At 40.6% G+C, this 139,410-nt stretch overlaps 1 protein-coding gene across 1 annotated transcript; it reads left to right on the top strand.

The window, feature by feature from the left end:
- Positions 1-59,172: 59,172 nt before the first annotated feature.
- On the top strand, positions 59,173-130,308 carry IL12RB2 (interleukin 12 receptor subunit beta 2). The gene is made up of 15 exons (XM_052637852.1): positions 59,173-59,248; positions 60,746-61,033; positions 65,483-65,597; positions 67,570-67,754; positions 68,969-69,111; positions 70,735-70,885; positions 80,009-80,088; positions 91,225-91,444; positions 103,940-104,140; positions 110,138-110,236; positions 110,327-110,485; positions 114,871-115,008; positions 122,230-122,320; positions 125,028-125,127; positions 129,769-130,308. Exons 1-15 carry the CDS (start codon positions 59,173-59,175, stop codon positions 130,306-130,308), a joined length of 2,586 nt encoding a protein of 861 aa, XP_052493812.1.
- Positions 130,309-139,410: the final 9,102 nt, after the last annotated feature.

The raw sequence follows: 139,410 nt of genomic DNA, 5'->3' as shown, positions 1-139,410 counted from the left end.
CTTCCTTGTTTTGATTTTGGACTGAGAGTTGTTAACAGTGATGTGTGGAAATCATGAGGTGGTTGTCTTCATTCTAGTTAAGAGTGATGACGTTGTTCTTCTGTGGTGTAGCTGATGTGTTAATTACACTGCAATAGACTTATTGAGGTAGAAGAAGCAGGATCAACAAGGTGTAATTATTTCTTTTGTATTGGATGTCTGTCAGAAAATTATTGCAAACACAGGTGTGTTTCCAAATCTGGGCTGGCAATACTTGCTACACCTGTCACTGCCCCATAGTCCATGTCTCCTATAAACACCATTAGCACACCACCACGTGCCTTGCTGCTGGCCTTAAGGGGACCTCAGAATTCTCTCAACACAGGACTCCTGATGACCACAGCCAATAAGGGCTGGGGTTGGAGGCGAGCTCTCTGCCAACCAGGTCGACATTGGAAGTGGCTAATCTTAAAAACACAAAATGCATATTTTTAAGCTGAGAAATGGTAACCAGCAGACTTTTCTATTATGATTAATTTTTACATCAAGGGGAAATTTTTTCTAATGATCAGAGCCATTTGAAAATTGAGCAGATTACCGATTGAATTTCTCTTCCTCTTCTAACAGTTGTCAATGATAATTTATATTCAGATTAAATAGTTTAATTTTACTGTGCTGCAGCTGCTGCTAAGTTGCTTCAGTTGTGTCTGACCCTGTGCGACCCCATAGACAGCAGTCCACCAGGCTCCCCCGTCCCTGGGATTCTCCAGGCAAGAACACTGGAGTGGGTTGCCATTTCCTTCTCCAGTGCATGAAAGTGAGAAGTGAAAGTGAAGTCGCTCAGTCATGCCTGACTCTTAGAGACCCCATGGACTGCTGCCTACCAGGCTCTTCCATCCATGGGATTTTCCAGGCAAGAGTACTGGAGTGGACTGCCATTGCCTTCTCCTTAATTTTACTGTACCAAAGCAGTTAATCAAAAAAGAACCAGTGTTCAGCATATTGAGCAAGCTAGTTTGTTTTGTCTTGGCTTTTGAAAAAAAAACCCAAAGTAGTTTTGTCATTAGATGTCCCCATGAGGAGGATGACCAAATATCCTGGTTTATCCTGGTTTTTGTTAATTGTGGTCAGTGTGCCCTTTCCTTCTCAGAAGCATCCCTTTGGATGATAAATCATTTGGTCATTCATCATTCTATTTATGAAAACTGCTAATGTCCAACATATAATTTATCACAATTCATTTTTTTGGCTTTTTTTTTGGACAATCCTTTATTTTACTTTATATCACTTACTAAAGCCATTATGCTCCAAAATGAACATTCCTGTTAGTGTAAAAAAAATGTATCTTCTACTGTGAAATTCTATTTATCCTAAAATATGTATATATTTGTAATATTTTACATATTCAGGAAGCTGTATATTTTAAATCACTAACAAAATGCTAATATTAAATATCTTGACTTGTAAATGATCATATGCTTTTGCTTTATTCTTAGCTAAAGGGAGAATATAATGAAGCAAAGATGCAGGTAGTATTTGAGATAGAGATAACAAAAGACCAAGATGAATCTTTGATGTTTACTAATCTGATAAAGACATCTGTTAACAAGTGAAGAATATTTTCAGAGTATATTTCAGTATAAGTGTAACCTGCCACACATCAAAAAAGCTTTTGTCAGGCTTAAAGGATTGAAGCATTATTTGATCTTCTGTGTTTGTTTCAATGCAGTCGGTGCCTCCTTTACGACATCTCCTTCTTGCCCCGCTGGAGCAGGAAGGAGCTGCTTTCTCTTGGTACAGTGTCTTCCCACACCCACATCATATTTAGCACAGAGAAGACGCTTCTAGTTCCATCCATTCCACGGACTTTGTTGGTCCCAACAGACTAAAAATGGAGGCTATACTTACAACCAAAGCAATGTGCCTGCCATTGTCCCAACTCAGAGAAAAACTTAACTGCTCCATCACCATGCAAACTTAATCAACAGAATCAAAGAATCTTTGATTCTTTTATTCAACAAGTTTTCACTGAAGCATCGAAGGCCCCTACTCTGTGTAAGGCATTTTGAATTAATATGCTCAGTTGCTCAGTTGTGTCCAACTCTTTGCAGCCCCATGTTATAGCCCACCAGGATTCTGTCACCGGATTTCCCAGGCAAGAATACTAGAGTGGTAGCTATTTCCTCTTCCAAAAGACCTTCCTGACCCAGGGGTCGAACCCCAGTCCCCTGTATTGCAGACAGATTCTTTTCTCATCTGAGCCACCAGGGAAGCCCTGCCTTCCCTGAATTGATACCGATGTTAACAAAATCAGCCAAGTCCCTGCAGCCTTGGGGCTTCTATTCTAGTAGCAAGAAGCAGAAAATCATTGTCCTTCAGGGAGCTTATATTTTTATGGGGAAGGAGGTAATGCTAGGAGGCGGAGAGAGGCAGAAATAAAATATAAAAGAAAAATGCCAGATAATGAGTGCCATGAAGAGAGATAAAATGGGATAATGTAGTAGAGAGGCACTTAGCAGCCACTCTGTGATGGGCAGTCAAGGAAGGTCTCTCCTAGGAGGGAACATTGACACTGCAGTCAGAGTCACAGGTAGGACGTGCATGTGAGAATCAGCTTGCCACTGACAGGTCCCTTTCATAGACGAATTCTCCAGTAGTTAATGTCTCTACTTCTTTCCCTCGTGGACAAGTTGCTCCTAACTGCAGCCCTTTGCCACCTTTCCCTTCCTCAGCCAGAATTTTCTGTAGCTTTAGGGGACAAGTATGTATCTTTTCATCTTTCCATCCAGCTCTTGGACTTATTAACTTTCTTTCTCTGAGTCTCAAAGTCTTGCTAAGTTTCTGCTTTCTAAATGAATGTGTTAAACTTATTGGTGTGGGTTAAAGAGAAGAAGGAAGAAAGAAAGAATGAGAAAAAGTCCCTGGAGATACCACTGAGTGGAAATACCACTGAGGGGGAGAGAAATATAAAGAATGAAAGGTAGACTAATATGCAGGATGCTGAAGCAAAATGGAATGCCTTGGTTCTGGACAATACTGAAGCTGATTAGCAGATTTCCAGTTTCCTTCTGGTCATGTATCTTCTTTGGCCCTACCTCCCTTTTCTTACATAGAAGCAATATGGGGAGGGACAACTGAAGTACAATTTGAGGGTATCTTCTTGATGTGTGTGTGTGTGTGTGTGTGTGTGTGTATGCTTTATCCTTTTTTAAATTAGGAATTTGTTTTTACCAGAGTTAGAAATAATATCGATGAGACTTCCCTGGTGGTCTAGTGTTTAGGGATCTGCACTTGATGCAGGGGCCCTGGGTTCGAGCCCTGGTCAGGGATCTAGATCCCGCATGCCATGACTAAGAGCCTTCACAACCAAATAAATTAAAAATGAGAGAGAGAAAGAAAAGAAATAATATTGATGCTGTAAGAGGGCTTTGGCATTCTAGCACATGGTGCTCGGGTAACGTGGGTTGTTGTTTGGCCCTCTTGGTTCAAAGAACAACCCAGCTTCTTTTCTTTCCTTATATTTTCAGTCCCTTTGACATAGAGGCAGCATGTGACTGTGGCATTGGACAGAGGTTTTCAAAAGTAAATTTTAGCAATTGACGACCCCTTTTCTCCAATGAAATCTTTTGCTGAAGCCCCAAATATAAAACAAGTGAAAGCAAATCTTCTGTTGAAACAGAGGGTGAAGTTCATGCCTGATCCATTGTCTCTCCTCTGCCGCTGCAGAAGTCTATCCATCCATGCACAATGAGAATACAAGGCTGAGGAATCTCTAGTCCACACCTGGTGATCTGGGTCCTAGCCCAACCCTGAGAAGCCTGTACCTCAGGATTGTACTAACCTCTCCCTCTCAGCTACAAGGCTGCTACCCAGACAAAGGGGACCAGAACTTCCTGGAGCTTCCCTACACTCTGAATGACTAAGTAAAAAGCTTCCTCTCAGAGACTGCTAACAGAGGCAGTACTGTATGCAATAATTTACTTGTTTCTTTCCAATTATTTCATCATAAATGTCTGGATTTTGTTCAAGTTTATGTTCTCTTTGTGATCACTAAGAATAAAATATTGTGTTGTGAATATAATTAGATTTTATAAACCCAAAGACTGCTGAATTGTGCTGCAGTTTCTCTCTCTATGAAATAATTATACCAATTATAGGAGGTGATGTTTTAATGGGAAACATTACCCACTTGGCAGAATCTACTGATTTAAAATAAAAGAAGTGGTTAAAAACAATTCATGGATCTCTCTTGGGTGAGAGCATGAAACCAATATAAAATAATTGGATTCTGATTCCTGGAGTGGTTTGTGTGCAACTTTCTTGGATGCTCTAGTTAAGGCAATATTATAAGAAACTTTAAGAAAGGTTTGGTAGAATGTTATTATGTCTCTTCTCCACTGCTAAGATCCTACCATCAAATTCCAATTAATGTTTCATGTTAGGATTTTAGCTATTTTGCTAACTTCACTTTTCAACTTAATTTAAGATAAATACTCTGCATCTCATATATACATAATTTCCATCAATTTTCTGAATATGCATTTCCTTTATATTTATGTTCAGGAAAATACCTTATTATTTAATACTTATAATTAACATTTAGCAACTAATTAAGAACGTATTCTTAAATCATCCCTTTTTGTTTAGAGTAGGAAGAGGATTCTGACCTCACTTTATGAGAAGAAATATATATGTATAGACTAAGCAAGTATTGCAGAAACAATTCTTGAGATCATTGGTTCAAATATTCAAGCAAAACAAAATTCTGCTTCTAACCATAAAGGCATACCTAAAATTAGTGACTTTGTCAGAGCACAGGAAGGAAATCATAAACAGTCAAACACTAGAACCGAAGTGTGAGGTGCGGAAGTCAATAAACCTGACTGCTTTCTTTCTGGTCACATCCTGCCTGAGAATTTTATTAGAAGTGAGTGACAAAGAAAGGGTACAATGGTAATACATATGGTAATATATATATTATATGTAATATATATAATATATATATAAGGGTATAATGGTAATATATATATATAAGATATAAAGTTATACATGAAAAACCACTTTAAAAATCTAAGCTATGCCCATGTAAATGGAATAGAAAGTAACTGTCCCTCTCCACGGAGAAGGCAATGGCACCCCACTCCAGTACTCTTGCCTGGAAAATCCCATGGATGGAGGAGCCTGGTAGGCTGCAGTCCATGGGATCGCTAAGAGTCGGACACGACTGAGCAACTTCACTTTCACTTTTCACTTTCATGCATTGGAGAAGGAAATGGCAACCCACTCCAGTGTCCTTGCCTGGATAATCCCAGGGATGGCGGAGCCTGGTGGGCTGCCGTCTATGGGGTCGCACAGAGTCGGACACGACTGAAGCGACTTAGCAGCAGCAGCAGTCTCTCTCCATATCCCTCCTTCCCACATGCCATTCCCATCATCAAAAACAGTGACTCTCAACAAGTTAAAGAAGCGCAGGTTTAATCCCTGGGTCAGGAAGATCCCCTGGAGGAGGGCATGGCACTCCGGTATTCTTTCCTGGAGAATCCCATGGACAGAGGAGCCTGGCAGGCTCTAGTCCACGGGGTCGCAAAGAGTAGGACATGACTGAAATGACTTAGCAGGCATACACACACAAGTTAATGGTTTTCTTTCCAGTATGTTTTCTACCTAAATGTTAACATATGGTATTTCTCTGTGACTTGTTATTTTCACCTGTCAGTATATCTTGGAAATCTTCACGTCATTATATTTAACCTTTTCTTATTCCTTTAAACAGTTGCATAACATTCCATAAAATAAACGTGTTTTAATATACTTTACTTATTTTCCTGATAACAGCCATTTAGATTGTTTCCAATTTTTCATAAGTATACCCATTCCTGTGATAAATCCTCTTTTATATATATATATATAATCTGTGCACATATACGAGAATTTGTGGGGAGGGATAGATACCTAAACAGAGAGGCAAGAATGAGAATACGAGGTACCTGAGAGGAGAGGCAGGAAGTGTCACTAGACTTGTGGACTGAAGAGAAGGAAACAGGACCAGAAAATTTGGAAAGCATGCATTTTAGGTAGTGCAGACTGCTCTTTTCCACCTAGTAAAAAGCACCTAGCTGAGTCCCTTGGACTGCAAGGAGATCCAACCAGTCCATTCTGAAGGAGATCAGCCCTGAGATTTCTTTGGAAGGAATGATGCTAAAGCTGAAACTCCAATACTCTGGCCACCTCATGCGAAGAGTTGACTCCTTGGAAAAGACTCTGATGCTGGGAGGGATTGGGGGCAGGAGGAGAAGGGGATGACAGAGGATGAGATGGCTGGATGGCATCACGGACTTGATGGATGTGAGTCTGAGTGAACTGCAGGAGTTGGTGATGGACAGGGAGGCCTGGTGTGCTGCGACTCATGGGGTGGCAACGAGTCAGACACGACTGAGCGACAGAACTGAACTGAAACTCTCATCATGTGCCTGTTTTGTTTCAGTGTCCAGGAGTTCATGGTAAACATGCAAAATCTGATATTCCTTGGATACTGGCTGATGTGATACTTATTCAAAACCTTGTCTCATCTGGATTTAAACAAAGTTCAGCGTGCATTTTACTTTGGTATTTGATGTAAAAGATTTATTTTATCTTAGTTTCTAAAATTGAAAATCACTTGTATTTCATTAAATGAGATTAGGATTTTGAGAAGCTGTCAGCTGCTAAGTATTTGCAGGTTCATTTTTCCTTTTTAAGTATTCATTGCACATTCCACCTAGTGTGCTACTTCGGAGATTCCATTTGATTGAATAGAGATAGCATACGTAGATCCTTGGGAGGGCTTGGGAGGGAGCTTGCTAAGGCCCAGCGTGACCCAGAAAAGTGATTCTAATGCAACAAACAAACCCCAAAATGCTTTGGAAACGCACTAGATGATGGTCTTAGTCTATCCTCATAACTTTAATGAAATGATTATTTTTTAAAAAACTCTTTTTAAAACTCTTCTTTTTCCATTTTATTTATTTTGTTTTGCTAAGCAATGGAAATTCTCATTTAACAAAAAATTTGCAGAAAAGCATGTAGAGCTACAAATATAACCGATGTTGCAAATAGGTAGATTGCACTTTATTTTATTTTCCCTTTAAGAGGTTGGATTAAAGCCAAACAATCAAGGTTTTTGAATTTCAAACCTACCACATGCCAAGTGTATGGCCTTGGGCAATCACTGGAGTTTCATGTTCTCTTCCTTGTCCTATTTTCTGGGACAGAGATACCGGTCGTGACGTACCTTGTGAAAGCAGATTTGACTGAGTTGACTTCTCTCTCCTTCCTGAAACGCTGTCTTTACTGCCCTCCCAGGACAGCACCAGCCCGTGACCTCTTTCTCTGGCTACTCACTCTCAGCCTCCTTTTCTGGTTTCTCCTAGCCTCTCTGTCACATAAATGCTAGAGGTCCCATAGCTCAGGTCTTGGTTTCTCCTTTGGTGACCTTGTACATTCACGTGGCTTTAAACACTATCTACATGTCATGAAAACGGATTAGCCTGACATTGACCCTGAACTCCAGACTCATACATTTAGCTGTCTGTCTGACATGTCCATTTGCACGTCCTTACTGCCTATAAGACCCAATACAAGATGGTCTTATGAAATTTTTCAGTAAATAGTACTGCTCACAAATTTGGTGTCATCCTTGATTTTTTTTTTTCTTTGTTTGTTCTCATGCTTCATGTTACTCTATCAGGAAAACCAAGCCACTCTACCTTTAAAATATATCCAGAATTTGATTCACCTCTTACTACCTCAAGTCCACCACCCTAATTCCACCCGCCTACATCCCTTGCCTGCGTTATTGTAAAAGTTTCCTAGGGGCCATCTTCAATATTGTTAACTAGACGATCCTGTTAAAACAATGCTTGTCTCCTTCAAAACCTGTCAATGGCTTCCCATCCCACAAACAATAGCAGTCCAAGTCATTCCAGTGACCTATGAAGCCCTACCTGGTGAACCTCTCTCTGTCCCCCTGGCCACTTAACAGACACCTCAGGGCCTCTGCCTTGCATTTCCTCTTCTTGAAATGCTCTTCCCCAAGGTTGTTGCATGGATCACTTGCACACTATCTCTGGACGTTCCATGTCACTCTCTCTAAAATTGGAAACTTTTCCTCCATGCTTCCTACTCCCCTCTCTTCCCTTTTCTTTCTTTAATTGTACTCACCACCATCTAAAATCAAACATACTGCATATTTAATACATTGTTCATTGTTACCCACTACAGTGTAATTTCCAAGAGGGTAGAAATTATCTGCTTTTTCCTCTATCAATCATGAATGCTTAGAAGAGTGCTTGAAACATCATAGGTGCTCAATAAATATTTGTTAAAATAATAAATGAATAATAGACAATGGCTCAGTTTATTAATTCTGTTTCCCATTAGAAAGAAAACAATATTACATGGAGACATCAGAGAACTTTCAGACCTCAATGTGTTTTCTGAGGCTCTTTCTTACAGTCTACTGTTTTACCATTATCACTGTTGCTTCTTTCTAAGCTGCCACTGTAGAACTGATGAGAAAGCAATGATACAATGTAAAATTATGCATTTTTCTTTTCAAATCTGCAGTTTCGTTTCCTCAGGTCATTTCAACATGACAGTTATTTTCAACCACCATTTTTACTTTTGACTGAAGTCCTTACTTCAAATAGACTCATATGGCAGAATTAATAACACCTCAGTGAGCAAACAGTACTTTGCATTTCTTCAGGAGAAAATGTGTCTAGCCAGCACACTAATTAGACAGCTCTTGCTGATAATCAGGAGCAGAAAAATTGTATGGTATATTAAAGAAAAAGCAAACCAACAGGTGTACTCACCTTACAGGACATTAATTAAATAGCTCACTAATTAAAAAAAAAAAAACACTAGCTGAATTCTGAAAGTCAGTCTTGTTGATAAGAACTTTGGTGTAAAAAAAAAATCACTAAATTCTCTCTAAAATAGTCAAGTAGAGATAATCCATAGAATGTACTTCAGTCAGTTCAGTCGCTCAGTCATGTCTGACTCTTTGCAACCCCATGAAGCACAGCACGCCAGGCCTCCCTGTCCATCACCAGCTCCCGGAGTGCACTCAGATTCACGTTCATCAAGTCAATGATGCCATCCAGCCATCTCATCCTCTGTCGTCCCCTTCTCCTGCCCCCAATACTTACCTATTATTTTTCTAAATGCCATCTATTTTGTTTCAATCTCGCCAGTTAATTTTTTCAGTGAAACTGGTGATTGGTGATTTATGCAGCCTGGCAGAGCTTGGGGCACACATCCACTGTCCTGACTCACCTGCAAAAAAAACAATCCCCATCCTCCCTCCTACTCCTGTAAAACACAAGAGGTACAGCTTTCCCCTGTCAGGGTACTCTCTCCACTTGGCACTGGACTCGCCCCTCATCTTGTGCCTCCTTAGGGACTGGCTACAGTTAACTGTTTATTATCATACCTACCTTGCTCCCATTCACCAGTGTCTGGCTCATAATAAATGCAGTAGAAACTTCTACCTGATTCTTCAGCATCCATGCTTATATTCTTTACTTACTATCAAAACCCCTATAATATTGAAGCAGCAAGGTACCCACCAAAAGCCATTTTCCAGGTTTCCTTACCACTATGTGTGGCTATGTGACTAAGCTCTGTTCAATGAGACATGCATAGCAGTCGATAGAGGGGTTTCTGGGAAGTCTTTTTAATAGGAGAGACAGACACATGGAGAAATCTTGCTCTTGTTCCCACCCGCCTCCTTCCTCCAGATGAGTGGAAAGTGGATGTGACAGCTGGAGCTCCAGCAGCCATCTGGGACCGTAAGATGCCATGGAGGATTAAAGCCACACAGTAAGAATGGTGGAGAGAAAGATGGAGGGAGCCCATATCCCTGATCTCTTTGAGGAGATGCCCTGGAGCACTTACCTCTATTTTGAGACCAAACTAACGTTTTTAACTCACTGTTATTGGTAGTCTTGATATTCATATCTGAATAATCCTTATGGATGCAATAAATTCATGGGGTTAAGGGATTAAGAAGAGGTGGCAAGAATACTCAGAACTATACAAAAGGGTCTTAATGACCCAGATAACCACGATGGTGTGGTCACTCACCTAGAGCCAGACATTCTCAAGTGCAAAGCCAAATGGGCCTTAAGAAGCATTACTATGAACAAAGCCAGTGGTGGTGATGAATTCCAGCTGAGCTATTTTAAATCCTAAAAGATGCTGTGAAAGTGCCACACTCAATACACCAGCAAATCTGGAAAACTCAGCAGTGGCCACAGGACTGGAAAAGGTCAGTTTTCATTCCAATCCCAAAGAAAGGCAATGCCAAAGAATGTTCAAACTACCATACAATTGCACTCATTTCACATGTTAGCAAGGTAATGCTCAAAATCGTTCAAGCAGTATGTGAACCGAGAACTTTCAGATGTACAAGCTGGATTTATAAAAGGCAGAGGAACCAGAGATCAAATTGCCAACGTCCCTTGGATCACAGAGAAAGCAAGGGAATTGCAAAGAAAAACATCTACTTCTGCTTCATTGACTATGCTATAGCCTTTGACTGTGGATCACAACAAACTGGAAAATTCTTCGAGAGATGGGAATACCAGACCACTTTACCTGTCTCCTGAGAAACCTGTGTGCAGGTCAAGAAGCAACAGTTAGAACCAGACATGGAAGAATGGACTGGTTCAAAATTGAGAAAGGAGTTTGTCAAGGTCATATATTGTCATCCCACTTATTTAACTTCATGCAGAGTTGTTGTTCAGTTGCTAAGTTGTGTCCAACTCTTTGAGACCACATGAACTGCAGCACACCAGGCTTTCCTTCATTATCTCCCAGAGTTTGCTCAAACTTATGTCCATTGACTCAGTGGTGCAGAGTACATCATGTGAAATGCCTGGCAGGATGAATCCCAAGCTGGAATCAAGATTACTAGGAGAAATATCAACAACCTCAGATACGCAAATGACACCACTCTAGTGGCAGAATGTGAAGAGGAACTAAAGAAAGAGCTTCTTGATGAGGGTGAAAGAGGAGAAAAAGCTGGCTTAAAACTCAACATTCAAAGAAAAAAGAGACAATCATGGCATCCAGTCCTGCCACTTCATAGTAAATAGATGGGGAGGAAGTGGAAACAGTGACAGATTTTATTTTCTTCGACTCCAAAATCACTGCAGAAGGTGATTGCAGCCATGAAATTAAAAGACACTTGCTCCTTGGAAGGAAAGCTATGGCAAACCTAGACAGCATATTAAAAAGTAGAGAGATCACTTTGTGACAAAGGTCTGTATAGTCAAAGCTATGGTTTTTCCAGTAGTTAGGTATGGATATGAGAGTTGGACCATAAAGAAGGCTGAGTGCTGAAGAATTAATACTTTTGAATTGTGGTGCTGGAATAGATTCTTGAGAGTCCCTTGGACAGCAAGGAAATCAAATCAGTCAATCCTAAAGGAAATAAATCCTGAATATTCATTGGAAGGACTGATGCTAAAGCTGAAACTCCAATTCTTTGGGCACTTGAGGCAAAGAGCCAACTCACTGGAAAAGACCCTGATGCTGGGAAACATTGAAGGCAGGAGGAGAAGGGGACGACAGAGGATGAGATAGTTGGATGGCATCATCAACACAAAGGACATGAGTTTGCATGAATTCCAAGAGATTGTGAAGGACAGGGAAGCCTGGTGCGCTGTGGTCCATGGGGTCACAAAGAGTCAGACACAACTTAGCGATTGAAAAACAATATGCAGTAAGTAATCAGAAATTAATTTTTCTAAGAAGGAGAGGAATACACCCCTTTGGTGGTCATCTATCATCTGCCCAGTTACCCTTTCCTGGGAACTGCCCCTTGCCTCCTATCTGCATGTTCCCTCAGTGTTACCCTGGCCAATTAGCTGCAGGCATTGGTGTGGGTTATATCCTAACCCAAGGCAGGCTAACCAAATGCCTTTCCAGGACTTGACTCTGTTTATTAACAGTTGAGCTAGAAGTGCACACCTGATCTAAGCTGGACCAACCAAAGGCCTTCCCCAGGGATTCTGGAAGAACAGTGTCTCTCCAATGACAGCATTTTAGATGCAAAGCTTTAGATTGTTTGCAGACAGAGAGCAAGAAGAATAAACACGTGAATAGAAAAGGGCAAAGAGAAGAGATGGAATGAAAACCCCAATTCAGAGGTTCAGAGTTCCTGGTTTTAATTGTTATTAAGGTTCAATTACATTCATGACCTAAAGTCTAAGAGGAACATTCACCATACAGTAATCTCTTTGCTTCAGCTACTTACAGCTGTATTTATGCTATTTGTAATTGAGAGTCCTAATACAACCCCCCAAAATTAAAAAGAAACAAGCTTTGTATTTTGCTCCTAGAATCTATATGGTTTTCTTTTAATAATGATTAGCAATGGTAGTCTTTATCTTACAAGTTAATTTACCTGAAATTGAACAGGGACTAGCGTACAAACATATATTTGGGGCTGTTTTCAGTAAATTGTTAGTAAACTGGAGTTAAACCTCAAGCCATCCTGACAACTTCTTCCTAGATTAACCTATTTGCAATTAAAATCAGAAGAATTTGCCATAAATGCAATTCAGCTTGAAAACAAACACTATAAATTTTAAAAGCCTGTGCAAAAACACTGGATTGTATTATCAACTCATGGTACTTCCTATTTGCACAACTAAAATTAGAAACAAAATTCTAAAGTTTTTGCTTTCATAGATGTTATAACTGTCATCTTTCCATCTCAAACAATTATGCCTGGATAAAGATATTGCAAAGAGTCACAAAGAGTCGAACACGACTGGCTGACTGAAAAACAATAGCAACAAAGATATTGCACACCATTTGAGAAGTGGAAAATACCTTTAAAATAAGTGACTGGGTTTCACAATGTTAGTAAAGTATGCTAACCAAAATGTTCAAGCCAACTAATGCAAATTTCCTTTTCTATGACTACGTAAACAAAAATCTTTTGCACAGTACCAAATTTTATGTGGTATAACGTGTGAAAGAGAAAGCATCTTATCTGTGTTTGTGCAGAAACCAAGTAACCTTGTCATAAACTGGAGAAGAAATGACTTAAGCGTTACGTCCCACTTCTGTGAATAGGCTTAAGGGCTACTAGGTGTCATAACCATTAACACAAACTTGACAGAAACTAAATCTCAGTGCACAAACTAAAAAGAAAACTTGAGGTGCTCTAAGTGAGTCCTATGAATTCATACTGGGCTCTTCCCAAATGTTTAACTTCCCAATAGCTTGTGAGGTATTATCATAACCACTTTATAGCCGAAAAACTGTCAGAGAACTGCAGCTCTGTGCCAGGGTCATCAAGCTTGTGAGACTCTGACAATAGGTCACCTCACTCCCAACCTATGTGCATAACTCAACACTGCTCTACTGTGAATTTCTCAGCTGTGGTTTTAAATTGTTTCTTTAACATTTGCTATGCAAACCTAGAGTTTTCTTCTTGGTAGTAATACTGTATACAGCACCAAGAATACAGCTGCTATACCAAGAGTATATTAAAGTCAGCAGGTGTGTGTAATAATACAGCAATTACAAAAAGCACACTTGTGAAGTATGCTCATATTCAGCAATAATAAATCATTTAAAAACTAGGCTTATCCACCAAATCCAACACATGATCCTGGACTGGATCCGAGGCTGAGGGCAAATCTGCTAACAAAACTATTATTGGACATTCAACAAAATTTTAATATGGACTGCAGTTTATTTTTAAAATGCTGTATCAATGTTAAAATTTCCTGCACTTGAGACTTCCCTGGTGGTCCAGTGGTTAAGAATGCCTTGCAATTCAGGGGATGTGGGTACGATCCCTAGTCAGGGAACTAAGATCCCTTATGCCTAGGCACAGTTAAGCCCATGCACCCAACTAGCAAGTTGGTGCTGCAACTAAGACCCCATGCAGACAAATAAATATATATATAGTTTTTAAATTTTCCTGATTTTGATATGTACTATGAATACTTAAAAGCATATCTTTATATGAAAATACATTGGAGTATTAATAGCTAAAGAGCCGTTATATATTCTAGAAACCTCACTCAGATGGTTGAGTGAAGAAATTGCGTCTCGAGAGAGAGAATGAGAGAGAGATAATAAAACAAAAGTGACATGTTAAAAATATCTAGTAAAGGCATATGGAAATTCTCTGCATGTGTTATTTTCATGATGTTTCTATAAGTTTGAAATTATTTAAAAATATGAAGTTAATTTTAAAAGAGTACTAGGTTTATACGTAGGGGTTCTAGATTCAAGCTCAGATTTCCCATTACTCAACTGAGTGACATTTGCCATTTCACATAACTTCTCTGGACCATGTAAAATACAGAAGTTATTCAACTGTAGGCTGGCACAACCTCAGCTCATCCATTCCCCTACACAGGATACTTTTGACTTTTTCACCATCACAAACAGTGCTGCAGTGAGAAGCTGTATACATGCTTCCTTGTGCTCACATGCAAGCTTGTCCCATATTATCGACAGGAATAAATTCAATATTGACAGGAATAAATTCAAGAATATAAGAGTGAGTGGGGGAAAAAAAAGCACACCGTAAAAGGATACATCAATGTAATTCTATTTATACAAATTTTCAGACACTAAAATTATCCATAAAAATACAAAATCATACACTGGATTCATGTATCCCAGCATCACCGTAGAGCTTACCTCTAGGCAGGAGGGAGCAGGAAGGGAAGGATAGGGGGTACTTTGGCTGTATCTATAATGCAGTATTTCTTAGAGAGAGAGAAAGAGAAGCAGAGGGAAAGAGACTGTGAGAGAGACACAGAAAGTGTCTTGTAAGTGTGTGTAGACTTAACAGAATTGAGCAGGCATGTACTGAGAAAATACATTATGCAGGGCATTGAGCTACCCACCAGATAGTCACAAGAAGACACAGTTTGCTATACTTTGATGCTACATTAAAGAAAAAGTTTGGTTAATCATTTCTTTGAGATAATGAAACTTAAGCTACAATTGGGCTTCCCTGGTGGCTCGGGGGTAAAAAAAAAAAAAAAAAAAATTGCCTGCCAATGCAGGAGATGCAAGAGTCGTAGTTTCAATCCCTGGGTTGGGAAGATCCCCTGGAGTAGGAAATGGCAACCAGCTCCAATATTCTTGCCTGGCAAATCCCATAGACAGAGGAGCCAGGTGGACTACAATCCATGGGGTCATAAGAAAGTCAGACTGGATTCAGCAACAATTAGAGGAGCTAGTGAACATGGGCGTTAAGGGCGGGCTTTGGTTAGAGAGGTGCTTTTAGCCATAGATGCCCGATGCGGAAATAGGAGCTTTTCATTCTTAGCATTGTTTGCTCAGTGAACCACCTAAGGAAGTTACACCTCAGCAGTTATTACACATTGGAATCGACCACTTCTCCATTAAGAGCTACAATTGAATAGTGTTTTGAAATAGCAGACAAGCACAAACGGGAAATATATTTGATTCAGAACTGGTGTCATTTATTTTTTTTCTTTAATTTATTTATTTTATTTTTTAATTTTTTTAAAATTTATTTATTTTAATTGGAGGCTAATTACTTTACAATATTGTATTGGTTTTGCTACACATCAACATAAATCCACCGTGGGTGTACACATGTTCCCCATCCTGAACCCTCCTCGCACCTCCCTCCCCATACCATCATTTAAAGTAAAACAAAGTGGAAATTTGGTAATTATCTAGTGAATTTCTGCAGCTTGATTACCAAACTTGATAATTCAAGCAAAATGTGTATCCATTGGTGAGTATAGATGATACCAGCAAAACACATGTCTCTACTTCTGAGGATCACTTTATGTAAAATTGAACAGAAAGGGGTTTATACATCAAGTCTCTTTTGGTACCAAAGAGCAGAAAACTTGACTCAAATGAACCTAAATGAAAATAAGAATTTATTACAAAAGGCAACTTAAAATACAAGGGTAGGTTAAATTTCAAGTACCTCTTGACCTGGGCTTCCCTGGTAGCTCAGCTGGTAAAGAATCCACCTGCAATGCAGGAGACCTCAATTTGATTCCTGGGTCAGCAAGATCCCCTGGAGAAGGGATAGGCTACCCACTCCAGTATTTTTGGGTTACTCTGGTGGCTCAGATGGTAAAGAATCTGCCTGCAATGTGGGATGCCTGGGTTCAATCCTGTGGTTGGGAATATCCATGGGCATGGCAACCTACTCCAGTATTCTTGCCTAGAGAATCCCCATGGACAGAAGAGCATGGTGGGCTACAGTCCATGGGGTTGCAAAGAGTCTGACATGACTGAGCGACCAAGCACAGCACAGCAGCATCTCTTGACCCAGGAGCCAAGGTGATGGCATCAAGACTCAGTTCTTCCTCATCTCCTGGCTTGATATTCTTCTGCAATGCTATTTTCATTTGCAAGCTTCATATTGTGTCCATGATCAAGTCACTCTCACAGCTAGTCATACCTGGGGGGGAAAAGGGTGGTCTCAACTGAGCAATTCCTACAAGAATTCCAATACTTAGGGTCCTTCGAATAACCTGCATCATTATCTCTAAGCTAATTAATCATTGGGGCTACCCAGGTGGTAAGCAGTGGTAAAAAAATCTACCTGCCAATGCAGGAGACTCGAATTCAATCTCTGGGTCAGGAAGACCCCCTGGAGTATGAAGTTTCAACCTTTTCTAGTATTCTGTAGCTTGCAGTCCACAGGATCACAAGGAGTCAAACACAACTGAGAGACTGAGCATACATACACGCAATTAATCATTGTTGCTGGAGAATGCAGTGTTCTCATCGGCCAGGCGAAGTCACATGACAAGGAGTTAGAGGTGGAATTAGTTCCACTCTCAGCACCCCTGGGGGATAAGGTGTTCTCAATGAACACTTTCCCCACTTTAAAGTGCATTAAATTGCCAGGGAACTTCTAAAATGCAGATTCTGACTCAGGAGATCTGGCATAGACCCAGACAGTCTGCATTCACAATAATCCTGGCCATATAAAAATCTCAAGGAATATGTTAAACTACTGTTTAAGGATCTAAAGTGTTGTTAGTTACAGGCGAGGCCAGATACATAAATTAAGGGGCCCAGTGCAAAATGAATTGAAGCTCCTTATTCAAAAATTATCAAGAATTGGTGAAGCAAAGCATTAAACCAAGAGCAGGATACTTTTAAGCTTGAGGTCTGTGCATCCTCACGGGTCCCACATTCATGAAACCGGCCCTCACTGCAAGTTTCTGTTTTGATTAATTTGCAGCCACAGCAAGATTGCTGTGAACAGTCTGAGAAAGGCTCAGTCAGACATTGATGTTCTTCTCTGTTCTTCCTGCAAAGAGATTCACCTTCATCTTTGAACAAATGCTGAACATTTATTTGAAAATTGTCTCCTTCAAGGATCACCAGTTATTAGACTGATTGTGGAGCCTACACATCTGTCTGACTCATCAGAAGAGCCCTGAAATGCTTACCCTTCTTAATTGCCATTGATTTTGCTCCCATATTAGGCTAGATACTCTAGCTGTGTATCCCAAGGCATCTCACATTCTCACAGTCCTAGCACTTGGCACATATTATTTCTATTAACTAATTTAGTTGTCTGTCCTGGTGGCTTAGATGGTAAAGAATCCACCTGCAATGCAGGTTCCCTGGAGAAGGGAATGGCTAGCCACTCCAGTATTCTTGCCTGGAGAATCCCATAGACAGAGGAGCCTGGTGGGCTACAGTTCATTGGGTGGCAAGGAGTCAGACAAAGCTGAGCAACTAACACAGACTTCCCTCCCAGACCACAAATTCAAGGAGAGTAGGGTCAGTGTCTACCTTGTTAATGGACTCTTTGTCTGTACAGTGCCTGGGGCAATGTTTAACAAATAGCAGTTAACTGAGTCGACAATTACAGTAATAGTTAACTTTTTTGGCACTTAAATTTTAGTCAGGCATTTAAATTTTAGCCATTCTCGTGGGTGTGGCAGTATCCTACTGTGGTTTCAATCTGCATTTCCCTGATGATAAATGAGGTTGAACACCTTTTTGTGAAAATTGACTGGATTTAAGAATATTATCTGTATTAGCTGGCTAGGAATGCCATAACAAAGTACCACAGTCTAGGTGGTTTAAACAATAGAAATTTATTTTCCCACAATTTTGGAAGCTAGAAATTTGAGATCAAAGTGCGAGCACTGTTGGTTTCTTCTGAGGCCTTTGTCTTTGACTTGTAGGTGGCTGTGTTCTCCTTGTCTTGACATGGTTGTCCTTCTATGTATGTCTGTGTCCTAATCTCCTCTTCTAAGGACACTAGTCAAATTGGATTAGGGCCCATCCTAATAACCTCATTTTAACTCAATTACTCCATTAAAGAGCCTTATATCCAAATACAGTCATATTCTGTAGAACTTCAGAATATGCATTGAAGGGAGGGTACATGATTCAGCTCATAACCCCTTCTTTTGTAGAAGTGTCTTCAAGTCTCTTGCCCATCTTTGAGTTATCTGCTATAAAGTCTTTATTGAATTTGTTACAATATTGCTTATGTCTTATGTTTTAGTCTTTTGGCCGCAAGGCATGTTGAATCTTAGCTCCCTGACCAGGGATCAAACCGGCTCCCCATGCATTAGAATGCGAAGTCTCAACCACTGGACCACCAGGGAAGTCCCTAAAATCTCTTTATATATCCTGAATATTGTCTTCTTTGCCCTCTTCTCTCTCAATGGACTCTAGCTTTACATATGTTAGACCTTTTTATTGTGTTCCTTACGCCTCTTACATTCTTTGTCTCTCTCTCTCTCTTTCTGCTTCAGTCTGGACATTTTATTCTGACATATATCCAATTTTATTTTCTCTTTAGCTGCACTGAATCTACTTATCAAATTAACCCATTCAATGCTTACCTTTCATTTTTCAGTTCTAGAACTTCCATTGGGTTCAAACTTATAGTTTTCAGTTCTCTGACAAATTATCCACTTTGTTCTTTAATTTCTTAAACACATTCTCATAGTTATTTTAAAATCATGTTTAAAAACTCCAACATTTGTATCTCCTGTGGCTCTGTTCATATTTTCTTTCTGGTTTAGGTCAGTCGTCACTTTTGTAGGCTTCATTCTTTTTTTTATTGAACTTGAGACATTCTACATGAAGAAATATAAAGGCAATTTGAGGCTCTGGGTTGACTTCTACTTTTGGCAAGAATTTAGGCCAGAGGTAGACCATCTTAATTCAATCTGGGGTTAAAATAATGCAGAGCTAGGCAGGAGTTCTTGTGAAGCCTATTTCCCATTCCCATTGACTCCCAGGACAAAGCCTTTCAGGATCCTAACTGCCTGCCTGGAGAATTTACCAGGGAACATTTTCTGAGCTCCATCTTTTTGCTCCTCCATTTTTGTTTTTTGTCCCTGCAGCTTCTGGAACTCCTCATGGAACTTCTCAGCACACATCTATCTGCTGCTGCTGCTGCTGCTGCTGCTGCTTCTGCTAAGTTGCTTCAGTCGTGTCTGATTCTGTGCGACTCCATAGATGGCAGCTTACCAGGCTCCCCCATCCCTTGGATTCTCCAAGCAAGAACACTGGAGTGGGTTGCCATTTCCCTCTCCAAAGCATGAAAGTGAAAAGTGAAAGTGAAGTCGCTCAGTCGTGTCTGACTCTTCACAACCCCATGGACTGCAGCCTACCAGGCTCCTCTGTCCATGGGATTTTCCAGGCAAGAGTACTGGAGTGGGTTGCCATTGCCTTTTCACACATCTATCTGGCATCTCTAAAATGAAATTTAAATGCCAAGCTCACACATCTTGACTTTCTTTTATTTCCAGGTCTTGGTCCTGCAAATTGTCATTTTTGCAGAGTCTGTCTTTCCCAGACTCTTGCAAACCAGGTGTGGATGGGAAGAGTTGACCAGAGTCAGCTTTTCAGATGACTTTCTCAGAGGGTCCCATTGTCAGGACACACTGGCTGGTCTGCTGAGCTGTGCTCAGGTGTCTCTTGGAACCAGTGATACTGTCTGTTAATCAAGGAGCCCTATCACCCATCTCAACTTTCTCCAATAGAAGCAGTGCACACCTGTGGACAAACAAGCCCTTAAAATATGTTCTCTACAGAATCAGTGTTTTGAAGGCATTTTACAACTCCAAATCTGTGTATGTTTAAATTAAATAGGAAATTATCTATCTTGAAGTTGGGTTGTTGAATGTAAGCAAAGCGAGCAGAATGAGTACTCTGTGTGAGCAGCCTGATGTGAGAACTCTGCCTCATAACAGTTTGGAGAACGTGCTGGATTGAACACTGTCCCCCAAATCCATGTCTACCCAGAACCTCAAAAGGGGAAAAGGTCTTTGCAGATGTAATTAACTAAGTTAAGATAAAGTCACATGAGATTAGTGAAAGTGTTAATTGCTTAGTCGTGTCTGATTCTTTGACCCCAAGGACTATAGCCCATCAGGCTCCTCTGTCCATGGAATTCTCCAGGCAACAATACTAGTGGGTTGCCATTCCCTTCTCCAGGGGATCTTCCTGACCCAGGGATCAAACTCGGGTCTCTGCATTGCAGGCAGATTCTTTACTGTCTGAGCCACCAGGGAAGCCCCCATAGGGTGGGCCCTAAATCAAATGACTGGTGTCCTCATAATAAATGTGAAGACACAGAGACTGGATGTTGTCACAGTCACAGAATTCCAAGGACTGCTAGGAGCCACCAGAAGCTGGGAAAGAAGGATTCTTCCCTAAAGCCTTCAGAGGGCGCACTGTCCACCTTGGTTTCAGACTTCTCACCTCCAGAACTGTGACAGAATGAATTTATGTTGCTTAGGTCACTGAGTGATGATAGAGAGAGGACAATGCCATTGAAAAAAGTATTATTACTCACAGTTCCCAAGGGAAGAGGGTGTACTTGCCAGGCTGGGCCACATAGGAAAGTTCCAAGACTGGTCAGCAGGCAGTAAGAGTGAGGGGAGAACATGGTCTAGAGTCTTTTGGGGGGTTTTCATGGAAAGGAATGAACAAGGCAGAGTAGGCAAGTTTTAGCAGGTTTAGGACTAGATAGCTTGAATAATTCCAGTGGGCTCTGGGCTACAGGTGGGAGATACAAGAGACCTGAGTCAGGAAGATCCCCTGAAGGAGGAAATGGCAACCCACTCCAATATTCTTGCTGGAAAATCCCATGGACAGAAAATCCTGGTGGGTTACAGTCCATGGGTCACATAGAGTCAGACAAACTAAGCGACAGAGCACACACACATTGGACTATAAGAGTAGTCTTTACTTGTCTGATACTTGGACATGGGGTGGTTTGAGAAAGAAGAAATATTGACTTGATCTGTGAAAATTATGTAAAGGAAGTATTCAGGGATATGAACTTCAAATTAGTGTTACGGACTGAATGTTTATGTCCCCACAAATTCATATGCTGAAGTCCCAACATCCAATGTGATGGAATTTGGAAGTGAGCATTCGGGGGCATAATTAGGTTTAGATTAAGTCATGAGGGTAGGACCTTCCTGATAGGATTAAAGTCTTTGTAAAAGGGGATGAGAAGAGATCTCTCTCCATGAGAACAGGCCAAGGAAAGGCCAGCTGAGCACACAGCAAGAAGGCAGCCATAAGCAAGCCGGGAAGAGACTTCTCACCGGGAACAAATCTGCTGGCACCTTAATCTTGACCTCCCCAGTCTCCAGAACTCTATGTTGTTTATGCCATCCAGTTTATGGCATTTTGTTATAGCAGCTTGAGCTAGGATATTTGGTCTATATATGAAAAGAATGTTTGAAGGCAAATTGCTTACTCTCCTAGGAATTAGCTAGCCCTGGAAGGGGCAGTCTCTCCTTGGGTCAGCAAGCCCCTAAAATGTCAAAGTATCATAAAACACAGGAAGTAAAAAACAAAAACAAAAAACATGATTATCAAATTTATAAGCTTTTGCATAGCAAAGGAAACCATAAACAAAATGAAAGACAAACTACGGACTGGGAGAAAATATTTGCAAATAATTCAACTGAAAAGGGTTTAATTTCCAAAATATACAAACAGCTCATACAACTCAACATTAAAATAAAAAACCAAAAACAATCCAATCAAAAAATGAGCTGAAGATCTAAGCAGACATTTCCCCAAAGAAGACATATAGACAGCCAACAGGCACATGAAAAGATGCTCAACATCTCTTAATTGTTAGAGAAATTCAAATCACAACTACAAACAGTTATCACCTCACACTGGTCAGAATGGTCATCATCAAATCTACAAATAATAAATCCTGGAGGGTGTGGAAAGAAAGGAACTCTCTTACATTGTTCGTAAATTGGTGGTCATTATGGAAAACAGTATGATATTTCCTTCAAAAACTAAAAATACAACCACCATTTGACCCAGAAATCTCACTCCTGGTCATGTATCTGGAAAAAACAAAAACTCTAATCTGAAAATATATGCACCCCAATGTCCACAGCTGCACTATTTTCAATAGCCAAGACATGGAAGCAATCTAAGTGTCTATCAACAAATGAATGGATAAAGAATATATGGCATATCTGAATCACTTTGCTGTATACCTGAAACTAACACAATATTGTAAATCAACTATACCTCAATGGTAAGTATATAAATAAATAAAAACATGATCATCACAGACATACAGACAGAAGTTACCAGAAGCAGAAGCAGTATAAAGTTGAGACAGAAGGAGGCAGAACCTGTAATTATCTTTCTTTTCAGAGCCAAATTTCTTGAAAGAATAACTTACATTTCTTGCTTATTTCTCATTTATTCCTTACCAACTACAATTTGACTTTTTCCCTTACCTCTAAAAAATTCCTCTTATGCCAAATTCAGTGAATGCTTTCACATATGTCACCTTTTATGAATCCTTTCATTTTCCTCTACAGGTAGAATTGGTCTCTCCTGCATTAGCATTCTTTGGGTAACTTACGGAAAATTTTATCGAACACCTTAAATAATTCACTGTACATATTTGCTTATATAAATATTCCTCTACCAAAATGTAAACTACCAAACTCTGAATTTCTATCCTTAATATTTAGAATTGCTCCTATTCTTAATGTTTAGAACCTAACACAGGCTAGGCTCCCAATAAATATTTTGCAAATGAATTTAAGGACTAAAAATACTCCTCTGAATCAGAACTTATCATTTTGGACAGTTTCTTGAGTTTCTTTCTAAGTGAGTTCCTCCCTCAGTGTCTATGGCCTTTTTGTCTTCCTGATTTTTCCCCAATTCCTTACTGTTTCTTTTCTATCCCTTTTTTCTCACATTCTTTCAAGATTAATGTTAGATTCTAAGTGTTCCCTAGTGTTCCCAAGGACTTCATAAAATCTCCCTGGATGATCTCATGTAATGCTTTCCTGTTTTCAGTTTCCACCTTCATGCTGATGACTTCAACAGCTGTATGTCTTGGCTACTACAGCCTCCATCATAGCCCCAAACTGCCTCAAACTCAGCATGTCCAAAGCTGAATTCACTACCCCTTTCCGTGACATTTCATAATCTCCTAGTCAGGCCCTATTTTGAAATCAGTTCCTAAATGTCTCTTAATCCATATTCTCTTCTGCATCTCTCTGCCCCAATCACAAAGGACCCATTCTCTCCTTCCTCCAGGTCATTCTTTCTATTTGAAGACTTAAAAAGAGAATCAGGTCAACGTTTTTAGTGCTTCAGTAGTTCTCTGTATACTTCAGGATAATCATCTTTCCCTAAACATAACACGCCTCTTTCTTTGTCTTCTACCTGGAAGATCCCTCCTGTCTCATTAGCCAGCCAGTCTCTTGGCCATGTAAATAACTTTAATGTGTGCCTTCTATGCGCAAAACCCTGGGCTCAAGTATCTTTCTTCAAAAAGCTTCCCTGATCTGTCTCCTCATTTCATAAGATGGCCACATTCATAGAATTTGTCAAACTCTATTATGATTACTTACCTACATATTTTTTCCCTCAGCTCTATTGAGGTATGGTTGAGAAAACTGTAAGATATTTAAAGTGTACAACATGATGATTTTGATACATACATACATTTGTGAAAGGATTTCCCCTTCATCAAGTTAACACATCAATCAACTCACACATTTCCCTTTTTTCTAGTGAAAACATTTAAGTTCTATCTTTTAGCAAATTTCAACTTGTCTCTCTTATCATCTCTTTCCTGTGGAGCCTATCATAACATCCAACCCATATCAGGCATTTAACAAATTACCACTAATGGGATGGATAGTTGAATCTTTCACGGGTCCTCACAAAAGACAAATGAGAATCTTACAATCTGACTGACCCTACGTGTCAGGGTGTTTCCCAGAACTCCCCCCACACATCTTTATGTTTCATAGATATTATTTAAACCTTTCCAAGCTCAGCCTACACCTTGATTCCTTACATCTAACCATGCAATCCATCTCCATCGACGATCTTTCGACACTCCCTTGGAAAGTTCCTATTCATCCTTCCACAGCCAACCCAAGTGTCACATCCTATGTAAATGTTTCTTATTCCCTCAGAACAAAGGAGTTAGATAATCTTTTGGTTATCCCCATAGAAGTTTATACATTCTAAATCTTACTCTTGCACATATGCTGTTTCTTGAAAAAACAACAACAACAACAAAAAAAAACCCCAAAACTTTATTATCTGTTTTATTCACCAAAATGGGAAAAGATTGAAGATATGGAATGTCTATCTATCTTGGTATTCTTAGCAACTGGCACCACAAACTGAATAAATGGTTGACTGGCTAAATACATGTTCAGATATGCGCTTTCAGTTCAGTTAAGTCGATCAGTTGTGTCCGACTCTTTGCGATCCCATGAATTGCAGCACACCAGGTCTCCCTGTCCATCACCAACTTCTGCAGTTCACTCAAACTCATATCCATCGAGTAAGTGATGCCATCCAGTCATCTTATCCTCGGTCATCCCCTTCTCCTCCTGCCCCCAATCCCTCCCAGCATCAGGGTCTTTTCCAATGAGTCAGCTCTTTGCATGAGGTGGCCAAAGTACTGGAGTTTCAGCTTTAGCATCAATCCTTCCAAAGAACACCCAGGACTGATGTCCTTCAGAATGGACTGGTTGGATCTCCTTGCAGTCCAAGGGACTCTCAAGAGTCTTCTCCAGCACCACAGTTCAAAAGCATCAATTCTTCAGCGCTCAGCTTTCTTCACAGTTCAACTCTCACATCCATACATGATCACTGGAAAAACCATAGCCTTGACTAGATGGACGCTGTCTAGGTTGGTCATAACTTTTCTTCCATGGAATAAGCATTTTCTAATTTCATGGCTGCAATCACCATCTGCAGTGGTTTTGGAGCCCCCAAAAATAAAGTCTAACACCATTTCCACTGTTTCCCCATCTATTTCCCATGAAGTGATGGGACCAGATGCCATGATCTTCGTTTTCTGAATGTTGAGCTTTAAGCCAGCTTTTTCACTCTCTTCTTTCACTTTCATCAAGAGACTTTTTAGTTACTCTTCATTTTCTGCCATAAGGGTGGTGTCATCTGCATATCTGAGGTTATTGATATTTCTCCCGGCAATCTTGATTCCCACTTGTGCTTCTTCCAGCCCAGACTTTCTCATGTACTCTGCATGTAAGTTAAATAAGCAGGGTGACAATATACAGCCTTGACGTACTCCTCTCCCGATTTGGAACCAGTCTATTGTTCCATGTCCAGTTCTAACTGTTGCTTCCTGACCTGCATACAAGTTTCTCAAGAGGCAGGTCAGGTGGTCTGGTATTCCCGTCTCTTTCAGAATTTTCCACAGTTTATTGTGATACACACAGCAGGCTTTGGCATAGTCAATAAAGCAGAAATAAATGTTTTTCTGGAACTCTTGCTTTTTTGATGATCCAGTGGATGTTGGCAATTTGATCTCTGGTTCTTCTGCCTTTTCTAAAACCAGCTTGGCTTTAGGAAGATTAAATTGGCAAAAGAGTAGGAATATAATACAAAGGCAACGAACACCTGAAGTAGGATGCTGGTAGTGATGATAGAAATACTAAGACTATTCAGGTTGCCATGATAAAAGGAATTGACAACTCAGCAAAAGTTAAGAAGGAGAGAGAATAAGCAAAATTAACTCTAAATCATTTTTATTCAGTTATGCATGGCTTTGAAAATATAAAGAAAGCTAATGACATCATGGTGGGGGGGAAGCACACAAGCTCATTCACAAAAGCTTCTTTGCATAGTAAATCAGGAGATTCCTTCCCTTAATAAGTATCCCTACTTTAGTGCATACACCACTGCTTTAAGTTCTGAGATGGGATGGTTTGAAGGATGGTGATACCACTAAGCAACCTATGACCTACTTGAAAAATAGCTGGTTTAGAGGAGTGAAGGGAAGGCGGGTTTTGAGAATACAGAACACCTTCAAGTGTGCATGGTTTTGACTACTCTAGAGAGACCTTTGAGGAGCACAACATGTGCAATTTCTGAGGATGCTGAAGCTTGAGGCACTGCTTTATACCAGTAAGTGACTCAGTAGTTAGACAAGCTGAGTGCCTGGCAAATGAAACTCAACTTTTTAATGCACTTGGCCTAAAGAAGTGAAAAAGATCAGCTTGTGGAATGGGTACAGGCAGAGGAGACTCACAACTTCAAAGGCTAAGTTTAATTATGAACTCAGACAATCACTCCTTACGAGAAAATTAGTAGATACATCATTGATCAAGGTTTTCTATATCAAGCTTGAAATGCTAATGGGCCATAGAAGCAGAGAATATTCATTAGATGGTTAAACTGGTTATTGAAATAGAAACTGAAATTAAGAGGAAGACTTGAGATTTATTCCTTCTGAAGCATGAATTTCAAACATTATTCAAATATGAGATTACAACACAGTTTGCACACACAACCACAGTTTGTATACACACAAACACAACACAGTTTGAATACAAACTGCGGAAAATTCTTAAAGAGATGGGAATACCAGACCACATTACCTGCCTCCTGAGAAACCTGTATGCAGGTCAAAAAGCAACAGTTAGAACTGGACACGGAACAACAGACTGGTTCAAAATTGGGAAAGGAGTACATCAAGGCTGTATACTGTCACCCAGCTTATTTAACTTATATGCAGAGTACATCATGAGAAATGCCAGCTGAATAAAGCACAAGCTGGAATCAAGACTGCCAGGAGAAATATCAATAACCTTAGATATGTAGATGATACCACCCTAATGGCAGAAATCAAAGAGGAACTAAACAGCTTCTTGATGAAGGTGAAAGAGGAGAGTTAAAAAGCTGGCTTAAAACTCAACATTCAGAAAACTAAGATCATGGCATCCAGTCCCATTACTTCATGGCAAATAGATGGGGAAACAATGGAAATACTGAAAGCCTTTATCTTCTCAGGTTCCAAAATCATTGCAGATGGTGCCTGCAGCCATGAAATTAAAAGAGGTTTGCTTCTTGGAATAAAAGTTATGACAAACCTAGACAGCATATTAAAAAGCAGAGACATTACTTTGCCAACAAAGGTCCATATAGTCAAAGCTATGGTTTTTCCATATGGATGTGAGAGTTGAACCATAAAGAAGGCTGAGTGCTGAAGAACTGATGCTTTTGAACTGTGGTGTTGGAGAAGACTCTTGAGAGTTTCATGGACTGCAAGTAGATCAAACCAGTCAATCCTACAAGCAATCAATTCTGAAAATTAATTGGAAGGACTGATGGTGAAGCTGAAGCTCCAATACTTTGGCTGCCTTATGTGAAGAGCTGACCCATTGGATATATTTGTCAGACTTTCCCTGATGCTGGGAAAGACTGAAGGGAGGAGGAAAAGGGGATGACAGAGGATGAGATGGTTGGGTGGCATCACCGACACAATGGACATGAGTTTGAGCAAACTCCAGGTGATGGTGAATGACAGGGAAGCCTGGCATGCTGTAGTCCATTGGATCACAAAGAGTCGGACACAACTGAGTAACTGAACAAAAACAACAGTGAGATTACTAAGTGCAATAGGCAGACTTCTAAGATAGTCTCATGATTCTCCCTCTCTTGTACTCATACCTTTGTGTAATCCTTTCTTCTTGAGTGTGGAACCTGTGACCTGTTTCTAACCAGTAGAAAATTGTAGTGGTGGTAGGATATCACTCCTGTAATTATGCTACCTTATATGGCAAAGGTGGAAGGTATGTCGCAGCTGTAATTGAAGCCCCAAATCAGTTTATGTAGAATCACTTAAAAAAGAGATTATCTTGGGTAGACCTGAGCTAATCAGGTGAGCCATTTAAAAGAGGGACTGAGGCTCTCCCTAAGTTCAAAGAGATTCTCCTTCTGGCCTTGAAGGAATAAGCCACCAAGAGTTCTAAAACTGCAGGGAAATGAATTCTGCTGACAACACTGTGAGCTTGGAAGAAGATGGCATTCTTCAGATAATGTCACAGCCCTGGTCAACACCATGGCTGCAGCCTCGTGATATCCTCAGCAGAGAACCCAGCTGAGCCATGCCCAGACTTCTGACCTATAAAAACCCTGAAATAAAAATATGTCTTGTTTTAAACTGTTATCTAGGTGGCAATTTGTGATGAAGCAGTATAATACTAACAGACCAGTGGAAAAAGAATATGAAGAGAATCAAGGAGGTTCGAAAAAGTCTGACAAATATATCCACATTTGAGTGGCTTGGAAAAGAAATAGGTGCACTAACAATTATTAAAAGGAGGTGGTGGTCAGATGGTGTCTTAGGTAGTGTGGGCTGCTATAGCAAGAATTCTGGAGACTGGGTGGCTTAAATAATAGTTCTTTTTTATAGTTCTGGAGGCTGGAAGTTTTAGATCAGGGTGAAAGCATGGTCAGGTTCTGGTGAAAGCCTTCATCTTGATTTCCTTATAATGTGAAGAAAGAACTTAGGTTTCTTTACCCCATAAGAGAGCATGAATCCCCTCATAGGGACTCTACCCACATGACCTCATCCAAAACTATTATTCCCAAAGGCTACCTCCAAATACCATCACACTGGGGATCAAGGCTTCAACAATATGAATTTGGGAGGGGAGGACTGCCAGGAGCCAGCGTGAGAAGCTCTGCCCATGGCAAAGGTCATGAGGAAGGAGGCTTGGCATATGCAAAGGCGGGATCGAGCCTCAGGAGACCCCCTGTTCCGGAGCATCTACCCCCCAAAACCAGAGTCTGCCTACTTTACTGCTTTATGCTCTCACCTACACCTCTGACTTTACGGGGGGCTGTCCCCCACCGCCTCTCTCGGAGAAGGAGTTAACTTACAGTTTCAGCTAATAAAAATTCCTGGGTGTGACAAAAGTGTTTCAACTTACAAACTCCACTGAAGGTTCTCTAGCCTACCTGTACAGGTTCGTCCGGCCACATGTGATTGTTCACAGCCTCCCAACCGTGAGAGGCACGACGTGCTTTAAACTTTCTAAATACAGACTCTTTTGAGAAGTTAGAAAATTATTAGTATAGTATTAGTGGTGAAGGGTTTTCATTTGTTGGGCGAATATTTGCTGCCAAATCTCCATATTCCCTGTCCTTATACACATAAATGAATATAACTAGCATATAGGAGAAATTGGTATTAACCGCTGATATTAATCATGTTAAACCTTAGGCTAAGTAAATTCCTTTCTTGATTATAATCCACTACACCCTCACCCTATAGGAATGCAACTTTATCTGGCAACTTCGGAGGATGGCACCTGGTTTAAGAAAAAAATCACCCCTGGAAAAATAAGTTTTCACAAACAAAGCTAGTGGAGTCAATGGAATTCCAGTTGAGCTGTTTCAAATCCTGAAAGATGATGCTGTGAAAGTGCTGCACTCAATATGCCAGAAAATTTAGAAAACTCAGCAGTGGCCACAGGACTGGAAAAGCTCAGTTTTCATTCCAATCCCAAAGAAAGGCAATGCCAAAGAATGCTCAAACTACCACACAATTGCACTCATCTCACACACTAGTAAAGTAATGCTCAAAATTCTCCAAGCCAGGCTTCAGCAATACGTGAACCATGAACTTCCTGATGTTCAAGCTGGTTTTAGAAAAGGCAGAGGAACAAGAGATCAAATTGCCAACATCTGCTGGATCATGGAAAAAGCAAGAGAGTTCCAGAAAAACATCTATTTCTGCTTTATGACTATGCCAAAGCCTTTGACTGTGTGGATCAAAATAAACTGTGGAAAATTCTGAAAGAGATGGGAATAGCAGACCACCTAATCTGCCTCTTGAGAAATCTGTATGCAGGTCAGGAAGCAACAGTTAGAACTGGACATGGAACAACAGACTGGTTCCAAATAGGAAGAGGAGTACGTTAAGGCTGTATATTGTCACCCTGCTTATTTAACTTCTATGCAGAGTACATCATGAGAAACGCTGGACTGGAAGAAACACAAGCTGGAATCAAGATTGCCAGGAGAAATATCAATCACCTGAGATATGCAGATGACACCACCCTTATGGCAGAAAGTGAAGAGGAACTAAAAAGCCTCTTGATGAAAGTGAAAGAAGAGAGGGAAAAAGCTGGCTTAAAGCTCAACATTCAGAAAACGAAGATCATGGCATCTGGTCCCATCACTTCATGGGAAATAGATGGGGAAACAGTGGAAACAGTGTTAGACTTTATTTTTTTGGGCTCCAAAATCACTGCAGATGGTGACTGCAGCCATGAAATTAAAAGACACTTACTCCTTGGAAGAAAAGTTATGACCAACCCAGATACTATATTCAAAAGCAGAGACATTACTTTGCTGGCTAAGGTCCGTCTAGTCAAGACAATGGTTTGTCCAGTGATCATGTATAGATGTGAGAGTTGGACTGTGAAGAAGGTTGAGCACCGAAGAATTGATGCTTTTGAACTGTGGTGCTGGAGAAGACTCTTGAGAGTCCCTTGGACTGCAAGGAGATCCAACCAGTCCATTCTGAAGGAGATCAATCCTGGAATTTCTTTGGAAGGAATAATGCTAAAGCTGAAGCTTCAGTACTTTGGCCACCTCATGCAAAGAGTTGACTCATTGGAAAAGACTCTAATGCTGGGAGGGATTGGTGGCAGGAGGAGAAGGGGATGACCGAGGATGAGATGGCTGGATGGCATCACTGACTCAATGGACATGAGTCTTAGTGAACTCCGGGAGTTGGTGATGGACAGGGAGGCCTGGCGTTCTGCGATTCATGGGGTCGCAAAGAGTCAGACATGACTGAGCAACTGAACTGAACTGACCGTTATCAGAAAGGGCCATAAAATGTCAGCAGGACTCATGGCCAGAAGATGATGTAAAACCCCTAAGACCTTTGTATACATTTATATGAAGCACCTGATTTTGACAAGGGTCAGGTCTGCTGACCCCACGTGACTCTGTATTCATCCCTATGTATAACAAAAAGTATATAAGCAAACCTGAAAATAAAGAAAACGGATCAGTTTCTGGAAAGACTGATTCCCCATGTTGTTCTTTCTTGTTCTCCGTTTTTCTGGCTGAATTCCCATCTGGAGCATGGAGGCTCGCCATGTCTACTTACTTGCCCTGGCTTCTAAGACCCACATGAGAGGGAGTCCCAGGTGGGGCACCCTCCGCTATTCAAGTGGGCACCGGTGGCCTATGTAGATGGTGCAAATTCCTTGTCTTGGAGTTTTATTGGTTTTCCACATAAACAAAGTTATTCAGCATCTTTTTCTCCACTAATTTTCCTACTACACTATTCCTTTATAATCTCTCTTTATATTTCTAATTAAATAGTTTTTTCGTAGGATGCCGACTCCATCTCCCCTTCGAATTACCCTGGATCCACTGGGGCTGGACCCTGGCAGGGACATAAACATTCTGTACATGGGAGGTGGAGACTTCCTCATAATAATACAGCAGCTGATACAAGAAGCTGCCTCTAACTCCAAACACATAGAAATTTTGAATTTTTTTAATTGTTTAAAATACATAGCCAAGCCAAAAGCAAGAAAGAACAACCTCATTTGCCAGAAATGAAGACAGGCCCAAAGTAAGAGCACCAAGTAGGAGCTAAAGCAAAACAACTCACAGGGGTGAAGGAATAGAAATCTGTGGCACTCAAGTTTTACTGCTGGTGAGAAGAATAGCACATAGACTCAGACCCAGGCTTGATGGAAAGCTTGAATAATCTTCTAGACCACATGAGGTTGACTTTGTTAGTGAAAATGGTACAAGGAAAACTCCATCAAATGAATACACTAAGATAATTAAAAAGAATTAGAAGAGATAAACTTTGCAAATTTTTTGGTGATACATTTACATAAAATAAGATAAATTATAAAACCAATAAGATAAACTATTATAAAAGATTTTTATAATAATTTATCAGAACAAGTTCTGTATATAAAAATCAACATTAGTGCCCCCTGGTTCCAGCAATATCAATTAGAAATATAATAAAAATATTTTTTTTATAATAGCAACAAAAAATAAAGTTGGAATTAACATAATAAGTAATGTCAGACCTATATGTAGAAATTTTTAAGTAAAAATTATTCATAAAACAAGTATAACATACATACAGTTCAAAAATTTAAAATACAAAAGGAAAGAAATAGTACTTTAAAATGCCCTTCTACCCTTTCTCAGTCACTTAATTCCCTTTTCCTTATAATGTGGAAATCATCTTGGTTTCTTATGCATTTTTTCAGAGATACCCCAGGGATACATAAGCAAAATATATTTTTTTCTTTTTGTTTAATAAGATGGCAACAGAGTGAAACATTGCTTAGTATCCCAGCTTTCCTCACAGATCAATATATCTTGGAGATAATTTTATATCAGCACATATGAAATTGCCTCATTCTTTTAAAATGTAGTATTGCATTCCATTTACATAACCAGTCCCACATTAATTAATATTGGTACAAACAATGTTATTGTGAAAATCCCTGTACAAAATATCTCAAGTTCAAATTGCTAGAAGAGGAATTAAGTCAAAAGTTATATGCATTTAAAACAATGATAAATAAGACAAGTAAGCCAAAAAAATCTCCCTAGAGTTGCACTCACTCACATTCCCACCAGCAGTGCGGCTGAGTGCCTATTTTCCCCCAGTATACTCTCCATCTCAGTGTTTATTCAAAATTTGATCTATGTCAATACAATAGGTTAAAAATGGTCTCATGCAAGTAAAAACCACAAAGTGGTACTTCACACACAGTAGGATAGCTAAACTAAAAAAGACAGATACTAAGTTTTAGTGAAGAATCTTTATACACTGCTGATGCTAGACACATTAAATGATTCAGCCACCTTGGCAACATACTGGACATTTCTCAAAAACTTAAACATATGGTTACTATATTAGACCAAACAATTTCACACCCAAGAATATGCCCAAGGGAAATGAAAGCATATGTCCACACATAATTTTGTACATGAATGCTTATGTTATTCTTGTTGTTATTTAGTCACTAAGTCATGTCCAACTTTTTGCAACCCCACCAAACTGTAGACCAGCAGGCTCCTCTTTCCATAGGATTTCAAAGGCAAGAATACTGGAGTGAGTTGCCATTTCCTTCTCCAGGGGGTCTTCCTGACCCAGGGATTGAACACGCATCTCCTGCACTGTCAGGTGGATTCCTTATTGCTGAGCCAGCAGGGAAGTCCTATATGAATTCTTACAGCAGCATCATTCCAACAAAAGATAGGAACAACTCAAATGCCTATCAGTTAATGAATGGATAAACAAAACATAGTTTATCAATTGAGGGTGTACATCATTTACCACTCAGCACTTCTATTGATATTTCTGGGTGCACACCTTTGAGAAACATTCACAAACATTCAAGAGGATGTTCAACTTTTATTTGCAGTAGCAAGGAGTTGGAAGCACCTGAGAAGCCCATCAATATGAGAATGAATGAGGAAATGTGGATTAAGCTTTTGAAGGACTGCTATGCAGCAAGCTGAAACAATGAACCAAAGCTACTTGCAACAGTGTGGACTGACAAAAACATGATGGTGAGAGAGAAATAAAAGTAAAAACAGTATTATATTTATACAGAAATCAGTTCAGTTCAGTTCAGTTCAGTAGAGTGGCTGAGTCATGTCAGACTCTTTGTGACCCCATGGATTGCAGCATGCCAGGCCTCCCTGTCCATCACCAACTCCCAGAGTTTACTCAAATTCATGTCCATTGAGTCAGTGATGCCATCCAACCATCTCATCCTCTGTCATCCCCTTCTCCTCCTGCCTTCAATCTTTCACAGCATCAGGGTCTTTTCCAATGACTCAGTGCTTCACATCAGATGGCCAAAGTGTTGGAGTTTCAGCTTCAGCATCAGTCCTTCCAATGAATATTCAGGGATGGACTGCTTGGATCTCCTTGCTGTCCAAGAGACTCTCAAGAGTCTTCTCCAACACCACAGTTCAAAAGCATCAATTCTTTGGTGCTCAGCTTTCTTCACAGTTCAATTCTCATATCCATACATGACTACTGGAAAAACCATAGCCTTGACTAGACAGAACTTTGTTGGCAAAGTAACATCTCTGCTTTTTAATAAGCAATCTAGGTTGGTCATAGCTTTTCTTCCAAGGAGCAAACATCTTTTAATTTCATGGCTGCAGTCACTATCTGCAGTGATTTTGCAGCACCCCCCAAAATTAAGTCTGTCACTGTTTCCATTGTTTCCCCAATATTTGCCATGAAGGGATGGGACCAGATGCTATGATCTTTGTTTTCTGAATGTTGAGTTTTAAGCGAACATTTTCACTCTCCTCTTTCACTTTCATCAAGAGGCTCTTTAGTTCTTCTTCACTTTCTGCCATAAGGGTGGTGTCATCTGCATATCTTAGGTTATTGATCCACCTCGTGCTTCCTCCAGTCCAGCATTTCACATGATGTACTCTGCATATAAGTTAAATAAGTAGAGTGACAATATATAGCCTTGAGGTACTCCTTTCCCAATTTGGAACCAGTCTGTTGTTCCATGTCCAGTTCTAACTGATGCTTCCTGACCTGCATACAGGTTTTTCAGGAGGCAGGTCAGGTGGTCTGGTATTCCCATCTCCTGAAGAATTTTCCACAGTTTATTATGATCCACACAGTCAAAGGCTTTGGCACAGTCAATAAAGCAGAAGTAGATGTTTTCTTGGTGGAGAAGGCAACGGCACTCCACTCCAGTACTTTTACCTGGAAAATCCTATGGATGGAGGAGCCTGGTAGGCTGCAGTCCACGGGGTCGCTAAGAGTTGGATACGACTGAGCGACTTCACTTTCACTTTTCACTTTCATGCATTGGAGAAGGAAATGGCAACCCACTCCAGTGTTCTTGCATGGAGAATCCCAGGGATGGGGGAGCCTGGTGGGCTGCCATCTATGGGGTCGCACAGAGTCGGACACGACTGAAGTGACTTAGCAGTAGCAGCAGATGTTTTCTTGGAACTCTCTCGCTTTTTTGATGATCCAGTGGATGTTGGCAATTTGATCTCTGGTACCTCTGCCTTTTCTAAATCCAGCTTGAACATCTGGAAGTTCACGGTTCACATACTCTTAAGCCTGGCTTGGAGAATTTTGAGCATTACTTTACTAGTGTGTGAGATGAATGCAATTGTGCAGTAGTTTGAGCATTCTTTGACATTGCCTTTCTCAGGGATTGGAATGAAAACTGACTTTTTCCAGTCCTATGGCCACTGTTGAGTTTTCCAAATTTGCTGGCATATTGAGTGAAGCACTTTCACAGCATCACCATCTTTTAGGATTTGAAATAGCTCAACTGGAATTCCATCACCTCCACTAGCTTTGTTTGTAGTGATGCTTCCTAAGGCCCACTTGACTTCACATTGCAGGATGTCTGGCTCTAGGTGAGTGTGAGTGATTACACCATCATGATAATCTGGGTCGTGAAGATCTTTTTTGCATAGTTCTTCTGTGTATTCTTGCCACCTCTTCTTATTATCTTCAGTTCCATTACATCCATACCAGTTCTGTCCTTTATTGTACCCATCTTTGCATGCAAAGTTCCCTTGGTGTCCCTAATTTTCTTGAAGTGATCTCTAGTCTTTACCATTCTATACAGCAATATCATTCGTTTAAAATTTTAAAACTTTTAGTTTTAAGTTCAGTTCAGTCACTCAGTCATGTCCAACTCTTTGCGACCCCATGTTTCGCAGCATGCCAGGTCTCCCTGTCCAGCCATCCAGCCATCTCATCCTCTGTCATCCCCTTCTCTTCCTGCCCCTAATCCCTCCCAGCATCAGGGTCTTTTCCAATGAGTCAACTCTTCGCATGAGGTGGCCAAAGTACTTCAGTTTCAGCTTTAGCATCATTCCTTCCGAAGAAATCCCAGGGCTGATCTTCAGAATGGGTTGGTTGGATCTCCTTGCAGTCCAAGGGACTCTCAAGAGTCTTCTCAAAAACCACAGTTCAAAAGCATCAATTCTTCAGTGCTCAGCCTTCTTCACAGTGCAACTCTCACATCCATACATGACTACTGGAAAAACCATTGTCTTGACTAGACGGACCTTAGTCAGCAAAGTAATGTCTCTGCTTTTAAATATGCTATCGAGGTTGGTCATAACATTTCTTCCAAGTTAGATACTTTTAAAAAGTTAGATAAAGTTATCTAACTTTAAAAATTAGATAAGTTAGATACTTATCATATTATGTAAATAAACACACAGAATGCATATTATGTAAATAAACACAGAGAATGCAGGTTGGAAAGACACATTATATAAGAGAGAAAGTCATTAAGGAGATAAGGATAATAGGAATGGAGTCAGACAATAAGAAAGGAAAAAAGAAAAGTAGACAAAACTTTTAAAGGGGACTATGAACTAGACCTGCCTCTTGAGAAACCTACATGCAGATCAGGAAGCAACAGTTAGAACTGGACATGGAACAACAGACTGGTTCCAAATTGGGAAAGGAGTACATCAAGGCTGTGTATTGTCACCCTGCTTATTTAACTTACATGCAGAGTACATCATGAAAAAGTCTGGGTTGGAAGAAGCACAAGTTGGAATCAAGACTGCCAGGAGAAATATCAATAACCTCAGATATGCAGATGACACCACCCTTATGGCAGAAAGTGAAGAGGAACTAAAAAACCTCTTGATGAAAGTGAAAGAGGAGAGTGAAAAAGTTGGCTTAAAGCTCAACATTCAGAAAACGAAGATCATGGCATCTGGTCCCATCACTTCATGGGAAATAGATGGGGAAACAGTGGAAACAGTGTTAGACTTTATTTTGGGGGGCTCCAAAATCACTGCAGATGGTGACTGCAGCCATGAAATTAAAAGACACTCCTTGGAAGAAAAGTTATGACCAACCTAGACAGTATATTCAAGAGCAGAGACATTACTTTGCCGACAAAGGTCCGTCTAGTCAAGGCTATGGTTTTTCCAGTAGTCATGTATAGATGTGAGAGTTGGACTGTGAAGAAAGCTCAGTGCCAAAGAACTGACGCTTTTGAACTGTAGAGCTGGAGAAGACTCTTGAGAGTCCCTTGGACTGCAAGGAGATCCAACCAGTCCATTCTAAAGGAGATCAGTCCTGGGTGTTCTTTGGAAGGAATGATGCTAAAGCTGAAACTGCAGTACTTTGGCCACCTCATGTGAAGAGTTGACTCATTGGAAAAGACCCTGATGCTGGGAGGGATTGGGGGCAGGAGGAGAAGGGGATGACCGAGGATGAGATGGCTGGATGGCATCACCAACTCGATGGACATGAGTTTGGGTGAGCTCCGGGAGTTGGTGATGGACAGGGAAGCATGGCGTGCCGCAATTCATGGGATCGCAGAGTTGGACATGACTGAGCCTCTGAAATGAACTGAACTGAACTGAACTGGTGAACTAGACTCACCAAAAAGAGAGATAACTCAAATAAATAAAATCAGAAATGAAAGTGGAGATGTCACAACTGATACTACAAAAACACAAAGGATTATAAGAGATTATCACAAACAATTATGTGAAAGAAAACTGGACAACCTAAAGGAAATAGATAGTTTCCTAGAAACATACAAATTACCAAGACTGAGTCATTAGGAAATGGAAAACCTGAATAGAATTATTATTAGTAAGAAGATTGAGTCAGTAATCAAAATCCTCCCAACAAATAAAAGTCCAAGACCAGATGGCTTCACTGGTGAATTCTAACACTTAAAGAAGAACTAATATCTAGCCTTCTTGAATGCTTCCCAAAAATAGAAGAGAAGGGACTCCTCCAAACTCATTTTATGAGGCCAACATTACCAAAACCAGCCAAAGTTATTACAAGAAAATTGCAGGCCAATGTCCTTGAAGAGCATAGATGTAAAAATACTCAACAAAATATTAGCAAACAAAATCCAATAATAACTTAAAAGAACTGTACACCACAATCAAGTGGGATTTATTCCAGAGTGTAAAGATGGTTCAACATCCACAAATCTAAGTGCTGCATCATATTAACAAAAAGAAGGATAAAAATCATATGAACATGTTGATAGACACAAGTATTTGCCAAAATTCAACATTTATTCATGATAAAACTCTCAACAAAGTGGAAACAGAAGGAACAAACCTCAACATAATAAACCCCATGTATGACAACTCTATAGTTAACATAATACACAGTGGAGAAAGGGCTTCCCTTGTGGCTCAGCTGGTAAAGAATCCACCTGCAATGTGGGAGACCTGGGTTCAATCCCTGGGTTGGAAAGATTCCCCTGGAGAAGGAAAAAGACTACCCACTCCAGTATTCTGGCCTAGAGAATATCATGGACTGTACAGTCCATGGGGTTGTACAGAGCCGGACACAGCTAAGTGACTTTCACTTTCATTTTCAGTGGAGAAAAGCTGAAAGCATTACCTCTAGGATCAGGAACTAGACAAGGATGCCTACTCTTGCCACTTTTATTCAACATAATACCAGAAGTCCTAGCCAGAAAAATTAGGCAAGAAAAAGAAATAAAATGCATCCAATTGGAAAGAAAGAAGTAGAACCACCACTATTTGCAGATGACATGACAGTATCTACAGAAAACCCTCAACACTCAACCAAAAAAAAAAAAATCACTAAACTAATAAACAAATTTAGAAAGTTTCAGGATAAAAAAATCAATATATGAAAATAAGTTATGCACTAACAATACACTATTAGAAAGAGAAAATAAGAAAACAAATTCTTTTTACAATAGTATCAAAAAGAATAAAACACCTAGGAATAAATTTAATTAAGGAGGTGAAAGACCTGTCCATTGAAAATTATAAGACACTGATGAAAGAAGTTGAAGACATAAATGAATTTTAAAATAACTCATACTCATAGATTGGAAGAATTAACATTGTTAAAATGTCTATACTATTCAAAATAATCTACAGATTCAATGTAATTTCTATTAAAATTCCAACGGCATTCTTTCACAGAAAAAGAACATACAATTCTAAAATATATATGGAACCACGAAAGATCCTTAATAATCAAAGCAATCTTGAGAAAGAAGAAAATGCTAGAGATATCATACATCCTGATTTCAAACTATATTACAAAGCTATAGTAATCAAACAGTATAATATTGGCATAAAAAGAGACAGATTGATGAAATGGAATAGACAGCCCAGAAATAGATGCACATGCATATGGGTTTATGACAAAAAAGCAGAGAATATACAATGGAGAAAAAATAGTCTCTTTGATAAATAGTGGAGGAAAAACTGGACAGATACATGCAAAAAAAAGAAAAGAAACTAGACCACTTTCTTATATCTTACACCAAAACTAACTCAAAACAGATTAAAGTCTGTTGAACATGACACCTGAAACCTTAAAACTCCTAGAAGAAAATATAGGCACTCTTTGACACTGGTCTTGCAATGATTTTTGGATTTGACAACAAAAGCAAAGGCAGCAAAAGTAAACAAGTGGGACAACATCAAACTCAAAACTTCTGCACAGCAAAGGAAACTATCAACAAGATGAAAAGGCAACCTACTGAATGGGAGAAATAATTTGCAAGTAATATATCTGATAAGAGGTTAATATCCAAAATATACAAAGAACTCATATAACTCAGTAACAAGAAAACAACTTGCTTTAAAAAACGGACAGAGAATTTAGCATTTTTCCAGAGAAAATATAGAGATGGTCAAAGAACACATGAAAAAGTGCTCCATATCGCTAATTATCAGGGGAATGCAAATTCAAGTCACAGTGAGATACCTTTTCACATCTGTGAGAATGACTATTATTAAAAAGATAAGAAATAAGCAACTGTTGGAGAAGATGTGGAGAAAAGAGAACCCTGTGCACTGCTGGTGAAGATGTAAATTGGTGCAGTCACTGAGGAAACAGTGTGAAGCCTTCTTAAAAAAATTAGAACTAGAGTTACCATGCTGCTGTTCTGTGCTTGGTCGTGTCCTACTCTTTGTGACCTCATGGACTGTAGCCCACCAGACACCTCTGTCCATGGGGATTCTCCAGGCAAGAATACTGGAGTGGGTTGCCACACCCTCCTCTAGGGGCTCTTCCCAACCCAGGGATCAAACCCAGGTCTCTGGCATTATAGGTAGATTCTTTATATCCACTGGGCTACCAGGGAAACCCAGGGCTACCATATGACCCAGCAATTTTACTTTAGGAAAGAAAACAAAGACAATGACTTGAAAAGACTTCTGAACCTCCCTGTTCACAGCACCACTATTTACAATAGCCAAGATATGGAAACACATTAAATGTCCATCAATGAACAACTGGATAAGTTGTGAAAGTTCAGTCGTGTCCAACTCTTTGCAACTCCATGGACTGCAGCATGCCAGGCTTCCTGTCCATCATCAGTTCCTGGAGCTTACTCAAACTCATGTCCATTGAGTTGGTGATGCCATCCAACCATCTCATCCTCTGTCATCCTCTTCTCCTCCACCTTCAATCTTTCCCAGCATCAGGGTCTTTTCCAATGAGTTGGTTCTTTGCATCAGGTGGCCAAAATGTTGGAGTTTCAGATTCAGCATCAGTCTTTCCAATGAATATTCAGGACTGATTTCCTTTAGGATGGACTGGTTGAATCTCCTTGCAGTCCAGGGGACTCTCAAGAGTCTTCTCCAACACCACTGTTCAAAAGCATCAATTCTTCAGTGCTCAGCTTTCATTATGGTACAACTCTCATATCCATACATGACTACTGGAAAAACCATAGCCTTGACTAGATGGGCCTTTGTTGGCAAAGTAATGTCTCTGCTTTTTAATATGCTGTCTAAGTTGGTCATAACTTTCTTCCAAGGAGTAAGAGTCTTTAATTTCATGGCTGCGGTCACCATCTGCAGTGATTTTGGAGTCCAAGAAATTAAGTCTATCACTATTTCTGTTGTTTCCCCATCTAATTGCCATGAAGTGATGGGACCAGATGATCTTTGTTTTTTGAATGTTGAATTTGAAGCTAGCTTTTTCACTCTTCTCTTTCACTTTCATCAAGAGGTTCTTTAGTTCTTCTTTGTTTTCTGCCATAACAGTGATATCAACTGCATATCTGAAGTTATTGATGTTTCTCCCGGCAATCTTGATTCCAGCTTGTGCTTCATCCAGCCGAGCAATTCTCATGATGTACTCTGCGTATAAGTTAAATAAGCAGGTTGACAGTATACAGCCTTGACATACTCCTTTCCCAATTTGGAACCAGTCTGTTGTTCCATGTCTGGTTCTAACTGCTGATTCTTGACCTGCATACAGATTTCTCAGGAGGCAAGTAAGGTGATCTGGTATTCCTATCTCTTTAGAAATCTTGTACAGTTTGTTGTGATGTACACAGTCAAAGGCTTTAGCATAGTCAATGAAGCAGATGTTTTCCTGGAATTCTCTTGCTTTTTCTATGATCCAGTGGATGTTGGCAATTTGATCTCTGGTTCCTCTGCCTTTTCTAAATCCAGATTGAACATCTGGAATTTCTTGGTTCATGTACTGTTGAAGCCTGGCTTGGAGAATTTTGAGCATTACTTTGCTAGCATGTGAAATGAGTGCAATTGTGCGGTAGTTTGAATGTTCTTTGGCATTGCCTTTCTTAGGGATTGGAATGAAAACTGACCTTTTCCAGTCCTGTTTTTGGATGTAATATCATGTAATATTATTCAGCCATAAAAATGAAGGAATTACTGCCATTAGCAACACTGTGGATGGATTTCAAGGGCATGCTAAGTAAAATTAGTCAAATAGAGAAAAACAATGCTGTATGATCTCACTTATACATGGAATCTAAAAACCAACCAAACAGACACTGAACTGATGAATACAGACAAAAGATTGGTATTTAACAGAGGCAGAGGATGGAGGGTGGGTGAAATTGGTGAAGGTGGTCAAAAGGTACAAACTTCCAGTTATAAAATAAATAAAAAGCAAAAGTTGCTAAGTAAATCTTAATATCTCTAAGTGAACAAATCTTGAGGGCTTCCCTGGTGGCTCAGTGGTAAAGAATCTGCCTGCCAATGCAGGAGAAACAGGCTCAATCCCTGGTCTGAGAAGATCCCACACGATACAGGGCAACTAAGCCTGTGTGCCATAGCTATTGAGCCTGTGCTCTAGAGCTTGAGAGCTGCAATTACTTATCCCATGTGCCACAACTACTGAAGCTTGAGCGCCCTAGAGTCTGTGCTTTGCACCAAGAGAAGCCACTGCTCCACAACTAGAGAGTAGCCCCTGCTCTCTGTGACTAGAGAAAAAGCCCATGCAGCAATGAAGACCCAGCACAGCCAATAAATAAATAAATAAAATTATTTTTAAAAATTTAATAGTTCTCATCACTTTGAAGGAAGAGACTAGAGATATGAAGATAGAAGTATACTGTTGTAAAGTGCATGCTTTATACATTATTTGAAGGTAAGCTGAGATAAATTAATAATACATATTTGTAAAAACTATCAGACACATGAAAGATGTTCATAGTCAAGGATATATGGTTTAAAGCAATGAAATACCATTTCTCATCTGTTATATTGATAAAAATAACAGAAGATGGATAGCATTCACTCTTAGTGATGATGCAGTATGCCAGTAGGAGTGTAATTACTATAGTTGGGACAATAATCTGACATATTCCTTTACAGTGAATAGGCTCAAACCCTTTGGTTCAACAAGGCACACATGAGATTTTATTACACACAAATAAAAGCATAAACATTTGTACATGTTTATATTTAAGAATATTTTTATTTTGGTGAGTATGTTGTATTTTTGCTTAGAGGAAAATTGAAAAAAAACTGAAGACCTATAAATAAAAGAAAAATTTACATAGTATGGAATACTTGTAGCTATTAAAAAATGAATAGATCTGTTATGTATGTTGTGGAATAAAGTTTATGCCATGTGGTAAAGAAAAACAAAAGATTGATAGACAGACTGACTCAATTTTTTGTTTAAAGCAGAAAAAAGCCCTATCATACATTTATATAGGCATGAAGAAAAATGTGGAAAGATTCTCACAAAACTATTACTTTAGGGGGATTTATCCTATTATTACTCTACTGTGTTTAACTTATAACAAAGGATACTTAATTGAGATTCTTTCTGTCTCAGTTTTAAAAGAGGTCCTACAGGCTAAAATCAAAAACTCTAACGTCAATACATCACCCAGCAGATAGCAGTGCTTCAGACCAATAACTTCTGGTGTTTCACATTTTTTTTTCCTTTCCAAAGTGGAGCATTCATTGCTCCTGTGTCACCACTTAATATTGTGGGTGAGGGATTGGGGTGCAGGTAACATGTACTTGGGGATTATAGGTGGTAGACCAGAGAAGTCATCGCCAATGAGGCAGCCACTACTGCTCACTACCCAGAGAACTTGGCTCTGAGCTGGATACGTTGAAGGGACAAGACTGGAAGCTGTCTCACTTCAGAAATCAGAGAGTACTTTTTATATATTGGAAGCATAGAGCAAAGAGATACTTGGAGCCTAAAAGACGGAGGCAAGGAGATCAAACCAGTCAATCCTAAAGAAATCAACGCTGAATATTAACTGGAAAGACTGATGCTGAAGCCAAAGCTCCAATATTTTGACCCCCTGATGCAAAGAGCCAACTCATTGGAAAAGATCCTGACACTGGGAAAGATTGAGAGCAGGAAGAAAAGGATGTGATAGAAGATAAGGTGGTTGGATGGCATCACTGACTGAATGGACATGAGTTTGAGCAAACTCCAGGAGATACTGATGGACAGGAAAGCCTGGCATGCTGCAGTCCATGGGGTCACAAAGAGTAGGACACAACCTAGTGACTAAACAATGACAAAAAAGACTGATACATAGAAAAGAATATTAATGCTCACCAAGCATCTACATTCCAGAATGTCCTTCACTGGACTTTCATTGAGCAAATCTATAACTAACTAACTTAAATAACTACTGTGTGATTTTTGGTTAGAAATGTTTGTTAGAAAACTGTCTCTTATGTGAATCTATCTCCTCTTTAGGAGAACCTACAATACACTTTCTCGCGAGCCACAAAAGTTCTGCTTCTGATGCCCAGGTTACAAATTATTACACGATGGAATCTGTGAATCCTGTGTATCATGTCTCTTAGATTTAGCTGTTGAAAAGTGCAGACTGTGAATCAAATTTATGTTGTGTGGAACCCTGTGGCTGTCAGTGTTTTAAATTTGCCCCATGTTTCATTTTACTTTTTGATATTTATTTTCATTTAACAAGGGTTCTGGCAACCTGAAAAGCTCTTGAAAATGCATTGCTCCTATCCAAGACATGGTATCTTTCATGTGGCTTGTTCTTCTATAAACAACATCTGTGCTTGCTGAATGTCAGTTGTGGGAAAGTTATAACTCTACATTTTAAGAATCTTTGAGGATTACTAATAATTTAAGTATTTTGCACTACAATGTTTTACGTAAGCCTTTCAACATATGACAGTACAATCATATTTAGGGGTTTTATTTGGGTCCTGTAAATGTAACACTTTGGACAGATGAGTAAAATTGATAACTAAACAAAAACTTTCAGAAATGGAACTTTTGCAAAGTGAAGTAGTAAGGATGAATAATTCACTTTAGATTCTAATCTCTTTCTTAAAATAAAAGTTTAAAAACGTATGTCTGAAACTTCTTACCAAGTTTAACTGGTGCCAACATTTGTCTGATACACTAAATCACTATGTTGGCAACCATCTCAATATTTATTGACAGTTATTCATAGCACACTGAAAGTATTTTCAGGACTTTTGGTATCAACAATGAACCAAAATAGACATTTAAAGGAATGGAAAAATACTAGAAATGGAAACTGAACTAGTATTTCCTAGAAAAGTATTTTGTCATTGTGGTTATTCACTTAATTGAGCTTTTGATTTGCAAGTGCACCATCTAGTTCTAGCTACACAGATGGCCATCTCACATCTACAGACTTAAAAATCATCATACATGGACAATTTGGTTTATATGTCAGGTTCTTGCGTCACCAGGCTTTCTTCATTATCTAGGGCTTGTTCTCAGAAAATATAGAAGCAAGATTTTCTTTTCTCTAACTAGACAGGTAACCACAGACAACCACCATGTATCTACTAGGGAAACTCCCCAGATATTAAAAGAAGAATGAGGAAGAAAAGGAAGAGAAATGAAGAAAGAAAGCAGAAAGATATTGACTGATGGTTAGATTCCATATGGAAGGGTCACTGAGTTACTAAAAAAAAAAAAACTACCATATATAATTTTCCAACTATTCTTTTTTTTAAATTCTGTTGCAAATTTGAAGATTCAACATCACTTATAATCTTGATTGATCACAGAGAATGAGATTTCTCCAGAACAAGTCAATTCAACTCAACAAATATTTATTGAGCCCCTGTTCTGTACCACTCACTGTCCCAAGTGCTGGAGATAAGAGAGTAAATAAGACATGTGGTCCTTGCACTTGTGGAGCTTATAGTAACAAGGAGGATTCAGGGAGGATGGGAGCACCCCTGTTTTTAGTAACTATTAACACAAGCCTTCCTTCAATATTTAATTGAGGGATATATTTAATTGAATGATAGACTGATGGATTTAAAAGAAGATGATTTCTCTAACAATACTTACGTAAGATTAGTCATCTTCTGATTTATTTGCATCTTGGGAAAAGAGAATAATGAAGATTATCATTGTTGCCTGCATCTTAAAGCTTTCTCACAATTTGTTTTGCTGCTTAACAAATTCAAGTTCTTTCTCCATTACCTCTCATCTGTTCCCCTACAGAAAATGGCTCAGATGCACTGGAACATCATCTTGTATCTGACTCAGCAATTTTGTAACATGCTGCAGTTAGAGGTTAACAGACTAGTGGTTTTTAAATATTTCAGTCCATGTGTGGCTTTTAAAATTAAAAGGATTTGTGCATATATCCCCAATATATGTTCAGTTTTTTAAATCAACATAAATTTTACATATACATAATAAGTATATTTTGCAAATTCACAGTTACAACATATATAGTGTAAAATGTACACTAAAATATAAATTAATTTTAAAATGAGATAGAATACAATACATTTTGATGATTTATTGACAAAATAAAAAGCCTTTCTTCTCACTAAAAATAAGAGAAAAATAAGCTAATTCATGAACTACACAAGCCTATTATTAACATTTGGTTACCATAATTTTACTACTACTCCTGATACTGATTAGTTGTCCTTTCAAACTGAGTTGCGGGCAGGCGCTTTACCCTCTGAGCCACCGGGGAAGCCCCTGAAAGGACAATAGCTGCTCTATTTTCATACTTTTAAACAAAGGGTTCAAAATTCACTCACTCAATTGAAAGATTGAAACAAGATATAAAATACTTGTTCATAAGTATTTTAAAGAACTTTTTTTGCAGGTGACAGATGAAGTTACATAATTTTTAGCAAAAAAACCAATAATGGTAATATTTTGAAATATTTGTTTCCAAATTTTTTCTTTATAGCACTTTCTCCCTCAGTGTGGAAATGTATATTTATTTGAAGGGACAAACAAACCTTGTTTCTTAATTTTTTTCCAGAAGAGTCTACTAGGTAACATACTACTAACAGACATATCATTACAGAAAAGGTAGGCAAGTTTAAAATATTTGCCTTCTTTGGTAAAAAATTAATAATAATAATTGAATTCTTTTAACTTTGTTGCAAATAATTTTCACAGTCACTATCTCACTACACAGTACTGTTAAGATTCTACACTTTAAGGATTTGTTTTTTATCAAAATACTCACAAATTGTTGGAGTGTGTAAACTTCAATGTCACAGTCTCAGAAAACTAATTTTACACTGTCAGTTCTAAGATGCACACTTTTCATATTTAATAGCTCCAAAATTGGAAAGTGTCTTATGCCTTACCACCCAAACAGTATGGTGAAGTAGTTAACTTTGCACATGCTTAGTGAGCCTGGACTGGTTTCAGAGGAAGGGAAAAACATCCCAGGGGTAACAGTGGGACTTTCAAGTAAGAAATGTGGCTTTGTTTTATCACAACACAGATATCATATGTTGATATGATATCAATATCAACACTCATATCACAGAGGATGATATCAGGTGAAACCCAAAAAGTGATCAGGAGTGTGATCACTGAATTTGATAGTATTTAAAGACTATTTTAAATAAATTTATTTTTTTCTTTTTGAATGAGCAAGAGTGACAGATAATAAACACATATGTCTAATCAGCCTAAAGGGGGTGTTTTTAAAACAAGAGTGTAATTACAAATATTCTAAGTGACAAGGAAGCATTATGTCATAAGTTTTATGTGAGAGTTCTTTTTATTTCTTTCTAGTATATAAAAAACGGTCTTATAGTTGAATTCCTAGATTCAATGAAATATTATCATAAGTAAAGTCACCTCTGTCATCCCCTCTGCATTATGGGCAGTTTTCCCTCTTCCTTCAGAACCCCACTTACAACATATGGAACATGGGATTTTCCTGATGGTCCAGTGGCTAAGACTCCAGGTACCCACTGTAGAGGGCCCGGTCCGATTCTTGGAGGGGGAATTAGATTCCACCTGTCCCAACTAACGGTCCGCATCTGATTCAGCCAAATAAATAAATAAGCGTTAAAAAAAAAAAATATGGAACATGGGACCATTTAGGGTCAGGGTCATGCCAACTATTAAATGTACATTTTCCCTTACCTTTTAGTTACCAAACACCAATGAAAGTTCTAACATTTTCTTCCTACATCCAGTTTTTCACACAGCCCCGTTTGGAAACCACGGTGTGGTAAGCGCTGGGCAAGCACAGAGGAAGAACATCTCTGAGGAAAGTTCTCTAAACGGTGTCAACGAAGGGCCGCTTTCCTGTGGCAGGAACACGACTCTGTGGTGCTTTTCACACTCTGGCGCTTACTTTATCTCCCCAACCCGGTGAGCCCTCGCTCAGGCTGATGAGCCAGGCTTTCCGACCGTCGTGTACCGAAGCGGGAACCAGAGGTGCGGAGCGGTAATTACCTTGCTCCGGGACACACGGACACAGCTCGCCCGGGAGGAACCCGAGCCTCGCCGGCCGGCTTCCACCGCTGACCGCGCAGCCGCCTTCCCTCCGCCGACGGTGCCGGCCACCGCCACTGCCCGGGCTCCGTCCGCCTCACGACCCCTCGCGCCCCGGCGCTGGAGCACCCAGCCCCGGGCCGGCGGCGGGGTAGGCGCCGGCACCCGGACGCCGGGAGCGGACTCGGCCGGCGCGGCACGTGCGCCCACAGCACCCCGGCCACCGGCTCCGCGCCGCCCCGCGGCGGAGCCGCGGGCAGGCGACGCGCGCGGTGAGTGAGCGGGGCTGGGTGGGATCGGGGCACCAGAGACCCCGGGGTTGCGTGCCTCGCTTCTCCCGTGGAGGGGGGTTGGGGGACGACCCCTCCTAACCGAGGTCCTGGCGGGCTATTCGCAGGACGGTGCCAGGTTGGGGTTGGAGGTCAGATGGAGGGGAGGGGGCGCTCAGATTCATCCTCCACTGAGCTTGTTGAATGGTGGGAGTGCCCAATGGAGGATGCGTATGTGGCTTGTGGAAAGGGCAGCGGGCACCCCTCTAGCCTTGGACAAGGCCCACGGGAGTGACTCGGGGCTCTAAAGCGGACCTTCTGTGATTAAGATACTGAGGAATCTTAACTTGGTCTTGCATAGGCGTGAATTCTGCTTTTCTCCGCAGCACTTGTCTGGGACCTCTGTAGACCGAGTCCCCACCTGGCCAGTCACTAGCAGAATGCTCTGGGGCCAGCCTCCTGGCCAGACTCTTCTCTCATCTGTGAGATGTCTCTTTAAAGAGGCCCTTTTCACCTGGTTGAAGGGCACTAAATAAAAGCATTGAAAAAGATTATGTATCCTATGATTAGATCTGTTTTATGAACAGCAATCCAAACCCATGCAAACAGTTTTCTCCATGGTATAGTCTAAAGGACGGGGCAAAATTAGACTTTAGCCCTTTTAAAAAACTCTAAGTGTTTGTTATAATCCCTTCCGTGTATGTCCCATGTGAATAAAAATCATTGAGCACCTACTATGTACTTGGCCCTTGGGTATCATTGTTATACTCTATAATTCTTTAAAAACCAGTGAACCAGTTATAAGTATTCCCATTTTACAGATGTGGAAACTTTCACACTTTCACACAGATAGTGGGTTACAGGTTTCTGGCTCTAGACTCTGTGCTTCTTGCCTTTGCACCGCTGACTCAGACACTATATCCACTTCCACTTGGGTAAACAAACATTAGATTCTGGTTCCCATTAGCAAGGAATGGTACAGTGCCCTATTTCTGTGTCCAGCATATAACTAAAAGGACCTTAGTGGCTGAGAACTGACACTCTTCCCCTCCATTTTAATGTGAAATTCTCAACTCATTACTGTCACTTTCTCGGGCACAGAAGACTGGTAAAGAGTTTGCAGCATTCTTTTATCATGTATCATGTTTCTTGAATGTCATGATGTTTACATAAATCCCCAAATTTTGGCAAGCTCTGAATCTTTCCTGCGTTAGAATTGAGTTAGTGTAGAAAAATTCTAAAGCACATATGAGATTTTTATGGGAGAAAAATCCTGTAAGTACAGTAGATGTTGTACATCATTTTTCAATTGTGGACTTTTTGTTGTTGTTGTACCTGCTTTGTTCTTTGGCCAGTTATTTGTCATCTTTTGACATTTTCATCACTGCTGTTAACTTCTGCATGTACATTTGTGTAGGCTAAATCCCAAAGAAAGAAAGCCAAATCCCAAGGAAGCCTTGTCTAGTTTCCTTTGTCCTTGGAACATTGTGGTAATGGTAACAATGTTTTTTTAAGTATGTATTGAAAATCTATTATGTTCAAGACATTGGGCTCATCACTGTAAGAAATATGAAGAAATGTAAGTCTCAGTTCCTGTCCTCAAGTTAAAACTGTTTGCATGCATGCTCAGTCGCAAAGTTGTGTCTGATTCTTTTGCTACCCCATGAACTATAGCCCACCAGGCTCCTCTGTACATGGGATTTCCTAGCCAAGAAAGCTGAAGTGGGTTGCCATTTCCTTCACTAGGGGATCTTCCCGACCCATGGATCGAATCCGTGCCTCCTGCATCGCAGAAGGATTCTTTACGACTGAGCCACTTTGTCATAAATGATAGGTGGCATAAAATCACCTTTTATGTAGCAGATATAGGATCTAGTTTTAATCAAACTAATTCCTTCAGTGGTGAGCCAGATGAATGGGCCAAGAGAGAGGTCAAAAAGCAAGACTGTCTAAATTAATTCTAACAATGTCCTTGATAAGTAAGTGATATTATCTTTTTTCTTATAATAAGAATAATAATGGATGATAATATTTACTGAGCTCTTGCTATATACCAGGCACTTTGCTAAGAGCTTCTCATTTAACTCCCACAATAATCCTGTGATGTAGGTGCTATTTTTATTTTATAATTGAGGAAACTCAAGCATGGAAGGTAGTTCTAATTTATCTGATTCTGAATTTACTTCTTGTTTTTCTTATTATTGTGAGCAACTTGCAGATTTCTCCACTTGTAGAATAGAGATACTAATAGTTAACTTTATTTCGTAGGAAAGCAAATATTAAAAACTGCATTTTGGTAAATTGCTAAGTAAATGCCTATAAAAGATTATTAAGACTAGAATCTTAATTGACATCTCTTTTGCAGTAATATGCAGAAGAAGAGGAAAATATTAAGTAAAACATCAGGCAGAGATGTTGAAACATGCGGTTGTTAGTGCAGAGGTTTGGGATGAATTATTAGCTAATAGAAGAAGCCTTGAGGAGTATTATAGCATGGTGATCACTAGTCTTATTCCCCTCAGCCCCCACCCAGAGTGCCTCCAATGATATTAAGGTAATTGTGAAATTCCTAGAAAACTCTTAGAACAAAGTAATCATAATGTGTTTTAATGTTTTTAATGCCTCATAGCACTCAGAAAAGACTCAGGGGTTAATGTTACAAAACTTGCCAAGATTTTACAAGATCCAAGGATAAGCCTGCCACTCCCATGCCATTGCCCACAAATAGAGACTTCAAGGTTGAATGTGTCCGAGGAGAGACCTTTCCAATAAACTAATGAAGAGAAGTTAAGAGAGAGAGAGAGATTTAGTTTTCTCAATAAATATGGATTGCCATTTTTCAAAGGTACATGCAATGACACGAATAGAAGTGGAAAACCCAGGATGGCACCCAGCCTCTGGCCCCACATACCATGCTGTTTTCAGAATACAGTCCTCTCCAGGAAAAGATTACTTCTTTTATTTATAACTTTTGAAGTATGCAGAGAGTGAAAATAGAGGAGGTTGGATTGTTGAAGCTTAATTGAACAAGTGCCATGAAAATTGTAGCCTTGTGGAGCTAAACAAAGAAATAAAAAACATTGCAAATAGCATCAGTTGATTTGAAAGTACCTTGTTTTTTCAAGACTCCATCCATGTCTTATGTCTTATTCTTTTATTTCCTTTTTATTTCTCTATTGTAGGAGTGCTTGTTCAATTTATAAGGCAATCACAGTACACATGATTCTGCGGTTGGGTCCTGATAAGATTCCCTAATAAGTTTTAAATGGAATTTGTTTACACACAACATGTCTGGAACCTGCCTGTTATGTCCAGTGTGATATATCTGAAGTGGAAATGAAACAAATAGGACTGAGAAATAGAACATTCTAGAAAAATAGGAAAGAAGGGAGAAAAGCAAAGGGGATCTTTGTTAAGGAAAGTGATTTAAAAAAATCATAAAGAGGGAAAGGAGAAAACACTCTGAGATTTAAAAAGAGAGAAAGGAACCCTTGAATTCAAGAGAAGAAAGCAAGAGAAGAAAGTTCCTGTACATGGGTAAAATTAGGACTACAGATGCTTACTGGTGAGATAAGCCAAAGTTCAAGAGAGCGTCAGCAGCTGCATGAGAAAGAAAAACAGGTGTGTGTCCAATTTGGCTCGTGTAATGGCGGTTGGAACTGTTGGTTAAAAAGAAGAAAAAGCAGAGGGGGTTGACATGGTTACTTTCCTTCCCCTTTAAGCCATCTGGGATTTCCAGGTGGAACAGTGATAAAGAATCTGCCTGAGAATGCAGAAGACATGGGTTTGATCCATGAATTGGAAAGATCCCCTGGAAGAGGAAATAGCAATCCACTCCAGTAGTCTTGCCTGGGAAATTCCATGGATAGAGGAGCCTGGAGGGCTACAGTCCATTGGGTCACAGAGTCAGACACAGCTGACCGTACCTGCATTAAGCCATCTGGCATGACATTATGAAGGGGTTGATTTGATAATCTGGGGCTTGTGGGCCAGGATTTGTCCATATTATGGCTTGTTAGACTTTTCAACAAATGGTAGTCTTAGTAGCAAAATGGAGATGATGCTTTGGGTAAGGAACTCTTTTTCATAACATCACTTGTGAAAGGCTTGAGGAGAAGTTTGGCTCCAAAGGCTGAGTTTCAAGTTAGCTATTTGGTGGACTTTTCCTTTTCTATCCTTACAGTGGAATAGATCGTTAGAAATGGATACATATTGTACATACACTGGGTTTTGTCATTTGATCTTTGTTTGAGGGAAGTAGGTGATTCAACCTTCTGAACACTGAAGCATTAGGCACTGTAAGTGCTTTGCTAGATGGGTATCATAAAGACTGGATGTAATGTGCAATGACCATAATAAGAGATCAACAAACAAATTCCTATTACTACTAAGAGCATTGTTCATAGTAGTTCTAGTTCTAGTTTTATGCTGCTACTCTTGCTACTGATCAGAAACAATTGCACCTGCAAGAAGTAATGTTGGATTAGAAACTGGGAGACCGTCATTCTGATCTGGATTCTGCTATTAATGTGACCTTTGGCAAGTTGCTTCCTTTCTTTAGGGCTCAGTTTATGTACCTATAAAATGAGGAATGTAGAACATATGACTTCCAAAGTGTTGTCTTTACATGCTGATTTGCCACCAGTAAGACATGCTTGTCCATTACTTTGCCAGCAGAAGAGAAGGATTTTGTACCCTGCCTTAGCAAATCAACTGGGTAATTAATGTTCTGTATTTTTAAGGCAGACAGCCTTCATGCACGTTCAAAACAATCACTTTCTTGTTCTGTGGTGGCCCAGACTCAAATGTCAGCTGTTGGGAGGGGAGGGGAGCAGTAGGGCATGGTTGTTAGTAGCTAATCTTTGAGGTTCCTTCCTCCTCTGAGTTCTTAAATTCTTTGAAAGCCAGGGTTAAAATTAGCTAACATATGACCTTTTACCTAGTCTAACAAAACATACAATTCAAGTATGTTGAAAGTCATAAGTGATTTAGAAAAGAGATGCAAAACCTGGATCCAGAAGGAAATGGGGGAGCTAGTCTCAGTGGAGTGGCTACCCTGTGCTGGATATTCTCAGGAGTCCATGACATGGACATATTCATCCTCCCAGTAACTTGGTCTAGGTAGATATCCCTGTACTCTTGGCATGAATGAGTAAATGGCACCCTGACAGTTAACAGCACACAGTGGAACTGAGACACTCTAGCCTTTTTCTTTTCCACCATACCCATGCTGCTCCTTGAGCTTACTATGGTGCTACAGAAGAAAAGCAGTGTGGAAGTAGGAAGAGTTTCTGCTTACATGAAATTACCACCTGTGATGAGGGTTTTTCCTAGCCTAGTCAAACATGATTTTGAAGTAGCTGCTTATTTTGTGCTTCTTCCTGGAGCAGTGGGGAAAGAGAGGCTCATGGAGGGGGAATTCTTTCTCTGCCTTCCTGCCAGTGGCTGTATTTCTGGCTGGTCCCTGCCTCCCTCACTGAGACGTTGTTTTCACCGTCTGGAAACTGTCCCCACTTGAGTGATGAGTCAATGACAGCACACTTTGATTTTCTGATTCAAGACAGAGTTGTAGTTTTAATATCGACCCTCCAGGCAGACTATATGAAGGATGTTTACAGTTGATAGAAGGTTTCATTTTATTGGAAGATACCTCATTTACTTGAAGGTCTTTGGGGTTGTGAGTTTCTTATAAATGAAGAAATTGTTTTACCTGGTCATTCAGAGAACATAAGCATGTTTGTGTTTGGGTCAGTGTACTATGTAAACTCAAATCCTCTATTTTGCCTATTTCATATGTAGGTGTATATATGTATATTTCATATACATATATACATTTTAAAAATTCTTATTATAACCAACTAATATTTTACTATTTGGAGAATGTTATAACTTCATAACTTGCAATGCACATTGAAAAATAATACTCTGTGGACACCCTTTGCAGTTAAGAAGCAGAAACCTTTAATCCCTATATATCTGTTCATTCAGTTATCTTCTAGTTCAATCCATTATTTCCTTTATGCCAGAATATTCCAAAGTTTAATGAAAACTAATTTTAAACTGAACTAAGACAGCTACAACAAAAGGTAGCAAAATGAGATTTAATGTAGTTTTAATGTATTGTAGTTATTTTAAACTAACTAGAAGTAAAAAAACAGAAAAACCATTTAAATTTCATTCAGTTCAGCATGTGCCTTTTATTTTTAAACATCACTGTCTGGATGTGGACAGTGTTGGTCCCAAATACTTCTTTTTATTTTTTGGCTATGTGACATGACTATTAGTTCCTCCACCAGGGATCAAATTGTGCCCCTTGCATTGGAAGCCTAGAGCCTTAACCACTGGACCACCAGAGAATTCACCAGCACAGGTCTTCTATGTGCCACAAATTGTGGCTTCTGCCCGTGAGGAGCTTGCAAGATAATGGAAGAGACAGGCAGATACCTAAAGAAATTAGTTTTACTTACGCTGGCAGGTGCTAAGATAGGAGGATGCCAGAATGCTAAGAAGATACAAGCAGGATACAAGATACAGTCTGACCAAAAGACATCAGTAAGGCTTGTAAGATCTGGCTACTTCTTTCCATCTCTGCTGCTATCCCTCTGGTCCACATCACCAGTATTGCCTACCTGGGTGTTCCCAGTTGCTTCCTAACTGGTCCGCTTGCTTCTACTCCAGCCTCCATACACGGAGCCAAGACTAGTTTTTCTGTTTGCTTTTGTATTTGTGTGTATGTTTTATATAATTCATATCTTGTTTCACCCTAACTAAAACTCAGTTAAATAAATAAGTAAAACCACTAATTATACACAATGGTTTCCCATTGACTGGAGAGTAAAATCCAGGCTCCTTTCCATGGCAAACAAATCCATGGCAGATCTGGCTCCTGCCTTCTACAATTTCATTTCATATGACTCTGCACACAGTTACTTACCCCAGCTACTCTGACCTTATTTCTGTGTCTCAACCATAGCAAGCCCGTTCCTCTGCCTTCAGGCTTTGTACTCAATATTTATTCTGCCAGGAAAAGTCTTTCTGAGCCTTCAGCTGGCCTGTGCCAATCACAGCTCAAGTTTCACCTCCTAGAAAGGCCTTCATTTTCCAGCTTCTCTGCTCCCCAAGGACTCTCTCCCCTTAGCCTCTCTTAATCTTTTGTTATTATCTGAATGTATCTGTTTGTTATTTATTTACTTTTTGTCTATCTACTCCAGAATATTGGCTCCATGCAAGCTGAAACTCTGTCTTGTTCTCCACTCTCAAGTCCTTGGCACCTTGCAACTGCTAAATTCTTATTTATCGAGTAAATGACAGAATAAAAAGTGTCTGAGTTGATTTGGGATACATGAGTAAGACTTAGGGAGTCCAAGAACAGTGGAAAGGTAAGAGAATAGCATGAACAAAGACACAGAAGCATGAGGTGGCATGGGATGTGTGGGGGAACCAGGAGCAGCTCAGTGTTGCTAGGCAGGAGTGTCAGTAGCGGTGGATGTAGCTGGTGATGACGACAGGAATTACCAGTCACAAAAGCCACTGAATGCTATGACCTTGGCCTTTATGATTTAGAGAGAGCTAAACTGTCAGATTTCAATTTAGGTCGGTTTTTCTCAGACATTTTAAACTGAGACCCAGAGAATACATGTTATATTTTCTGCAAACTGAGATTCATCTACAGAGTTCAGAGGCCACCATGTTTTTTGGCCCATAGCCCCTTTCTCCATCTTCAAAGGCAGCAGCCACAGTTCTCACATCACAGCTCTCTGACCAATTCTTCACCCCCCTCATCCACTTTTAAGGACTCATACAATTAGGTTGGGCCCTTGTGGGTGGCTCAGACAGTCAAGAATCTGCCTGCAATGTAGGAGATCCAGGTTCAGTCCCTGGTTCAGGAAGATCGCCTGGAGAAAGGAATGGCAACCCACTCCAGTATTCTTGCCTGGAGAATCCCATGGACAGAGGAGCCTAGTGGGCAATAGTCCCTGAGGTCACAAAGAGTCAGACATGACTAAGAGACTAGCAGATTTTCACTTGGGTATCCAGGGTAATCACCGTACCTCAGGGTCCCTAACTTTAATCACATCTCCCAAGTCCCTTTGTCATGTAACACAATGTACTTATTCACAGGTTCTGTGGATTAGAGCATGGACATATTTGGTGGAGCACTATGCTGCAGGGCCCACAGGGATGTTTATAAGGGATTTTCTATAACTCATATTCCTTCCCCCCTCCCTCCCTCCTTCCCTTCTTTCTTTCAGTGCTTATAAGGCCTTTCTTTTCCAAGGCCAAGTGCTCACATACAGCAACGAGCAAGACAGTCAGTGTTCCAGCTCTCATGGTGGCTTAAATTCTAACAGAAAGGTAGATGACTGATAAGCAATCAAAATAGGAGATTGTTTGATGATGTAAGTAAAGTGATGTGTAGAAAGGAACTGGGCAAGACCACTTTGGCTGAGTGGTCAGGGAGGGGCTCTCTGAGGAAGTGACACACGATCTGAGATCTGAAGGATGTAAGTCAGTCAGCCACTAACAGCCAGGGGAAGAGGATTCTAGCAGAGGAAATGAAAAGTACAAGGTCCTCGGAGCAGCAGAGGGCATGTCTTGTTCAAGGAACAGTCTGAAGGCCAATGTGAATGAAGCAGAACAGCAAGGCAAAAAAAAAAAATAGAGCAAATGATCGTGGCAAGACAGGAGACGTGAAGCCAGCCAGTGGCTGAGAGAGTAATGTATGGTAAGGACTTGGGATTTTTTTCTAACAGCAAGGGGGATCTACTGATGGGTTTTAAATAGAGATGATACCAAGCAGGAAACATAATCCAACTTATGTTTTTAAAAGGTAGTCAGCTATGTGAAAATGACTTAGAAAGGGGCAGGGATGGACTAGAGGGACACATTAAGGAGCTACTGCAGTCATCTGCGAGGGAGATGACAACGGAGGTTTGGACTGGGGTGAGGACGGTGAAAAGACTGATCTGTGATATATTCGGGAGGTAAAATTGACAGGACTTAATGGTCATTTGGCTGTGGGGTATGAGAGGGTGGAATGAAGGATGATAGCTAGGTTCTTTTTAGCAATTCACAGGATAAAAATTTTATTCACGGAGGTAGAAAGGGCTGGAGGAAGAACCAGTTTGGAGAAAGGAGACCAAAGTTCGATTTGAACATGGTAATATGGAGCAGTCACATCTGAGAAGTGATGCCAAGGAGAGAGGCCTAGGAGACTGGAACTCAGTGCAGTGTCTGAGTTGAAGATAAGCATCTGAGAGTCTAGCTTACAGATGGTGTTGAGAGCCAAGAGACCAGATGAAATCCCTCAGGAAAGAGTAGAAATAGAGAAAAAGAAAATGTCTTGAGTGATAAGGTCCTCCAAGACTTTCAAGTCAGGAGCAAAAGGATGAGCCACCAGAAAAGGCTATTGAAAAGATGCTAAATACAGGAGTCAAAAAAGCTAGGGGATATTTCCAGGAAGCCTGCTAGAGCAGGACTGTAGTATCTCTAGCACTGAACACCATGCCTGGCACGTGAAAGGTAACCATCACTGTCGAAAGAATAAGTGAACTTTTCTGAAGCTCTCCAGTGGTATTCTGGCACATTTCTGGGCATCGGAATAAGAGGTGGACATTTGTATTGGCTAGTTGCCAACGGCCCAACATCACACAGCTTTTCAGCCTGCTTCTTGAATTTCTGGCCCACTTTTGATAGAATTTTGGAGAAGGAAATGGCAACCCACTCCAGTATTCTTGCCTGGAGAATCCCATGGATGGAGGAACTTGGTGGGCTACAGTCCACGGGTCGCGAAGAGTCGGACATGACTGAGCGACTTCACTTTCACTTTTGATAGAATTTAGAGAATTTGCTAGACCCATTCCTTAGGTTTATATTTGGAAACAACAGAAATCACCAACTTGCATTTTCCAAATCATTTAAGATAAAAAAAATACTCAGTAAAATAAATGAATAATAAATAAACAAGCAAACAAGTAAAAATGAACTTATGAAAACCCCCAACAGCCCCCTTGGAACCCTTGGAATTCTTTTCTTACTGCCAAGGAAATCAGTCTTTTACTGAGTTCTGGAGTGTGGGAGGTAGTAGTGGTTATGAACCACATTTTAATCTCCTGTTACTTCCAGGAGCACATGACTAGATCAGAAATTCTCACTACTCTTGGAATTTTAACACTAGTACATTTGACTATGATGACGCAGACTTGTTTGGAAGGAAAAAAGCTTTGTGTAAGACTGAATCTCAGAAGATTAAGTAACTTGCCCATTGGCTCAAAGTATTTAAACCCAGTTCTAAAGGACTCCATAGGTCAGGTCTCTTCGCTTACTCTTTGCCGACCCCAAGAAGCTTAAATGACATGGGGGTTAGAGGTGGCTAAGATTTTTAGTTTATTGGTTTTAAACATCATGTTTTTTTAAGTCTCTTAACAATACAGAGAAAATTAAAGGAGCATTTTAAGCCCTCTGAATTGTTTTGGTTGTAGTATTTTCTGAATGTATTTAACATGAATGAATTTGTCTTCTTTTACAAGGAAACATACAGAGGTGTATTCCAGACTGTTCATGGCACATACAGTTAGCGGGTGTTCACTGGCACTTATTTTTATCATCATGTTGCTGTTAGTTAAGGCAAAAATAGGTAAGATATTTCTGTAATCTAATCTGTGGAGGAATTTTTGGTTTAAATTCTCACAGATGAAATATGCATTTGCGGTAAATGTTCTGATAGTTGGTCTTTTTAAGGTAATCTGTCAAGTTTAAGTGGATAAGTTTGGTTCCAAGTATGTTACTAATATGTATTTTATTTCATTATATTAATGATTGAAACTCCAGTGATATCTTTTCCTCTTAAGTAAGTGACTAGGTAACCACGCTAGGAATCATGAATGGGTGTTTTAACAATCATGAATGAATTTTAACAAAGAGTATTCATGGATGGATTCAGCTCTGCTAAAAAAAGAAGATAATGGCTGTCATTTTCTTTGCTTTTTTTTATTGGCATCTTATTTTTTACTTTCTAACCCATTAGGATCAAAGAAACAAAAAACAAACATAAAAGTAAGAGAGAGAAAGAGATTATTTCTGAAAATAAAAATGGAAACTTTTCATTTAAAATAAATATTTAATATTTCCTTTATTTGACTTAAATAACTTTTTACCAATTTGTTTGCAGTAGTAATTCCAAGCAATTTTACAATTAACAAAAAAATACTTTCAGTGGAGGCTTTATATCATACCTAAAAATTCAGGGTGACTCTATAAGGGTTTTTTTTCATCAGCAATTACTGAATACCACCAAAAACTGCTAATTTGCGATTCATTGTTGTATTTACATATATAGAACCACCTGGAGAGTAAGAATGATCTCTCTTTAAGAGTTTATTGTGGGATCTGGCATAAGGAAAATAATATGGAGAACTCTTTTTAAAAGAAAAATACTTTTGTGTACTTTCATATTAGCTGTATTGGGAGTGGTTCATCCTACCTAAGGTCTTACATCTTGGAGGAATACCATGGTAAGACCTAATTTCCATCCCTGATTCCAACTATAAACATACCAGAGCCCCTAAATATTTTCTGTTTATTATAAAATAATGCTAGGGATTACACATACCTTATACCCCTAATATAGCAAGGGAGGGGATTATTCCCAAATGTGCCCTTTAACATTTGTAGTAGCCTTTTAGGCATTTGTGATAGCTTTTTAATCATTTTGGTATGAGTATTGAAGTAAGTGTTATAAATCGTAAATGGGCAGGGAAACAAATGTGATTTATTCTGGGAAGTACTTTTTGTAGTTTGTTGAATAATTTGTATATAATATGATGCATATTATATTAAGCATATAATGTTCTTCCAACCCTATTTTCTCACCACTTTCCTATTTATAGTTCTGGTTATAGTATTACTGTATTGAAAAGGATGTATACTTTAATTCAGATACAGTTAGACTTTAAAATAGTTGCCTTCTGTCCTCACTGTGCATCACCAATAGAGCCAGAGCAATGTAGCTTATGTGTATTTCCATGATTTGATAGGGTTTGCTTTATCCAGCTTTGGGAAATTTACACAGACCCTCCAACTGATTAGGTTTCTTATGTGCCGACTCATCTTTTGCATTTGTATCTTGCTGCAGATGTGTGCAAGAGAGGGGATGTGACTGTGCAGCCTTCCCATGTCGTTTCGTTAGGATCAGCTGTCAACATTTCCTGCTCTTTGAAGCCCAAACAAGGCTACTTGCCATCCTCCAGTCTTAACAAGTTAATCCTCTACAAGTTCGACAGAAGAATTTGTGTTCAGCATGGTCACTCCCTCAGTTTTCAAGTCACAGGTCTTCCCCTGGGCACAACCCTGTTCGTCTGCAAGCTGGCCTACAGAAGCCGTAAGGAGATTCGAATATGTGGGGCAGAGATCTCCGTCGGTGGTGAGCAGTCCATCCTGAGTTCCTAAAGACTGGTGATCTTCTGGTATTTGGCGTGTATTAAGCAGAAATCCAAGTAGAGGACGTGTTCTTTCTTCTCCCACTTCAAGGATATATTTAACCTTCCTAGTAACATGAGCACCTCAATGTATTAAGTCTAGAAATCAATAGAACTGGGAACTCATTTAGTAAATCTCCTCTTTCCTCTCCTCTCCTCACCTTTCCTCCCCTCCCCTCCCCCCTCTCTCTCTTTCTGTCCTCTTTTTGGCCATTAAAACCATTTATCTGTTGCCCTTGGACTCCAAAATCAGAAAGAAGGCTTTCTGCATCTGAATCTATGTGCCTTCTTGACTTACAAGAGTTTGTTCAAAGCCACAGCCTCCTAAAAAGAAGATGTCTTTCGACTTGTGCAGTCCAGGCTGATACCCAAGGCTGAACACTTCTCCCCTCTCTGACTTAATGTAAAAACTAATAATAATAATTCTTCCATCCACTTCACTCCTGACCACTGATTATCATACTGAGCAGACGTTAAGAGAGAACGATCATCATACTTAGTATCTTTCCCTGGGTTTTCTAGAAAACTGCCTGAGACTAAACTGATGTGCTAAGACTTCAGAGTGGGAGAGGAGTTGTCCGGTTCCAGGGAAGCAAGAGTGAGGGAGTGAATCAGGGAAAAAGTGGAGCAAACATGAGGTGGTTAAGTTACTGACCTGGCCACGGCATCACCAGAAGATACAGCTGGTTGCTTGGTAACTAGGGACATCCCCAGAAAGAACATATGGCAATAGAGTGACAGGTGAAAGAGAGAACTGTCTGGTGTAGGTCAAAGTTCACCCACAGAGCACCAACTCCCCCGCACTGCTAGCTTGCACTATGAGTCTCTCCACGCCACCGCCAGGGGTAAGAACTAAGATGTCAGAGTTGGCGTCTGCAACCTGAGCCACAGTGCACAGGGTGAGCCAGCAGCACACCTTCCTGCAGCTTGCAGTCTGCAGCCTTGAAGGCCCAGCCCTGCAAGCCAGTGAGCACGCAAAGGCCCTGAGCCATCCCAGGGCACGCTGTGCCCCTGTGGTTCCCAGGAAACTCCAAACGGGCAGGTGAGAGGTGTATGGAGAGTCGGAGGAATTGCTGCTGCAGGCTGGCTGACTAAGATGCACAGACAGGGTCCCTGTCATAACGAGAGTGGTACAGAGCTCAGTGCGACTTATCAGGAAAGATAGGAGCCTCTTCTCTGTGACCTGTAACAGCAGCCCCCAACCTTTCTGAAGCCAGGGGCCAGTTTCATGGAGGACAGTTTTTTCACAGACCACGGTAGGGTGCTGGTTTCAGGATGATTCAAAAGCATTGTATTTACTATGCACTTTATTTCTATTATTATTACATCAGCTCCACCTCCGAGCATCAGGCATTAGATCCTGGAGACTGAGGATCCCTGATCTATAAGGACATGGTTGGTGCCAGGCAGTAATTCCTAGAGGGCCACCACAAGCACTGAGCAGCAATACCAAGCATATCTAAGCAAATCATTGGGGTTGTGGAGGCATAAACTAGGTCTCATACCCCTCTTCCAGCTCAGGGACTCCTCTGATGGGTTATGTACACTCGGTTCTGACAGCCTGTGATGTAGTAAAAGGAGCATGGGCTTTGAATCCCAACCCAGCCACTAGCAGTCGACTCTTAGTTTCAGTTCTCTCAGCCTCAGTTTCTCCATCTGTGTGATGAAGATACTAACACCTACCTCCTAAGATGGTTGTGGTGATTAGATGATACCTTGGATGCAAAGTGCTTAATTTAGTACCAGGAACATAGGAGGCACTTAAGTGATGAGCGCTAGGTCTGCAGTTCCACTGGTTTTATTCTTTTCTTCATGTATACAGTATGCTGAATGGCTGAGCATGTTTTGCTTGAGAGGAAATAAAGTATGGCTAATAGGCAAGATGAAATTTTTTCTTAAGAACACCATTTGTCCTCACCTCCCTTATCTTCTGAACACCTGAATATTTTATCCAGGTAATTCACCATCTTATAGACCAACATACTATATTGGTAGCAGACATTCTCAGCTCTGTGATGTTAGTTCCAAGTGTTCACAGTGCTGCAGGTGGGTTTTTTAGGGAGCTAACAATGGCCTTGGAAGTCAGTATCTTTGCAAATGTCCTTAAGCCATTTCATTCCATTTCCTGTCCTTGCTCAGATGCGTGGGAATGCCACAGCCCCATTCAGCCAGAGGTTGTGCATGCGCCTGTGGCAACTGATAGCATCAGGAGATCTATGGAGATGGGAAGGCAGTCTGCCCCGGTGTAGCTCAGCTGGGCAGCGATGCTGGAATCTTGCTTGTGCAGCGTGCTCAGGTGATAACCACACCATCAAATGGCTGCTCTTTGAACAAGTTTAGCACCTTTGAGGTAAAGAACTGACTGGAAGCAACACCTTTTTCTGAGTATGACAAGTCATTCCAAGAAAAGACACAATGAATGTTGGTTTCACCTGGTGCAGTGAGTTTAATTCTATCTGGTGATGGCTTGAGCAGTCCATTTTCTCTTTTGTGATAAGTGGTAGTCCAGAGTAACATTGCATACCCCAAGTAGACCTGTCATAAAAGTGACTGGTTCTTCAGGACTGGGAACGGGTAGATGGCCTTGAAGCCTCTTCTTTCTGGCCTCCTCCTGGGCTTGCGCTGCTCTGCTGCTCAGAGCTCATCCAGATTGTGCAATAACTAAACAAGGGCTCTACTTAACCTCAGAGGATTGGGCCACAACTTATTTGGACAACCTAGGAAATAAATGAAAGACAGTAGATTCTTGCTTAGTTTTTTTCAATATATGCTTAGCTGTTGATATTTATGAATGCTATTTAAGACTTTTTATTTCATATAGTTAGTAGGGCTTTAAAAACTAATAAGAAGAATACACAGAACAATGCAAATAATATTTACATAATACAAATAACAATTACATGGTAAACGATTTTCACTTCAGAGGCTTTGATTTCTGATGTTTTCTTAGCTTCAGCTATTAAATACATTTATATTGAAGAGAATTAGGTCTGGTTTATCCTGGGACAGACAGTCTCTGGCCAAACCATGTCCCAGCCTGAAGTAGACACCTTGATTTCATGGTCCAGGGAACTCACATTTATTACGTTGCTTTGATTTTGAGTAAAAGCTATGGTCTTTAAAATGAGATGCTCTGCAAAGTTTTAGGAGTAAAGGTGAAAGTGAGACTAACTTTTTCATTATGCAAAAGTGTCAGGTATATTATCTCTATCTCATTTGGTCATCAAAAGACCCTATGAAGCACTAGAGAAATGATGGTGGTTTGTGTACATGTATTTACTTTCATTCCCCCTGAAATTAAGCCAAGATGCAGTAAAGAAAGTTTTCTAGAGGCACAAACCCTAAAGGACAAAAAGAATGGGAGGGGAGACACAGCAACAAAGTTTTGGAAGCTGGAAAGCAGGTGGACCAGCAATCACCGGCTTGGCCTATTACTGGCAGTGAGACATGTCAAGATGTGACCTGATTTAATGCAGAAGCTCCCACCCTAGACAGACAGAAATTGATGCTACCATGTACTGCTGCAAGTAAGGGCAGCAGTGGGGTTAAAGTTCTGTCTTTGACTATGAAGTGGCTTCATTTAAAAATACACACCTTATGATAGAAGGAGCCATGCCTACCTTGTACACTTTTGCATTTCCACACTAATGCTGCCTGGTCCATGGAAGGTTTTCAATGTCTGTGTACATAAAGAAGTAATTTATACATATTCATTAAGTGTTTCAGGTGATGCTGCAGAAATTAGATTTTGGTGATACATCCCAGGAAGACATGACTAGGGCCAATGGATAGATGTGCCTTGGCAATAAATTTCAAGTCAATGGAGAAAGAAAGACCCTAATTTTTATAAGTTTCTAATATTTGAATGAGCTTCATTCTAAAAAAGTAAACTCATCATCACCCAGGGTATTGGAACTAGCACTGAATGGTCACTTGTCAGGGAAAATAGTAGAATATGATGGTGAAAGGTTTGAACTCAAGTCAGCCACTCCTGGGCTGGAGCCCTGATTCCACCACTTCATAGTTTTGTAATGTTGGACAAGATACTTCATCTCTCAGTGTCCTCTTTGATAAAATGAAGATAATAATAGTATGTACTTGATGTAGCTGCTATAATGTCCAATTGAGAAAAACCACTCATAAAATACTTAGTATAGACTTGGCATATAATAAGTGTTTGATCCATATCCATTATTATTACAATTGTTATTAGAACAAATTCATACCTAGGAGGCACATTTGAAGTTGATGGGATTTAAAATAGCTCCCAGCTCATCTGGGTATGGGAGACATAGGGGAAGTATTGTTATCTTGTTGGCAAATAACAATAATGTAATTGAAATATCACATGTGTGCTGATTAAAATAGGTAGTTCTATTCTTTTTTTTAAAAAGTTGTTCCAGAACAGCCTCGAAACTTATCTTGTATACAGAAGGGAGAACGTGGAACTGTGACCTGTACCTGGGACAGAGGACGAGACACCCACCTGTATACTGCATACACTTTACAGTGAGTAATACTATATTTGCAGCTTTTTGGTAGGTTTTCTCTTATATGACATCTAGAAGTATCTAACAGTGCTAGTTTTACTGAGAGAAGAAGCAGTAAACATCTCCAGATACTTAGATACTTAAAAAAATAATTCTAGTGTTCATCAAGTAAAACTGGTTCATTTATCTAAAGTGTGAGAACTTATGTCTTAGGCCTGAGGACTGACTCAGAGATCTCTTCAGAGCATCCAAGGCCCACGTTATGGGTGTTCTTCCCTGCTGTATAGGGTTAAACTGGCTTCTCTCTAGGGTTAAACTTCTCTCTTTTGCAGTTGCGGAATCTTGGGTCATGGTTTATAAATAGACTCTTTTTTTGTGGTAGCTTTCCACTAGCCCTGGAGGACTTTCTTTTTAAAGCACCTTTTAAAAGACACCTGCTCCTTGGAAGAAAAGCTATGACCAACCTATATAATGTATGAAAAAGCAGAGACATCACTTTGCCAACAAAGATCCACATTGTCAAAGCTATGATTTTTCCAGTAGTCATGTACAGTTGGACCATAAATAAGGCGGACCACTAAAGACTTGATGCTTTTGAATTGTGGTGTTGGAGAAGACTCTTGAGAGTCCCTTGGACAGCGAGGAGATCAAGCCAGTCAATCCTAAAGGAAATCAGTCCTGAATATTCATTGGAAGGACTGATGCTAAAGCTGAAACGCCAATACTTTGGCCACCTGATGCGAAGAGCCAACGCACTAGAAAATACCCTGATGCTGGGAAAGATTGAGACAGAAGGAGAAGGGGGTGACAGAGGGTATCACCGACTCAATGGACAGGAGTTTGAACAGACTCTGGGAGATAGTAAAGGACAGGAAAGCCTGGCATGCTTCAGTACATGGGGTCACAAAGAGTTGGACACGACTTAGTGACTGAACAACAGCAACAATCTGACCTGACAGTTTACAGAAAGAGAGAGTCTGGGAAATTCTTTCCCTTGGAATTAAGTCTGTAATCCCATCCAGAGATCTAGCTGGTAGGGCTGTGACTAAGTGAGGAGGAGATAGGGGAAAGGAAGTGGGGCCTAGAGTTCTGATCTGTGCTTTGGATCTGGCACTTCCGTGAAGTAAATGCCGAGGTGGCCATGGATCCTCTGGACAATTGACTCTGCCCCAAGGAGCGAAGAGGTCAGCCACGATTTAGGGATTCAAGGCTTTCCTGATGGCTCAGTGGGGACAGAATCTGCCTGCCAGTGCCAGAGACACAGGTTCAATCCCTGGTCCAGGAAGATCCCACATGACTCAGAGCAACTAAGCCCATGTGGCACAACTGTTGAGTTTGTGCTCTAGGGCCCATGAGCTGCAACTCCTGAGGCCACATGCTGCAGCTATGGAAGCCGCACACCCTAGAGCCTGTGTTCTGCAACAAGAGAAGCCACTGCAATGAGAAGCCTGCACACTGCAACAAAGAGTAGCCCTCACTCACTGTAACTAGAGAAAGTCTGCACGCAGTCACGAGGACCCAGCACAAACAAAAATAAATAAAATTATAAAATAAAATAAAAAAAAAAGAATTCACCTGCAATGCAGGAGAGGCAGGTTTGATACCTGGGTCAGGAAGATCCCCTGGAGGAGGAAATGGCAACCCACTCTAGTATTTTTGCTGGGAAAATCTCTAGTATTTTTGCTGGCAGGCTGCAGTCCGTGGAGTCACGAATAGTTGGAGATGACTGAAGTGACTGGGCACACATGCACGCAGTGTAGAGATCATTACTCATCCATACGAATGTCAAGCATTGCAGTCCTATCCAAAAATAAAAAAAAAAGAGGGGTGAGCTGTGGTCCTATGACTGCAGAATACAAATATTCCCATAGTATAACCCCTAATAAAACATGTCAAGAATTTTCGATGCTTGAACATTTTGTTCCTTTGTGCTAAAAGGAGGCAATAGCACATAAATTGTCTTGCTAAACACAAGCATCTTTCATTTACAGGTTAAATGGACCAAAAAATTTAACTTGGCAAAAGCAATGTAATGATCACTATTGTGATCATTTGGACCTTGGAATCAACCTAACCCCTGAATCACTTGAATCTAGTTACACAGTCAAAGTTACTGCTATCAATAGTCTTGGGAGTGCTTCTTCATTTCCATCCTCATTCACATTGTTGGACATAGGTATGTATAATTTCACATTTTTAGGTGTTGATCTTAGCCTGTGAACATTATTTTTAGAATTACTTGTGTGATGGTTTCAAAAGGGAGAGTGGTTCGTGGAGAGTGGCCAGTAAGCACTGACAAAGGATAGATGTATCTTTGATGTAAGCAAAAGGATGTAGGTCTCTAGCAAGAGACATGGTTGTACAAAATGGAATATGCAACATTATTCTCTGTGTTGGAGAAATAAGAGCCCACTGGTTTCAGATCCCATGAAGGCATAGGCTGCCAGTGATACTTTCTGAGTGAGGGTCATGTGAGGTTGTTCAAGAAGCTCAGTGTAAGCCCTTCGTGGTGGAGGTGTCTTTTCAGGGTCACAGCTACTCCATTGTTCTAAGATAAAGCTGCATGGGGACCTGCAGGGATGAAGCAGCCAGGTGCATAAATAAAGCGTATCGATGTACCAAATGCATCTTCCTCAGAGAACACTTACCTTCACCCCTCTCATCATCTTGGGAGCTGGAGTTAGCCAGTCCCAGCACATTTCTGAGCAAATGTAATTGGCCCAGTTGAATCAGAGGCCAATTTCAGGCATTCCCAGGTTACACTGAGCTTCTGACCTGCCTGAAGTTCTGGCCTCACACCACGTGGCTCTTTTCTGTCTTCCCAAAGCATCTCATTGCACACATACACACTGTACAGTATAGTGATATATGTTAGCATCTGCTATATTTGCCATCACAATTTTGCCCATTTTGCCTTCCTTCTCTTTACATTAACCATCCATCTCTAGTCACCTTCTTTCCCTCTTCTCTTCTATTCCTCTGTTTCTGAGTCTCTTGCCTATGGCTTTTCCTACCAAGATTTCTTCTCCTTCTGATGTGATCACGACTAGCCACACCTCTACCTTCTCAGCTGTTGAAACTCTTGGGTTTGGCACATTGGTTTTCTTTAAATCATTGAATTAAATGAAATCCAAATTATCAGTGATGTTTATGGTAGTTTATCTGCATAAAATGAGGTAAGTTAAAGGGAATTACTTTAATGATTTAGAAGTCAATTCAATTTTTTCTTTTTTCTAAAAGCCAGGGACTCCTCTCTTGTCTGTTTCAACAAGTTGGTGGCTGTACATTTTAGAAATAAGACTTGTTCAACTCTTTATAGCTCATGTAATTATAAGACAATTTCCAGCCGTGGAGCTTGAATCACACTTTTTTGTTTGTCCTGGTTACCAGTGAGGCCTCTTCCTCCGTGGGACATCAGAATCAAATTTGTAAATGCTTCCGTGAACAGGTGTACCCTTCTGTGGAGAGATGAGGGACTGGTGCTGCTCAATCAACTCAGATATCGGCCCATTAACAGCAGATCCTGGAATATGGTAATGGTCTCTACAGTGAAGGGGAAACCAGGGAGAAATTCTTAGTAAGACCGCCCAGATGTCTTTTTTCATACCAGCAAAATACAGAGGTTAAGAATGTTTACCCCAAAAGTACACATATACATGTGAGACGTATCAGTCAATCATTTACACTTCTGTTTATTGAGAAGTATGTTAGGGAATTCCCTGGCAGTCCAGTGGTTAGGACTCCGTACACTTACTGCCAAGGGTCCAGGTTTGATTCCTGGCAGGGAAACGAAAATCCTATAAACCATGTGTCAAAAAAAAAGAAAAAATGAAAACAAATATCCTAAAATTTGATCACTGATGCTGAAATTTTTTAAGCCATAAGCTTCTGTAAACCCACACTAATTTTCTATGATTTATTTCTAGTAAATGATTCATTTTTCCTTGTTGGTCTACTCCCTACCCCATTATTACTTCCATTATTACTTTTTAGTAATTTCTTTTAAATTATTTATATATTTAGTTGGCTGCACTGGGTTTTAGTTTCCACATGCGGGATCTAGTTCCCTGACCAGGGATGGAACTCAGGCCCCCTGCATTGGGAGCATAGAGTCTTAGTCATTATACCACCAGGGAAGTCTCACGTTTTAGTAATTTTTTAACTTATTGGAAAAAGAAATATTAGGGAATGTTCAGAGGCTTATCTAAATTGAATATTCCAAAGATAAAACTTTATACTTTGATGTAATATTGAGCATTAAATTTTTACAATAAAAATGTAGGATTATGATTCTTTCCAGTATTTTGGTATTTCCAGGATTATAGTGCCTATAATAATAACAAAGGATCAGTTCCACATAGGAGAATTCCATGGACTATTCCATGGGGTCACAAAGAGTCGGACACGACTGAATGACTTTTACCCTATTCAAATATTCATCACTCAGTTATGTCTGACTCTTTGTGACCCTGTGGAGTGTAGCCCACCAGGCTCCTTGGTCCGTGGAATTCTCCAGGCAGTAATACTGGAGTGGGTTGCCATTCCCTTCTCCAGGGGATCTTTCTGACCGAGGGACCAAACTCAGGTGGATTTTTTACCATCTGGGCCACCAGGAAAGCCCTAGTTCCACATATAGAAAGGTATAATAATTAAATGTTTATATATTGTTGTTGTTGGTCAGTCATTAAGTCATGTCCGACTCTTTGCGACCCCAAGGACTGCAGCATGCCATTTAATAATTTTCTTATATAATTAAAATTTTCTGTTTGGAGCCAGTTTTATGTCTGTGTTAAAACATTCGTTGTATTCCAATTGTGGCCAAATAAAAAATAATATCTAGTTAGAAACAAACTTTTTCAAGGCCTTTTTGAAAATGAGTGGTTTTCAGTCTTTACTTGTTTTACAGCTGGTTTCTGGATCCCCCTTGGAATCTATATAGATGGGTTAGATCCACCAATTTTTTTGTCTTTGTGTTTCTAATGAGACACTATTGTTTCAGATTAACATCACATGTATTCAGTAACCCAGTCATTATATTTCTTCTCATTGAATGACAGATTTGAAAAGTAAAAAGGGTTATCTAGTTTGGTTTTCTTACCTTTATTTTAATTAATTTAGTATTAATAGGCACTTAAAAAAATCTTATTGGTTTCAAGGTTAATGCCACAAATGCCAAAGGAAGATATGACTTGCTGGATCTGAAACCCTTTACAGAATACGAATTTCAGATTTCCTCTAAGCTACATCTTTATAAAGGTAGTTGGAGTGATTGGAGTGAATCTTTGCGAATACAAACACCAGAAGAAGGTATGTGTCTAAAAAAAGGCAGAGGGGTGGGGAAGGAGGGGTGTATAGAAGGGATGAAAGATAAGAGAGAGAGAGAGAGAGAGAGGAAGATGTAATAATTTCCTTAGAATAGACTCTAAAATACTGATACTAAATCAAAACATAGTGCGTTAATTAACAAGCTCATTTTCACATCAGCTTAAGTATTGCAGCTGTCCAGGGAGATATGTTTATATTGCTTGGAAATTTTTGACATTAGTTAAGTCCTACTCCTGTTTGTCATATATTATCACATTGGTTTACAAGCTTTATGCCTCTGTTTGATTTTATCTCTTACTTCTGTTTCACTTACTATCTCAGTTACTCTCTCTTATTCCACAAAGCTATGACTAGTAATTAATTTCATTCCTTTATCATTAAACCTTGATGCATCTTGCCTTTTGGGTTCTATGAAAATTAATATGGCCTTTATAAGCCGTACTAAAAGCTTGGGAAAAGGTAAGTCTCTGAAGACATAACATTTTAAAATAAAGTTTAACATCCAACAATCCTCTCTTTTCCAAATATTATAGCCCTGCACTTCTTCAAACTTTGATACTCACTGCTCACAGGAGTACCATAGATTGCCCATAGCTATGAAGAGGAGGTCAAATATCTTTTTCAGTCTGATGAGCTTTTTGTTTTGGGTAATTACTGGGAAGACAGTTTTATTGAAGTAAAATCAAATATTTTTTTAAAGCAAAAATGTTTATATGAACTTTATGCCTCTTCTAAATCTTTGGAGACATAAGAAATAGCCGTTTGAGTATTAGTTTTCAAAAGCACTCAGTTAGTGATACAATATACAACTTCATAATTTGTCTAAATTTGTCTCAGAGGAAAAATAATTGGCATGTAATCTATTGCTTTATAATCTGGAGATTTTCAGCCATTAATGTCAGAAAAGCTAAATGCTTATTTGTGAAACTTACAGATATGTGTGCATGTAAACTAGCCTCATGACTAAACTACATTCATTTTCTGTGAGCAACTAGTGATTTTTGGTAACTGATGACACCGAATGACTTTCAAGGATGTAAACTATTAATCAAATAAATAATATATAAATTATAGAATAACTGTATATATTCCCTTTCTTCTTAACAGTAATTTCATTTCTCTAAAAATGTTTATAAATGAATTCATTCAACAAATTATAATTTTTCCTCTCATTTTATGGTAATAATCTCTTAATGTTGAGCCACTATTCTCTCTTTAAATGTGTGTTAGTTTTAGAATCCAGAGCTAACTCCTGTTATCCTCTTGTTACACATGTCAAAGTGATGCATTTTTAAAATGCCTTATGGATTAGAATTTATACATAATACAGATAAAATTCTTGGCAATAGGCCACATTTTATGTCCAAGTCCAAGGTAGTATATAGTCTGAGAAGTTAAGTTGTATCACATTAAGCTAAAATATAAAAATAGGGAAACTGGGCTCATAAATGCTTGTCATTTTTACTCACACTTGATAATGACCTGTTTAGAGATGTGTGAAAGTTTTTTCTTTTTTTTTTTCAAGTGTTTATCTGTTGAATTAAAAACCCATCAAGGCAGAATGGTAACTTTCTCATATCCTATTAAATGAACCATCACCATAACAATGAACACAGCAACTTGTTGTGTTTATGAACTCGTGGATGGTTATGAATTGAACCAAGGAAGCTGGCTTATTCAGAGTAGTTGCAAGCATTCACAAAGAGAGAAACCCATACTCTGAAATACGCCACGTTGACCAAGCTCTGCTGACTTCCTCTCTGTCTGAATCTCCCTTTTCTGTGTTTGATCTTTCTGTGGGTTGTTGTAAGATCTCTTTTCTCTTACTCTAACTTCATGGTTTTCACATCTTACCACTGTTTCTGTCATCAGTTTCTGTATGAAACACTAACTGATGTAAACCTAAAAGGTGTGAAAATTTTTTTGACACTTCTTCCTTTTAACCCTTGGGATGTGTATGCAAATGTAACTTGGCATTTAAAAAAAAATACTAGTAAGCTTTTTTTTTTTAATTACTGTCTAAAACTGAGCAATGTTATTATGATAGAGCTCTTCCTTTGCAGCCTTGGCTACTCAAAACAGCATAATATGTTATCTCTTAGTGGTTTGGGTACAGTTATTTATAGCATGTCAGCAGAGAATGAAGGCATTATTCACTCCATATGGCCCTTCCCCTGTCATTAAATTAAACTCTGTCACAGTCCTCCATGAAGAACACTTTAAAAATGACCACTAAGTAAGGGGTGAAAGGAAACATATCACATTCCTATGCTCAGGAAGACAGTCCAGCAATCAATATATATCAAATGTGGGCCTGATACTGGGAAACAAGCAGTCATATTTTGCTTCTAGTGGGAAAACAGTCTTGAGTTTGGGTTGCATAGTGTCTTCACATGCCTGAGAAAATGCCCAAGTATTGGGATACAGTGCTTCCTCATCATTTTGAGCACCCAGGAGGAGACTCCAAAATAAAGGTGAATGAACCATTCCTTAGAGCTATATTAACAATTAGGTGTTTCTGCCTATTCATTCTTCATCATTTTTCAAAGTGTTATTTGTATGTTTGGTCTTGGTAAACTTGACTGTGGACAGTTAATAAAGGAAGTGTTAAATGCTCATACTAATGCCATAGCAGTAAAGGAGTCCTCCTCCATCATGGTGATGGCATAGGTAATTGGTGAGAGATCCCCAAAGAGAGAAAAAAACATAGCTGCAGCCACCCATCTTCCCATTGAGGAGCTAGACAATTGTTCATTCACTTGTGATTTTAAACAATTGCTAGGATAGGTTAGATGTGAACAATTAAATACTAGAGGTTATTTTACTATCTGTTAGTAAGCAAGATGGTAAGTCTAGCTTAAGAGTTAGCAAATATTTTCTATAAAGATCCAAGGCTGAAAATAATAAATATTTTCAGCTTTGCAGACCTATAATCTCTGTCACAACTATTAAAATTTGCTGTTATCACATGCAAGCAGCCATTGACAGTCTAGCAATACATAGACAAAGCTGTATCCAAAATTTTATTTTTGCACACCGAAATTTGAATTTTATAAAATTTTTATCTCACTAAAAAGGATTCTTCTTCTGATTGGTTGTCAACCATCTAAAAATGTGAAAGCTATTATCATTAGTATGGCTATATCGAAACACAGAATAGGGAACCAGTCAGATTTGGTCCATGGGCCATAGTTTGCTGATTTCTAAATTAGCTAAACTTGAAAATATCATGCTTGTACCTTTTTGCCTAAGACTTGAGGAAATGAGAATGAATGGTTCTTTACCTACTAAAGGGACTTAGCGACAAACATTTTCATTAAAGGGAAAAAGTTACGTTTGAGATCCAATGAGTGTCCCTACCCTCTTTTCTTCTTCTTGCCTCTTCTAAGCTCAACATCTACCCTGGAAGAAATAAATGCCTAAGCTTAATTATTTGACAAGACGGTAATCACTCCAATGGGAGGAAATGCTTTTCATGAAACCCTCCAAAAGAAGTCAATAGGGAGTAAAAAACACTTCTCTGGATGGCCTGTAAGGAATGTATATATGTTAGGAACTATGCCAGGTACTCAGATACAGTGATAACCAGTCAGATCCTCAGATTCAGGGACTTGCAGTCTATCTTGGAACATCAGGGAAAATTCCTGGAAGAGATGGCAACAAGAATAAGCTGCAAAGCCCAAAGGGAATCTGGCCTTCTACCATCTGGAGCATGTGGTCTCCAAGGTACTGCACTAGAAGGAAAGAGCTATTACCTCCTAGAAGTACTTGCTTCTGTGAAATCTCTTCTACCCTGTTGATTTTTCTTCTACCCTGTTGGCCAGTTCTTCCTAGTCTTTTATGCTGGCCATCTTCCTCTTCTTAATCGCAATATATAGGGCTTTGCATTGGGTCTCTTTCTTTTCCCAGTGGACCTCATTCAATCTCATGGCTCTAAAACTAGATAGGTAGGTAAAGAGAAAGAAAGAATATAGTTTCTGTTCTGGAGTCTCTCCAGAACTTCAGATTTTGTACTCCAGTCACCTATTCTACATCTTCACTTAGATATCAGATACACTAAACCTCACATAGCCTAAAAAGATTGTTTCTTCTCCAATGCAAAATGCTTTCAGAATGCCTCCGTTTCAGTCTTTCCTTTCACGGTAAATGACTTTACCATCTTCCTAGTTATTCAAGTCGAAAAATGGAGAAATTATCCTTAAATTCTCCTTTTCTCCCATTCCCTCACACCCGCATTGAGTCTCCTAAACATTCAAAATCTATTCATTGCTTCCATTGCTACTCTGACTATCCTAGTTTAAGCTACTTTCTCATTACAAAACATAACAACAAAATGAACACTTACAAACTCATCATTCAAGTTAAATGCTGTAAAATTACTGATGTATTCTTACCCTGTTACACTTCCCCACAGGTAGCCACTATCCTGGATTGTGTGTTTATGTCATCATCACACTTTTCTCATAGTTTTCAGAAATGTATATATTTCTAAACAGTGATTAGTGTTGCTTGTTTTAAGCTTGATCAAAATTATATGCAGTATATAATCTTTTCCAACTCACTCTTTTTCCCCATCAGCACTCTAACATGATGCCTCCATTGATTTTAGGATAGAGGAAACATCCTGCTTCTGTTAAGAAATAGGCTCTTTACTTGTGATCTGGATGTTGAAAGATTATCTTTCTTAAAAAGAAAAAAAAAGTAGATGGTGGAGTATTCAGCTATGTCAGATGTTCCCAATAAATCCAGTGAAGTGAGAATAGAGAATTAATAATCAGATTTGACAAAGCAGCATTGATTTCTGACCGGGAAGAGTTGTGGGGGCATTGAATGAGAGTGAATGCGAGGTGAGGAAATAAAGACAGTGACGATTCACAACTCTTCAAGAAGTTCTGTGAAGGGGAGCAGAGACGTTGGGCAGTAGCTGGAGTAGGATGTAACATCAAGAAATTCCTTAATGTTTTTTTAGGATCAGAGATAATACAGTATATTTATAAGGTGATTTTAGGACCCAGCAGAGAAAGAGAGATTAATGATAGAGGAAATAGGATAATAGCAGGAGAGATATACTTGATGAAGCAAGAGGATGGGACCTAAAACTCAAGGAGTTGGTCTGTGATAGAAGTAGGGAATGCTTCATCCACAGTAAAGTCAGTAGAAGTGATGTGTTAGGGAATTGATGGGGAAGTTTGAAAGTTTTCATGGTGGAAATATTAGGGAATCCCTCTCTGGTTGCTTCCTTTTTCTCAGTGAAGTGTGAGGCAAAGACATGAGTTGAGAGAATCAGATCATTTGAAGTGAGCAGGTAGAGGGACTTACGGCATCAGCCACTGGGAAGGAGCAACCCCTGTGGATGATGAGCCACCGAAAATAGTGACAGAAAGGAGTGACAAGAGAGAGTGCATGATGTGTTGAAAGTTATCAAGGAGGAGGAGGGGTGGGGAAGTCTGTGTAGGGCTTCCCATGGAGACATAGCAGGTGGTAACGTATGAAGGCAAGAGTCTACCACTAAGAAACTTGTTTAATCATGTAGGTGTTTGTGAATCTGTGAATCTATTTGAGTTCTTTGAATCTAGATTTTAGAGAAGTGTATCACAGTCCAAAGAGTGGACACTGAGGAACCAAGGTGGTGGATGACTTACTTAGCTCTGTCTTTCCCTGCTTAGAGCATGGCTTGGACCAAAATATTCTCATGGGTTCAATTTAGTCCACTACCTGAAATCTCTCAAGGTACTCCTTTTTCATATTCACTTTGTGTTAAATTCTCTATTTTCACTGTTCTTAGAGATCTTTCTACTCTACCCCACTGCATGCTAAAACCTCTGTGGTGGGTTTGCTGTCTCCTTGCAATTCAGTTGCTCTCATCCACACCCTTGCACTTGCCTTGGCTTCTGAGATGGATGCTAATCTCAGAGGCAGCACATGGCTTAGCCCTGATTTACTTACCACACATCCTGTTTCATTGAATCCTCAAATCTTAGGATTCCCTTGTAACTCAGTCAGTAAAGAATCTGCCTGCAATGCAGGAGACCTGGGTTTGATTCCTGGATGGGAAAGATCCCCTGGAGGAGGAAATGGCAGCCCATTCCAGTATTCTTGCCTGGAGAATCCCATGGACAGAGGAGCCTGGTGGGCTACAGTCCATGCAATTGCAAGAGTCAAACATGATTTAATGACTAAACCACCACCAGCAGCGTTGAAAGAACACTTTGAGGGTAATTAGGCTGATCTTCTGCTTAATTTAGGATGTCCTCTTTTTTTATATTGGTGATTCCTTCCTCTTTAACCCAGTTTTTTTCCTTTACATTGATAGTACATTCATCGCAGGAGAAATGACTTCCATTGCTCAATATTCATAATTTTTATCATTTGTACTCATCCTTTTTGTGTGTGTCACTTGGGACATATGGGCTTTGTCTTTTCTTTTCTCACCTGCCTATAATACTTTTATCTGACTTTTTGATAACACTGAGGTTAGGACTCCCAAGTGATTTTGACAGTTGAATGTCAAAGATTCTCTATAATATTAGCCCTTATATTGCTTTACACAGCAGTAGTTTGACATTTCTAGTCATGTAGTTTTACACTTTGAAACCCATACAGATTTGGCTAATGATTTCTCTCCCATAGAGGCTTACACTACAGGTGGGCACTGTTAAAATTTCAGCTTCACTTGCAATTTATCTTTTGAAGAAAATATGACTCTTGAATTAGATTCTTAGCTCTGTAATAATCTGGTAAGTTGTAGAGGCAATGAGTGGCAATGAGAGGTGAGTGTTCCCTTTAAATTTCTCACCTATATGTAATTAACTGAAGACATGTAGCACCATGGAACGTGCCAACTGGCCTAGACACTGAGCACACCGTAGTTTCCAAATCCTGATTATGTAGTCAATGTCTGGATCGTCTAGTTTGTGGCGTGTTTAGATCTTAGCTCAACACGGTGAATGTTAACAGACGAGCAGGGTCTTTGGAGACAGCAAAACTTGGGCCCAGCTCTCAGCTTTGCCATTACCATCTCTGCAGTTTTTGTAAATCATTGGACCTTTGTCAGCCTCCTTGTCCTCAGCTGCAAAACAGGTCTAATCATATGCTCTCTCTGCATTGTGTGAGGATTAAGTGAGAGCATGGATATATAGTGTCCAAAGATTACTTGGCACGTGGTAGGTGGACAATAAACGCCAGGCCCCCTTCCTTTCTGTTGCCTGTGCTTTTTTCCTTTTTACATATGGACTAGCAGGAAAAAAAGTTTCGAACTTGATTCCTGGGTCGCTGTAATCCTGAAGGATAGAGAGCACTTTCAGAATGTCTTCTGTATACATTTCTTACCATTAAGTCCTTGCTGCAAGGGTGAATACTACCACTGGTCAGAAGAGAAGGGGAAGAAATGAATGTTTAAAAGTTAAAAGAGATGAAGGTGAGAGAGGCAGGAAAAGGAAGTGACAAAGGAAAAGACTAGAACATGAAAGAGGCACACCCAATAGAGGACCTAAGTTTTACAGAGACGTCGTAAGCCTTAGCAGAGCCAGGCAACTGCATGGTGCAGAGCAAAGATCATAGACCAAACAGAGCTGTGTTCAAAGCCTGGCTTCTCCACTAATTAGTTCTGGAACTTTGATCAAGTTCCTTAACTTCTTTGAACTTCAGTTTTCAAGCAAAGAAAACAACAGCAGCTAAATTGACTGAGTGCTTAACATATGTAAGCACTCTTACGTTCATTTAAATTCTCACAATAGCCCCATCTGATATGTAAAATTATGATCCTCATTTGACAGATGAGGAACCTGGCTTAAGGACATGGTTAGCATTGTTCAGGATCACAGAGCCTGGATTTGCCCATCGAGGGCCTGGCTCTGGAGCTCACACTTTAACCACTGCACCAAAGCTAGTGTGTCATGGGGCCGAGGAGGACATGAGATGGCACTGAATGGGCTCACATGGGGCCTGCCCGTGGTATGTGCTGGGACGTGTGCCCCCTCCCTGTCCTTTCTCTTCTCCCCTTCCTGGCTGCTTGTCTTCTGCCATCCAGGTGGGACTGCTTTCTGGGAATTTCCAGCTGGTTAAATGGAACTTGCTGCTCCAGAAGGAACCTCAGATAGCTTCACCCTAATATACTCTGAGGGTCACTGTTACACAGGTTGGCGCAATTGAAGCCTGTTTTCAGAGATTGTTTCTATTGATTCCACCCCTGGCTGTAAATCAAAACAAATCTGATAGTGGGAGAAATAAAACTATTTCACCCACTCATAATACACATACATACACACACTTAGACATAGGAGTTGATTATTCAGTTTCTTTTCAAAAAAATATGTTCAGTTGACTTTCTCAAATTAAATTAGGTCATATTTGACCATTGTTTTATGGATTGGTGGTTATTTCTTCTACTAGTTCAGCCTGTGTTTCAGCATCAAGTAGATGAGATTGCCTGGTTTGTTCATTTGCTTATTCATCATTTAACAAAGAGTAACTGGGAGCCGGTTACATTCTAAGCACTGCACTGGGTGTGAGGAATGCTAAGATGAATGAGACAGACTTCCTTACAAATAGATTATTGTCTAATGGTCATAAAACCAAATAATTATATTCCAGCATAAATTCAGGAATGGAGATGAACACAAAGTTCAGCCTTTGTGTTTTGTATTTTACAGGATTGAAAAATGTTTTCCTCATGATGTATGTCTGTTTTTTCTGTTGAGAATTCTTTATGCATTCCAACAAAAATGAATTAACTGTGTATACTTTCTTTGAGTTATTTTACTAATACATGTTTAAGGGTAAGTTAAGAATGTAATGTCCCCTTGTCATTTTTTAAAGTTTGTTCCTAAGGTTGCTGTTCAGTCACACAGTCATGTTTGACTCTTTGTGATCCCCATGGACTACAGCGCTTTGTTTTTTATGACTTCTGTGGTCCAGCATGTTCATTATTTAACAAAAGAAAAAGGAAAATACTGGGATGCACAAAAAAATTGAAATTATCCTATAATTCTACTCTCTTAGAATCATTTAATCAATAACCAATTGACTTTTAAAGTTTTTACATTGTGTATTTGTATATATGTATATATATATGAAGCTGTGGATTTTTTTCTCCCTTCAAAACAGAGCCTATTGGGATGTTAGATGTCTGGTACATGAGACAGCACATTGACCACAATAGACAACAGATTTCTCTTTTCTGGAAGGTGAGTTTGCAGTGTCCACTTAAAATTCAGAACTATATAGTTTTTTTTAATTGAGATATAATTGACATATGAAGAGAATTACATATTGGAATGGGTAAGTTTCAAGGCCGAAGAACTTGTTCTATAGTTGCTTTGATTTGAGGCTTCAGAGACTGTGTTGGAACTCATTTTCTCAGCCAGATCTTCATGGTGGTTGACTCGATGTCATTTACTTTTCCAGCACAAGGGTGAGGCCTCTTGACTTCCTGCCTCCACACAATCATAGCTTTCCCTCATCCACTGCCAGTCAGATCAAGGTCTCTTCCCTTCCCGAACTGTGCCCACCCTCTGACGCCATTCACCACACCTTCTTTTCTGATTCTATTCTCCTCTCTGCCACTGCTCCCACCCCACAGATACAATGTGCCCCACAGTGACCACCTCACTTTTTCATTTTAGGGGAGAGTAAAGCTGTGGATATAGATATTTAGGAATATGCTTTCTACGGTCATTGAAAAGTGAGTGGGTGGAAAGTAAGCTCCTCTACCTCAGGAATACTAATAATAGTCGAAAATAAGAGAAATAGGAATAGAAAACAGCCTTTCCTCAGGAATAGTAGTAAAACGGTGGTAAACAGAACAACCTTCCAGGAAACAATGAGGCCTAATGTTATGACAGAATGTAAAAGTTTCACAAAGTGCTGAAAGCTGGTATTATCATTTCACTTAACCCTTACAAAAACCCTAAGAGATACATACTAGTATCCCCACTAACACATGAAAAAAACTGAGAGTCCAAAAAAGGAGGTTTTTCACTAAGTCAACCACCTACTAAGTGCAGAGCTGGGACTAAAACCCCATCCAGAGCTCTTTCTGCTACAGTATGACTCATTTTGCCCCCCAAAATATATATACTGTTTGAATTGAGCTACTGATTGGCATGTTTATAAGAAGAGGTTTTATTTCTCAAAAGCTATGCCCTTTTTACGACATGTCTTCCAGTTAAGGGTAAATAAACAGTTTTGGAATTATGCAGCTGACAAGCACAAAACCAGAAGTCAGAGTAATAAAGTCCTCTGATGGGGTTAGCATGATAGATTTTGATAATCACAGTCTTCTTCAATTTTAAGAAATGAGCTCTTTCTCCCTCTTTCCCTTTCTCTCTCTCACACATAGAATCTCTGGTATAAAAGGAGACTACTGTAAATAGCTTGGTGAGTCATAATCAAGTTCTTCACTTTGAAACTAAAACTGCAGCTTAAAATTTATCTTAAAAAAATGAATTTTTAATAGCAAGATTATTCTTAAAGCAAGGCATTTAGAGCAACCGTAATTTGTAAACAGTATAGAAGAACCTAGCTCAATTCCTGGCTGTTGGTTTTCATTTTCACAAGTAAGCAACTGGTTAAAATGCAAATTCTTCGTCCCGTAAAGATCCCTCCTCCAAAAATGTCCTTTACAGTTATCTGAAAATATGCTGTTCTGGTCCCATTTCATTCCTCTCAACTCTGGGGTTTCTCTTGGTAGAATGAGGGTAATGATCAAAGTACCTGCAGAATTCAAGGTGGGGGGTGGAGGCACAAGTAAATGAGAAGGTGCAAATCCAGAAAAATCACTGGGGCTGCCAAGGAAAAATTAGATGGTACTGCAACATGATTTTTCTCATAACAGTGTAAGCAACATACCCAGTGCTAGACCTGTCTTTCTTTCTGTCACAAAGAGCATTTAGAATAGGCGTAAGCAGGGCACCCTGAAGCCAGCCTCGGAGCAAAGTCAAAATAACAATTTGTTAGCCAACAGGTAATGTTTAGCAAACTTCCATATGCGGACTCCTCTCTGCTGCTCATCTTAATCTTGTCCCTGTTTCTTACAAAGCTTTAGGTTCTAAAATGAAGTCTTGAAATTCAAAAGGGCTTTAAAACTCTTCTAGTCCACCCTATCTCTCATGAACATTGCTCCTAGTCCAGCCAGGACAGACAGATGTCTCTGCTGGGACCTTCTGGGACAGGAAGAACTGCTCTGGAGACAGCCCACCTTGAGGGCATCTCTTGTCTATAAGTTAGAAAAGGTTTTCTTTTGTGGAGCCAAAATTGTGGGCCCAAGAAGGATCTTTTGGACCGGAACGAATTTGAATAAGAAACCAAAAATGTAAAAACTAGAAGCTTCTACAACCTTATGCTAGATGGTGGTTATGAAAGGGCACCTTCAAAACCTTCAGCGATTGTCCAGCCTGAAAAAGCAGAGTTGGAGTTGTTACAGGACTTAGTCCCTAGTCCTTCCCAGGTGGCGCTAGTGGTAAAGAACCCTCCTGCCAAGGCAGGAGACATAAGAGATTTGGGTTCTGATCCCTGGGTTGGGAAGATTCCCCTGGAGAAGGAAGTGGCAACCCATTCCAGTTTTCTTGCCTGGAGAGCTCCAGGGACAGAGCAGCCCAGCAGGCTAGAGCGCATAGGGTCACACAGAGTCAGACAAAACTGAAGTGATTCAGCATATGCACACACAGGACTTAGTTTTTTTCTGTTGAATCCCAGATTTCTTCAATGGCCCTACACAGGAAGTGGCAATTAAACCCTGCCCAGAGTTACTGAGATGAGTGGTTCTGCTCGAATCCCAGACCTCTAGAGCCGAAGGGCATTTAAGCAGCATGCAGTTCCAGCAATCATTTTACAAACATGGAAACTGCAATGTGGGGAGGGGAAGCAGTTTCCCACAAGGATTTCTGTAATGTGGTGCCTGCTGCTGGGAGCCCTTCCTGGGTGGAATACTGCCCTTCGGTTTGGAACCACCTCTCTCGCATTCCTCTGAATGGGGATTCCTCTTGCCACCCTCAGGCGGGACTGGGAGCTGCCGGGGCAGTGCTGTGACAGGAGAAACTCATCAAAACCTCAGAACAGCCTGCAGCCAGATCAGGTGCTTTGTGGTGGGGCCCAGTCAGACCTCACTGGGGAAGGGAAGTGAAGACATGCGTGTGGTGGGTGATTTTTCTTTTCTAACTTTGTTCAATACTGGGAAACCCAATGAAAGGGACACCCCGCCACTGCAGAGGGGAATTCAGGGCTTCAGCACCAAAGGAAGCCCCAAGTAAAACCCCGTCAGCCTGTGAACACAGAGAGAGCACGTTTCTCTTGCTGCTGGGGAAATGAGAGATGACCTTTCACTTCTCTAGTATGTTTACACTAGAGGAGAACAACTTGATGCTGAATGGGTACAGCCCAGGTGTGTGCTGAGGGCGGGGGCAGGGGAGGAGGGGTGTGGAGGGAGGGGAGACGGGTCCGTGGTGAGCGTGTGTGAGTGTCTGGAGTGGTGTGTCTGCATGTGTGCTGTGTGTGTGTGAGTGCACATGTGTATGAATGCGTGTGAATTTTGTATTCATGGGAGGGATCTGATTGTGTGGGTGTGTAGATACGAGTATGTGTGTGAGTGTGCAGGCATGTATGCTGTGCATGTATGTGAGTGTCTTAGTCACATCTAATAAAATACTGTAGTTTGGGGGCTTGTAAATAGCAGAGATCAATTTCTCACGGTTCTGGATGCTGGAAATCTGAGATCTGGCTGCCAGCACGGGTAGGTAAGGGCCCTCTTCTTGGTCGCAGACTTCTCTTGTGTCCTTACATGGTGACATGGTGGAAAGGGCTAGACAGCTGTCTGGGGTCTTAGAGAGTGCTGATGCCATCCATGGGTGCTCCACCCTTATGACCTAATCAACTCACAGAGGCCCCACCTCCTGACACCATCACATTAGGTGTGAAATTCCAATGTGTGAATCACCATTGCAGTGAGTGAGTGTAAAGGCGTGAACGTGTGGAAGATGGGTGTGTGGGGAGTATGTGGGTGTGAGTGTGGGTGAATATGTGTGGGTCTGTGAGTGTGGGGGGTGGGTGTGAATGTGAGCATCTACATGTGTGTCTATTTATGAATGTGAGTGTGGGCGTGTTGAGGGTAGAGGAGACCGCTGTTATTCTGGTTCCTATGTAGTTCCTCATTTTCCCACACCCTGGTTTCTCCTAAAAGCTACATTTCCTCAAAAGTATTCTGTACTGTTTTTTGCCATAGTTTTTTGTTTTTCTTTTTTTTTTAATTTTTGGTCATACCACACGGCTTGTGAGATCTTAGCTCCTCGACCAGGGATTGAACCTGCAGTCAAAGCACGGAGTCCTAACCACTGGACCACTAAGGAAGTCCCCATAGTTGCTTTTAAGAGAAAAAGTACTTTCTATGCTGAAGGCAAAAAATTGAGCCTAATCTATAAAACACCTGGGTATTGTCAAAACAGTAAATGCGGTGGTAGAAAATGTTGCTGTGTCACCAACAGCCCCAGTGTTGGATGAGAGCCCTTCACAAGGGGTCACCAATTCTTTCCCTCACATTCTAACATCCCCTTCTGCACAAACCTTCACATCATTTCCTTTGCTTTGACCAGTTATTTCCATCTGTGATTCCAGTACACTTTTCCTTCAGTTAACTCAGCTTCCATCCTTTAAGAAGAAAATCACTTTGAATATATATGGATGATGTATGAAAAGATATGACAGTGGTTTAAAGCCACGTTACCCTTTCCAGTTTCCTCTGTCAGTTTCTTCAGAGTCCTCTCACTGACGCATGGCTAATCATGAACTTTCTGACATTTGGGTTTAGACCATGGGTCTGGAAGAGAAATGTCTGTGTGCAGATGGAGCTGAGTTCCCTTCTTCATTAGCTCACTCCCTCATTTGTTCATCCACGTGAACAAGTACATTAAAGCCCCTCTTTAGGCCTAGAGCCCTTGTTGTATGCAAGGACATGGAGGTGAACAAGCCAGGGGCAGGCTCCGTGTCCTTGAGCTCGCAGTCCAGCAGAGGAGGACAGAAATGCAGAGGGGATGGTGAGGGTCTTCAGGTGTTAAGAAGGAGTTCAAGGTTCAGCTGAGGGAACTATGACCAGGGAGGGGAGGAGTGAGGAGTCGGAGAGGACCTTTCAGAAGGTAATATTGGCAGTTTCAGCATCTCCCATCCTCTGTGCAGCTGACTAACTTTGTGAACCATAGACCAAAGTGAAGCTCAGGCAATGAGTCACTGCAGTTAGAGACAGAGCGTCAGGAAGACACAAGGGACGGGAGGGTCTACACATGGAAAGATAGGCCTACAATCAGAATCCATGTGAGAGTCTGCTTGTAGTTTATTTGGTTGAAAGGATTTGGAGGTGTGGGTAAATTGAGTCAGCGGTCTAGTTTCTGAGGATTAAATAGGGTGAAGTTTTTGTTTGTTTAAACTGAGTTTTAAGGATAAAATCTTTTGGAACATTTAAAAGCTTTAGAAAATATCATGTATTTTCCCTTAAACTGTTTATATTGATTCTGTCCAGGTGTTATTACAGTTTTCTGACTTAAAAAAGCAAAAGAAGGTAATATTGGAGCTCCCCAGAAGAACAAATTAGTCAGGACAAGGGTGGGAGGACATTTGCTAGGAAGACCTCAGGGGGGCGTGGCTTGGCATGTAAAGAATCACATTAGTGAAGTGCTATCCCATAGAAATATTGGGTTGGCCAAAAAGTTCATTCAGCATAAGAGGGCACACCTGAACAAACTTGTTGGCCAACCCAGTATAAAGCAAGCTACAGATGCAAGCCATATGTGTAATTTCAAACTTTCTCATAGCCACATTTTAGGACATTAAAAAAAAACAGGTGGAGTTAATTTTAATAATACGAATTACGTAACACAGGTTTATTGGGAATGTTATCCTTTCAACATGTAATCAATGTAAAAATTATTAATGAGCTATCTTGGGGTTTCTCTGATGGCTCAGTGGTAAAGAATCCACCTGCCAATGCAGGAGACTCAGGTTTGATCCCCGGGTTGGGAAGATCCCCGGGAGAAGGACATGGCAACTCACTCCAGTATTTTTGCCTGGAGAATCACAGAGACAGAGGAGCCTGGCGGGCTGCAGTCCATAGGGTCACAGAGTCAGACACGACTGAAGCGACAGCACGCATGCATGCATGCACGTGTCTATTAAGTGCCAGTATGGCCAGAGGCCGAGAGCTCACCCTCCAGATGGCACCCCATCCTAGGTCAGGGTAGCCTCATTTCAAAGGCTACATGGCTCCCTCCTGTAGTGAGCAAGGTTCCTAAGCCTTGACAAGCAGGACAGGAGAGATGGGGAAACGTTTGTTTCCAAAAGCGGGGGAAGGATTGAGCAGGGAAAAGATTCACTTGTTAAAAGAAGTAGTTCATTTTGATAAATAGCTACCCTCAAACCATAGAAGATAAGGAGAAAGAGAAAAGAGCCAGCCCCATACTAGTTAACAGCGCAGCTTCAGAAAGACAGTTGAGATCAGAAGCAGCTTGCTTAGTAATTCACTTGGTTTCTTTCTCCCTGTCTTTGTCTTTGGTGAATGAAGAGTGTTCCAGTCTGTATCACATTGCACTGAAGCCATGAATTAATTCTTTGGCCTGCTCATATGAAAGGGATTCAATAAAAGTAGAAAGTACTATTTGTAACCTGGTTTATATTGATGGAGGACAAAGGTCTATTGTGAATCCCCAGGGAAGATTGGCTGCCAGGAGCCTTATATAATTATAGGAGGTATACAACATCAGAATCAATATTTAAATACAAAAGCAGCAGAAGGGAAGATTAGTTTTGTTGCTGTATTCAACTCTCTCTCCTTCCCTTTCCGAGCCCTGTCCCAACACAGGCTGGCACAGAATTGCTGCAGGTACTTTCAGACAGACAGGTTGCTTTCCCTTGCTTGCTGGTCACACATGCTATGCCAGCTGCAATGCAGGGAATTTGGGTTGGATAGCAGAATGTGGTCAGTGACAAAGATAAGAGTAAGTAGCAGAGAATTAACAGAACATAGAAAACACAGATGCAAGGAGAGTTAAAGCTTGCTCTTAAAAAGTTTCCATTATTTTGCTGTTTTCCAGCTATAAAACAAGATAGAAATCATTATGCCAGGGTAACTGCCAGAAGGTAAATCAGTTCAGAATAACAGAACACCTGGGGAATGCCTACTAAGAGCCAGCACGACAGCAGTTTAAGACCTCATCCTCCAGGTAGAGCAGCTGTGCTGCCTGGGTTCAAGTTCCAGCTTTACCACTCGCTGGCTATGTGTCCTTGAGCATGGTGCTCAACCTCTCTGTGCCTTATGAGCACAGTGTAAATAATAATAGCATATACTGCATGAGATTGCTATGAAAACTAAAGAGAGAATTGTGACAAGTGTTTGCAGGGTCATTGTTAGGAGGCAAACCCTGTGCGTGACACTGAGAATGCAAAAATGAACTGACAGGCTAATGGGGAAAATAGATCCACATATAGAAAGTTCCAGTACAGTGATTTTTAAACCTTCCAGGTAAAGACTGTCTTTACTTTGAACTAGGGTTGCTGAAGGCAGGCAGTCGTAAGTTGAAAAGTTGAGGTATTCAGGCTTAAACCCACAAATGGTATATATTCTTTGTAATCAACTGTCTGATATTGATGAGATTTCCACAGAGAGCTGTGATATAAGCCAGGTTAAGAGGCTATGAATAATAGAGGATTCATAGAATAGCCATAAGGGTAAAGTGCCAATCATGATGATTTTTATTTTAGAGTGAATAAAGAGTACCCACCAAGTGTCTTCACATCTGTCATGCACCAAACACTCTTTTGAAACAGTCTGTTTCCCTTAGGTCACTGAATCCTCCAATACACCTGTGCTGCACAAAGAATTATCCTCATTTTACATGTGAGGAAACTGAGGCTCAGAGAATTGAAATAGCTTGCCCAAGGTCACACAGCTGCTAAGTGGTGGAACATAAAAGTCAAAGGTCTGTCCTAATAACAAGAACCAAGTCAGCAGTGTTCCAGAACCCAAAAGGAAAAAAAATCTTCACAGATAAAGCTGTGATTAGTAAGTGTTCAAACTCTCCAGCTTTCCACGGGGTCTTGGTTACAGGCTCTCTTCTCTGATATAGGATAAACTCTAACACTTTTTAAAAAGTTATTTTTTGCTTCAAGAGAAATTCAGAAGTAAAATACTACTTTATTGTCAGTACAGTAGTTTTTTTTAAGTCCTGAGAGGAAATGCTTTATCAATTCACAGAAACACCTTTCCTATAATGCACTTCAAAACAGAAACGGGGCAGTGCATTCTGAAATGCATCAGACTTTGTGCTTTCTTGGATTGCACTCACCAAGTTATTTTTGATTCTGAAAGCCTTTTCCGGCAGCAGAATTATTACCATGGCTTATAAGGGAGTTCGCTCCTTGTTTCTTCGACAAACCAAAGTACCAAAGTCAGAAAGGCTAAGTTCACTAAGTTTAGGTCATTTTCCACAGGACAGAGCAGAAAGAAAACCGAAGGGAGAGCAGCAGTGGACACATTTTTCCTTTTAGTGTATTCTTACCAGTAGAAGAAGGTGACGACAGTAATATCACTGGCTGAAATCAGCTCTTAGCACTGCCCAAGAAGGGACAAGAAGTGCCCTGTCTTTGTGATGTTCACAGGGACCCCAGGCTCAATAGGAGTTATCGCCTTCATCTCTCACATCCACCAGGGGGCGCACTAAAATCTCACATTACTATGGGGACGAATTCATTTCTTAACCTCTCTTGAGCTTTACCCTCCTCATCAGAACGGGGAGTTATAAAGAATAAATGTGACATTCGTTGTAGAGCTCCTGACTCATGGTATGGCCCAATAGATGATAGATTCCCCCTTCTCACCCACCTAAATAAACACCAGAGGTAAAAATAAGTTTATCTGAAAAGACCCAGCTGGCTCCTCAGGCCAAGGTTCTTTTTGTTTCAGAACTTGTCTCCTTCTGACAGAGCCTGTCGGCTCTGGAGAAAGAACTCTGGATCTCCACCCTCCCCAAATTACCAACCTCATGCCCATATTGATGTTCCACATCAGAGCGTACCGCAGCCGCACAATTACAGAGGCTGCTTTGCAACTCTGGGCCAGAAGGGTGACTGAGGACCCAACTATGCAACATGGCGCCTGTACTCACCAACTGCCTCAGGCTTGCCAATAGAAGGAGTAGCAAGTCAGAGTGGAGGGGTCATGAGTCCGGAGGTCAGGAGCCCTTGATTCCACTCTCAGCTCCTCCATCTGTCTCTTGAGCGGCCTTAAGCAAATCATCTCATGTCCCTGGGACTTAGTTTCCTCCGTTGATAAAATGAAACACTGAATTAATTGTTCATCTGGAGAATCCCCTCCAGTTCTGTTCTTCTGGTATTATTCTATTCCAGCTATTATTATAACTGGAATAATTATTCCATTATTTAGTTCTGTTGTTATTCCATTCCCTCAGAGCCAGGTATAATCCACGGGTGATGGATTATGTCATGATTTGCAAACTTGATGTTACCTAATTTTTTTAACTAACCTAATCACACTGTTTTCAGGTGCTTCAGGAGACTGACTGCCCCACTCGCTAAATACTTGTTTCTCCACTGGCTCACTGAACTCATTGAATATTTTATTCTATGGACCCTTCTAGATAAGTTAGGTCCATTTTCCAATTTGGTTAAGGAGATTAGTTAACTGATTGATGCTAACCTTTATCCCCAAACTTGAGTTTGACATTTTATACAAGCATAAGTCAAGGGATACCATGTTCATTTGTCTAACTTGTTGGCCCCATCTTCATTTTCTCACTGATATTTGCAGCTCAAACATATGGGATCTGAAGAGAAAATGAAAGATAGGTCCAGGCCCTTCACTGCCCTCCTTCACTCATCTTTCCAACCCACACCTCTGCTTACCAGATCACTGGGATCAGATAGATTTCCACAGTAGTCACTATGTAGGTTCGTTGGACCCAGGAGGACTTGACATTTCCCCCCTTCTGTTAGCATTCTACCATTGGATTGCATGAGATTGCCAAGATGTCTGTGAAGGACAATGAGAGGGCCATAATAGAGGCTGTTTCCCTATTTGCCTCCTGGGTCCCTGGCAAGAATGGGGAGCTTTGTGAGCACCAACTCGTGGGAAGTATATTTGGGTGCTACCCTCTGAAGCTACCAAAGAGACAGGCAGGGAAGGATGGAATGAGAGAGAACTGACGGAATGGTCTTCCCTACCCAGCTTTTACTTATTTATCTTTTTTTTTTTTTCCTTCTGTGGCCAAGGGCATGTTTATTAATAACAGTTCAGAACATCACAATGTCAAAAGCACTCACTTGTTTTCATCCACACAAGATCAGCTGTGATGCACACTTGCCCCACCAAAACTTTGTTGGTTCTTGCCAGGACACAGGATGTCTTATAGGGAAAGGCTGAAAATGCACCCCAGAATGCCCCCAGCCATGTGGCATTCACCCATTGCTTTGACCATATTTTATGATCTAGACTTGGGCTTTGTGGATCCAGAAAGGCACCTATGACACGGCCTGCATCATTCAAGCTGCCAGAGCCTGAAATATAAAAAAGCTGGATGTTCACGCATTAATTTATGGTGAGAATTGCAGCTGTTGGGCCAACCAGAAGGCCTGAGTCAGCAGATGGGAGCATCCTCTCGCAGCATGCTAATTATTTCAGAAGCCAAATTACAATTAGAAGGCCAGTTTTTTCACTTAAAGTGGAAGATACAAATTCTAAATGAAGCAGATATTCATATTAACCCAGCCTCTCCTGACAGATAAAGGACGTAGGATACCAAATTATTAAAAGATGGCTTAGGAGCAGGAAACCAGAGAAACGGGCATTTGCCAACCCTAAGGTGTATCTTTCAGTGTCTTGAGGTCACCCCACACCCCATGGAAGGAAGAGCCTTGCCAAGAAAACTGTGATGCTTAAGTCTGGTGAGCAATGCCTTTCTCTTCCTATGTGAGGCATGGACAGGCACTGCCAACACAGGCTTGGGCAACTCTCCATTTCCAGTACTTCTGTTTCTCATGGTCCTTGTCCTAACAGGGTTACAATACAAAGAATTAGTTTTATGCTTACTTTCTTGGGTTGTTCCCAAACAATTCTATAAGAATTAACTTTTAAAAAATGTAAACTGATTTTTTCTATACGTGGTGGAGCTTGGTGGAACGTAAAAGTGTGTGGTGGAAGAAATGAAAAGATGTAAATAAAAAGGTCACTTTGGTGTAGCTGCCTGCTGCAGGCAGTCATGAGGTCCTAGCATAGAGCATCCAGTGACCTTGTCTGAGAGTACACAATAAGTAAATGTGTTTTGTTGCAGAATCTGAGTCTATCGGAAGCAAGAGGAAAAATCCTCCACTATCAAGTGAACTTGCAGGAGGTGGCAGGAGGGGAAATCACACTACAGAACATCACAGAAGACACCTCCTGGACCTGGGTCATTCCCAGAACTGGGACCTGGGCTGTGGCTGTGTCTGCAGCTAACTCGAAAGGCAGTTCCCTGCCCACTCGCATTAACATAACGGATCTGTGTGGGGCAGGTAAGTACCAAATTTTCTTTAGTATTGCTTGTAGGAAACTGTCTTCCTAATCTCTTATCTCATTCAGGCCCAGCTTAGGGCCTGGAATGAGTAGAACAAGAGTTTAGAGTTTGAAATTAACAGGTTGCAGAGGCTGTCTGAAATTTCCTTTTAGCCAGTGAGTGTGCAAATGAATTAACACCTCTGAACTTCAATTTCCCCCTCTCTACACTAGGGATTATATTACCTGAATTGCAGGTCATTGTGAGTTTAAATACAGAGACTAATAAATACATAATAGGTGTTTGGGGTTTCCCTGGTGGCTCAACTGGTAAAGAAACCCCTGCCAATGCAAGAGGTACAGGTTCGATCCCTGGGTCAGGAAGATCCCCTGGAGTAGGAAATGGAAACCCACTCTAGTATTCTTGCTTGGGAAGTCTCATTGACAAAGGAGACTAGTGAACTGGAGACCATGGGGTCACAAAGAGTCGAACATGAGTGAGAGCATGTACACACATATAAACAATAAACATTAGTTAAGGAAATATTCATTACATTAAATTGAATGCTAATATCTGGCTAATTGTTCCATGAGCAAGAGTAGTATGTATTGTCAAGTTCTAGAAAAAACATACCTTAGTCAAAACATGTTTTAAAACTAATAGTATTAAAATTAAATTCTGGCTGTAAGGAACTATAGTACAATATTGCTATACTATAGCTCTTTATTATTCAAATTTAGATATGTATCCAACTATCTACATTGAAAACCTCCCAACTAGCTAGACATATTTTATAGTCACATCCTCTGAAAACTAACTTGTCAGGATTAAATCTGATAATTAGTGAAGAAAATAGATACTAAAACTGTTTTCAAGATCTGTATTGTGAAAGTATTTTAGTCAACATTGTTGGCCTAACTTTTTCCAAAAATGCCTGATAGAATAAAACTCTATAATTAGATTCTTCCTTAAAATTCAGTGTAACAGTTTATCCACACAGGGATCTGAAAGTGAAAGTTGCTCAGTTGTGTCCAACTCTTTGCAGTCCAGGAATTCTCCAGGACAGAGTACTGGAGTGGGTAGCTGTTCCCTTCTCAAGGGAATCCTCCCAGCCTAGGGATTGAACCCAATTCTCTCACATTGCAGGCAGATTCTTTACCAGCTGAGGCACCAGGTAAGCCCAAGTATACTAGAGTGGGTCGCCTAACCCTTCTCCAGCAAATCTTCCTGACCCAGGAATTGAACTGGGGTCTCCTACATTGCATGCAGACTGTTTACCAGCTGAGCCACCAGGGAAGCCTAGCAATTATTATTTTGAAGAAGCTTCTACCAAGAATTATCATCTTATATATACTATTGAATCTTGGTTATAAGTCTTTTCAGTCATATATCTGTAAAGGTAGAGATAATAGAGTAGATAAAAATACAAATAAATGGTAATATAACCTTGGGTCAGCATATGAGTTAGGAATTGCTTTTAGGAGTAATAGTTGCTCTTTCTAGAGGCTTGACTACAGTGACTTACCTAATCTCTTATAGAAGAGAAGTTTGGAGGTAGACGGCCCAGGGCTGGTGTGACAGCTGTACACGTGAGGACTCCAGCCTCCTTCCTTCTGTACCCACTGCCGCATAGTCCAGGATGACTGCTGGAGCCCCAGCTGTCTCCTTCTAGGCAGCAGAAAAGAAGGGAGAAGCCTCACCTCTCACTCTTGAGGAGTTTTGCCCCAGGTCACACAACAACACTTGCAGTATTGACCCTAACTGGTCACCTGGTCACACCCAACTACAAAGGAGACTCAGAAACACATTGTTCTCTTGCTAGAGAAAATGAGGAGAGGGTATTTGGTAGATACCTGGTAATCTCTGCCTCATGTGGGGAAGGTATCTAAGAAGAAACTTGAAGGAAATGATGGATTACCTATGGAAAAAAAGCTTAAACTTTATGCATAGTAAAGTAAGAATTTTTAAAACACTGTAAATAAGGCTTTAAAATGCAAAGACCAATTTAGGAGAAGTATATGATAGATTTCTGGCAAGTACATATAACTTTTCAAATAAATAAGAGATAATGGGATATGAACAGGAAACTCAAAAATAAATATAACATAAAAGGAATAGGGACTTCCCTCATGGTCCAGTGGCTAAGAATCCACTCTTCCAATGCAAAGGGCCAGGGTTTGATCCATGATCAGGGAACTTGATCCCACATGCTGCAACTAAAAGATCTTGCATGCTGAAGCTAAGACCTGGGCAGTTAAATAAATAAATAAATAAACATTTTTAAAAAATAAATAAATAAAAGGAACAATAAAGATATAAAAATATGTTCAGCCTAACTAGCAATCAATGAGGTGCAAGTTTTGAAAGAAAAAAAAAACCATAGCAACCAAATCAAAATGAAAAGGAGTAAGTAGCATCAGCATAACCTATACTGGTGAGACTGTAGGGAAAAGCCACTTTTGTGTGAATTGGTGCAACTTTCTTTACAGTTGAGCCACTAGGGAAGCTCATGAATTGGTATAATTTTCTGAAGAGAAATGTGGCAATTTGTAACATAAAAAACTTCAAATAAGAATATATCTTTTGACCAGGAAACTGTACCATTAAAAATACATCCTTAGCAAATAATAAGGCATGAGCTTAAAAAAATGTAAGCTTTTTTGTTGAATGGTTTTAAAATGTTTTTTTTTGTTAAAATGGTTTTGAAATAATGAAACACTAGAAAGAGCCTAAAAGTTTATAATAGAGGATGAATTGGTTAAATATATCATAACCTTCACCCACCTTAATCCCACTCCAGCATAAAAGTGATATTGTAGCTGTGTTTTTATTGGTGTGGAAAGATCCACGTGATGAGTGAAAAAGTAGGCTGTCAAAAGTATACATGGTATGCTGCTGCTAAGTCACTTCAGTCGTGTCCGACTCTGTGCGACCCCATAGACGGCAGCCCACCAGGCTCCGCCGTCCCTGGGATTCCCCAGGCAAGAACACTGGAGTGGGTTGCCATTTCCTTCTCCATGCATGAAAGTGAAAAGTGAAAGGGAAGTCACTGAGTCGTGTCCAACTCTCAGCGACCCCATGGACTACAGCACACCAGGCTCCTCCGTCCATGGGATTTTCCAGGCAAGAGTACTGGAGTGGGGTGCCATTGCCTTCTCCTATACATGGTATAATGCAATTTAAAATATGTATTTACACAAATAGACATTTTATCACAGTAAAGTCTAGAAGAATGTACATGGAAATATTAACAGAAGTCATATCTACATTGTGGCATTACAGGTGATTTTTATACTCAAATTTGCTTCTTCATTGAATAAGTACTGTCTATGTAATTTTTTAAAGGAATCCTGTAGGGGAAAATTGAGATCTTACCACTGTTTAATATCCTGCCTTTGTTAAACAGTAGTATGTCAAAATACCTTACTTCTTTAAACCTCACTGCAGATGGGCCTTGAGGATATAAGCGTCTTGAATTTTCTGGGCCCATTCCAGTTCTTTTACTTAGATTTGAAAACAGCTTCTCAAAATGACACATTCATTAGGCTTCTGCATTATTGATTCAAACAAAAATTTATTGAGATTACTGTATAAGGTAACTTGAGTTCAGCAATAGGTGAAAAGTATGGTTACATTTTCTCCAGTGGGAGGGTCAGTCATGTAAAAAAAGTAAACTGCAGTACAGGATATATGTGAGACAAGAGATATGCACATGGCACTCCAGGAACAGAGAAAAGCAGAAGCGTGGGCATGGAGGGGAGGCTTCGCGTGAACAGAGACTAGAGAGACAAGTTGGTGTTGGCCAGGCAAAGCAGTGCAGGTATGCAGGCAAGGTTTGTTTTAAAGTTAAGATCTGAGAAGGCATAGAAGTTGAAAAGAAGAACTAGAGTGGGAAAGAGTTGATGAGAAAGGGAAAAGGGGATCATTAAGGGAATAAAGTTCCTGAGGAGCTGGAAGATGATGGATCCAGAAGCCAAAAAGACATAAGAGGCACAATTCCCCCTCTCAGAATGGAGGAGTGTCAGTAAGGATGAGGCTTCAAATAGAGAAATGTGGAGGGGTGGTAAAGTAAGACATTGAAACAGTTCTCTAGACCTGGGCTGCAGCTAAAAGGGTCCTGGTCCTAGAAATCTTAAGAGCCCATTGCCTCTCTTAAGGCCACACCTGAGCCATCCAATAGAAGTAGTCAAGCCTCCTAGGGAGACCTGGACGGCAGATTTGCAAATCTCCCGTCCGGGAGCTCTCGTGTCTCATAAATTCTGCGTGATCTGTAGGAATAGTGCACCATGTACTTTTGCTGCTTCTCTTTCAGTAGAGTTCACACAAATCACAGAAATAGCTTTCTTCCCAGGAAGAGAAAAATAGTGCCCCAAGGGGCAGAATTATATTGACTTTGAGAAAGCGGGGACAACTTGGTTGAAAGAGGCATATGCCGCAGCACTGGATATCAAGAACTATGAGAATGATTTTGTTGGTTTATGATGAAAACTGAATGTGTGCTAAACAGACTGGTCAACAAATAAAGCACACTTAATATTTCAGACCTGTCCCTGTGCTCAGGAATTTTGGAAATTATGGCCAGAGTCAGAAGCTAGCACAACCATAGGGGCCCACACAGATGTCAGAGGCTGAGGCCCCAGGGGGTGAAGTAACTTAGCCAAGATCGTACATCCAATTAGTGGCAAAGCTGGACTGAAAAACCAGGCCACCTGTCAGGTGGACAATTTTTCCAAATACCTTATGAACTTCATAACTCTATTTAGATGCTCTTAATGAAAATGGAGAGGGAATTTGAATGATAAAGGCTGAAGAATAATTTTGAAAGGTGTCACAGAAATGAGTTGTTAGCCAAGTTCTAAAAGAGAGGGCATGCCCTGGCAAACACAGTGGGGAGAAAATTCAGGCTGGTTCCTGGCAAGTGTGGTGACTCAGAGACTGGGCAATGCCAAGTTGATTTACTTAGCTAATTGCAATGAGAGCAGTGGTTAGAAAAGCTCATTGACTGTGTTAGCTCATCACCTAGCAAAGAGTCTTTCAAACCCTACGTGCTCAATACATATTTACTGAATGAATACGTTTTATTCTCCAAAACAAAAACAAATTTGTGGCATAGCCAGAAAATAGGATACCAAGGCAAATGAAGACAAAGAACCAGGGCTGGGGAATTCCAGTTCCTGGCAAGGTAGCTAACACGAGGTACCAAACCCACCCAAAGGTGCCACAGGAGAGACAGGACAGGATGACTGAGTACCTGTGAATGGGGAATAGTGAGGAATGGAGAGGACTGGGGTGGCACTGGCTTGTTGCACTCCTTTTTCTTCCCCTTGTTGCCTTGGTATTTTACTTGATATTTTTACTATGGGGCAGGAAAGTCTGGAGGGCAGGGCAGAATGACTACGAGGAAGCCCTGGAACCTAACGAAGAGTGCCTGAGATATTCTCCTGCCCCTCCAACCCCATGGCCTGGCAGTTATAGAAGAGAATGACAGCCCCACTCCCCATTGAAGAGCAGTGTCAGCCTCAGAGGCATGGGCAGGTTCTGGAGCTGCCAAGTACACCTCCCAAGAGTCAAGCAGAGCTCAGGGTGCATCACTATAGGCTCTCTGGCCCTCCACTCTGAAAAGCTCCTTCTCCTCACCTAAGCTTACCTGGAGGAACACAAGCTCTGGCTAAGGTTTCACTACTCCCCCCATAGAAAAATGAAGGTCAAGGCTTCTAATCAATCCAAGAAAATAAAACATGACCCCAAAGGAGAAAATCAGGAGAAACCTGAGGGGCACAGTTGTAGGAAGGAAAGGCACCAAGTGGGACTACTTGTGTGGTAGGATGCATAATCAGCACAACAGAAAGAGCAAGAGTTTAGAAAAAGGGTTTCCTTGATGGTCCAGTGGATAAGAAGCCTCCTCCCAGTGCAGGGGCCATGGTTCAATCCCTGGTCCAGGAAGATTCCACATGCTGTGGAGCAACTAAACCCGTGTGCCACAACCACTGAGCCCATGTGCTGTGACTATTAAAGCCCGTGTGCCTAGAGACCCTCCTTTGCAACAGGAGAGAAGCCTTTCACTGCTACTAAGAGTGGCCCCCTGCTCACTGCTACTAGAGAAAGCGTGCTCACTGCAATGAAGACCCAGTGCAACCAGAAATAATTGAATAAATAAGAGTTTAGAGTAAGCATAGTAAGTATCCTTAGAAAGATAAGAGAGGATACTGGGAACATGAATCAGAAACAGGTGGTTGTGGAATAGCCCTAAATAGAGATTTCATATGGAAAGTTCAGTTATTGAAATAAAGAACTCACCCAATGGGTTGGATAGCAGAAAGGACTTATCTGAAGAGTGAATGAGTGAGGGGAAGATTGGGTGAGAGACTTAAAAGTCATCAAAAGGGGAAAAGAGTTTGAAAAAGGAAAAGACTTAAGACATTGAAAGAGTAAGTGATGATAATTGCCTAAAAGGAGCCCCAGTAGGAGAAAACGTGAATGAAAGGGGAAAATATTTGAAAATATTTATCAAGAATCTTACAGAATGTACTACTCTGGTGCAGGATGTCGATAATGGGGGAAGTGACGCGTGTTTGGGGTCGGGGGTGTGTGGAAAATGTCTGTACCTCTCACTCAATTTTGCTGTGAACTTAAAACTGCTCTAAAAAATAAAGTCTATTTTAAGAAGAAAGGAGAAAAGATAATGAGTGCAGAATGATCAAGCAGGGCTGCCCCCAAGAATACAAAGATGGATCAATATCAGAAAAGTGTATCAATGTAATTCATTACTTTAATACTGAAGGAGAAAAGGGGGATATGTTCTTAAAAGATATAGAAACGTATTTAGTAAAATAAAATTTTTAGTAAATAAATAGTACTTTATAAAGATAAAATCTATTTGAAAGCTATAAAAAAAAAGGAAAACTTTTTAGGTTTTTAAAGACTTTCTACCAAAAACATGCAGCAAGCATCATCTTAATAAAGATATGTGGGAACATTCTTTTTAAAATTAGCAACAAGATTTTTAAAAAAAAGGAAATGAGATTTAGTTCAAAGATTGGAAAGAAGAGATTTTAACTGTACAGCTAATAAGATTGTTACATGGAAAATTTAACAAGGGCCATAGACAAATTATGAGAACTAATTAGAGAGTTTATCACATTAGCTAGAATAAGAATAACACACACAAATTCATAGTGGAAAAGAAGTAGAAAATAAGATGCCATTTAAATAGCAAACTAATAGTATAACATGTCTAGGAATTAACCTTAAAAAGCACCTTAAAACCTTAAGGAGGAATTTTTGAAACTCCATTAAAAGATATAAAAAGAAACCCAAAAAACTTCAAAGAAACATCATATTTATAAATGGGACAACTTAACATTGTAACAATATCAGTTCTCCCTGAACTGAGCTGTAAATTTAATATAATTCCAATAAAAATACCAGCTGAAATTTTTGAGGACTCTCATAAACTGATTATAAGAGCTATATAGAAGAATAAAGTTTCATGAATACCTAAGATCACTTTGAAAAAACGAAGGCCAAAATGAGGAGGGACTTTAACTACCAAATAGTCAGGTGTCACAGAGCCTTGTAATGTGACCAATGTGTTCTGGTGAAGAAGCTGATCCACACACAAACCCATGAATATGTGGAGCTTAGTGTGTGACAGGGGTGGTACCACATTTGGAAAAATTGACCTGTAGTGTGGAAAAAATAATAAAGCTTATTTCCTTATTAAAACACACACACACACACACACACACACACACACACACATACCCTTTAGCTAGATTTGGATTAAAAATCTAAATGTGAAAGGTATTAAAAAAAATAAAACCAAAAGCAAATGGGAGGAAATGTAGTTGAGTATCTTTGTGACCCCAGAATGGAAGGATTTTATAAACAAGACTCAAAATACACATACTGTGGTGAATTTATCCACATCAAAGTAAGTATTTGTGTTCAACAAACACATCATAAAATTAACAGAGACTTGAAAGACTGGAGTGAGATATTTTTAGTGTTGAAAACTAACAAGTGATTAATATCTAGAATATAAAAGTTATTTCTGCAAATCAGGAAGAAGACAGGAAATATAAAGAAAAAAAATGAGTGAGGTATGAACAGGGGAAAGTCAGACAGCTTTCTGTGAAGAGCTCAGCCTCGTAAGAAATCAGAAAACGAAAGTAAAACCGCAATTAAATATTTCCTTACATGTGCCAGCTTGGGAAAATGAGAAAGAAAATACCAAGTGTTGGTGGGGAAATGAGAACTCTCATGCTTTTCTTGTTGGAGGGTCAACTGATTTACTGTTTTAGAGATTAGTCTGACCATTAGGGAAATGGGTGAATTTAGTTTATAATTGAGAAATTGTGTGCATTTATATGTAGAGAGAGAGTCTATTTTTAAAAACTGAAGTATAGTTGCTCTACAATGTTGTGTTAGTTTCTGTACAGCAAAGTGAATCAGTTATATAATACATATACATATATCCACTCCACAAATAACTGTGAAAAGAAGAAAGGCGAAAAACAAAGGAGAAAAGGAAAGATATAAGCATTTGAATGCAGAGTTCCAAAGAAGAGCAAGAAGAGATAAGAAAGCCTTCTTCAGCGATCAATGCAAAGAAATAGAGGAAAACAACAGAATGGGAAAGACTAGAGATCTCTTCAAGAAAATTAGAGATACCAAGGGAACATTTCATGCAAAGATGGGCTCGATAAAGGACAGAAATGGTATGGACCTAACAGAAGCAGAAGATATTAAGAAGTGGCAAGAATACACAGAAGAACTGTACAAAGAACATCTTCATGATCAAGATAATCATGATGGTATGATCACTCACCTAGAGCCAGACATCCTGGAATGTGAAGTCAAGTGGGCCTTAGAAAGCATCACTACGAACAAAGCTAGTGGAGGTGATGGCATTCCAGTTGAGCTACTTCAAATCCTGAAAGATGATGCTGTGAAAGTGCTGCACTCAATATGCCAGCAAATTTGGAAAACTCAGAAGTGGCCACAGGACTGGAAAAGGTCAGTTTTCATTCCAATCCCAAAGAAAGGCAATGCCAAAGAATGCTCAAACTACCGCACAATTGCACTCATCTCACACGCTAGTAACGTAACGCTCAAAATTCTCCAAGCCAGGCTTCAACAATATGTAAACCATGAACTTCCAGATGTTCAAGCTGGTTTTAGAAAAGGCAGAGGAACCAGAGACCAAATTGCCACCATCTGCTGGATCATGGAAAAAGCAAGAGAGTTCCAGAAAAACATCTATTTCTGCTTTATTAACTATGCCAAAGCCTTTGACTATGTGGATCACAACAAACTGTGAAAATTCTGAGAGAGACGGGCATACCAGACCACCTGACCTGACTCTTGAGAAATCTGTATGCAGGTCAGGAAGCAACAGTTAGAACTGGACATGGAACAACAGACTGGTTCCAAATTGGGAAAGGAGTACGTCAAGGCTGTGTATTGTCACCCTGCTTATTTAACTTCTATGCAGAGTACATCATGAGAAATGCTGGACTGGAAGAAACACAAGCTGGAATCAAGATTGCCAGGAGAAATATCACTAACCTCAGATATGCAGATGACACCACCCTTATGGCAGAAAGTGAAGAGGAACTGAAAAGCCTTCTGATGAAAGTGAAAGAGGAGAGTGAAAAAGTTGGCTTAAAGCTCAACATTCAGAAAATGAAGATCATGGCATCTGGTCCCGTAACTTCATGGGAAATAGATGGGGAAACAGTGGAAACAGTGTCAGACTTTATTTTTTTGGGCTCCAAAATCACTGCAGATGGTGATTTCAGCCATGAAATTAAAAGACGCTTACTCCTTGGAAAAAAAGTTATGACCAACCTAGAGAGCATATTGAAAAGCAGAGACATTACTTTGCTGACTAAGGTCCATCTAGTCAAGGCTATGGTTTTTCCTGTGGTGTTGTATGGATGTGAGAGTTGGACTGTGAAGAAGGTCGAACACTGAAGAATTATGCTTTTGAACTGTGGTGTTGGAGAAGACTCTTGAGAGTTCCTTGGACTGCAAGGAGATCCAACCAATCCATTCTGAAGGAGATCAACCCTGGGATTTCTTTGGAAGGAATGATGCTAAAGCTGAAACTCCAATACTTTGGCCACCTCATGCGAAGAGTTGACTCATTGGAAAAGACTCTAATGCTGGGAGGGACTGGGGGCAGGAGGAGAAGGGGACGACAGAGGATGAGATGGCTGGATGGCATCACTGACTCAATGGATGCGAGTCTGAGTGAACTCCGGGAGTTGGTGATGGACAGGGAGGCCTGGTGTGCTGCAGTTCATGGGGTCTCAAAGAGCTGGACACGACTGAGTGACTGAACTGACCTGATATCCACTCCACACTGGTTCACATTTGGGAAAAGAGTACATCATGACAGTATATTGTCACCCTGCTTATTTAACTTATAAGCAGAGTACATCATACAAAATGCTGAGTTGGATGTATCACAAGCTGGAATCAAGTTTGCCAGGAGAAAATCCAACAGCCTCAGATATGCAGATGACACTACCCTAATAGCAGAAAGTGAAGAGGAACTAAAGAGCCTTGTGATGAAAGTGAAAGAGGAGAGTGGAAAAGCTGCTTAAAACTCAACATTCAAAAAACTAAGATCATGGCATCTGGTCCCATCACTTCATAGCAAATAGATGCAGAAAAAGTGGAAACAGTGGCAGATTTTATATTTTTAGGCTCCAAAATCACTGTGGACGGTTACTGCAGTCGTGAAATTAAAAGACGCTTGCTCCTTGAAAGAAAAGCTATGACAAACCTAGAGAGTATATTAAAAAGTGGAGACATCACTTTACCGACAAAGGTCCATATTGTCAAAGCTACGGTTTTTCTAATAGGCATGATTGGATGTGAGAGTTGGGCCATAAAGAAGACTGAGTGCTGAAGAACTGATGCTCTTAAATTGTGCTGGAGAAGACTCTTGAGAATCTCTCAGACAACAAGGAGGTCAAACCAGTCAATCCTAAAGAAATCAGCCCTGAATATTCATTGGAAGGACTGATGCTGAAGCTGAAGCTCCAGTTCTTTGACCATCTGATTCCAAGAGTCTGATGCTGGGAAAGATGGAGGACAAGAGAAGAGGGCAACAGAGGATAAGATGGTTGGATGGCATCACTGGCTCAATGGACATGAATTTGAGCAAACTCTGGGAGATAGTGAAGGACAGGGAAGGCTGGCATGCTGCAGTCCATAGGGTCACAAGGAGTCAGACACGACTTAGTGATTGAGCAATACTCTTCTGTTAGATTTCCTTCTCATTTAGGTCATCACAGAACATTGAGTATAGTTCCCTGCGCTATACAGTAGGTTCTTTAATTAGTCATCTATTTTATATACAGTAGGGTGTATATGTCAATCCCAATCTACCAATTCATCCCATCCCTCCTCCTTAGTGACCACAAATTTGTTTTCTAATCTATGACTCTATTTCTGATTTGCAAATACGTTCATGTGAACAATTTTTCTGGATTCCACATATAAGTGATATTATATGGTATTTGTCTTTCTATTTTTGACTTACTTCATTCTGTATGACAATCTCTACATCCATCCATGTCACTGCAAATGGCATTATTTCATTCCTTTTTATGGCTGAGTAATATTCCACTGTATATTTGTACCACATCTTCTTTATCCATTCCTCTGTCAGTGGACATTGAGGTTGCTTCCATGTCCTGGCTATTGTAAATAGTACCGCAGTGAATATCAGAGTATATGCATCCTTTCAAATTATGGTTTTCTCCAGATCTTTACCCAGGAGTGGGATTGCTGGGTCATGTGGTAGCTCTATATTTAGTTTTTTAGGAACCCCTGTACTGTTCTCCATAGTGGCTATACCAATTTACATTCTTACCAACAGTGTAAGAGGATGAGAGAGACACTCTACACAGGCACACACAAGGACATGCAAGAGAAGTTCATTGCTTCCTTGTTTGTGTTGACAAAGAGTTGGAAGAAAGCTTGTCACTTGGAGACTGCACAAAGAACGTGTTGAGGCAGTAATCTGAAGGAATGAGCTTGATTTTCATATAGCAGCAGAATAGAAACATACTGTTGAGTGGGAAAATAAAAGTTAGGAAAAGCACTGGATTTACTCCAAATGTGTTTCATGAAAATACAACACATAAACTGAAAGCAACACTAATTCTCAAGGGCACATATATATGTAAATAAACATTAGGAGGTAGATTAGAAGGATGCATATTATAGATCACGAGAGCAGGTGCCTTTGGGGACACAGAAGTGGAAAGTGAAGTGAAAGATGAAGGGGAAATAATTCCATAAATAACCCTACACAGGTTCCTGGCACCGATGCCTGTTCTCCAAGAACTGAGAAGCCGGATGAACAAAATCTGTGAACCTGAAGTCCTTTAAAAGACATCAGTTATTGCTACAACTTTGATGGGTTGGGTGGTTGTTTTTTATATCTGTTTCCACTATGATTTTGTTTTTTTTCCCCCCACCTTTCTCCATAAAGAGTTGCTGGCTCCTCAACAGGTCTTTGCAAAGTCAGAGGGCATGGACAAGCTCATGGTGATGTGGACACCTCCAGAGAAAGCTGCTGCTGCTGTGCAGGAATACGTGGTGGAGTGGAGGGAGCTCCACCCAGGGGGTGGTATGCAGCCCCCTCTTGGCTGGTTGTGGAGTCCCCCCTACAGACTGTCTGCTCTGATTTCAGGTACTTAATATTCACCTTCCTTCTCAAGGGTTACTAAGTTCACGTTTTTCAAGGAAACTTCAGGCAGGAACCCAAAGCCAAGCTCTCAGTTACAGCTGCGTGAGAAGAGAGGCAGTGATGACCTAGAGCCCGTCAGGGTGCACCACTGCAGCCATAGAAGACCCACTGAGTGACTAAAACCTCTAGGATTTATGGAAAACTCACATGCCTGGGACAGTGCCATACATGATGAGTAAATAATGAACCCAACAAGCATGGCTGAGAGCTAAATAGTAGCCAGTCAGTGTGATGGACACCTTACATTTGGGAGTTCATTTAATTGTGAGAAAAATCATGTGTAGCAAGAGTTATTTCCCCATTATTACGGATGAGGAAACCAGGAGATCTTTCATTTCCAATTCTGCTACTTATTATCTGTGTGATAACAAACCCAGAATTATCTATATGACAGTTGGTTTCTCTCATCCTCAAATTCCAAATCTGTCAGTGGTTACATGGATCAAGTGATAGAAAGCATCTGAAAATGCATTCAAACAATTGGACAGAAGTTAATTTTTAATTTCATTTTATCCTTGGAGTACATCTTAAATTTCTGTATCATACAGTATGAATTTAAACTGAAAAGAAATTTCATAAATAATCATTTAATCCTGTGCATAAGCAACATTGTTGTTATTGTTGTTTAGTCGCTAAGTTGTGTCTGACACTTTGCAACCCCATGGACTGTAGCCCACCAGGGTCCTCTGTCTACGGAATTTCTCAGGCAAGAATACTGGAGTGGGTTGCCATTTCCTTCTCCAGAGGATCTTCCCAGACCCAGGGATCAAACCTACGTCTTCTGCATTGGCAGGTGAATTCTTTACCACTAAGCCGCTTGGGGAGCCTATAAGCAACATTGGACAATTGGAAAACAAGGCGGCCAAAGGCTTGTTTAACCATTTTGATAAATGATTGCAGAGGTGTGTGTCTTCCTCCTATCAGAGTCTGATGCTTACCCTTCTGCTATCATGGGAGCAGTCCCTAAATGGGGCTTGTTATTTCTAACCAGTGAAAAGAATCCTTAACCTCTTCTGTCAGAGAGATCTAGTCCTAATCGCACCTGAGGTGGCTGACATATTTGCCAAACAAACATTAAAGGGCAACATCCCAAGTTCTTTATTTTTTTCAAGTTCTTAATTACAAACTCTGAAGTCTTACTCTGTGAGCCACTGTCAGCTTCAAATATTGTTTTGTGTTTGAAATACTCAAAGGCCTCCCTTACTTACCAATGAATGTTACCAAAAACCAATTAGTGGAAATTTCTTATTTTAATTTTCCCAAAGAGAAATGGTATTATTTGCATTCTAGAGTTCAGCTAGTTAGATGGTCACTTGGTTGAAAGTCTTCCAGGATGAATTTCAACGAACAAGGCACATGTGTCTGTGTGTGTGTGTGTGTGTGTGTGTGTGCATGCACGCACATGTGCTGACACATTCAGAAGCCGAAGCTACAGTATTTTCCACCTTCTATTTTTCTCCTACTAATTGTTGCTCTATAATAAATCAAAATCATCATAAGATTATTAATGCAAATCTAGGTCAGCAGATCACCCCAAATTAATTTTTTTAATTTATTTTATTGGCATATAGTTGCTTTACAATGTTGTGTTAGTTTCTACTAATAGCAAAGTGAATCAGCTATACATATATTTCTATGTTAAAGGAAACCTGAATGAACTCCTTGGCCAACCCAATATATAACCCTTTTTTTATTTCCTTCACATTTGGGTTACCACAGAGCACTGAGAAGTATTCCCTTAAAATGCTGATAAATGTGTTTTCTGTGTGGCAATGGATGTGCTAATTTAATGTGCTAAAAATGTCAATGTGATTTTTAAAGTATAAGTTCAGCATAGTGATGAGAAGTTCTGCAGCCAGATTATCTGGATTTGAGTCCTGGTTCTGTCACTTACCAAAGTGTATGATCCAGGGCAAATTAACTTCTCTGTGTCTCAGTTTCCTTATCTGGAAAATGGGGGTAATATTACCTACCTCACTGGGTTATTGTGAAGACTAATTGAAGGAGAAGACATTTTTAACAATACCTAACACATTTTACGGAGAAGGCGATGGCACCCCACTCCAGTACTCTTGCCTGGAAAATCCCATGGACAGAGGAGCCTGGTAGGCTGCAGTCCATGGGGTCGCGAAGAGTCGGACACAACTGAGCGACTTCACTTTCACTTTTCACTTTCACTTTTCACTTTCATGCATTGGAGAAGGAAATGGCAACCCACTCCAGCGTTCTTGCCTGGAGAATCCCAGGGATGGGGGAGCCTGGTGGGCTGCCGTCTATGGGGTCACACAGGGTCGGACACGACTGAAGTGACTTAGCAGCAGCAGCAATACATTTTAAGTGCTCGATAATCTAGCTATCATCATTATTATTATATGTGATGGAGCTAAGATTTTATAGGTTTTGAAGCTCTAAATCCCGTAATATTTTCATTACACCATGACAACCATTATACCTGTCCAGGAGGATATACACATCCTGCTTAAGGAGACAAGATTTTCACAGATGAAAGAAACAGAGCATGGTACATGATAATACATGAACCAGTCCTTAACTGCGTGCCTCTTTTAGAGTCTAGCTACTCAGACTTCTAGTGGGTTGTGTTCAGTTTTAATCACTGTATTTAAAGAGAATGCTGCCTAGATAACCCCATGAGCATCAGAGGAAGGTGAGCAAGCCTTTAGGGTCTGTAACTTTTACTGAGGAAACCATTTAGCGTGTAGAAGAGTATTCTAGATTGGGGTGGGAGGTGGTTGATGACTCTTGCTGGCTTCGATATGTATGTAAGAAAGAGTATGTGTCCTTTGTTGTTCTGGAGAGCAGAATGAAGGCCCTATGCATAAAAATTGTAAGAAGACAGATGTCAGCTCAATTTTGAGAAAGTACTTCCCTTACAGTTGATGGTCTCTAATAGGACAGTTGATTGCCCTTCAAGGCGGTGCATTCTCTGTCCCTAGAGTCGCTGAAGTGGAATCAGTGTTCCTTTAAGGGTGTGTGTGTGCATGTGTGTGCATGTGTGTGTGTGTGTGTGTGTGTGTGTGTGTGTGCTCAGTCGCTATGGACTGTAGCCCACCAGGCTCCTCTGTCCACAGGATTTCCCCCGGCAAGAATACTGCAGTGTGTTGCCATTTCCTCCTCTAGGGGATCTTCCCCACCCAGGGATCCAACCTGCGTCTCCTGAATCTCCTGCGCTGGCAGGCGTATTCTTTACCACTGAGCTAACTGGGAAGCCCTTTATGACTGTTATGTCCATCAAATCAGATGAAACAGCAGATACTGAATTCTAAACTGCTATATAATTGTAAATACTTATTATATTAGGATTTACCCCTTTGGGATAGTTTGAACTATACAGTCCCTACAGATCTTTCTTTTTAGAAATTCTATTAATTCTATACACAGTGCCTAAAATAAATGACAAGAGAGAATTGTTTCCATAGGAAATTAAAATGTTCTTAAGCACTTCAGACATATTCATTTGAATAAAAGCAGTAATACTGGATGAGATTATTAATTCAGGTCATTCTCCTACCTGAAAACACTTGATTAACTATGAGTTTATTTTGATGTAACATTCTGGAAATAAACACTTAAAACTTAGCTAATTCATACTTATCATGAATTCAAAGTTACCCTCTCCAATCAGTAAGATGACTCATTGCCATAAGATCCTTACCAATTTTTTCTCAGCATCTAGCTGGGGCAGAGTTGGGTGCTTTGGAGTGGGCTACAGTGAAGTTCAACTCCTGGATTATAAATTGGTGGGGTCTAGGCTAGAGACTGTCAGTCCTGTCTTATCTAGGTGAAAACAGTTCTGACCTTATTATATAACCACTCCTTTTACAGATAACATAGACATCATGGTGTCTAGAAAACCTTCCCTCATGCCTAGCTATCGGGGCTCACCATCATACTTCCTCTATGATTACTTCTCATTGCTGGTCATTTAGTGTTTGCCTTCTCCCAGACTTAACAGGTGAAATTAGCTTTCCACAGAAAAACCACCTGAGAGACAGCTTATGAACAGGGAGACAGAGCCTTTGCCCAGGAGTGCTAGGTGTGTGTGCATGCATGGGAGTCTTGAGAAATAAGCCTGGAACTCAGGGCCAGACTCTAAAAAGAAATGAAAATGTTAAGAGTATGCGCTTCATCCACCAGCAGCAAAGGCTAAGGAATTTCTGAGGTGGGGAGCGGACAGTGATTAGGGTGTGTTCATGCCAGAGACCCGAGAGAGACAGGTTCGACCCCTGAGTTGGGAAGATCCCCTGGAGTAGGCAATGGCAACCCACTTCAGTATTCTTGACTGGAAAATTCCATGGACAGAGGAGCCTCCAGTCTGCAGTCCATGGGGTTGCAGAGTCAGACATGGCTGACTGAGCACATATACACACACGTGTAAGAATTAGCCAGGAAAATGGGAGGAGTTCTTAAGGTGAGAACTGGGGAACAAGCTTGCTCGGGTTCTACTCTTCATAAAAAAGAAAGTGTCAGCTAAGTTATGGAGCCACATTTTCTTCCCTCCTCCACGTGTTAGTCGCTCATTTGCGTCGGACTCTTTGTGACCCCATGGACTATAACCCACCAGGCTGCTCTGTCCATGGGATTCTCCAGGCGAGAATACTGGAGTGGATTGCCAAGGCCTCCTCCTGGGGATCTTCCCAACCCAGGATTGAACCCCAGTCTCCTGCATTGCAGGTAGACTCTTTACCATCTGAGCCACAGGAGAAGCCTGCCCTCCTCCACTAGGGGCAAGCTATTCACAAGAAGCCCAAAGTTTCTGATGTCGCAGTTCCCAAGGCCTCTGCCCTGAACTCACACCTTGCATGGCAAAATGCAACAAAACCGTTTGCCTAATGTGCTCATCTGGAACTCCCACCTGGCACTGTGGTTGATAGGTCCCTTCCAGAACTAGCAACAGAGCTGCCAGGCACCAGCCCCTCCCAAATGAAGCGATTCCGTATTCCATGTTGCCCTTTGGATTTCTGGGTCTGGATGCCACTCACAAAGCATCTTTGGATGACGGGACTAAGCTGATTGAAGCCTTGTTCTACTTCACTTGGCTCATGAATACGGTTTGGAACTTGCCCATGGTATGAGTTTTTGTTTCCTCATGGACAGTAGTAGTAGCATATTTAGGCTTTATGTACTGCCTACTTGCTGGAATATTTAAGGGATAATGGATTTTTATAGAAAACACACAATGTAGTAAATTATTCTGTGATATAAAATTCCTCTTCCAGAAAAGAAAATATGAAACCCTAATCAATTGTCAGGGTAGGGGACCCGACCTACCTACGGCAGGGCGTTGAACAATGTGGGAAAGAGTCCTTCCTCTGACCACGTGAGACTCCAGTTAGTTACCTAACAGAAGTAATCTTTTTCCTTTAAATTTTCATTGGGAGTTTAAAGATAAGTCATGGGCAGTATCTATGACAGGGGCCTTTTCTTTACAGGAAATTGACATTTGAGATTCATGGAAATAAGGAGTTTGGGCAGGGGAGCGTGCCAAGAAAATGACTGGCAGAAAACTGGAAAGTGTAGCACTTTAAAAGACAGGAAGGAGTATTAGCATCCCCAGGTATCTTCCCAGTCTTCCAAGCTGTGAAGCAACTGAGATCTGAGTGGAACGTGGTGGGTAGGGGGGCTGGGGGCTGGCAGGGCGGGGCAAAGGGGTAGATTATACTGAGCGGCACCCTGATGAGTCACACCGGAACGTGTCACCCCTGCTCCCCTGTCAGATCATGATAAGTATCAGGAATCAGAAGAGCCGTTCAAGTGCTATGCCTACAAAACACCACCCTTACTTTGCTGTAAACAGCAAATAATTTATTTGTAGAAGTCGAAGTTTTTCCTTAAAAGTGAGTTTTGTTTCAGAAGCTGTCTGTGTGGTTTTGTTTAAACCCTTTTTTGAACTGGAATAGCCTCTGTCTTTATGTCTTGCAGAAAACATAAAACCCTACATCTGTTATGAAATCCGCGTGCATGCACTTGCAGGGGACCAGGGAGGGTGCAACTCCACCTGGGGTAACTCCCAGCACAAAGGTGAGTCTTGGGATCTTTCGTCCAGCTGTGCTCTAGTTTAATGGTTTGGATTTGGAGGGTGACAAAAGCCTCCTATGTTCTACTTCACAGCACCACTGAGTGGCCCCCACATTAATGCCATCTCAGAGGAAAAAGGGAGCGTTTTAATTTCATGGGATGAAATTCCAGCCCGGGAGCAAATGGGCTGCATCCTCCACTACAGGATATATTGGAAGGAACGGGACTCCAACTCCCAGCCTCAGTTTTGTGGTACGTGTGAGAGACAAAGGCAACAGGGCCTTTCTTGTTTAGATGTTGGGAAAACACAAGCGTGTGCAAGTGCTAGCACTGTACCTAGTACTTAGTAGGTGCTCAATAAATATTTGTAAAGTTAATTGAATGAAGAAAAATAAAGACATCTAAACACATACACACTCACAAAGTTACTGAATATGTGTTACATGCCAAGCAAATGGAAGAAATGAAGTTAATGAATGAGGCTCTCAAGGAACTCACTTAGATGGAGACAGCATTTCAAAAAGCAATAAAGGCACTTGGATATCATTATATAGACGCTTGAGGTTTGCAGGGAATGCGTTTGGAAAACCTTTGAATCCCCACACTCGCAAATACCATCATAGCATGTTATTTTCTCCTTAAATGGATAAAACACAATTTAAGTAACTCCTTATGACCCATAATTATGCAATAATACTAAAGCAATTAAATTCTGGCTAGAGCATTATCTCAAGTGATTTCATCACTCATTCACTGAGCAGCTCCAAATCACTTGCCAGATTTAATGTTTTAATCTTTGATTTATGCAGTTTTGTTTTATTTTTCCTGGCTTGAACCTCCCTTTCGTATTTATAGGCAGCCAGAGTTCTTTCAGGAGCATTTATCATAAAGAAGCAACCATTTTATTCCTTACTGAGAATTATTGGGTCCAAGAAGAATGTAACAAAGCTGACCTGCCATATAGTTGCCAGAGCGCTGCCTGCAGAGTGATTTTTACTTGGTAAACTTGAGGAACTGGTCCTCTCTCTTGACCTTAGATCTGCAGTATCGCTTTTCTAAAAGTTATGACTTTTAAAGCTAATTAACTTTTTATTATATAAGTAATACTTATATATGGTAAAACCATTCAAATACTTCAGAAAGATATAAAGTGGGAATTATCCTTTCCTCTATACTTAGGCTGTTAGTAGTTCTTCATGTGTTCTTCCAGAAGAAAACGTAATGCATATTCTAGCATTCATTCAGGATAACCATCTGTATTCTGATCTGTACCTTACTTTGCCTCTCACTAGCAACTAAACAACAAAAAGCATCAATCCATAGTTAGATCTTTCCACATCAGTCCATATGGACTTGTCTCATTCTTCTTTTTAACAGTTCTATAGTGTTCCACTATAAGAACAATCTGCTTAATAATCCACAGCAATCTGCTTAAAAATCCACAATTTCTAAATGCAGCATATCACTCAACGTAACTGCTCCCCACTGTCAGGGTAAGTCAGTTCTGAAATGTACCCTCAAAGGTGCTTCATCAATTGATGTAATCCTGGGCCATTTGGAATGCTTCATGTGACATTTGCTCCCTCTTAAATGTTAATTTTTATAGAATTTAAGTTGAGATGTCTATTTATAATTGATCAACATGGTTAGATGGTTCTAAAATCTGTTCTTGTAGATGTTGAAGAAATTGCCTACCTTACTTGCAACAAATCCCTTAGGTATTTTAAAATAAGTTTAAAAGGAAGACGGTGCAGATTTAAAACCCTATTTTGTACCAGTTTAGATAGCTTCCCTCTTAGCACTTACAGATGAAGAAGACCTGTTCCCTATCTTCAGAGAGCTCACAGTCTACCCATGGAAAAGTACGCAGAAGTGCTGCAAATTCTTTAATCAAGGACTGACAACTCCCTGTTGCTCTTGGCAACCAGAAATTGTTGGCAAATCCACAAGCGCAGTTTCTAGAGAGTGGTAGGAGGCGGAGGGAGAAAGAAACCAGAAAGGCTCCACAACAGCAAAAGGAGCACGGAGTTCCCAGGAGGAAGGACCCTTGTCTTAGGTGTCTTCTGGCCTGGCCCCTGACAGCACAAGCAGGGTGCCGTAAGAGCACTTCACCCGGCCTGGACAGGAGAGAGGCGTAGCACTGGGGCGGGGTGTCTGCTTCCCCAGGCAGTTCCAGCCCACTGCCACTCCTCTGGAAGTGTGTTGATACTGGCATGCGCGCTGCTCTACAGGCACACACAGTCTACTTATTATTACTTGGCTGTTTTTGCCAACATGAAGACAGAAGCCATGTCACCATTGTCTCCCCCTTACTTGCAGTACAGCCAGGCATCCGGTAGGTGTTAATAAGAACAGTATTTTTTGAGTAACAAATGGGTGAATACTGCCTTGCACTTTGTTAAACCAGTGCAGATGATTAGATCAAAGCTAATTTCCAGTAACCAAGCAACTATTTTGCCTGGTTCCCTCGTGGCTGTGTGGTAAACAATCTGCCTGCCAATGCAGGAGACGTGGGTTCAATCTCTGGGTCGGGAAAATCCCCTGGAGAAGGAACCCATTTCAGCATTCTTGCCTGGAGAATCCCATGGACAGAGGAGCCAAGTGGGCTACATTCCACAGGGTCACAAAAGAGTCAGACAGAACTTAGTGACTAAACAACAACAACAGTTTTGCCTGGTACCACTTGCCCTTCTTACTGGTCACCTTTCAGATAATTGGCAACCATTAGCCTCTCCCTAAACTGGTGCCTTTCTCATTTAACCACCATCATCCTAAAGTTTCAGACCCAAGGACTGAATGGCCTCCTTTATCTCTGCCAGATCACAGCCCAGATGAGGCAGCAGAACCAGTATTTCCTGCAGGACTTCTTTCTCCCATTACTCAACTCAACCTATTTGCCAACCAGATTGCTGACACCATCACTCTCCTCCCTGCTCCTCCCATAATTTCTGTTTTTATTCTTCAGATATATACAATATATGCATGTGTATGCATGTGTGTGCGTGTGTGTGTATGTAAACATTTTTGGCCCCGAAAACTATTCAAACACCTTCCCTTGTGTTCCAACGTCTCATTTGACTCCCTGATGTTCACCCTGCATGCTTTGCTGCAGCAAGATGAGCAGAAAGTCTCTCTCAAATTATTTTTTTAGTCCCCTGCCTTGGGAATGAGATACAATTTGGTTTAATCATATAGCTGAAGTCTGTGCAAGCAATTTCATCAGGCTGAAGTAGGGTTGGGAATTTTCCACACGGTACTTTTTCTCAAAAGGATAGAAAGTATAGGAATTGCTCTGCTAGTCACAGCTGTTAAATGATCTGCTGAGGCCTTAGCTCCTTTGGGCAGAGTGAACGCAATAATACAGGGCTCCATCTTGCTGGTCACCCATAGTGAGCAGGGATGTGGGAGTGTCATGGGGTCTGTTATCCCTACTAGTAATAGATGGTGAACTCTTTGAGGCATACTCTGTGTCTCGGTGCCTTGTGTGAATAATAAATATGTTATGACTGTTGAAATAAATTCAGCAAGCAGGGGGAATATCTAACTTGCCCTAGGATTTGTGTGTGCTCAGTCAGTCAGTCTTTGTGGCCACATGGACTGTAGCCCACAAGGCTCCTTTGTCCATGGAATTTTCCAGGCAAGAATACTGGAGTGGTTGCCATTTCCATCTCCAGGGGATCTCCCCGACCCAGGGATCAAACGGGCATCTCCTGCATTCGCAGGCGGATTCTTTACCACTGCACCACCTGGGAAGCCCCACCCTGGGATTTGTAAGCCCATATGTGATGTTGAGGCACACAGTGCTGAGTTCTGGTTTCCACTTTGATCACCAGCACATGGACAAGTCTGCTGAGCAAGTAAGCTACACCTGTGGAAGTTCCAGCCTTAATTTTACAGTTCCCCTCAGTTTCTGAGAGCTCACTCTGAAACTCACACCCAGCAGATCCCTGGACGAGGAGACTGACTGTTTACTAAATGCTACCGACATTCATATTTCTTGGAGGAGAAAAACAACACCAACACATTGCTCAAAAACCAAATCTCCCCTGCTGAGAACCTGCAGGGGTGTTGAAACTGTAAAGAACTGACAATCTAGGCTTAAACTACCAAAATAAATCTAAGTACTATGCTCTCATTTTTTAGATTTTATGTCAAATTGAAGCAGATCAGAGATTAAATCCAAGTCTATTTCATTAATTGATAAATGCACAAATTTCTAAGAAATAGAATTTCTTGAAAATTCTGTTGAAAACAATTTGTATATTTAATTTCCTCCCCAGGAGTTCTCAAATATACCTGATAAATGTCAGAAACATTATAATTATAGGAAATAAAAGGAGTTACTACAGCTAAATAATTTCAAAAGTAAAATAATACACATTCTTTGAAAAGATTTTTATCACAGAAAAAAAAATTTAATTCTTTTGATATGCTGTGACATGGGGCCTTCATAAATGATAGTGTCTAGGGTCTTTCAAAGTATTAAGTACTAATGAATTAGGACTATTTTAAAACAGCAATGTGCTTTTCTTTTTCAAGTTAAATGAAGCATTAACAAATAAATATGAATAAAAGCCCACATTCAAGCATTTCCTTTAATGCATGCCTTCCCTCCTTTATATTTATCTTCCTTTCAGAAATTCCCTATAGGCTCTCCCCAAATTCACATCCCATAGACAGCCTGCAGCCCAGAGTGACATATGTTCTGTGGATGACAGCTCTGACAGCTGCTGGTGAAAGCCCCCAAGGAAATGAAAGAGAATTTTGTCTGCAAGGTAAGAACCACCCTTACAGAGGGCAAGTCCACTGGATTCCTCCATAGGTGTATACTTCCACTATGTGATATGAAGATTATCAGAGCTTTCTTTAATTCACTAATTACTTGCTTGCTGCTACACCTTTGTGTTTGCCATATCCCCTAATTAGAGTGCCCTACCATTTCATTATCTGCTTGGCTACAGTCTCTACTCAGTTTTCAAAACTCAGCAAAAATGTTGCCTCCTCCAGAAAGTCTTCCCAAATGCACATCCATATTTTCTTCATAATATGCTATGCTTAACCCCTATTCAAAACTCTGAGTCCAACAGGCAGGAACTAGTGTCTGTTTATCACTTATTATCAAGATCTGGAACACCACCCAGCACATAGTACGTGTCCTCTGATTATCTGTTCAATGAAAGATGAGCATAATCCCAACGAAGATTCATCTCTTGCCTATTGTCCAACTCTTTGCAACTCCTTGAACTGCAGCACCCCAGGCTTCCCTGTCCTTCACTATCTCCCTGAGTTTGCTCAAACTCATTTCCACTGAGTCCATGATGCTATCCAACCATCTCATCCTCTGTTGCCCTCTTCTCCTCCTGCCCTCAATCTTTCCCAGCATTTGGGGTCTTTTCCAATGAGTAGGCTCTCTGCATCAGGTGGCCAAAGTGTTGAAGCTTCGGCTTCAGCATCAGTCCTTCCAATGAATATTCAGGGTTGATTTCCTTTAGAATTGGCTGCTTTGATCTCCTTGTGGTCCAAGGGACTCTCCAGAGTCTTCTCCAACACCACAGCTCAGAACCATCAATTCTTTGGCATCCATCTTTATGATACAACTCTCACATCCATACATGACTGGAAAAACCATAGCTTTGACAATATGGAACTTGTCAGCAGAGTGATATCTCTGCTTTTTAATATGCTGTCTAGGTTTGTCATAGCTTTTCTTCCAAGGAGCAAGCATCTTTTAATTTCATGGGTGAAGTCGCCATCCACAGTGATTTGGAGCCCAATAAAATAGAATCTGTCACTGCCTCCACGTTTCCCCCTTCCGTTTGCCATGAAGTGATGGGACTGGATGCCATGATCTTACTTTTTTAAACAACTTTTCCATGTCAGATAGTTATCATGCTCAAGGCACTGTGTTAAGCACTTTGCACAGTGTATTTTGTGTGCGGGAAACTTTGAGCAATAACCAAGTAGCTTAAACAACAGAGATTGATTTCCTCACATTTCAGGAGGCTGCAAGTCTGAGAACAAGGTGTCAGCAGAGTTGGCTTCTTTTGAGGGCTGTGAGAGAATCTGTCCCACAGCTCTCATCTCACATCTGGGGGCAATCTCTGGCTCCTGGTTCCTCTGCCTTTTCTAAAACCAGTTTGAACATCTTGAAGTTCACAGTTCATGTACTGTTGAAGCCTGGCTTGGAGAATTTTGAGCATTACTTTACTAGCATATGAGATGAGTTCAGTTGTGCGGTAGTTTGCGCATTCTTTGGCATTGCCTTTTTTTGGGATATAATCAATCTGATTTTGGTGTTGACCATCTGGTGATGTCTATGTGTAGAGTCTTCTCTTGTGTTGTTGGAAGAGGGTGTTTGCTATGACCAGTGCATTTTCTTGGCAAAACTCTATTAGTCTTTGCCCTGCTTCATTCCGCATTCTGAGGCCAAATTTGCCTGTTACTCCAGGTGTTTCTTGACTTCCTACTTTTGCATTCCAGTCCCCTAGAATGAAAAGGACATCTTTTGGGGGTGTTAGTTCTAAAAGGTCTTGTAGGTCTTCATAAAACCGTTCAATTTCAGCTTCTTCAGCGTTACTGGTTGGGGCATAGACTTGGATTACCGTGATATTGAATGGTTTGCCTTGAAGACGAACAGAGATCATTCTGTCATTTTTGAGATCGCACTCAAGTACTGCATTTTGGACTCTTTTGTTGACCATGATGGCTACTCCATTTCTTCTGAGGGATTCCTGCCCGCAGTGGTAGATATAATGGTCATCTGAGTTAAATTCACCCATTCCAGTCCATTTTAGTTCGCTGATTCCTAGAATGTCAATGTTCACTCTTGCCATCTCCTGTTTGACCACTTCCAATTTGCCTTGATTCATGGACCTGACATTCCAGGTTCCTATGCAATATTGCTCTTTACAGCATCGGACCTTGCTTCTATCACCAATCACATCCACAACAGCGTATTGTTTTTGCTTTGGCTCCATCCCTTCATTCTTTCTGGAGTTATTTCTCCACTGATCTCCAGTAGCATATTGGGCACCTACTGACCCCGGGAGTTCCTCTTTCAGTATCCTATCATTTTGCCTTTTCATACTGTTCATGGGGTTCTCAAGGCAAGAATACTGAAGTGGTTTGCCATTCCCTTCTCCAGTGGACCACATTCTGTCAGACCTCTCCACTATGACCCACCCGTCTTGGGTGGCCCTGCAGGCATGGCTTAGTTTCATTGAGTTAGACAAGGCTGTGGTCCTAGGGTGATTAGATTGACTAGTTTTCTGTGAGTATGGTTTCAGCGTGTCTACCCTCTGATGTCCTCTTGCAACACCTGCCTTCTTACTTGGGTTTCTCTTACCTTGGGCAAGGGGTATCAGTTGATTATATTCTTTCCAGCCAAAGATGGAGAAGCTCTATACAGTCAACAAAAATAAGACTAGGAGCTGACTGTGGCTCAGATCATGAACTCCTTATTACCAAATTCAGACTTAAATTGAAGAAAGTAGGGAAAACCTCTAGACCATTCAGGTATGACCTAAATCAAATCCCTTATGATTATACAGTGGAAGTGAGGAATAGATTTATGGGCATAGATCTGATAGATAGAGTGCCTGATGAACTATGGAATGAGGTTCATGACACTGTACAGTAAAACAGGGATCAAGATTATCCCCATGAAAAGAAATGCAAAAAAGCAAAATGGCTGTCTGGGGAAGCCTTACAAATAGCTGTGAAAAGAAGAGAAGTGAAAAGCAAAGGAGAAAAGGAAAGATATAAGCATCTGAATGCAGAGTTCCAAAGAATAGCAAGAAGAGATAAGAAAGCCTTCTTCAGCAACCAATGCAAAGAAATAGAGGAAAACAACAGAATGGGAAAGACTAGAGATCTCTTCAAGAAAATTAGAGATACCAAGGGAACATTTCATGCAAAGATGGGCTCGATAAAGGACAGAAATGGTATGGACCTAACAGAAGCAGAAGATATTAAGAAGAGGTGGCAAGAATAAACAGAAGAACTGTACAGAAAAGATCTTCATGACCCGGATAATCACGATGGTATGATCACTCGTCTAGAGCCAGACAACCTATGCGAAGTCAAATGGGCCTTAGAAAGCATCACTACGAACAAAGCTAGTGAAGGTGATGGCATTCCAGTTGAGCTATTTCAAATCCTGAAAGATGATGCTGTGAAAGTGCTGCACTCAATATGCCAGCAAATTTGGAAAACTCAGCAGCAGCCACAGGACTGGAAAAGCTCAGTTTTCATTCCAATCCCAAAGAATGCTCAAACTACTGCACAATTGCACTCATCTCACATGCTAATAAAGTAATGCTCAAAATTCTCCAAGCCAGGCTTCAGCAATATGTAAACTGTGAACTTCCAGATGTTCAAGCTGGTTTTAGAAAAGGCAGAGGAACCAGAGATCAAATTGCCACCATCTACTGGAAAAAGCAAGAGAGCTCCAGAAAAACATCTATTTCTGCTTTATTAACTATGCCAAAGCCTTTGACTGTGTGGATCACAATAAACTGTGGAAAATCCTGAGAGAGATGGGAATACCAGACCACCTGACCTGCCTCTTGAGAAATCTGTATGCAGGTCAGCAAGCAACAGTTAGAACTGGACATGGAACAACAGACTGGTTCCAAATAGGAAAAGGAGTACGTCAAGGCTGTGTATTGTCACCCTGCTTATTTAACTTCTATTCAGAGTACATCATGAGAAACGCTGGACTGGAAGAAACACAAGCTGGAATCAAGATTGCAGGAGAAATATCAATAACTTCAGATATGCAGATGACACCACCCTTATGGCAGAAAGTGAAGAGGAACTAAAAAGCCTCTTGATGAAAGTGAAAGAGGAGAGTGAAAAAGTTCGCTTAAAACTCAACATTCAGAAAACGAAGATCATGGCATCCAGTCACTTCATGGGAAATAGATGGGGAAACAGTGGAAACAGTGTCAGACTTTATTTTTTTGGGCTCCAAAATCACTGCAGATGGTGATTGCAGCCATGAAATTAAAAGATGCTTACTCCTTGGAAGAAAAGTTATGACCAACCCAGATAGCATATTCAAAAGCAGAGACATTACTTTGCCAACTAAGGTCCATCTAGTCAAGGCTATGGTTTTTGCAGTAGTCATGTATGGATGTGAGAGTTGGACTGTGAAGAAAGCTGAGCACCGAAGAATTGATGCTTTTGAACTGTGGTGTTGGAGAAGACTCATGAGAGTCCCTTGGACAGCAAGGAGATCCAACCAGTCCACCTGAAGGAAATCAGTCCTGAATATTCATTGGAAAGACTGATGCTGAAGCTGAAACTCCAGTACTTTGGCCACCTGATGCGAAGAACTAACTCATCTGAAAAGACCCTGATGCTGGGAAAGCTTGAGGGTAGGAGGAGAAGGGGACGACAGAGGATGAGATGGTTGGATGGCATCACTGACTCAATGGACATGAGTCTGAGTGAACTCTGGGAGTTGGTGATGGACAGGGAGGCCTGGCGAGCTGCAGTCCACCGAGTCACAAAGAGTTGGACACAACTGAGCAACTGAACTGAATTGAACTGAACTACTCCAGTCTGACCTTATCTTAACTAATAGCCTTTGCAATGACCCTATTTCCAAATAAGGTCACTTTTTGAAGAATTGGAAGTTAAAACTTCTACACACGAATTTCAGGGTGGGAGGACACGATCCAACCCCTGCAACGCACACCTGCACTCATTTGACCCTGACTGCAGCTGTGTCACATGCCTCCACCAGGCGCAGTACCAGGCACTCCACAGGAAATGAATGCAGGAGTGAGGGGTTAGGGTGTCGTTTTATAGGTACGAGGTGCACAATGATCCAGGGTCATAGAGGTGGCAAGTGCGAGAACTACAAATCAGACTCAGATCTGAGTTTAAGTTAAACTTGAATATGTGAAGAAGTGGCCCAGCTAACATGGGTTTCTCTCCTGCCAGCTAAGTTACACTGTTCTCTCTGGCAGTGCCTTTTACATCTGCTCCAAGCATAAAACAAGCTATTCTTGTTTGTGACAAGGACTACCGAGTTAATCATTCAGGACCCTATGCTAGATACTTCTCCACTGGGAAAACTGACAACTCATCTCCCAGCACTCTCATGAAAGTAAACTTGTGAGCAGTTAATTGGATTAAGGACTCAGCATCTTTGTGCTCCTGGTACTCCAGACCTGTCCCATCTGCCCAGAAAGCAAAGCAGATGCTAAAGAAATGTCAGACTGTGCCAGTTGTGTGGGGTGGTAACAAGGCTGCCAGCATTAATTCCCCTATTCAGCCCTAGGAACAACCCTTCTCATGGGAGTAGCAGGCCTCTGGCCTCTAGTGCCCCCTGCACACCCTCCTTACCCCCAACCTGTTCTTCACTCTCTCAAAAGAAGGGTCTTTCTACAAGATCCCTGTTGCTGACATTCTACCTCCTGTTGCAACCCATCCATGGTTCCCAAGGGCTTTCAAGCGAGAATTCAAACTGCTTTGTTACCAGTCCCTGCGTGACCTGGTCCCGTTCACCTGTCGAGCCCCATCCTCTGCCACACACTCATCATTTGTACTAGAAAGCGAGACCAGACTATCTGTGGTTGCTGAAGCACTCTGCTTCCTCCTTCCATGCCTAGTCTGCTAGTCTGTCTGCACTTCCCCAGCTTGTCCGCACAGCTGACTTCTAGCCATCCAGCTCTGAACTTTTGACATCCTGCCCTTGGGGACACCTTCCTGCGCTGCTCATGAAACCGCTTCACATGTTGTTTTCTGCAACAGTGCCTCATACATGCTGTTTTTACATGTATCCCATGGCATCATGGTTTACTGTTTACATGTTTATACATCCGTCATCTGGACTATCTTCATGACTTCTTAAGACAGCAAAGCCCATGTCCTATTCATCTGTGTATTCCAGCATTTAACCTGTCCTGTTACTTGGTTTACACTCAATACATGTTGGGTGAATTCAATGGAAAATCCCAATACATAGTGAAATGTTGCTTATAGGAAGGAATCAGAACAATTTCAAAGACCCAAGTTAGAGGGCTTATTCAATGGCTTGGTAAAATTAATAGCTACCATTTCTTGAGGGCTTCTGTGTTCAGATACGTGACTATGTGCTTTAAGTACACCACCTCTAATGTCCACAGCAACCTGCAAGGTAGATGTTATCATTCACCATTTATAGGTCAATTATCTGAGGTCCACACATCAGCCAGTGGCAGAGCCAGGACTAGACTCCAGGGCTCCCAGGTCACAGCCAGGGCTTTGTATACCACACTCCCTTTCCTTCTGCCCCTAGCAGAGGAGGGAGCCCTTGCAGGATTGGAGCTCCTCTGTTCGAACCATAGAATTGGCCCTTTTGTGCCCTTTCTCCCTAACTGAATGGGCAAAAGTGAGTCAGCCTTGTTCCTGAGTCCAGCTACACAGGCGCTGTAAAGCCTAGGGAGTTCACACAACTGTCAGTATTTATTTATTTACTTATTTACTTAGCTATGCTGGGTCCTAATTGCAGCATGCAAGATCTTTAGTTGTGGCATGTGAACTCTTAGTTGCAGTATGTGGGGTCTAGTACCCTGACCAGTGATCGAACCCGGGCCCCCTGCATTGGAAGCACAGAGTCTCCAAGCCACTGGACCACTGGGGGGATCCCACAGTCAGTATTTAGAAATGTTCACTGAGGACATTTCTAAACTCATTCCAAACTCAGTCACAGGGTTTGCTCACTTTTTGCTGCTGCTGCTGCTAAGTTGCTTCAGTTGTGTCTGACTCTATGCGACCCCATAGACAGCAGCCCACCAGGCTTCCCCGTCCCTGGGATTCTCCAGGCAAGAACACCCGAGTGGGTTGCCATTTCCTTCTCCAATGTGTGAAAGTGAAGTCATTCAGTCGTGTCCGACTCTTAGCGACCCCATGGACTGCAGCCCACCAGGCTCCTCCATCCATGGGATTCTCCAGGCAAGAGTGCTGGAGTGGGGTGCCATTGCCTTCTTCACTTTTTGCTGCAGGTAAAGCCAATTGGAGCGCATTTGTGGCACCAAGTATCTTCATGGCTGTCATCATGGTGGGCATTCTCTCAATGCGTTGCTTCCGACAAAAGTAAGTTCGTTACACCTGCCAACTTTGGTAAAAGCTGTTTGTTTCATATAATAGCTGTTTGTTTCATATAATAGCTGTTGCTGCTGTGGGTCAAAAAGATGGTTTTCTCATGCATTGCTGGTATCAGACTAAGTATATTCAGCTTTTTAGAGTGACAGTATATGTTTAACTTTTTATAATATTAAACCTTTCCCCTAACAATTTCTAACTAGAAATTTATTCTATCATAGGTATATACAGTTATTTTGTGGCAAATATGTTCACTGAAGTATTATTCACAAAAGGAGAACAATTTGAAGCAAACTAAATGCCTGACAACATGGAATTGTATAAATAAATCACAATATATTTTATGCCATATAGCATACTATGCATTCATTACAGATATAGAAGAAAAGTAAATCATATGAATATTTGCTATATGGCATTTTAAAAAGCAGGTTGTAAAACAAAATGTACTATCATTTAAAAAAAAAAAATAGTGCATAGACACATGCACACAGACATGTAAGATGTACTAGTGAGCATTAAATTTGGTTGTATATAACTTAGAAAGCCAAAATAATATGACAGATGAGCTAAGCTTCTCACTCAGGTAAAGGAAGTCAACTCAGGTACTGACTGGTGTAGGAGCTCCCTGGTCATCAGGGACCTAGGCTCCTTTTTCTGCTGCACTGTCCAGACACTGGCTTCTCTCTTCATGGCCCTCATGAGACCCTCATGAAGTTCACCTCATGGCCCAATGGCTGCAGGAACTGTGGCCATCAGGCCTGCATTCTACAACTCTAGGGAGAAGGGAAGCGCCCGTACCTACCTATTCAGGAGCCTTCATGTGAAGAAGTCACATGTGACACTTTTTTGACATCTCATTGGCCAGAACTTGATGAGGCAAGAGATGCTTAAAACTGTGACCTTTTAGCTGGGCTCCTTGTTGTCCCAGTAAATCAGGGTCCCCTTCCAAGAAAGAGGGGAAAACGTGTACTGGATGGCAGTTAATATACTCCTCCCCAAGGATATACACTAAAATATTAATGGTGGTTATAACAGGGGGATAGAATCATAGGTGATCTTAGTTTTGTTTAACTATAGTTTCTAAAATTTCTTTAAACATGTACCATTTGGTATGAATAATTTTTTTAATGAATTAGTTATGCAATAGTTTTCTTCAAATGTTGTGTAAAGTAGAAGAGATCAAAGTAAAACCACAGTAGAAAAGTCATCTTCTACTGGCCATTGAACTTGTTTGAAAGGCTTTCCATTTATTAAAGCTCTCTCATATGTGATACATATTTCAAAGCAGAGCTCTTTTTAGGTAGACTTTGAAAAAGTTGAACTCAAAGAGTCAACTAGAATCCCATGCATCCTCCTGAGGGAAATAGTATCAGTTAGGGTAGAGGCATCTGCTGTTAAAAAAAAAAAAAGAACGAACGAACGAACCTCCAAATATAGTGGCTTTAATAAAATAGCTTATTTTTCTCCCATATAATTCTAAGGTGTGTCATCCCGATTGGTCATCAGCTCTGCTCCACACAGCCATTTAGGGATCCAGTTGTCTTCCATTTTATTGGCCCACAATCCTTTGGGTACTTTCCTCATCTGCATGATCTATACTAGGTCACAGGAACCTTTGCTCACATTTCTTTGGGAAAAAAAAAATCTAGTCACATGGCCTCATCTCGTTTGAAAGGGCTAAATACATCACAGCAGCTCACTATTCTTATTAAACAAAGTTTATTAAAGCCACATCTTTAAAACTGCTTCATATTGCTCTTGAGTTTTTTTTAAAAAAGGCAAAATAGTTAAGTCATGTGCATATAAGAAACATTTTTTGGATTTTTCTTCCACATCATAAACTCATCTTAAAGTATCTTCAAAAACCCAGAGATGTGGAAAGAAATAAAAGACCCTCTGATCACCAAATACAACTACTGCTGGATATTTCCATATGGTATTTTTTTCTTGGCTTTTTTTTTTAAGCTTGGTTATGTCCAAGCTGTTTATGCCACTTGTATCCTGTTTTAGTCTTTATTTACTTTTAGCAAAACAGTTTATTTGCCATTACAAGCTCTTTATAAACATTCTAATTTACTAAATAGTAATCTCCCCAAGGGTATTGACCATGTCCTCTTATTTGCTGTTTTATCCATGCAGCATATGGCACTGTGCTGGTCATACATTAGGGATTCAGTCAATGTCTGTTGAATGAGCACTTGGCTGCTCAATGATAGCTAAACATCATACTGAGGGAAAGTTCCATAGTTTATTTAGCAAACCCTAAGTGGTTTGGCACAAGCGTTATCATCTGTCCAGACTTCATAGAAAACTAGTCCAGCCTTAGGTGAGGCAACATCTTTCTCCTGCAGTATTTACATTTTATTCATTTGCTTAATCCTGCACTGAAATCACTTCACTAAGAACCTGTGTGAAGAGCTGACTCATTGGAAAAGACTCTGATGCTAGGAGGGATTGGGGGCAGGAGGAGAAGGGGACGACAGAGGATGAGATGGCTGGATGGCATCACGGACTCGATGGATGTGAGTCTGAGTGAACTCCGGGAGTTGGTGATGGACAGGGAGGCCTGGTGTGCTGCGATCCATGGGGTTGCAAAGAGTTGGACACAACTGAGCGACTGAACTGAACTGAAGAACCTGTGTTCCATGCCACTGTGTGCACCCTTAACCAGATGTCATGCTGTCTTTATCTGCAGGGTATTTGTTCTCCTTTTGGCCCTCAGACCTCAGTGGTGTAGCAAAGAAATTCCAGATCCAGCAAATAGCACTTGGGCCAAGAAATATCCTATCGTGGAGGTAAGGTGTAAAGCCGTGTTGGCCAGTCAATGGGGTTCTAAGTCTCCCCTTGTAGTTACAGGGAAACCTAGGTGCTTAGATCCTGTGAGTAAGCTGTTTATCATACCAGGTTACCGTCTGAGTTATCACCCCCATGCATAGTAATTTTCTGAAGCTTATGCGTGCATGCTCATTCAGTCATGTCCAACTTTCTGCAACTCCATGGGCTGCAGCCTGCCAGGCTCCTCTGTCCATAGGATTTTCTAGGCAGGAATGTTGGAAATTTCCTACTCTGGGGAATCTTTCCAACCCAGGGATCGAACCACATCTCTTGCATTGTCAGGTGGATTCTTTTATCATTGAGCCACCTGGGAAGCCCCTGAAGCTTATGACCAAGACTGAAAACCCAAAGCTTTCCATTCCTATCTATGCATTATGTTCCCCTCCTCACCTCAGCTTACTTCAAAAAAAGATTTAAAAAGCAAGTGTATTTGGTGAGCATTGGCTCATCCAAATTCAAAAGCACTGAAGCTTTTACTGTGATGCTCCCAGTCCTTTGTGAGCTCAGAACAGATAAATAGAGCCCAGACTATCTTGGTTTTGGCAGGAAGCCAGTAAGTCATTCCATTGTGCAAGGAAAAGGTTCTAAGGCAGGAGAGGTTGCTCAGCCAGCACAGGGGAGTGCTGGGAGGAGAGGACACGCAGGGACCTGCTGCCACCGTCCCAGGAGGGGAAAGCAGCTCACAGCGGGCAAGAGGTCTCCGGCCAAGGACCTTGAAGTGGAAGGCATCTGAATGCGGAGCCAGAATATGCACTGAAGGGGAATAAAGGGGGACGGGGGGCCCATGTTCTTCCCATCAGCTGGGGCCTTAGCAGCCCCACACTCGCATGTCTTAGAGCCCGGTTCCTCCAAGACTTTTCTTCTTCAGTCACCCATGTATTCTCTCATCCACACCCTTCCTCAGGCCAAAAGACAGTGGTACCAGCTGCTCCTCAGGGAAAGAGCTGCTCCCAGCTATGTCTGCGTCAGTAGGAATTTAAGTCACCACAGTTTAATTCCTTTGAAATAAGGCCACCTCTGCCACTTACTATGTCAGTGATCCTTGAGGAGCTTGTCTGATGACATGAGCCCTAGTTTCATCCTCCGTAAAATAGGAGTTGACAATACCTCTCATATATATTGTTGTGAAGACTAAATCAGATGCCATGTAAGGCACATGTATCGTACAAGGCAAAGATCATTCATTTTCTTCCCAGGAAGATTTATTCTTGAAGTCGTCTTTCTCTGTTGAGGAGTTTTGTCCCTGTTAAGTTACAGTAGCAAGAACAGTATAATAGTAACAATATATGTATGTATCACACAATGTTTATGTATAAAATATAATGTACATTCTCTATGCCAGGCACTGTAAAAAAATTTTCATGTATTAACATCTAACCTGTACAACAGCTTTATGAGGTTATAATGTGATCGTCCCCATTTCTCAAATAAGGAAGCTGAGGCACAGAGGATTCAGTAACTTGTCCAGTGTTAGTCGACTAGTAGGTGGATCCTGGGTTCACATTTAAGTAGGATGTGCTGTCTGCCATTATACTTTTAAATGTTCTAAAAGATCTTCAGCACAGGGTGAGGGAGGTGTTTCCAGCAGTCAGTGCCTCTGAGCTGAAAAGACTAACTCAAGAGGTGTTCCCACACTTGACCCTCACTTGGAGGCAGTATTGTAATGACCTTAGGGAATGTACTCAATAAGGATGCCACTGCTAGTGTTAGAGGGGATTCAGGTGCCAGGAGTTGAATAAGCTGAGCTCTAAGGCCTCTCTCTTCCAATGCTGAGATGCCATAGTCCCATGTCCTGAAAGCCTGAAATAGCACAGTGGGGAGCAGCTCCGGGTCAGTCACAGACACCTGGCTCCCACGCTGGTGGCTTTGGTGGCATGGTCTCTATTTGCCACTGCCTGGGTATGAGGGGACACAGAGGCATACAGAGCCACTGAAGAGCCCATCAAAAGCTTAGAAGAGGTGCTGAGATAAACAAAGGGTTAGAGAAAGTAACACAGGGAAACAACAACAGAAATTGCCACACACATGCCCGAAGTTCTACAGTATGAGTATTTTCATTGCAGCATTATAAATAGAAGCCAAACATTACATAATGTAACCTGCCACCAGGGGGCCAGTTTAAACATTTGGGTATATCTGTACAGTAAGAGGTTATGAAACTACTAAAAACAAAACTGAGATCTATATGTATCTAAATCTCTAGTATAAAGGTGAAAAAAAGCAGTTTGTAGTAATTGTCTAAAGTTGATTCTCATTTGTATAAAAGGAAGGTGATTATACACACACACACTCTCTCTCTCTCCAACATGTGCACACGATATTTCTGGAAGCCTAAATATGAAACTGGTAATGGTGGTTATCTTTGGGGAGGCAGTTGAAGGCAGTTGTAATTTTTATTACAAATTCTCTTTGAACAGAAAAAAAAAATATATACAAGACTATGTCCCGATATTTCTTTTGCAAAAAAAAAAACCCACCAATAAATTAGAAAATTTAAAAAAAAAATTAAACATGCCATTGCCTTGTGGCAGCCTCAGAACCCCACGTCACTAGACCCTTGCAAGGGGTAGAATATTTTTAAAGGGCCAAACTGCTCTTCTGGTGACAGGCTGGGACAGACATCAGAAACAATAGTCTTTCACCTCCAACAAAATGTGCTTTGAGTTCCCAGACTTTACATTCCCCTGCAAGTGAAAGTATCAGTTGCTTAGTCAGGTCTGACCCTTTGCAACCCCATGGACTGTAGCCTGTCCATGGGATTCTCCAGGCAAGAATACTAGAATGGATTGCCATTCCCTTCTCCAGGGGATCTTCCCCACCCAGGGATTGAACCCAGGTTTCCTGCATCACAGGCAGATTCTTTACCATCTGAGCCACCTACCATTTCTTAAAATGTGGCCAAAAAGACATGGTCTTTAAACTCGAGAGGAAAAGGCCCAAGCATAAAGGGAATACTGGGATGTTATCCATTTTGAGCTTGTAAAAGCTTAAAATAGTTCCTATGATATACCTGAGTTATTACTGGTCCAAGAGGCCTTGCCCCATGATCTTGTCAGCCAGGGGGCCTGCTTTGTAAAAGTTCTGAGGTACACCCTCTGCTGGTACTACCAGAACTGTCAAAAGGCAGAGCCTTACCTTATGAATACAAGGTGATCCTCACTCTCTGTGATCCTTCCCTAGTGGTGGTTACAGTGTTTTGGCAGCTGCCAGCCATGTTTCAAGCCAGACCAATGTGCCAGGGCCAGATTGCTTAGCAATAGGAAAAGAGCAGGCTCTGAAAAGAAAAGTACACACCTACCCTATGGCAGCTCGGGGCCCTTTGTAGAAGTCTGCCCTGAGATGGCATTGTTATTCACTTTGGGGACACTTGCCACGCTTGAGGCAAGGGAGAAGACCTCAGTGACCAGTATAGATCATACCATTCTCGCACAGCTTGGAATCTTACAGATAAGTGATTCAAAGGCCAGAGAGGTGTATTGCGTTTTCCCAAGCTGTAGATTCTCAGAGCTGGGATTAGTCCTCAGGGTTTGCCCTAGAAAAAGGCTAGTTTTACTATCTTCCTCCTATAAAATCTGGTCCCTGCTTGCAGCTGACAGACATGTTTTGAGGAGAGGGCGGGGTTTGCCTTTTTTTTTTTTAAGTAACAGTATAAAGCATCTTGTGCCAAGAATCTAACAGCTGGCTTCTTTGCTGTTGTAGGAATCCAGTGTGGGGAACAGTCACTAGGGGCTTCCTGAAAGTGGGCTTTGGAGCTCTTCTTCAGAAAAATCAAGCAGGCAGCATAAAAGAAAGTTTCAAGTATGGGGAGAGCCCAATAATGCCTATAAAAAGAAAGGTCAATAGAGTGCTTAAACTTGGACTCAGGAATCAGTAGTATGCTTGGAAAGGAGATGTAACCAACCAGATGTTGAGAAAGACAGAGCAAGAAGAGTAACAGACAAAATTAGCTATAGTGAGGAAAGGATGAAAACGTCTTCCAAATAAGTTATTCTAGAGGAGTCTTAAGAGCAGAACTGACAAGGATATTACCCTGCCAAAAACCTTTCAGCAGTTGTATCAAAGCCCGAACTCTTAAGTATCCTTTAAAAGTCCCTTCATCATGTGATCTCCTTCTCTTTCTAAAGCCTTAGTGTGCCTGTCCCAAGAAAGAACTAGCAGCTTCGAGTAGACCAATCCTCCTCGCCCCACCAGCTCCTTACCTAGGAAAAACTATACACCTCTCAGGATTCAGCTCTAGTATCATCCTTTTAAAGTCTTCCATGCCTCCTCCCTAGACAGCTGCAAACTCAGCCTTTCCTCTGCACCCACTGTGCCTTCTATGCTAGAGGAAAAGCAGCTGGTGCAGTTTGACTCACCAGAAACAGCCTAGCTGACGGTTGAGTGGGATAGTGACTCACTCACTGCTAGGGGCTGAGAGGAGTCCACGGCTCGCCAACAACGTTAACTGCCTCTCTTACCTCCCAAAGTTAAGGGCCCACAGTGTTCCGCCTCGAGCTGAGTAGGTAGTGCAGGCTGCGAGGCCTTTTGGAACCCTGAACAAGTTGGTTGTCAAGGCTACTTACTCAACATACCCATGTGAGCCTCTTCTTTCCCTTTCTCAGGAAAAGACACAGCTGGCCTTGGATAGGCTCCTGACAGACTGGGCCACTCCTGAAGAACCTGAGCCCCTGGTTATCAACGAAGTCCTTTGTCGAGTGACACCAGTCTTCAGCCTTCCCCATCACCCCAGCTGGTCAGAAAAGGGACAAGGAGTCCAAGGTCACTATACCTCTGAGGAAGACACAGGGTACAGTGCCTCGAGCCCACCACCTCCAAGGGCTCTCACAGCAGAGATAGGACAAGGCGTGGACCTATACAAGGTTCTAGGGAGCAAGGGCCCTGACTCAAAGCCGGGAAACCCAGCCAGCCCCTTGACCATCCTCCCAGTGGACTACCTTCCTACCCATGAGGGCTACTTACCCTCCAACATGAATTATCTCCCTTCACATGAGGCTCCCATAACTGATCCTCTGGAAGAACTGCCTCAGCACATCTCTCTTTCCATTTTCCCCTCAAGTTCCCTTCGCCCACTTACCTTCTCCTGTGGTGAGAAGTTGACTCTGGACCAGTTAAAGATGGGGTGTGGCTCCCTCATGCTCTGAGTGGCGAAGCTTGAAGTTTGGAAAGCTGATGTACCTCCAACCGGCAAGGCATGTCCTGTCTACCCAGACACCTGCTCCAGTGGTCATTACCTCTGGGTGCTCCCGTCAGATCTGGGTGCAGCTAGAGGGCAGGTAAGCCAGCTCAGGGTGAATCTCAGGAACTGAGAGTTGGCTGTAATCAAATCCAGATACCTCATCTTGCCTTCTGCAGAGCCTTAAGATTACATCCACTGCTGTGTGGACCTAGAAATTCCAATCTGGGTTCTTGCAACTTTCTTGTCTATGTTGTCCAGAAAGGGGAAAGACAAAAGTAGAAACCAAAACTCTTACTAGCAATGGCAAACAGTGCAGAGGACCATTCATCCAACAACCATTTATACTTGACCTTGAATAATATGTGTTTGAGCTGTATGGGTCCACCTATATGCGTTATTTTTTAAAATAATAAATTCTACAGTACTACATGATCCATTGTTGGGTGCTGAGCCACAGATACAGAAGGCCAACTAAAAGTTCTATGCAGACTTTCAACTGCAGAGGGGAGTTGATGCCCCTAATCACCACACTGTTTAAGGGTCAACTGTATATAGAGTTGCTACTATAGACCACATCTATGTTTAGATCAGTATGTCCCATCACCCTGAGATACAAATGTTCTGCTAGGTCATATTTAACTCTTCATCCATGCCTCCTGCCATTCCAGACTAACTTAGTTAGTTCTCCCAGGATTTATTTGAAAAGCTTAAGCTTCTTCCTTACACATCTATTCTACTCTGTTTAACTGCTGTGTAGCACCCCCACTGCATGGTTCCTTGCATCTCCGCAGCTTCAGCACTAGCTTGTCTGCACCCAGGCTGTGGAGCCCCTTGTTTGACTATTTGCAATAGGTCATGACAGACAAAGCTGCCACCTCAGAAGCAGTCCAAACTGTCACCTCTTGAGAGTAAGAGCCAACTTTTATTTCTTGCAATACCTGCTGTTCCTGTATTTGCTTTCTTTTGATTACTAATAGCCATTTTAGCCATTCTTCCCCTCCTGCTTCAACACACAGGTCCCAGTCTCCTTTTTAACCACTCAAACCTTTTCCCTTGGAGAAGGAAATGGCACTCCAGTATTCTTGCCTGGAGAATCCCATGGACCGAGGAGCCTGGTGGGCTACAGTCCCTGGGGTCACAAAGAGTCAGACATGATTTAGCAACAAAACCACCACCACTTCCTTTTCCCTTCCCTTAAAGCCCCAGGTGGTACTGCAGTCCTCAATTGTTTTCTTAAAAGTCTCCTTCTCAGGATGCAGAAGCCTCCTCAGCACTCCCCTTGTACAATGCACTTTCTCTCTACTGGACTGTAAGTAACCTGAAGGCAGGGATCACAGCAATCTGATTCTCCAGCACCGTGCCTGCTGGAGAATGAGATTGATAGAGTAGGTTATCAATACAAAGTAAGATATGTCTCCTGCCACCGCCTCCACCTTGTTCTTCTGTTCTAGAAGGCAGTCCAGCTATGCCTGCTTCTTTATTGAGACAATTGCATTTGCTTGTAATCCTCTTCATTCTCAACCCCGACTCTACCCTACCATTGACTGACAGCACTACTGCAATACATGTTGCTGTTAAGCTGTGTCTGACTCTCTGCCACCCCATGGATTGTTACTCACCAGGCTCCTCTGTCCATGGAATCTCCCAGGCAGAAATACTGGAGTGGGCTGCATTTCCTCCTCCAGGGCACCTTCCCGACCCAGGGATCAAACCCATGTCTCCTGCAAGTCTCCTTCATTGCAGCTGGTTGTTTACTACTGAGCTACCAAAAACATGTTTGAGCATGCCTTTGGCTGCACTCTGGCAGATAAAATGCCCTCTTTCTGTGAATGACAGGATAGGTAACCTCATTCTGCCCTTGCTCCAAATAGTTTTTATAATCTTCCTTCCTTCCCACACAAAAGTAAAATTCCTAGATCAGATTGCCTCATTTACCAAGCCTAGTAGAGCTCACCAATATTCATATAGCCAGGCTTTCATTCCTCAGGAAAATTCGCAATACTTTAAATCCTCACTCCTGATACACATCCCAAAAGCCAACCCAGAAATCTCCGCTCTATTGAAATTATCAAATTCCTTAATTCTCTGGGACCTAAATACTACAAACAGAGTTCAAGTTCATTCTCAGTGAATTCACGGGCATCTCTACCAATTTGTGTGTAAAGATCATAACCTTCAATTATTCATTAAAAAGACCCTCTTTACCAGAAGCCAGAAACTCCATTTCCTGGGCCTCTATCTTTCTTATAAGCAATAGGAAAGCCAAGCTGCTATCTAGTTCTTTCCCTTTAGTGCCTTTTCCCCTCCACCCTGTCCCAATTTCTCAGCTTCCACGAATAGCCTACAGCTGCAACTCACCAATGCCCAGATACCAGTGAAAGAGATGCCAAGCTAGGCACATTCTATTCTAGTCAGTACCCCTTACTCGATTCTTGGTTTTCTCCATCAGGCTCTTTTTCTTCCACCTGGTGTAGCTGTCATCTGTCCCAGTATCACTGCTCAAGCCTTCCAAAGAAGCCCTGTTCTTCTCTTTCTAGCCTGCAGGACTCAAGGACATTCACATTATCCACCCTTATGAAAGGCTGATAGGTAAACCCTCAAATTAATCACTCTCTAGAATAAAGAGATCAGAATGTCCTCTTCTTCATGCTAGTGGGGGGAAAAAAAAGGATTAGGAATTTAATCAGTTGGCCAACTGATGATGGAAAGAAACAAGTCATATTTTTACATCAGTCTACACTAGAATAAATTTCCAATAAAAACTTTCCAAAATACACCCATAAAATATGGGTATTTTATAAAATACCCATAAAGATAAAAGATACTCATAAGATAAATATATTTTCAAGATATGCCAGATAACTTACAGATCAATACGAAAAAAGAATCATCACTTCAAAGAAAAATGGACTGAGTGAGCAACTCACAAAATTCATATAAATACCCAATAAGCATGAAAAAACACACCTGTTTTATCAAAGAAGTAAAAATTAAGTACCATTTTTCCCTTACCAAATTAAAAACATTAAAAATTAGCTGGTTAAGAGTACTGTTAGTTGACTCTTTTCTGGAGGCAGCTGGGCAATATTCAGTAAAATTTGAGTCAGGAACTCCTTTCCTAGCAATGTAGACTAAAACTGTATAAATCTCATAAAGTGAATAAAAAAGCTTTATCACAGCATTGACTAGAGGGGGATGGATGTTAAAGAGTAGTAACTGAAGCAATGGATCTTTGAAATAAAAGTGTATATAACAAGCCAATTTTTGCCTTTACTCCCATTCTTACAGGAATTGTTAATTATGATCCACCACCTCTAACATAGTACTTAGTCCATGCAGTTTTCAAGAGGTGTAACTCAGGTCTCACCATGACTAGTTTAAGGTAGGTGTTCTCTTCACTTCAGAGATGAGAAAACTATGGTACAAGTTAACTAAAACCAAGTCATACTATTAGAACCTGATACCACAGTCTGGTTTTAGAGCCTAACTTTCAACTACTCTAATTCTTCTCTATGCAAGTGACTGCACAACAAATTTTTTATCAATTGGGATTCTGACTGTAGTTGACAATACCTGTGATTCCATAAAAATCTTTGAACCTATTGTTACTAGATAATCAAAAACTGGCATTTCCATACTTCTGAAGTTCTAGAGCATTCTTGGTTCTTTAGGAAACTACCTAAAAAGCAGGAAAATCTTAAATGACAGCAGGACAAATCTGGCACCAAGTTTGCTAACTTATCTACTCAGCTATCTAAATCTTACAAGGCACACAGTAGGTCACAGACAGAAAGTAACACTTCTGAGAAAGTCCACTATTTTAAGGACACTGGAAAGTATTTTAAAACTATGAATAAAAACATTATGCCTTCCAAATAGAAAAGTAACCAGAACAGTGTGTTCTCTCTTTAATTAAAATATCTATAACTCCTTCCAACTTAACCTGATTTTTTCCAAACATGGCTGTTTCTTAAGTAAAATCGAATTAGGGCCGTTTTTATTCAGTTGTGTTGCTTGTATGAATTATTGAAACATAAATGCCTTTCCTTTATTCTATGGTAACTGGTTCCACATTTTGTTGATGGTTCTTTTATTTAAATAAGAGGCAAAACCATTCTTAATTTGGCTGAGATTTCAATCACATCTCCAAGAAACATACAGACCTATTATGTGATGCCACAAGGTCCCTTTAAATTAATTCAGGCCACTTATCAATTTCCACGACTGTGAAGAATTCTTCCACAAGGAACCCTGGCCTTGCCTAGGCAAGAGAATGTCAGGTGGAGTCTGTATCTTCCCTTTTCCAATTTCAGATTTTAATACTACCCACAGGTAACTGGACCCAACAAAATACAGTAAAAGCTGTTATGAGATTCTGATCGAGACTGGTTTTCATAGGTCCTGGATTTTCACCAGAAAGATTGTAACCTGCGTTAACATAGTTTTTCCTAAGAATCTCATGACCCTCATCCCTAGCCAAAAATATCAAGGTGAAAACCGGAGATTTCATTTATAAAAAGAAATCTTAACCTTATTCCATCACAGAGGGCATTAAAGACCATTTGCCTTCTTTTTCACAATTTCCTGTTTCTTCTCCTCTCACTCTCCCGCAACTGCGGATGACTGGATTCCTTTGCACTCCTATAACACTCCCTTTAGATCCCTCTGGTCTGTGGCGGGTTAACTTTCAGAACAGCTGTATAGACTTTCTTGTTGTTAAAAACACCCACTTTTCATGTGCTTGCAATAGATTAAAAACAGCTAGAAAGGACAGTTAGCCAATAATTTCTCCAGCTACGGATACGTCTCAAAATTTTTCCTCTAAAAATCTGCACATAAAAGTTTAATAACTTTAAGTGACAAGAAACTGATGATCCTGCGTGGGGGGGGGGGGGGAGGTAAGGAGGAACATCCATATTTGGGTGTCATTAGGAGGTGCTGATTATTATAATGGTGATTATAAACTGTCCTTTTTCTCCTAAAGAGAACTCAGCTTATTTTTATTTTCACTGAGCATTATACAGCATCCAAAGCACTTCTCTATTTCAGTCGTGACTTCCAGCTCTACTTTCTGACTTAAAATGCAGGGCTGGAGTGGAGGGTGGACCAATCCAAATGTATTGATACAGTGTATTATATTGTATCAACACACCATATAATACATTGTATCAATACAATGCATTGTATCAATCTGCTGTATAATACATTGTATCAATACAATGTATTATATCAGTCCACACCTAAGTGAAGCCTTGATAAACAAGTATACAGTATCAAGCTGAAACCAAATTTTCTGTAGTTTTTAGGAAAAGGTGTTCTTTTTTGTTGGAGAAAAAAAATGTGGAAGCTTCACTGGAAATTCAGAATTTCCAGAGAAGACAAACCAACTTCATCTATAAACAGAAAAGTTCCTGTGTTTAATTCATTTCACCAGTCATGTAAACCTAAATATTTTCAGCTATGAAATGCAGCTGGGGGTGGAGAGGAAGACACCATCTTCTTTGATGAGTTAGATAATTTCCAAACCTCTGGCAGCCTGAGCATTGACATAATGTCTAAACATGTGCTTATCTAACATTTGTCACTATTTTGTCAGTGTGCCTGTCAAACAAAGCAACAACTGACTGGATTATTACACCCAAGGTGTGAAACAAGGAATTCAATGTGTAAAAGTTCCCATAATAAAATTTCTGACATTATTCATCAGCTAAATAAGAAAACTTCAGTCCCAAACTGACAAAATTCTAGGCAATAACAAGAACCAAGTTCAACTGGATCATTTTATACATCTCCATTCTAGGTAAATGAAAACCATTTCCTCAAATTGAAGCGTTTTTGGTCCTAAAATCTGTGAGAGAAGTCAGCTGCAACTGCAATTATGGTGTTATGGTGTAAACAATACTGTCCAAACGAACTATTGTCATTCTCCCAGCTCAGTTCTCCAAGTAACAAAATCCTAAGTATTAACTAGCCCTTCACTTTTCACATTTCCATACCAGTACAGTAACAGTTATGCCACTATTTAAGGAATAAAGCCACAACCAAGATCAGTTCAGAGCAATTCTTATCACTTTAGGTAGTCTAGTTTTGAAAAACTCACAAGAGAACTGGAGGTAACAGAGTAATTATCACCAAGTATTCTTTGTTTTCCAAGACTTAGAATACACATTCAAGTGCACCAGAATGGTCATAGCCTCTCCAACAGGCAGCAAAAGGGACTAATGTTACTGATTTAATATTACCTATGTAATTAGGGGCTTCCCTGGTAGCTCAGCTGGTAGAATCCACCTACAATGCTGGAGACTCTGATTCAATTCCTGGGTTGGGAAGATCCCTTGGAGAAGGGACAGGATACCCTTGGAGAATCATGGACAGAGGAGCCTGGCAGGCTACAGTCCATGGGGTCACAGCCAGACACAACTGAGTCTTTCACCGTAATGTAAATTTCATGTAGACTGTCACATAAAGTCACGTAATTTGCCTTTCACATAATTAACACCTCCAACAAAAACATAATTTGGTAAATCATTTTCTAACTTGTATGGGCCATTTCTCATCCTTCCTTTCCATTTCAAAGTGAATTGACTCCCAGATAAGACAGAAGCAATGACACAAAAGCTAAATTCTGCCTAAATGGATATCCTGATTAAGCTGAGAAATGTAGTTCTCAGAATCCATTAATCCATGCCCCAGTTCAACCTAAGAAGTTGACATTTGTTTTCTGACCCATGTAAAATATTTCTATTTCTCATCTTATGGCACAGTCAGCACAATGGAAAGATATCAAGTGATAATTGCCACTGAATGTGAAAACCTATAACCATGCCATTAAGTGTCTTAGTCTAGCAAATTATACTTTCCATAACAGCTTTCAGAATATTTAGGTTGCAAACTCAATAATTTCTTAAAAAATAATAAATCTTTACTAAAAAGCTACTGAATCTCTTGCCCTTACTCTGATTAGAGATTAAATAAAAATTTTTAAATACTTCAAATTTCACAACTTCCCATATAGGGCGATTTAATCTGCACCTGTAACTTTTTTTTTTTTTTTAAAGAACTCTTATGTTGACCTAAGTGATGGTGTGGACCAGGGGTCAGCAAACATTTTCTGTGACGGACCATGTATTTTAAACTTTGGGAATTATATACATCATTCACTTCTAAAAGGTAGAAGCCATTCTTAGCTCAGGAACTGTACACAAAACAGACCACAGGCTGAAATCTATTGACCTCTGGCTTAAATGTAGCAGTAATTTAAATGATACTTACAATGTTAGCACTTCCCACCATGGACAAAATCTTAATGGTTTTAATAATTTATATCCTAGTCACTTTCTGAAATTAAGCTTGTACTTTTAGGTTACCTTTCCTTACATTACTGATTTAATGAATTCCTCTCAATACCTTTTCAATCACTTCTCATATAACCCCCATATTTGATCATCAGATCGATTCTCAAGTTGAAAGAACATGTTGGAGGTATACCTAGACTGAGCAAAAAATCATGAGCCCAGTTTCTGAAAGCTGACACTTAATATACAGATTAATGACAAAATCTGACAATTTTACAGTGTTTATCTAATCAGGTCTGAAAATCTAATGAGGGATTTTACTGCTTTGTTACTAGATTTTAAGTGTTCTGCTTAATTATTTCAGTAGTAATACAATGTCTGGGTTAGACTCAATTTTCTAAGCATTTAATGTCTGTCTTTATAAAGCAGAGTTGCAGGCACCCAAGAGCCTATTAGGACAGATGTCTTCTAGATGTCCACTAGTATACATGATGATGATTTTAAAGTCAAAATCATTCAGGTTCTAGCAGCTCCACATTTCCGAGTTTTTTTAACCCTTTGATATTTGGAACCAACCATATGTTAGTCTCTTAAAGATATGTTTTAAAAACCTAATATACAGTATTCAGACTTTCTATGCAACTCCCTAACAGCATGTAACAAAAATTTTCTATTTCCAACCACCTATAGCAATTAGAAAAATAATACAATAAAAATGAATACCTAATATTCTCCCCCTTCATAAAACACCACAAACACCCCCAAACATACTTATTTACAACTTGAGATATATTCTGCCTCCACTTTTTAAATGAAACTAAGTAACTTAGATGTATAGTGCCTGGTGACACATTTAAAAATCTTTCGTTAACTGCACAAAGGTCTCAAAATATTTTAACTATAAGAGACCTTATCTCCATCATCTCAATGTAAACTGAAAATATCTTAATAAAAAATATAAACTGTACTATTATTTCACTTTAAAAGCATCAAGACAGAAGTGCATTAGAACATTCTATCGGCAATTATTACCTTGTTTGTGAAAAGACAAACCCTCAACATAAAAGACAAACCCCTGACATTCACTCAAACATGGAGTTTCCTACAAGAAATGTCAATTGTCATGTCGGTCCTTGAAATTCATTTTGCAAGAATTAAATTTTGTAATTAAAATATGTACTCTCCCAATTGCTATTTGACAGACTAGGTTAACAAACACTCCATATACACACACCTGTTTGTGAAAAAATGAAATATGAACATTACCTTTGGTGGTACACACATAGGTCAGAAGACACAAGACGATAAATGGGCTCCTATTTGACTGCTTTTATGACTTTTAAGAAGTGAGCATGAAAATAAAATCTTTATTTTCAGTTATTACCCACCAATAAGAGAAAGTTAGGTTCACAGTTTTAGCTCGTGACACAAAGTGAACTAGGAGGCAAATTTACATCCATCAGATACAACTAATGGACTGACTTTAAAATCCAGGCTATCTTGAAAGCTTGCAACATACCAGATATTGCTGTGTATTCTCTAGTGACAGAATGCCAGCAATGGCTGACAATGAGTAGAACTTATTTTTTTAATAGGTGTTTTCTATATGTTGCTAGAAATCAGGTTTGTTACATGTTCGTGTCCAAAAATGAGTTAAGATACTTTAAACACACTATGTATGGGTATGTTTAGGAATGTGTATGTTGCAATCTCAAGAGGGGTCAATAGTCCATATGGACTAAATTAATACTTGCCTCTGGGTAGCAGATATG

Source organism: Budorcas taxicolor, chromosome 3, assembly GCF_023091745.1.
Source record: "Budorcas taxicolor isolate Tak-1 chromosome 3, Takin1.1, whole genome shotgun sequence".
In the NCBI taxonomy this organism is placed as follows: domain Eukaryota; kingdom Metazoa; phylum Chordata; class Mammalia; order Artiodactyla; family Bovidae; genus Budorcas; species Budorcas taxicolor.
This window is presented reverse-complemented; position numbering and strand designations above follow the sequence as displayed.

What these genes read in the sequence shown, in the direction of transcription:
- IL12RB2 (XM_052637852.1), top strand. Translation starts at nt 59,173, where the DNA reads ATGGCACATACAGTTAGCGGGTGTTCACTGGCACTTATTTTTATCATC. An exon ending in ACAGCAGATCCTGGAATATG is followed by an intron (nt 69,112 to 70,734) that starts GTAATGGTCTCT and finishes ATTGGTTTCAAG; the next exon opens with GTTAATGCCACAAATGCCAA. An exon ending in ATGCGTTGCTTCCGACAAAA is followed by an intron (nt 122,321 to 125,027) that starts GTAAGTTCGTTA and finishes CTTTATCTGCAG; the next exon opens with GGTATTTGTTCTCCTTTTGG.